Source organism: Dermacentor silvarum, chromosome 8, assembly GCF_013339745.2.
Source record: "Dermacentor silvarum isolate Dsil-2018 chromosome 8, BIME_Dsil_1.4, whole genome shotgun sequence".
Taxonomy (NCBI): domain Eukaryota; kingdom Metazoa; phylum Arthropoda; class Arachnida; order Ixodida; family Ixodidae; genus Dermacentor; species Dermacentor silvarum.
Window position 1 is genome coordinate 50,436,488 of NC_051161.1, and position 107,937 is coordinate 50,544,424.

Here is a 107,937-nt window from a genome sequence, read left to right on the forward strand (position 1 = left end):
TGAGGAATGAGTTAGACTGCTAATATTTGAACGGCCCCGGCTCAGAAGTTTGTTGAATAATTGCAGGAGGGGACTAATATAGCGTACCGTGTTGTATTTATTTATTTATTTATTTATTTATTTATTTATTTATTTATTTATTTATTTATTTATTTATTTATTTATTTATTTATTTATTTATTTATTTATTCCACAGGAAGCAAGAGCTCACCAAGTATATAGGGAAGGGTTAAGTTGTTGGTAGACAATGTTCAAAAGCCATCAACAGTAGTAAATGCTACAGTAGCACTGGTCAGAGTTCCAATCACTGATTGAAAGAAGAAAAAGAAGAAAGAGTGCTGGAAGAGTGCATCCTTCGTATGTATGGGCGTACAACTTGAGAGTGATTAGTTCTCGAAAACCTAGTGTGGGCGCGGGTGGCAAATAAGTTTCACGATTTCACGATATTAGATAGTTTTGTGCGGGTGTCGAAAAGTGTACAATCATTGCATTCTACCGGTGCTAACATATGGGTCAGCAACTTGGAGGTTAACAAAGAAGCTCGAGAACAAGTTCAGGACCGCACAAAGAGCGATGGAACGAAACATGTTAGGCCTAACGTTAAGAGACAGGAAGAGGGCGGTGTGGATAAGAGAGCAAACGGGGATAGCCGATATTCTAATTGACAGTAAGAGAAAGAAATGGAGCTGGGCAGGCCATGTGATGCGTAGGGCAGATAACCGGTGGACCATTAGAGTCACAGAATGGGTACCAAGAGAAGGGAAGCGGAGTCGAGTACGGCAGAAAACTAGGTGGCATGATGAAGTTAAGAAATTTGCAGGCGCGAGTTGGAATCAGCTAGCGCAAGACAGGGGTAATTGGAGATCGCAGGGAGAGACGCCGTTGCGTTGCAGTGGACATAAATATAGGCGGCGGCGGCGGCGGCGGCGGCGGCGGCGGCGGCGGCTGCTGCTGCTGCTGCTGCTGCTGCTGCTGCTGCTGCTGCTGCTGCTGCTGCTGCTGCTGCTGCTGCTGCTGCTGCTGCTGCTGCTGCTGCTGCTGCTGCTGCTGCTGCTGCTGCTGCTGCTGCTGCTGCTGCTGCTGCTGCTGCTGCTGCTGCTGCTGCTGCTGCTGCTGCTGCTGCTGCTGCTGCTGCTGCTGCTGCTGCTGCTGCTGCTGCTGCTGCTGCTGCTGCTGCTGCTGCTGCTGCTGCTGCTGCTGCTGCTGCTGCTGCTGCTGCTGCTGCTGCTGCTGCTGCTGCTGCTGCTGCTGCTGCTGCTGCTGCTGCTGCTGCTGCTGCTGCTGCTGCTGCTGCTGCTGCTGCTGCTGCTGCTGCTGCTGCTGCTGCTGCTGCTGCTGCTGCTGCTGCTGCTGCTGCTGCTGCTGCTGCTGCTGCTGCTGCTGCTGCTGCTGCTGCTGCTGCTGCTGCTGCTGCTGCTGCTGCTGCTGCTGCTGCTGCTGCTGCTGCTGCTGCTGCTGCTGCTGCTGCTGCTGCTGCTGCTGCTGCTGCTGCTGCTGCTGCTGCTGCTGCTGCTGCTGCTGCTGCTGCTGCTGCTGCTGCTGCTGCTGCTGCTGCTGCTGCTGCTGCTGCTGCTGCTGCTGCTGCTGCTGCTGCTGCTGCTGCTGCTGCTGCTGCTGCTGCTGCTGCTGCTGCTGCTGCTGCTGCTGCTGCTGCTGCTGCTGCTGCTGCTGCTGCTGCTGCTGCTGCTGCTGCTGCTGCTGCTGCTGCTGCTGCTGCTGCTGCCGCTGCTGCTGCTGCTGCTGCGCTGCGCTGCTGCCTGCCGCTGCTGCGCTGCCGCTGCTGCCGCCGCCGCCGCCGCCGCCGCCGCCAACGATGATGATGATGATGATGATGATGATGATGATAATGGACACGAGTTGGTGTTCTCGTATCTGACGCTCTGGTAGGGAGTTCTCGCATGGAGTCCACATTCTGTAAACTTGACAGAACTCACCGAATAATTGAAAATCCTTAATCCTTTCTTCATGCATGCGCTATTCGTGATTCTGAAGATGCAAGAAATGTGGTGACACTATTAAAAGAATTCTCAGGTGCATGTCAATTCGAGCGATTCGTACATCAAAGAAAGCGAAGCTGTACGAGTTAGTTCTCACACCCTTCGGAAGTACTGCTGGGGGTGTGTTTTGCTACTGCCCGAAATCTATCCAAGACTGCAACCACTGCACTATAAACAGTGCAGTTCATTCGCTACGCTAGAGACTTTTCAAATGCTTTATATCGGATCTCAGCACTTATGTAGTCTGCGTGATATCTGACGCATATTCCTGTATTCTGTGCGGGCGTCATGGCTGCGCTTTTCAACAGCCTCGTAGGGCTCCGTATATGGCTGCGTTTTTAAGGCTCATTCTCACTAAGCCGACACAACACCGAGTTTAGTCTGCCGACTGTTGGCGACAGCGTTTTCCTTCCTTTAAACCGTTGGCCACAGCATTTTCCGTCCTGTAAACTGCTCTCGCCAACAGTCGGCAGACCAAAATCGGTGTCGTCTCGGCCTAGTATGAATGCATCTTTAGTGATGATTCCTCACCGACGCCGTGGTCATAAGGCCACTTCGGGCATCTCAAGCAAACTGCGTTGTTAGCAAAAAAAATAATCATCACGCTTTATATAGAACCTTTTTAGAGCGAAAGGTGTACTGTGCCATGTCTCGCAAGGTCATTCATCGCGTCTCAATGACCTTGAGCCGCCCGAGCGAAAGTGTGGCAGGTGTAACGTCACGCCACGTGATCCGCTGCGGGGAGGCGTCACGCGCTCGCTCGCTCGGAGCCTCGCCTCTGCAGTACCACGTGACTAGGCGAAGATTTACCCGCCGGCGCTTGGTTGCTCAGTCTTGCTCCTTTAGGGGTTGCAGGATCAAGCGGCATTTCCTTCTCTTGCTCACTCTATCTCTCTGTCTCGCCGTGGATGGCGGGCAGGCTGGGGCCGTCTGTACGTGCGCTTCAGCGCAAGCGACAGGCTGAATCCAATCATCCAATAGATATAGCTAGACGGCAGCCTTATACTTGGTCTTCCAGCGAGCTCCACTTGATTCTTCAATGTGTGCAGCCAAAGTTACCACCATTGCTAACTACTTCACTGACCATGAGACCGTCTTCGTCACCATTCAAGAAACACAAAGAGACACACCATCAGATTTGCAATAAAGCCAAACTTTAATGAAACACTGTGTGCATAGTCTTTGCAAAACCAAGCCAAACAGACCTTTCACTCGGGCTAACTAGGTTTACAAGAGTTGGTCAAGTTCTTTCATTCTCTTCCTTCCACCACCCATCTCCTCCTTGGGGGCAACTTTAAGGCCCCTGTCTCTGGGGCTACTCCTAGACCTTCAAACCCGGCCGCCTTCTCCATTGTCTTGCCCAGGAGTGCCACCTCACCCTTCTTAATAGTACTTGGCTTCCCTACTCCAGCGGGCACTGTCTCACAGCGCTCCACAACATATACCCGACCTCACTTTCTCTCGGGGTTCCCTTTCCTTTCACTGGCAGGTCACAGCCGAAAACCTTCTCAGCGACCACTTTCTCATTCATATTACCACCGCTCTTACCACATCCCTCGATGGCACCCAGTCACTTACACTGACTGGCAGGCATTTCGCACTAATCCTCTTTCCGTCTCCTTTGAATCTTACGATGACTGGACGTCGCGCATCTCCGCAGCGCTTTCCAGTAGCCGTCGCGTTCGCTCACGTCACCCGATCCCAGGCCCGGATGCTCACTTTTTCCGTTTATGGCGTCGCCGTAAATGTCTCCAACGCTCCTTCCGCTCCCAGCTCCAAAATGCCCAACTTTCCTTCCGTATTGCTGCTCTGCGGGGCCGAGATAGTCGCCCACGGCGCATCCCTCGAGCATTCTCGTTGGAGTGCGCTTTGCGACGGCCTCGACTCGCCATTGCACTCGCGATCCACATGGTATCTTGTTAAATCTATCTTAGGTAATAAGCCTGCCCTTGCTCCCACTTCAGCTAAAGCCCTCGCTCAGGGGACTCCCTCCGATGGCTTTGACAAGCTCACCTCTCTGTAACTCCTGCCCCCTCTTACACCTTCCTATCCAGCCCACTCTGGCGATCCTAACCCAGACCTGGACCACCCTTTCACTCTCCGATAACTCTAAGCTGCCCTGGCTTCTAATGCTACTCGCTTCGCTCCCGGTGAGGACGCCCTAACACACACCACACTCCGCAACCTTAGTGATCACGCCAGAGAATTCCTTCTCCAAACTTTAAACAAGGCCTGGAACAGCGGCTGCCTGCCGAGCTCCTGGACATCCTCCCTCCTTTCTAAGATTTCAAAGCCAGGCAAACCTCCCCCCCCCCCCCCCCTCTCTAACCTTCGCCCTGTCTCCCTGACGTCGTGCGTTGGTAAGACCCTTGAACGAATGGCTCTGACTCGCCTCTCTGATTTTCTTGAGGCGAGATAGTTCTTCCCCCATTCTTTTATCGGCTTCCGAAGCCACGTCTGTGCACAGGACATGTTCCTGATCCTCCAGCATACCTTCCTCTCGCCAACTCCCAGCCAGATCCACACTCTTGTGACCGTTGATGTCCGTCCGCAAGGCCTTCGACGGTGTGTGCCACGACCGCATCCTGTCCCAACTTTCCTCCCTGGGCTGCGGAAACCGCATGTATTCTTATCTCCGCTCCTTCCTCTGTGACCGAGTGGCTCGCTTTCGAGTAGACACTCATTTGTCCGACACCCACATCCTCACCCGTGGTGCTCCTCAAGGTGCTGTTCTCTCTCCTAGCCTTTTCAGTTGCCTTGTGTGGCACGTCCAAATGAATGCACTGATTACCCCCTTCCGTCCGTTTCTCTATCGTTATCGATCCGCTCCCGCTGCCCCAACTGCCCCTCTACATATGCGGATCTATTAAATTGTCTCTTCTACTGCCCAGCTGCTCAGCAATCGGCTTCCTATCCTCTCCCTTCCCTTTCCATCACCACCTGGCTCGACTGGCTTGGCGCTGAAAGGGATAGATAGATAGATAGATAGATAGATAGATAGATAGATAGATAGATAGATAGATAGATAGATAGATAGATAGATAGATAGATAGATAGATAGATAGATAGATAGATAGATAGATAGATAGATAGATAGATAGATAGATAGATAGATAGATAGATAGATAGATAGATAGATAGATAGATAGATAGATAGATAGATAGATAGATAGATAGATAGATAAACTTTAATTCAAAGATAGTTTTGTCTTGCCCCAATGGGGCATCGCTAATGGTCGGGGCCCCTAGTCCAGGGCTCCGCTGGCTCTTGCCATCTTCTCTGCTCTCTGGATCAGCTTGAGCTGGTCGTCGAGGGCCGAGCTGGACAGCAGTGCCTCCCATTGCTCCCTCGTGGTGTTCGTGGCTGAAAGGGAAGAACAACAGCATCGACTTGCCGCGCAGGAGGTCGATATGTTCGGCCTGTAATTGTTTGGCTGAATAAATTTCTTATGCTACTACTACAAGAGTTAAACCTCTGCCAATGTTTCATTCTACAGAGTTCCGGTTAATTCATATCCTCCCCCTTCCATCACCACCTGGCTTGATTGGCTTGGCGCTGAAGGGGAACAAGAACAGCGTCGACGGCGGTCGATATGTTCTGCGCGTAATTCTGGCTGAATTGCCTAAATAAACGTCTGTCCAATGTATTCCGCCGAGCAATTTTTCAGTTTATAGAGTTACGGTTAAGCCCTGTACAAAGCATTTACAATAGCCTATACATTTATATAACTCTCCAGCTGGCACCAGTTCTATTGTAGAGTTGGAGTGATCGACAAGTTAATGTGTATTGTTAAGTACAACAAAACGAAGCCCATACATGAGCTGTACGCATGGCACACGTTCTTTTATCTGAATACACCAAGAATATGTGCCTACAACATACTATGCGACAAAATACTTCTTTTTTCTTGGCTAACTAGACTGTCAAAAAATGTAGCACATGAAGTTTTCTAAACACACTGCTATACCACAGAGCGGATAAAAGTGTCTATTAAAATCTAATGACAGTCCAATGCAGTGTATACTATGTACACGGCCAGGAAGATGCGAGTCCGGCGCACTGTAGTTCCACAACAATCACGAAACACTAGCTCACAGACTTCACTTACATAGATTCACATAGTTACATAGATTCACACACTTACATAGATTCACACGCTCCCCCCTTTCTCTCCTCTAGGAATCCGGAGTGGCGCGCACGACAGGTGGTGCGACAGCTGCATATTCCGCTGGGGGCGCCACGGTAGTTCCGCGGTATGAAAATGACGGAGCGCGCCGCCTCATTCTCTCTCCTGTGCAGCGCCGCGATGAGCGCTCGGGCCGCTGCCGCGAAAACATCTCCCCCTCAAGCTAACCATCTCCCCGCTGCTTCGCATCCACACATGGTTCCCTTTGGCGGGAGGTGGATTAATTTTTTTCAAGCGAAGCTTCTACTGCCTCACAAGTGTCGGCGGTGGTTGTGGTGGTGTCAGGCTAAAACCCGACTAATCAGGGTCGTTTGGTGTGTCGCAGGGAGGGAAAGGGAAGGAAAGGGGGTTGGCGCGTGCTCCACCGGGCTTCCCTCGCCTCAGGTCAGTCTCGGCGACTGGATGAGAAGCCGGCGCGTGGTGCGTTCCGCTGAGGAGCAGGCTGCATTTGAGCAACGGCGCCGCAAACACGCTCGGGAAAGGGCTCATCGTCGACGTACCCATCCTCACGTCAGCGAAGAGCCGTGGACCCCGAGTTGCGGGAGCACGATGTTGAGGCCAAACATCAGCAAAGAGCCGCCGACCCTGAGTTTAGGGCAAACGAAGCGGAACGCCTGGGACAGCGTCGCCTTGCCACAACCTTCGCTTCCACCCACTTTCTCGACAGGGGAAGGGCTGGTGATTTTCCAGCGATGCTGTTAAGGGCTCACTTTTCGATGGTCGCGTCCGGCAATAGAAAAAAAGACTCTCATTGGCCGTATGCTGTATGTCCGAGTGAAAGCGCGCGAGGGCGAGGGACGCGCGCTTTCACGGGGAGCGAACGCACGGCGGAGAGCAAACGTGACTTCCCAGTGGAAGGGGAGCGGTGGGCGAGGAGGGCATCGAGGCACCCTAGACTGTGCGTGTGCGTGCCCGCTATCCCACTGCGGCGCATGCGCGCAGTCCTGCCGGCCTCTGCCGCCTGTGGTGCCTTAGTGGCGCCGACTCTCTCTGGGCTCTCGCCCGCCTCTCCCCTTTCGACAACGGCGATTAGCCGTTCCGTCACCTAGCCAGCGTTTTGGCAGTGGTTGTGTGTGGTCACACAAACAACGCGCACAACTGTTGTTGATGGCGACGGCGGCGTTTTGCCCGCGTTCGCACCGAACGCGCGCGGCGTTGTTGACGGGTTTATGAAGAACGAACGTGCCAACCTTTGCCGTACACCCTGTGGCGGTGTACCGTAGCGACCATAAGGCCATAGTCCGTGTGGTCACTAAATATATGAAAACCACCGGATCATATATGTATATATATATTTTTTTTCTCATTATTTAGTAGTTCAAATAACCAATTACACTATCACATCTTAATAGTCATAATTAGAAATACAAAATTCCCACCATAGTACAGCTTCGCTGGTCTTCCATCTCCACCCCAGTGGAAGGGCTGCCAGTTTTTTTAATGATAAAAAGATAAAAGGCATGCACTGCGAATGAAATGCTTTATGTCCGTATTTACGCTCTGCAATTGCCAAAATTATGATAAATAAATCTGTCTGGACCGTAAAACGTGGTCGCAGCAATTCTGGTGTTTCAATAAAAATGTCGCAGTTTCACCCGAAAGGCAAAGCATAAATTGCCATAGCAAATTAGTAGAGAGCTATACGGAGTCAGGATAGTAGTTTTATCAGCTGTATAAACTTGGACATGTAGCACCACCAGCAACGCGCAGCACTGTTGTCGACGCCGTCGGCGTTTTGCCCGCGTTCGCACCGAACGCGCGCAGCGTTGGTGACTGTTGCCGGTGCCTCTGGCGGCGGTGGTGGTGGTGGTGAAAAACTTTTATTTGTACGACAAAACGTACGAGGAGGTATGCTCGGGACGACCCTGAAGAGGCCGCCCCTTACAAACACTAGGTGGAGTCCCTAGTACGGGACCCCAGTGGCAGTAGCCGCCGCCTGGGCGCGCTTAACCAGGGCCTTTTGGGCCCGTAGGTCTGAGCAGCCAAGCAGGGCAGCCTCCCAGTCCTCCCGGGTAGGGTTGGGTAAGGGGGAAAAGGCAGGGTTGGATGGGCAAGCCCACACCATGTGGTAGAGGTCCGAAGACTTCTCCGCACAGTGCGGGCAGGCTCCAGTAAAGGCCGGATCGAAATGTTTAAGAGCCGCCGGGCACAGCATAGTGTTCGTGAAGAGACGGAGCAGGAGACGCTCCTCCTCCTTTTTGAGGCCTCTACACGGGCGGGGGTAGAGTTCGTGGCCGGATTGATATCTGGCGGCGGCTCGGAGGTTTTTGACGAGATCAGAACGGGACACTCGTCGAGCAGCGTCGGAAGTATTTACCACCTTCTCGCCTCGCAACGTTTTTATATAAATACGCATTTGGTGCCGCAGCCAAACGTCGCCTCCCCTCCCTCCCTCCCTCCCGTCCCCCCACGGCCTTTTCCGTGACGGAAGAAGTCGCGTTTGCTCTCCGCCGTGCGTTCGCTCCCCGTGAAAGTGCGGGTCCCTTGCGCGCTTTCACTCGCACATACAGCATATGGCGCGCGGCGACGATTTCATCGCCGTTGAACACTTCACACGGAACCTCACGGCGACGCCGATGGCAGAAATCCGCTTGGAGTGTCCATATAATTGTCATCGCAATAATATAACATCTATCTAGCATACTGAGTACTGAATTCATATGGACCACCACACTAATGCCGACGCCCACACCGACTACAACTGCTATCGCAAATAATATTACGGCTAAAATAAATAGTGCAATCCAATGGCCATCTATGGATTATATATATATATATATATATATATATATATATATATATATATGTGTGTGTGTGTGTGTGTGTGTGTGTGTGTGTGTGTGTGTGTGTGTGTGTGTGTGTGTGTGTGTGTGTGTGTGTGTGTGTGTGTGTGTGTGTGTGTGTGTGTGTGTGTGTGTGTGTGTGTGTGTGTGTGTGTGTGTGTGTGGACCTATACTCGCGGACAACTTTCTGTGGCAATGAAGGGAAAGCTACGGAGGCAAAGCGCGCACAAGTGATAGCGCTTCTGAAAAGAGTCCCACATTTAAATCCACGTCAGTGTAGGCTGTGGAGAAAACGAAAACACCTTATTAGCAACAGTTAAGTATCACAGAACATAACTATGTGTGTAAAAAAGTTGTCGCAGTTTCACCTGAAAGGCGAAGCATCAATTGCGATAGCAAATTTGTAGAGAGCTATACGGAGTAATGATATTAGCTTTATCAGCTGTATAAACTTGGACATGCAGCAGCACCGGCAACACGCAGAACTATTGTCGACGCCTTCGGCGTTTTGCCCGCGTTCGCTCAAAATGCGTGCGGCGTTGGTGACTGTTGCCGGAGCCTCTGATATAAATAGGCACTTGGTGCCGCAGCTAAACGTCGCCTCCCTTCCCTCCCCCTCCCCCTGCCCCTCCCCCTCGGCCTCTCGCGCGTCGGAAGAAGGCGCGTTTGCTCTACATATATGGTGATTGTAAAGGAGGAAAGAGACGCTTACTTCTGCAGCCCTTAAGCGAGCACGGCGCAGAACGCGCGTTTGTTCTCCGCCGTGCGTTCACTCCCCGTGAAAGCGCGCGTCCCTCGCGCCCTTTCACTCGCACATACAGCGTTCGGCGCACGGCGACGATTTCATCTCCATTGACGTCATACGGAACCTCACGGCGACGGCTACGGCGACGGCGACGCCGACGGCAGAAATCTGCTTTTGAGTGTCCATATAATTGCTATCGCAATAAAAGTTTACTTATTTTGCGGCTTTTCCCTTCCGCGTCTGAGTACACGCGAAACCGTCGCACGTGTAAGCTGCGTCGATTCAGCGTCTGTTCCGAGCAACCAAAAGCACTGTCTCCAACGCTGCCGGACTACTTGGCGCGGTAACACATGGGCACCAGCCACGCGCCCGTAGCTTTCCCTTCGTTGCAACAGAAAGTTGTCCGCGAGTTAACACATTCCCTACAGCCTATATTGCATATGCAGACTTAAAACGCAGACGATTCCAGATCACTTTTCTACGACGCTAGCGTGCACGAACGACATACCGCAGTGTTCTGCCAATGAGACCCTCCAGCTGTCACTGGTATTGCTCCGTGGTTAACCACTTGTAAAGCATTTCTTTAGTGAAATTCAATATCAATGATCGATGCATGCTGAAACGCGAGGGTTGTGGCGTGCGCCCTTTATTTGAACACTTCATATACCGATCTCTTTATTGAGCGGATAAAAAAAACACCGCATATCCACAGGGGTGAATGATGATGAGTGGGCGACGCTCCGGAGGGAATCATCGGTAAACCGTGAATCTTCCGTGTAATTCGCCCAGTCTCGCCGCACTGATGATGATGAAAATGTATTTATTGGAGGATGGCTCGAAGGCCTATTATGTGGAATAGGAAGGGGTAACTAAATCGAACGATTGACTTCCACCAATGACTCGCGCCATGTGTGACGTCATTCCTATTTTATAACAGCGCCCTTCGTTATAATTGCACCATCTCCCGCTTAAGGGGACGCTAGCACAAACGCGTTAGAAACGTGCAGTACTCTCTAGTAAGGGGGAGAGGCCACAGCGTCTTACGCAGCCGTTTACACATGCCGGAACGTGCACCGCGTTTGCCGACGCCATCACATGACTGCTGAGAGAGTATAATACCCCAGTCACACGGGCGTGCCAAAGGTCCTTTGAAGTTAAGGAGCATAGAGCTTTCAAAGGAACATTAGTTCAAGGGATATGTGTAAGTGCTACACGGTCTCCGTTTAAGCTTTTAACAGAAACCGTTAGCGCTGCCGTCGCTTCAAAAGTAATAAAAAATATGGGCCCGAATGCGTCTTACAATAAATTTATGCAATATTTTTTCTGCGATATTTACTTTTTCTATTACATTGAAACATCAAAACAAAATGTACGCGTAGTAAGGTCGTTGCTTTACCAAATACAGAGGTATTCATTGTAATGTGTTTCCGCTGATGACAGGCCGTGCCGACGCTGCTGTACCGGCGAGTTCATGATGGAGATTGCGGGTGTCCCCAAAATGTTTAGTACTTTATTACTAGTATTTAGTACTTAGAAGCTTGTTCTAAACAGGTCAAAATTAAACTTCCGTATTTATAAACATTGTTATTTCTGCTATCGGACACCCTCTAGGCTCGAGAGTATTCCCTTGAGATTTCAAAGGACGAATACGGACTCCTTTGACTCAAAGCTCCCTTCGAGAAGGCCTCCTTTGATGCGCTCGTGTGACAGCGCGCAATCTCCCTTGAAGTAAAGGATTTTTGGTTCAAAGGTCTTTGAAAGTGCCCGTGTGACTTGCCACCGCCTTCAACGCGTTTCGAACGCGCTGCCCAAGGCGGTGGCAAGTCAAGTTCAAGTCGAGGAGCGTTTATGAATACGGGGTAAGGCGGAGAGGCCACAGCGTCTTACACCAGCTTCTTACAGGGGCCGTAACGCGCTAGCACAAACGCGTTAGAAACGCGCAGTCTTTCGTTAATGTTGGGTATTTATTGTCATCGTGGTGCGTGTGTCCATGTCCGCTTCGTGGCGTAGTGGCTATAGCGCCGCGCGTTCGGAAGCAAGGGGTCCCTGGTTCGATTCCGCGCTACGGACGCAACTTTCGGAATTTTCTTTTTTTTTTCATAGAAGTAGACGTGGCTACCTACTACGACGACTACTACTACTACATACTAAAGAGGAGGGACAGACCCACACCCTAAGGAGCTTCGCCCCTAAACATAATATACCTTTCTTATCTCACAGGCAATATCGGCTCCCACTTGAAGGGCTGCAGAAAATAGCGCCTCCTCTTTACAACCTTATTTCCGTCCACAACTTATTCAACGTCCGCAACGTCGGCAACAGCTTATTTCCGTCCGCAAGTTTTCGAAGGCCTCACGTAGAGGGAAAGAGATCGATTGACAGAGAAAAGAAAGGCCCGCTGACCATGCACACCGTAACACGTATGAACATCGGTAAGCAGTGTGCGCAGGGGAAGGGGAGAATGGACTGAAGGATGACGGAGATTAAGTATAAGGTTACTATTCCAGAAACGTTGCTACGTTGATGTTCTCGGGCACACGTCTCCCTCAAGAGAGGGATTTGCGCCATCGAACGAATGATATCGTGCTATATTGAGATATACGAGTAGAGCAAGGAACCACTCGGGTACAATTACTTTCGCCCATCTAGGTCTGTATCTTCGCTCGTTCGCTTTTGGGGACCCATTCCCGTTCGCATACATGTCACCCGCAGACACGTATGCGTACGGGGGACATATTCACTCGACATCTCGCGAAGGTGATTGTATCCCCGAAAGTGATCGACCGGAGGGGACAGGAATGAAGATAGCATAAAGTAAAGAAGGGAACTGTATATTTAAAAATTAAATTCTAAGGTTTTACGTGTCCAAACCACGATTTGATTATGAACCATGTGTGGGGGACTCCGGATTAATTTTGACCACCTGAGGTTGTTTAACGTGCACCCTATGCACGGTTCACGGGCGTTTCTGCATTTCGCCCTCGTCGGAATGCGGCCGCCGCGGGCGGGGATTCGATCCCGCGAACTGGTTTTATTGCGATAGCAATTATATGGACACTTCAACCGGATTTCTGCCGTCGCCGTAGCCGTCGCCGTCGCCGTGAGGTTCCGTATAGATAAAATCTTCACCGCGCGCCGTATGCCCGAGCGGAAGCGTGCTGGGACGCGCGCTATCACGGAGAGCGAACGCACTCAATCTCCCACGCGCAAGCAACGAAGCGGGAAGCCAGCGCCGGAGGGAGCGGGGGGGGGGGGGGGGGGGGGCACTTCTACTGTGCCAACAGCCGCGCTCGTCGCTCGACCGCACGGTCTCTTATCTCTCCCACGCGCAAGCAAGGAAGCGGGAAGCCAGCGCCGGAGGGAGCGGGGGGGGGGGGGGGGGCGCACTTTTCCTCTGCCAACAACCGCGCTCGTCGCTCGCCGCACCGTCTCTTATCTCCACGCGGCTCTGACCTTTATGCACTATGCGTTCGCCGCTCAGTTTCTGTTGAAGCGATAGACCGCACGTACCTTCGCCCGCTGCTGCGGCGTATATATGCGCTTGCTGCCAGCGTTTTGACAGTCGTTGTCTGCAGTCATTCAGTGTGATCTATTCATGTTTGTTTGTGCGCGCTCACACCACGCTTGTTCATTCAGTTAGTAATAGTCGGGCCACATTTTCCAACGCACGCTACACATGTAATGCTGCCCGGATCGACAGTGCAGCGCTACAGGTGTGTCCCTTCGCACGCGCGCTGCCCACGGGAAGCGCTTCTCATCAACACCACCGTTTCACACGCGCCTTCTCGTGGTCATCGAGTCTCTCTTCATGTCGGTCTACTTACGCCGCAGCACACCTGCTTACTTAATCAGCTCATGTTTACTACGATTCATATTGCTACCAAAGCCGCTCACCTTACTTCGTATGACATTGCTGTGTTGCTATCGCATTCATTGCTTCGCCCTTAGGGCGAAACTGTGACATTTTTTTTATCAGTGCAACGTCATAGCCGCCCCAATGTCTTGTACGTAGACGCAGCCAGCTCTGCAAGAAGCACCGCATTCGTCACCAGCGTAGTCGACAATCACGGGACCGAAATAAATGCGTCGTCGGTTTCCAGAGTAAGCGCTGCGGAGGCAGAGGAACTTGCGATAGCGTTAGCCATCACGACGAGACTGCACTGGGATTGCGTCATAGTTCTGACGGACTTTCAGACGGCATGCAGAAATTATTCACGGGCCAAAATTTCCAGGGTTGCACGTCGCATTCTGAATGGAGCGCACCAGCTCTCACCATACATAAAAATCGTGTGGGCTCCGGGGCATGAGTCCTTACGCGGCAATCAGCAGGCACACGCCTACGCCCGAGCGCATGCACACCGGGAGCCGCGAGATGACCGCGCCGAGCAGTTCCATCCAGAGCCCATACCATTAACCTACACGCACATCCTACAACACTATCGCCTTTCACGAAGAACACTACCTCCACCGCAGTAATGCTCTGACGCAAGAGGAAGCCGTAATATGGCGAAAACTCCAAACAAACACGTATCCACATTTGAGTCTTCACCACGCCATACTCACTGCGCTGTATTCCTACAAAAGCCCACACTGCGACCAATGCGCAACACTGTACCACATGCTATGGGCCTGTGCAAACACACCACAGCCCACACCCATAACACACCCCGCCACACGGCAATGGGAGGCAGCGCTGTCCAGCTCTGACTCGACGGACCAGCTCAACCTGGTCAACCGAGCGAGAAGGGCAGCTAAGGCCGCTGGACTCCTGGACTGAGGGGACCACCCACTGAAGAGTGGAGGAGCTACCTACGCTCGCGTGCTCTTTTGCATAAAGTTTATTCTGCCGCTCTCTCTCTCTCTATCTCTCATCGCCGCTAAGCCATCACGGCGGGTACAACTGTACATTTACATGTAAACAACAGAGCTACTATTAGGTTACGTAGAGCAGCCGGTTGACAACGTCCGACTGTTCGAGGATAGTTAAGTGGAATAATTGTCATTCACCTGAGAGAGCACGAGGGTGTCTTACAGCGATTTGAGTTGTCGCCATAAAGATTTCTTTAAACTTGTTTGAATAATATCACGTCACTCGACCGTATGAAAAGCTTCAGATAGGAACTTGATCACTTATTTTACAAAACCATAGCACTGAAATATATTGGTATCCGCTTGCGGCGTCGCTGCCTAGTGTGTAGATAATATAGTAGCAGGAGACGAATTAAGTGGGCCAGGCGGTGTATTCTGTAAGTGTCCACCTGGTTGATAGTGTCCATTTTGTTTGCTGCTGAAGTTCTCATTGGCGGAGCTGGGGCTGCTGAAGAGCCAATCAGCTCTTCAGCAGCAGATTAAATGGACATGTCCACTATAGGTGGACACTTACAGAATACTCCCCCTGAACTCAGAGGCGGCTGCTTGAGAAATCCCTTTGCTGTCATCCGTCTTCCTCAAATCAACCACTGGGGCTGTTATAGTTTTAGTTAAAGGCAAGCTGCGGGACAAGCGCGTTGCGTGACGTTCGCACTAAGCGTGCGCACGTTATGCGCACGGTTTAACAGCTATAGTTTAGTTTAACAGAGAGGCGAGGGATTGGGCGCCTCCATCCTGCAATTCAATGTGCACTCGCAAGCGTGGGCAGCGCGCTCTCACGAACCGCATCAAAAAAGTCGCGGCGTTATACAAGACGAGAGAATAGAGAGAGAGCAAGTGGCGTTACGTTATTCGCATATATGCACGCTCGGCATTCATCGAAAGAAACAGAGACACTTCTATGGCACAACCCGCGAACGTTGTTGGGTGCACGACGGTCGGCGCTGCCTTCTCAAGGCCACGTCAGGCACAACAAGCCTGCGGTCGGTGAAAGCCGAAGCATGTGTATGCGCACATATAAGGCCACCGCTGCAGTCTCTTTGTACGGAGGCTTCAACGCCGCGCTTCGCGGCGCGCAGCAGGCGTTCGCGCGTCTCGGTGTTGCGTTCACAGTGCAGTCGCTGGAGCCCATTCAGGAACCGTCGCCATTGACTGACTGCCTCACTCAGTGACGTTCACATTTGCTGCGCTTGAAGACGCGGGCCGCTGACATTTCCGCTGGTGCGATTAGTAAAAACGCTCTTAGCCAGGCTTCGGATAAAGGGAATACTAATTTGAGCTATACAGTCGAACCCGCATATATCGAACCCGCATACAACGAATTATCGTGTATAACGAACAGCAGTAAAATCCCCTTGAAAATTCTCGTATAAAATTTTTATTTCACAGATCAAATTACCTATAAATCGAACTTTCTTGTGAGCCCCTCCAGAATCGATATATCCGGGTTCGACTGTATTAATAAATCACGCTTTCTGGAGTAGCAAAGCACGATCATTATACTTGCCGTAAAATGAGGCTTGAAAAAGACACGAGGCCACGCCACCCCTGACATTCCCGTCTACCAGATAGTAGTGACGTCATGGATTTTCACAGCGTGTACACTCGGATCTAGCCAATTGTTTACCCGTAAGGTATTCTATACAATGCGTTCCAAAGGATCGCAAAATGCTCACTCTAGCAAGGTTATCAGGAGCTGTTCTATGGCACCAGAATGGGCCATGTACGAGAAAATACATTGATATCCGTTAGGTCACGCCTGATCTACAGACGCTGAGATTTCGTGTTTCGTCGTCAAAATGTAAGAAATTGAAGTTCGTTTTATCGTGTTCATTATGCAACCTTACCAACCCGCCGAAATTGCTGCACTTGTCGTTTTATCCTCTAGTAATGAACATTTTCTCGTCATATAAATTAATATAAAGTTTTGAAAGACTACTTTATCAGTTTGAGATGACTTATTGTTCCTCTTTAGTGCCACTTTAAGTGATATCCGCGCCCATTCTAGTAGACGTACTGCTTCGGAATCGTTGTGTTCAGAACGGCGTCGTAAAGACAGGGGGCGTTGATGAACAAAAACTAAACCCGTTTATAGCAGAAATTCGGCAAGCGAGAAAAAGTATAACTCCGCACTGTGGATCTGTACCCCGTTCCTGTCCCGTTCCCTCCCTCTGTTATTCACATGAATTTGCTCCGCATTCGCATCGACAACCATTTTGTGACCACCACAGAAAGCAAACCCGATCCCGAACACATGCATAAACACCCTTACAGACAACTTTTCAAGCACCGGTCAACACGTCTAAAAAATCGGGAGCGCTCACGAAAATAATGGTGTTTAAAACACGTCACATACGTTCTGATTGCACCCGCGCACTGTTCTGAGCTGTTAAACACCGACTGCTCGACTCGCGGGATCAAAGCCCGGCCACGGCGGCCGCATTTCGATGGAGGCGAAATGCGAAAACACCCGTGTAGTTAATTTTAGGTGCACGTTAAAGAACCCCAGGTGGTCCAAATTATTCCGGAGTCTCCCACTACGGCGTGCCTCGTAATCAGACTGTGGTTTTGGCACGTAAAACCCCATATTTTTTTTAATCGACTGAGCGACGTCACGTCACGTGGTTCCACAGGAATAGATTAACTGCTCCTACAAAAAATGACAAAAAAAAGGGGGGGGGGGAGGGGAGTTGTACAGCGCAGCATGAGGCCTGCACATCTCTGGAACTGTATACACTTCGTGCCATCGCATTATTATCAAATCGTACGCCTTCATCGCGCGCCTCCGTGAATGCTGCACCGAATTTCTTGGCATGCAGGCAAGTAATTGGCTGCAGAATCATACTGAGGCCCCCTGAGTCACAAGGAGCACATCGCCCTTTGTCAGAGCGCGCTGCCGTCTCTCTTATTTCCGTCCCCCCCCCCCCCCCCCCCCGTCCTTTTTTTACATGTGTTGAAAGCGCACCAGTGATTAGCGCACGTCGAGAGGGCACGTGCTGTGGAGGTGTGAGAGGTCGACTTCTTGACGCCTCGACGAGAAACGGGACGGCAGCACTCCTAGCTCGGTCGCTTTTCATCACGAGTCGCGGGTTGGGGGGGGGGGGGGGGCGAGGTCTATGTGCAAGCGGTTGGCGGCCGGGCCAGGCCATCCAGATGAACCGCCGAGGTGCTCTTGTGCGTGACTGCGTGCGCGCACAGCGCGATGACTCTTCTGAAAAGGAGCGCGTGCCGAGACCTTGACAGACCGAAGAAGGGTTGGTCGTCGTCGTCGCTTGCTGGCTGGCTGGCTGGCTGGCTCACAAGCGGCGTCGGTCCGAGCGTGATCGCGGTCAGGGTGACGTTTTGTGCGCGACGTATTTCATTTTCCGTCTCTTTATTTCGTTCCTCCTCTGCTCGTGAAGGCAGGCTCGACTGTGGCACATGTGTGGTTAATTTAGTGGACGGGCAGGTTGCAGATTTTGTGGGTGATAGGTACAGGCTTAACGGTAACGTATTTTATCATAGTGTTATCAATCGGAGCAGCCATCCGGCTCTGCGAACAGCTGTGGGGCAAACAGCTGGGGCGATGTTCTTAGTGTATAACCGCTAGCACGCTTTCCCATCGGCTGCAGTTGGTATCGGTGGAGAGAGAAAGAAAGAAGGAAGGGGAAAGGCAGGGAGGTTAACCAGCGGGGAAGATGCGGTTTGCTACCCTACGCTGAAGAGAGAGGGGAAGGGGGAGTTAAAGCGACAGGAAAGGTATGGTAGAACGCTAACGCTGGTGCTAATGGTGGTGGGGGTGGTGTCTCGTAGCTACAGGCGGTTTTAGACCGGCGATCGAGGCCGGCAATTGCTCCGCCTGAGCGTCTCTTTCACTGCCACTGGGGTATTCACCATCTGTCGAACAGTTCATGGTTTTCTTGGATATGTGAGAAGGCGTGAGAGCTAGCATGTGTGATTGAGTGAGAAGAATCGGGAGAGTCCGGATTGCTCGCAACTCCCCGTGTTCGGCGCTGTATAAAGGGTTCGGAAGGCAATAATAGTGAAAATTTGGTTTATTAAACGCAGAGCCGATGGCGAGTATATAGACGAGAGCGCGAGTCACTGAGTATATCGTGTTTCACCCAACTGCTGGTTTAGCATGCCAGGACGTAAGCCAAGAAAACACCACCAGCATTAATTAAAGACATCATATCTCCTGTTACTCCTCTCTTTCTTTCTCTCGCTCTCTCCCTCTCTCAATATATCTCCAAGTTCGAGCATGTGATTCGTGTAGTGCGTCGTCAAACCCGCTGCTTCTGCATAGGCTCTCGTCGTCTTTCAATTATAGTTCAACTATTACAGCGACATCTCTTACGTGCTCATTCCCCTAGTAGTTTTGATGTGTGCCGCTGCCTGTCCCAAGAATCCCAAAGTTATTTGCGAAAGGTTATTATTTTTTAAGTGGCAATTTAGGGGAAAAGCGAGAGAAATGTGTTCAGCATTGCGTCGCACCTCATTAAGGTCCCGGATCCATGATTTAAATCGCGTTCACCACATTGAAAAGTGTTGTTTATGTCATTTGTACTCTGCGTGTATAGATACATACGCTCTTCTATAAGCTTTCCCGTACCCTTTGATACTGGCAGCTAATGCCGCGCGAAGTTTGGGACTCTTAACACCACACCCACCCCTACCCCCCTCTTCCAGACATTCCCCGATGCTCTACTACTACTACTACTACTACTACTACTACTACTACTACTACTACTACTACTACTACTACTACTACTACTACTACTACTACTACTACTACTACTACTACTACTATTTCTACTACTAGTTGTTGTTGTTGTTGTTGTTGTTGTTGTTGTTGTTGTTGTTGTTGTTGTTGTTGTTGTTGTTGTTGTTGTTGTTGTTGTTGTTGTTGTTGTTGTTGTTGTTGTCGTCGTCGACGTCGTTGAAAGGAGATTGCTTGCGTGTATCTGCGTACGTTTACTTCAACAGATGCTGCACGAAACAGTGCAAGACTTGCTGCGCATAATATTTAGCTAGCTATTGCGTCACTGCTTCGCGTTATCGGTGACACTGCTAGTTTCAGTCAACTGTCGAGGCCACACGTATCAGCCTATATATGTGCCAGATTTGCACGTGCCCCCTTTCCCCTTCTCCACGTGTAGGGTAGCCCACCGTGCTCAACCTTGGTTAACCTCCTTGCCTATCCTTCCTCCTCTCTCCCTCTTTCTCTTTCGCGTGCCCTGCTGGTGGTCTTAGGCTGCCGCCGAAGTTGAGCGACTCTTGTTCTTTATACCTGCGGGCAAGATACTTACCAGAGGCTTTCTGGCTGGATCTAAAGGCGTTACCCGTGACTCCTCCATTATACAGAGGCAGTCGTAACCACCTTGATCGCGAGGTAGGCTGCTCTGTGCGCAAATGAAAGTGATCCTAATTCCTACCATTTGACGAGGTCGTAGCAAGCATACGCCACAGCGATTCCGTCCTTGTCGTGAACGAGAACCGCGTCAGAAGCGTGGCGAGCTCATAAGCTAGGCACTCAGTTACTGACCGCGGCTGTCTCACCGTCAGTCTGTGCGCAAACGTTCATTTCGCTCAAGCGCTGCAACCGTAAGCAGTATAACGTGCACCGTTTCTTCACTGTGTGTCATTGACTACGGTCTTTCTCAGCCAAGTGCCTTTCGTAAACATATCTGAGGCTGAAGTTGTATGAACGACCGCTTCTTAATGACTCGACGCATGCCTTTTTTAAGGCAGTCGGCAATCACAATGAAGTGGACAGCATTTGGCCGTCCGCCTGACGACCTTAGAATTAAAATCTCAGTATTTGACATATTTGCAAAAATAATGGCTTCAGCGTACTTAAGCCGTACTTCAGCGTTCCGCCCCCATCTGGAGGCTCGGACAACCAGGTATTTTTCTTTTTTTTCTTCTTCTTTTTGTGCGAGTATCGTAAAATGCTCTTGAGCCATTGGTCTCTCCGACTTCCGTGATCAGTGAGAATCCAACGACAGAACAAAGTGATTCAAGATACAGAGATTAAAGAAAAGACAATGAGGTTAACCAGAGGACGCGTCCGGTTGAGTAGCCTGTACCCCAAAAAATTGTCAGAAAAAAATTGAAAAGAAAGAAGAGAAAGAAGGAAAGAAGGAATTGGTCGGAGACTCGGTCTATGTAAGCGCTGTCGCATACAGTTTGTCGAAGTGTCACACAGTCATACAGGTCGCACAGTGTCAACGGCGAGACCTACAGCGTCATTCACTGCACGATGTCGCACATTCAATCAGTCGCACAATCCGGTACGCGCTGCGTTCTGAATCATCGCTGGCTGCCTTGCCCAGCTTCGAGCTTCTCAAGATTTCCAGGAATTGAAGACGAAGGGGGGAAAAAAATGACCGGAGGCATAATGAAAGTCTCAGTAAGCTCTATTTACCCTGAGAGATTTGTAAGGCAGCCAACTTATGGATGATAGGTGGAAAGATCCATTGTCTTGAGGTTCCTATTCAAAAGCAGGCGAGGAATAAATCGTGTCCACAGCTACGTTATCCAGAGACTCACTTAGCGACGGAAAAAGTTGTACGTTAACTTGGCGCGTAGTTCTCTCGTCATAAATTCGGTTTCTTCATCTGGCAAAGCGGAACGCAGTTGGATGACCGGTATTGAACTGCCCCCACCAATCACCTGTACGATACAACCGCACACGTCACGTTTTTGTGCGCGCACATATTGCAGGATTGCCGAGTTAACGCGGATTCTTGCGCTGTTGCTTTTCGCACAAGCATTGTGTTTTGCAACCACAAGGCAACGCAAGTCGAGGGGCCGGAGAAAGTCGGACAAGATGATAGTTCGCTTAGATACACAAGGAAAAGAAAAAAAAAAGAAAAGAAAAAAAAGGAAAACACTAATGGAAACTTTTCAATCGTCTTTATTTCCGCCGGGGCATATATATAATCTGGCTTGTCAAAAGCACTTTGTAAGCTCGCTGCAATACAGAGGTAGGGGAGAGGGGGTGAAGGGGGGGGGAGGCGAGATGAAGAGTATTACATCGTCCCGTAGACGTTGTCTCGACAACCATATAGCGCGTGCGCTGCAGCGAAACAGACGGGCTTGAAACGTCCAAGCATTGTTCCGGCATCAAAAGGTGAACGTGCGCGCATAATTCACCCGGCGTTTTCTGTACACGCCCGCCCGATGGCGCTTCGCTCACACGCCTCTCGATTTAAGACCTAACCTCCCTGCTTGAACTTGTACTGTAAAGGGCGTAGCGAATGCGAAGACCTCGTGTCCCGGAATAAAAAAGAGGCTATTGCGCATAAACGCCGTGTGCATTCCCGCTTCATTGTCCCGCGTCAACGTTCATGACAGTGCGCGCAGCCGATCGCGCACCTGCTCCTCTGAGCGCGCAGGGTTCAGAGGTGTCTGGAGTAATGAAAGCTGGCTTCTTTCTTCTTTCTTCATTCTTTGTTTCTTTCTTTCTTTCTTTCTTTTTGCTATTGCTTGCCAAGATGCTTTGGTGCACTGCAAGATAACTGTGAGTGTCATTGGAATTGTACTTCGATTCTGATTATGTAATTAAAGTTTTCTTTCCGTCATCGCACGCGAGACATACCTGTACGTAACTACTTATTCATAGACAGTCCGTTTCCATCATGTCGCGGGCGAAGTGGGCTCGTCAAGCTATTCAGTGTAATATCGTTTAGTGGTTGGTCCTCCTTTTCGCGTAAAGGAAAACAAAATTGAATTGACTTAAATCTGACGGGAACTGGGCGTATCAAGTATGACAGAGCCCAGCCAAACGTACGCCTTTTTTGTTTATTTTTTTTCTTTTTGTTTGGCAGACTTCACATCTTCAGTTTTCATCGACCCTTTAAGGACCAGTGTTGCTTACAGGCAACGCACCAGAAAGAAAAGTTGTTTTTCATGCTGTGTTTCGAAATTGAGTACGGAGTTTCTGGCCTAATATATTCGGTCAACACTAAATGACAGGCAGTGAGCGTCATTTCATTGTTTACAGCGGGAACGCAGGACGAGGGAAAAGCTTGGCACATTTATGCCTTCATTTTATTGAAATCATTAGCTACAATCTATATCTTGATACTAAGCTACCTATTCACAAATGTTGTTTAGATTCTTTTACACGTCATTTTTTTTCATACTTTATATTGAACTACCCGTCTCTTTGCCAATCCCCCGTAGTGGAGTTGTACCACTAACACTAGGCTTTACATCTGCATCTACATCTGCACAGTCAGAGGATATAGACAGATGCAAGGTCTCAGGCTGCAGTGGTAATGCACATGTGATATAAAGCGATTGCAATTCGGACCTATGGCTCACATATGACGAAGACTGTCACTGTAAGTTGCAAACGAAGCCATAGGTGGCTTGGGGTGAAGCCCACCTCCAGTTTTCTCGTGTAGCCCCTCCCTACTACTGAAAAAGTTACCGCCAGATAGACAGACAGACAAAGAACTTTATTAAATAGGTCCTGAGAAGGCCTGCCCTAGGGCAGAGCTAGATATTTTTTTCTTTGTGTTCATTGTGTTTATTCTCGGTGTACTTGGCACTTTTCCTTTTTTTTCCCTTTTTTTCTTTTTTTGTAGTATTTTTTGGTGGCGGCATCGCAGGTATTTCTGATTAAGACGCGTTTGCAAATCATGTCTGAAGTGCTTCCAATTGCTGTTATAATTAATAATTGCATATTTATTAATCATATGTCACATTAGTTTTGTTGCAACTCAATCTTTGCTGTATTTATTTAGTTTGACTTTATGCTTAGTTGTGTATGTTAAGAAGTTGCGCTTCTCTGTTTTATTCACGGTTGTGTCTCCCTTGTGTAATGCCTTTAGGGCTTTTAGGGTACTTGAATAAATAAATTTAGATGGGAAATAGACATTTTCTTTGTGTGTTTGTGTATATATGTATCGTCCTTAAAGGGATAAATAGTTTCTCTAGTCATTACACGGCACTTATTTCAGCCAATCGCATACTCCTCTCGTGCGAACGCGTGTACTACACGTTTCGGAAGGACACTGCCACTAGGGCCTTGGGGAACGCATTAACTCATCACTTCCGGCAAGCCGCGACGGAAACGGAAGGGCCCTATTGTGTCCAGATTGGGCCTATCCCATAAGTGTATGGTTCATCGCGTGCTCACATCCTGACCATGTGCCACCTTGACCTTTAAGGCCTCTTTGTTTTCCTCACTGGCACGCTCGCTGGCTGGCTGTGTGCCCATATGCTTCCGTACACGTGCTGTTTGATGTTCGATTCTCCCGGTCCATCGCACCTCCTTCTCCTATATCTAATACCGGTGTCACACGTACACTTTTGATCGCGATCGGGGCCGATCCGGATTGAGCTTGATACGGATCGAGTGCTGCTACACGGTCATTCGCGATCGCGATCTTGTGGGAACCGGGTCCGGACAATCACGATCCGTGAATCGCGATCAGGCCTCTTGATCGCGATCGCAGGCTGACGTTTGCGCCCACTAGCGCAGTATTCTGAAAACGCTGAAGACAAAAAGCGAAGGCATCTAAAAAAAAAAGAATAATTAAAAACCTTCTTATAAGCAATAGTAAGCTGTAAAGTTGAAATATTGTACAAATTTAACCATATTTTGCAAATCTGAATTTGTATCCAAGGCATTGTACAGCTCTGAGAGTTTCCGACGTTCAGCAGACGATAATAACTCAATCCGGATTGTTGGACCGGATTGCAGCGACCATTATTGTCGATCGTGATCAAGAAATCCGATTCATATCGGCCCCGATCGCGATCGGAAGTGTACGTGTGACACCGGTATTACTCGTATTATTACGTGTTAACGCAAGGACCCGCTACTGGTGCGTACCGCCTATGTCAACTAACCGCAGGTGTCGAAAGAAAGGCTGTTGTAGGCTCCTGAGTGAAGCAAGGAAGCGAATGTGCGCGTATGCAGCCCATCGTCCGTTATTCCAGTGCACGTATGGTACACACATATAGAAGCAAAAATGGCTGGTGCAGCGCTGAAACCAGTCAGCCCTTATGGACATTCTTTGATATTTCGTTAGTCGTGTGGGCTTGATTTGGTTATTTATTCGCAAGTTTTGATTCTTTAAGTCTTCTCCGCCTCGTGTATTCTTTTCCTCTTCGTGTCATTTCAAACATCTCATCTGAAGTAGCAAGCCCCACATATGACAGGACTGACATCTTCTGTTTCCATTAAACTCTATTTCTCTCTCTCTCCATCTACCTTAAGTACAATAAGAGCTTCACTGCAAGCCCATCTTCCTCTTACTTAGGCTAGTGAGAACTGAATTTGAGCACACCACGCTATAGGATAACTTAAGCTCACCGTTCATCGCTATGTTATCCAACGAAGAAAGCATAGAATCGTAGCGCGTTTAAATACGAAAATGTACATCTTTATTTTCTTTACTTCTTCACATTTTCTGAAAAATACAGATTGTGTGTGGAGGGTATGCTTACAATTCTGGCGTCCATCGCGTTAATTCGTTATCCTCAACTTTTACAGCGAAGCTGTTAGCCTATAGTTGGTCGGGATGCGAAAAATCGGCAAGCGCACAGTGTGCTGCTTCTCCAAGAAGCATCACGTGACATCAGCTGACATCATCGCTTCACGACGACGTCCTCACGCGTCGATGCCGTTATCACGTAACGTAACGTTTGACGGGATGTCACCACGCGACCTTCGGTGTGATCACGCCATCACGCGACGTTTTGACGCGATGACGTAATCGCGTTTCGTCGTCACGTGAAACGTGACGTCACCACTTGGTCAGATGAGTTTTCGTACCATGGGATGTTAACGGCTGATTTTCCGCTTCAAGGGCCATATAATGATTTCGCATTTATAAGCAATAACCCCCCGCCCATCACCCCTCAGCAGTTGTAGTGCCTGTTTTCGACAGCTTCGCTGGACATTCACTTTCGCAGAGTCGAAATGGCGAGTCTTCTTCTTCTTTTTTTTTTTTTTTTTTTTTTTTTTTGGGGGGGGGGGGGGGCAGACCCTCTGATTGCGGCAGCTCCTGCACGTGCCACGTGCTACGTGTTATCGCTGACTTCCTCCAAAAGTATATATATATATATATATATATATATATATATATATATATATATATATATATATATATATATGATCTACGGCTTATATATACGGGACACGAGCTTGTGCGCGTAACGCGCGGCGGTAGTAAGACAGCCGCGATTGCGATCGGACAGGTTACGTACGCCGCATCCAAATTACTCGACTACTGCAACAACAGCCTCCCCTCGTCGGCGCTTCCTTTGCGCAAGTGTATAATACACCATACACTCTTGTGGCGTTCAAGTTCCTTGACCTCCCTCGTCGCGAGAGAAGCGACGAAGACTGCTGGATGCGCGACCTTTCGCCGCATTCTGTATAATTCTTTCCTCTTGGCCGCGACAGAGAGAGGCTTTATATATACGCGTCGTCTTGGCGAACCGCACGCAGAGGAACATAATTCTCCGCTCCTGAGCTCCCGGGCAGTGACGTCAGAACAGAGCGGCTTCCTATAGATGCGAGTGACGATGACGAGTTCGTAAGCACATACACAACAGTGTATACCGTAGAAGCGCGGATACAGTGTGAACCTGTGGGGCAAATACAAGGGGCAAACTTGGAGCCACTCAATATTTTTTTAAAAATATTTAGAAATCCGTGTATGGTGCAATAAAGACAGGTTTTAAGACATAACAGCGGTAAACGGAAGACAGGATAGGAAGAAGAAAATTTGTAAAAAAAAAAAATACGACAAATCACAGGGCACGAGGGCTGACTTGGTTTAAGTTGATGTCCAGGTTTGAATTGTGTACACAAAATTGCACAAATTGAACTGAAAACGCTTAGTTTATTGGTCTTGCGGGACCAGGAAAGACGCGTACACCTCGAAAATATACATTATTATTATTATTATTATTATTATTATTATTATTATTATTATTATTATTATTATTATTATTATTATTATTATTATTATTATTATTAAATATGTATTACTATTATTGTTATTTATTTAAAATATATATTATACACCCCGAGATACGGCAATTGGAATAACGTGCTGAAATCCGGAGCAAGGAAAGGAAAGACAGCGTTTTACGAGTTACTTTATTAAACGTGCGGCAGTCGGCTTACACCATGTTGCGTGCTGCCTACGCCAAGCATGTCGACTCTTGACCTACTGACGAGCAATACAATATACTGAATTTAGGAGCCCTACCGGCATCCTCATAAGGTGTTGCATTTCTTCTCCTGTTCTCTATCTCTTTCTTTTCTATTTTATTTTTCTCTTTATTTCTTCAGTAAACATCTATCTCTTCTTGTGCCGCAGCGTAGATTAGCGAATACGCTCGCCGCGCCACGATGGAGACGCGATATACAGCTATAAAGAGGATTGCGTATATGCACGCTGCCGAATAACACCCCACAGCTGAAGACGACGCGCGCGCGTTGTCGTCCTCGAGTTCTGGCGGAACCAAACGCATTGGACAGATGTATTATGCGGCAAACGCATTGTATACACGAATGCGGCGGAAGCGGCGTTGCCTGCGTATAGCGTGATGTCCCGACTCATCATCGCCTCGCGCCCTTGTCTTTCGCCCCAAGAATGGAAGGGAAGAGAGGGGGGAGAGGGGAGTCTCGTACATATAATATACTGCCCACGTTAATGAGAGGCTTTGTGCTTTCTCTGTAGTAAGGGCCGGCGGCCGTCATTGAGGCGGTTGTGCGTGTAGCCTGCCGTACATATACGGTGTTGTGTGTACGCGTCGGCAACGTCCTTCGCTCGTCTCCGCAGCAGCGCGTGATGCAACTTTCGCTTTCTTCGGCGATTCCCCGCGCCGCGTCGTCCGTTGTCCTCGCGTCTTGCGGCGCGTGAGGTCGAGGTCTGATTACCATTCGTATATATACGAGAATAGCGTCTTCCCGTATTTATAGCGAAGGATCGAGGGGGTCCTTCGCGCGATCGCAGGTGCGTGCTTTCAAATCGCGAAGGTATAATTGAAGGGGGGAAACGGATGACTAATGATGGGATGACTAACTCTTCGATGGCGACGGCGTTCTTGAGAACGATAGCCGGCTTATTTACACCGTGCAGACAAGTTGAACGTTGCAGTTTGCCTCCTAAGGCGCACTTGTTAGTTTGGGTGTCGCTTATATTTGAGAAGAGTCGTGTGGGATTTTCGTAATGTGATACGGTTATTGTACCAAATAACTAGAGACCGTTGTTCTGGTGGTGGTGGCTGTGGTGACACTACTTTTGTGCTTACGGCTATAGTATTCGTTTTTATGTTAATTGTCTATGCTCCTTCTTCTTCTCTCTCTCTCTCTCTCTCTCTCTCTCTCTCTCTTTTTTTCCTTTGTTTGTTCCTGAATAGTGTTTGGGACTTTGGGATTCCAGGTTCTAAAGATGCCTACAAGTTCCCATTTCTGCTTGCTTAACATAGACAAAATTTGCATGTTTGTAAACAAATAGGTATAGTAAATAAAGGAAGAAAGAGCAGACGACTAACGCTTCTGCTCTTCTTCCATGTCCGACGTTTCGAATGCTCATCTCAACCGAATATATGACTACTGAAAACTAGGCTACGTGTGTTGACCTTGTCTGCAGAGAAATGTTCCGCCATAAATGTTTGAGTTTTGTTTTTATTTCTTTTTATTTTTGTCGCACGGAATTGCTGATTGTCCTAGGAATCCGGCTCATACCCCGCAACGTGATAGTCTTAAGCTTTTCGCTTCCCATGATACGTACGTGAGCGCACTGAGCACGAAACGCCGGTTTTACTTCTAATGTGATAGCGTTATGCAAGACCCAGTGTTGTTCTGGAAGTTGCGTTGCTTAGCCCTCCGCTATTCGACCACGCATCAATACCTTTTCGTCATCTTTCCTTTATCATTTCTCATCATACCACCTCATCATCATCATTATCAAAAGAAGTATAGGAGAGTGCAACTGTTAAAAAAACTAAGAGCCGTACATATATGACTGCACTACGAAGGTGGAGTCCGAAAATGGTTCTTAAATGTACCGCAAACGACGCGTATTCTAAGCCTGTTACCAAACAATGGGCGGAAGCGCAAAAAATACGCTCTTCTCCGGTCGCACGTGCCAGCTAGACATACGGAAGAAGAAACGAAAAGCAGAACGGAGCACGGAACGAGTGAAACTGGCCTCTTCGCCAGCGAAATGAGTATGCAGGAGCTTCGAATTCATGACGTTTCTCCTGAATGCAACTGACAAGCTCGCAGTCCCGCAAAATGCAGCTCGAGCAACCGCGATTTCTAAGCACGCATGCTGCTCTGGAGCGCAGGAGGTTCCCGGCCGTTTAGGCGAAGCTCAAAGAACGGAAGCAGGACGTATACGGTACACGTCTAGTGGGGCTAGCTAGGAGCCAAGCCAGTTCAGAGAGGTTCTGATGGGAACGCCGCTCGGACATGCAGGGGCGGGCAGGTAGGTAGCCATAATGGGCCTCGCTTTTCTTGATCGATGGACAAGCAGGAAGGCAGAGGTTTCGCAAAGCCGCCATGGTTTTGTGCTAGAGCTGCAAAAGAACGGCGCGGCGCGCGCCTGTCGTCTGCAAAACTGGACAGACGCGTGTCGTCTGCTTGGAGCGTGGGCTGCTGGCCGCACCCTGTTGCGTGCTTCAAAAGCGGTCTTCCTTTTCGGGGTTTAGGCGGACGCGGCCACGCACCGATAGAAGGAAGTATTCCCAGGGATGTTTTAGTGAAAAAAAGAAGAAAAACAGTCGGTAGCGAACGTTGCGAATGAAATACAAGAACAAGTGGCCGCGAAGAGGCTATGTTCAGCACGACGTTCTCAGATTCACGGCGTTCTTAGATCTAAGAACGTTGGCTACGCATGTATCTTGTGGTGTAAACATCACGAAAGTATACCCTCACATAATCTCAATAATACAGATTTATCGGGGATCTCTAGACAATATTTTCATTATCCGAAATTCGTATGATCCATGACATAGCACTATCACAGCACCGGAGTGAGCGTAAGACTATAAGACTTCTTCGTTCTTGTTTATTAATGGTGATTATAGTTTCACTTGAGAAGTCTTTGATCTGAACTTTTTGTATGATCTATAACAAACTACACTCACAGCCCGAAAGTGAAGACTTCTTCAGCCTTGTAATCTATGGTAATTACTTACAGTTGAAGAAGTCTGATCTGAAATTCACATAACCCACAACAAACCATACTCAGAGCACCTAGGTGAAGGTAAGACTTCCTCAATCTCTTTTATTTATGTTGATTACTTTGGGTTGAAGAACTACTTTGATGGTGCTCTGGACATTTTATTCCATCAAAGGTCGTCCAGTCTCTTCCGCAATGCTCTAAACTTCGTGCTGGCTCGTTCATCTACGTAGCTAGCTCACACTGCACGCCGCAGCGTGCGCCGCTTTTCAAGTGCGCAGGTCTCCGCCAGCATCAACTGGAAGACGAGCAAGATTTCATGCACCGACTTCGTAACTGGACGCCACGGACTCTGCGATCATGACCTCGTGACATGGTTCATAAATTCATATTTTTAAAAAATATGTTTAGTACATATTGCAGACCTCAACAGGGTCCAAGCAGGATGGGCACGTCTTAGTAAATATATTACAATAAACAATGCAAAGTATGGACGGATACGTCCATAGCAAAAATAAATGTTTAATACAATTATCGATACATTAGCATCGTGCTATTAGCCACAACAATAATGAAGATAAACAAATATGAAAAGATACACAAAGAACATAAAAAAGATGCAGTAAAAAGATGTTACAGTAATGAATACAATTAAAGAACTAATATATATAGAAAAATGCAATCAACAATACATTAGAAAGGAGCAATTGGCATTCGAAATACAGAAGATACATGCGCATAAATAAATACATAAGGAATGTAGGAAGGTGCTACGGGGTTGTGTGTTGAATAGTGTCCTCTCAGGCGGTTATATTATAGTACGCGAAAAGAAATAAAAGTTATCGGTATCAGGTATGTGCAAAATAAGGTGCTTGTGGTATACAATGACTATAATGTATCAAGCATACAATACAACACCCTATACCTGCTAGCCCCTCTTTTCTTTCTTTCTTTTTGTGGTGTTTGTATATGTTTACATAACCAATCAATTAATCAATCATTTATTTATCTGCTCAGAAACAAGACTGAAGTCCTGAGTGCTAGTACACAGATGTAAAAAAGTAAAAATGTAAATCTACAAGAAAAGTTATGGGATACAAAAATTTGATGAAGAACAAAAACAAAAGAACGACTGCATAAACAAGTACGCAATAAGCAACAAAACCGCAATAACACACAGTTGCGGGACGGAGTACACATACGGAAGGAGCAAGAAACTACGTGAAGACAGGAGAGGAGTAATATAACTTACACCCTTAAAACGAATAAGAGTGTAAATGTGTTTAAAACTTGCATCCGCGCGACGTTTTCGGGTGTGAGGTTCTGAATTATGAACAGATTTGCATCCTAATGCACGTTTAAGGGCGTATATTATTTCATCAGTGAAAGAAAGTTTAAGAGAAAGTGCGAAGCTCCGAACAGACAGAATTAAGACAGCACGTTTTGAACATTATAAAGATGGAGAAAATGACAGTTATGCAGATTTTGTATTCTGTGGAGAGGCGAATGTCTGTTGAAAGAGGCAGGAACGTGGAAGGATCCATGTTCCCTGGTCTTCTGCGCAACCCGCAGTTAAACAGAGGCTAGTAGATTCGAACATACGGGGTGATCATATTTAAGTTCTCCGGAATAATTAAAAATCGCCTGTTGCAGATAACCTATTTCTAGTGCTCGAGCAGGGTTATTCTGAGAGGTGGACACTACTTGCACGAGAAATCGAAACACATATTAAACTAATTAATAAAAATTCACAAATTAACTTCCTAATTAATTACTTTATGGCATATATCGCAATTTGCGCGCACCCTAGCCGGTGAGCTCGCTAGGCCTACTCACTTGGAATTAATTTCCAGAATGGCACCATTTTGGCGATATGCGCCATCAAACTCGCCGCAAAAATGCACTGTTGTTCCACTTACTTTCTTACCAAAATGCTGTTTTATACATTGAGGCACAAAATTAACTGGAACGCCGATGTATTTCGTCCCACACTTCGGGAAATAATATCTCGAAACTGGTGTCATCCTGGAGATTCAAGTGGATACGTCTTTCAAACTCACCAGCTACAATTCAAAAATTGCAATAATGTGCCGTCAAGTGATTAATTAAGAAGTTAATTCATTTTTGTGAACTATATGAATATGTTTTCGGTTTCTAGTGGTAGTAATGTCCGCCTTTTCGCATAATCCATCTCAAGGACAAAAATTATGCTACCTGCCACAGGTAATATTTAAAAATTCTGTAAAACTTAGAAATGATCACCCCGTATACAATAATTCCATGAATGACCTTGTGTAGAAAGAGGACGTCGGTATACGACTACCACTGCAGCTAAGTGACGGTGTTGGATAGTTATTCAAACTTGAAAAGTTGTTGGTACGCGAGGTCAGAAAACGATCTTTATATATGCTCATTAACCTTTTTTTTTTTTTTTTTTTTTTTTATTGGGGCAGGTGCTGCTGCCCCACTAAAAACTCCGTTCCGGCTTCGCCCTCACACCGGACGTGCTGGAGCGGTGGCGGCAGTACCGGCCACGCAGGGAGAGACGTCCTCCTTTCCCTTCTCCTGACCCCCTTCCGTCGCAGGAACCTGGCCCCTCGACAGCCTCTGAGGACGAAGAAGCACCCCAGGAGCCGCACAGGTGTCCTGACTGCGGTGGTGGTGGTGGTGGTGGTGGTGGTGGTAGAAACTTTTATTGCCATTGATGGTGGGGGCGAAGACCCCTACATGGCACTTGGGTGCTCCCTTACTGTGAGGACGCACCCTTACAAAGCGAAGGAGAGCCCTTGGAGCGCAATCCTTCTCATAGCACTGGAGATGATCCAGCACTGGTCTTGAGGGGAAGTGCAGGTCAAAAGAGTCTCCCAGTAAGACTCCGCCACGGTCTGTGATGGGGGATGAGGGAAGGTGGGGCATGTGAGGAGGGTGTGTAGGAAGTCTCCTGGTTTACTGCAAAGTTTGCATGAGGAGGGGAATTGGTCTGGGTATCGTGCATGTAGCAGCAAGGGGTATGGGGCAGTCCGAGTTTGTAGTCGACGCCAGTGTGCGGCCTGCGCTATGGTGAGGGATGGGGCTGGGGGTGTGTATTCCCTTCGTTCGTCCCGGTAGTACGAAAGGATATCACTGAAAGAAAGCAGGCGCTCCCTGGCCCGTAGAGGGGGCTCGACTCCTCCTGCCCGGAATGTAAGACCTCGGGCTAGGGAATGAGCCTCCTCATTGCCAGGGAGGCCGGCATGTGCTGGCGTCCAGATGAGGGTTATGGGGTGCCGGGGCTGCCAGAAGCGTAGTAAGCGAGCAGCGGTGCGGGATATGTAGCCGTTGGCATAGTTGACAATAGCAGATTTGGAGTCAGTGATAATTTTGGTGGTGACTGCGGCGTGGCCACGCAACCATCCGCAGCACATCTGTTTTGGGAGTGCCAGCGCTACGCTAAGCAGCGGGACCACCACCTGAGGGCGGTGCAAGTGTCGTCCTACGAGGAGTGGATTAGGCCGGCAACTGGTTTGGCGGATTCCGACAGGGCCATTCTGGACTCGCTCTTGGGTTTCGCCAAGGACACGCAGCTTCTAGGACGGCTCTAATTTCTCCTTCCCTCTCCCCTTCCTATTCCACATAATAGGCCTTCGAGCCATCCTACAATAAATACATTTTTATCATCATCATCATTGCGATAGCAATTATATGGACACTCAAAAGCAGATTTCTGCCGTCGCCGTCGCCGTGAGGTTCCGTATGACGTCAATGGAGATGAAATCGTCGCCGCGCGCCGAACGCTGTATGTGCGAGTGAAAGGGCGCGAGGGACGCGCGCTTTCACGGGGAGTGAACGCACGGCGGAGAACAAACGCGGTTTCTGCGCCGTGCTCCCTTAAGGGCTGCAGAAGTAGGCGTCTCTTTCTTCCTTTACAATCACCATATATGTATAGAGCAAACGCGCCTTCCTCCGACGCGCGAGAGGCCGTGGGGGGGGGGGGGGGGGGAGGGAAGGGAGGCGACGTTTAGCTGCGGCACCAAGTGCCTATTTATATCAGAGGCTCCGGCAACAGTCACCAACGCCGCACGCATTTTGAGCGAACGCGGGCAAAACGCCGACGGCGTCGACAACAGTTCTGCGTGTTGCCGGTGCTGCTGCATGTCCAAGTTTATACAGCTGATAAAGCTAATATCATTACTCCGTATAGCTCTCTACAAATTTGCTATCGCAATTGATGCTTCGCCTTTCAGGTGAAACTGCGACAACTTTTTTGTACACGCTCACTTTGTACGCCATTTGAATGGCTCACGTCATTCCACACCACTGAGACGTATTCAAGAAATGGGAGGCATATGAATGCGAACAACTTCAAAAAGGAAGCGGTGTACAGAAATCCCTTGTAAGTCTACAGACGGAAACGGGCGCGCGCATGCCTCGTGACGCAACGCGCTTACATACAGGGTGTCCCAACTATGCAGTGCACGACGCTGGATACTCAAACGCAGACTTTCGCGTTCTCGATCTCGAAACTCGTGATCTCCAACTCGACGACGCCTCTTCTCGGCAGCAGCTTCGGCACAGTAATCCGGATTGGCTCGCCACCGACGCGCAGATTCTCGCTTGACCGCACGACGCGCTTGAAGACGCGGCCTTGCGAAGCGTTGACATGTCTAGGCGAAGCGAGGCACATGTGGTTGCTAGGCGACGCGAAGTGACGTCATGGCTTGACGGAGCAGCTCGGCGCCGCACTACGGTGCGGAGCGGCGGCGAAGCGAGGCGCAGCTGTGACAAGTGGTTGCTAGGCAACGCGCGGTGACGTCATCGCCAGGCGCAGTTTCTGGTCTACGCTATACGGGCCAACCTCCGGCTTAAACAGCTCCGCTGTTAAAAACACTTTGCAGCGCGGGCGAGGCTGGTCACAGCATATCTGATGGTAGATATGCAGGAAAAAAGAATAGGGTGCGTCTCTCGTCTCGTCGCATGGCGAGACTGAATACTATAGCTCTCCAGTGCACTCCGACATGTCCCTGTGTAGTGGCATATTTCAAAGCAACAGTGTTTGCTGCCGTGCTAGTTGGTGACGGATTCTTCGTAACAGTGTTACAGCACGTATACATAAACGTAGGCAAAATCCTAGAAGAGACAGGACAGAGTGCTGTCACTCTGTCCATGTCTTGTCTCTTGATTTTAATGCGTTAGAATTTGGGAGTGTCAGAATTATGGAAAAATGTATATGTGGGAAGTGTGGGAAGCCCGTCACATGATAGAGGTAGAGAGGGCGGGGGAGTGCTTAGAAAAGTCCTGCCACTTCGAGGACGTGGGTAGAGTGATCTTCAGAACAACACACACATTAGAATGTGGTGACCACGGTGGTGGCCACGCGCGGCGACGATTTCATCTCCATTGACGTCATACGGAACCTCACGGCGACGGCGACGGCAGAAATCTGCTTTGGAGTGTCCATATAATTGCTATCGCAATAAGATGCATGAACGGAAGTTTCCTAGGATCAGGTATGCAGTGCTTCCACAGCGCAGATAAAAGGGTCTTATTTATCGGGGAGCTACCGTTCGACTTTCGTAAGCATTCTCCGATGGTTTCCGCTCAATTGTTTTTCCTTTTAGCAAAAGTACAGAATAGAAAATGTATGGCCAAGAGGAAATTACTCGTAATTTTTAATAAAGTTATTCCCTTTCTTTAGACTAAAGCAAAATTTAGACAAAATTGCATAGAGCGCACTTGAGCAACAACGTGGGTTAAAGCTTTAGGAAGTGATCGAGCTGCAGCCTACCGAGGCGTAAAACATTTATAAATCCTTCATTGTCTTCCCTGATTCTTTCGGAACAGTAGGATAAATGACACCACCGAATAAGCTTCTTTACTGAGGCGAAAGCCTTAGGTGCCGATGTTGACGGTGACCTTGGCGAAACTGCGCCGTGACTAAAAATGGCCGACGCCGCAAAAAAATGCTTCGATTGACGTCACATTTTTCAGGCAGGTTTCTGTAAACAAATTAAATTAGTGGCTTTGAAAAGAACACTTAATACATTTCGATCGGGGTGGGAATCGAACCCGGGCCTCTCGGGTGCGAGACGAGCACGCTTCCCTGAAGCCACGAAAGCTTTTTTTTTTTTTTCCTTTATTGCCTGATTGGCGGAAAACAAGAAAGAACACTGTACATGAAATGTTTAAAGAAAACACCCACCGTCATTGGGTGGAGCGTTCATTAAAAACGCCTCAAGTTAGCAGGTTCATCCATCGTACTGATCCACTCCGGGGGGTCACTGATTTTTCAGTGCATATCTAACATATAAGATGTTCTCAAGAAAGCACCCCCTCGCAGGGCGAGCATCTATGTCGGCATTCCGGACAACCATAAGCACTTTCCATAGACTGTGCAGGCCCAGTACCATGATCATATCCAGGGGTATGCTTCTAAAATTAGGGACAGGTAAAAACCGGATGCCTCGATGTGGCTACGGGAGGTCCTTTTTTTTTAAGTTTCGTTGTAGGATATCCCACAGGAATATGGCATCCCAGCATTCGAGGAAGATATGTTCAATTGTCTCAGGCTTTTTGCACGAAAGGCAGTCAACAAACCACGGAAAAAGCTTTTTTTTTTTTTAAGCCAGGGCTTAACTGACAACGTATTGCTGTGAAGCTGGAAAAAGAAAGTTTTTGTTGAGGAACGAATTGGCGTCTTCTTTTACTCTTTTCATTCAAAACATCACCTCCTTGGCCTTCACCGTATACGGACCGGTACAAAGGTACTGGTAGCATCACATCACATACTCCTTTGTAGAGCTTTCTTCTGTTAACTCCAAACAAGCACTCCAAGAAAAAAAGAGCTTTCGAAAGCTGGAATGCTGAAACAACCTCACGTACGTAAGAAACCGCGAACACTTGGGAATCTTGCATCACTTGTCGACACAACAAAATCAGGTAGAACTCCACATAGCTTTACTTGTACCACAGCTTGCAAAAATAGGGATCCCTTTGATCGCGGAGAAAAATGAACCTAGACACGTGCACCTGTCGAACGAACAAATAGGCTAGTTTGTGGGGTCTCACACGTGCTCTTGGGACAAAGGAACGTCAACACAGTAGTGCAAACAATCAAAAGGGCATTTTTATTTTTATTCATTTTATTTTGAAATACTGCAAGCCAATGATTTGGCTCGAGCAGGAGGGGCATCATGTAAAATACAAAAGTACAGTATCAAACAACGCAAGTGATGAACACAAGAAATAGTACGTATCGTAAAGAAAATTAAAATCTGTGTCATGAAAATTGTTTAACAAATGTAGTCATAAAAAGGAAAAAACACAACACACGTGTTTTATTTATTGTACCTTTCATAGACTAATACACGCTAGCCGAATTACTACCCATAGAACATTCACATGGGCGCGCCAGAAATCAAGGAAGTCCGACTCACCGCGACCGAATAGCGAGCGAATATGTTCGCCCGCATGCTAGACAGTAGACACCTAGTCGTTTATGTGAACGGTCACGCGAACGGTGGCGGGTTCGAACGATCCGTGTTCGTCCATTCCTGTGTCCTGCTCCCAGCCTCGCGAGACGGTCTCGCGAAGCGTGGATCGGCGCACGCGCGAACCGTCCGCATCGCTCACCGATCCCACGTCCAAGAGGAACAGTTCGCCTTCTCCCTTTTGCGCCCAAGTAACCCCGCCGTTAGGTGGAGTTAGCCGCGCAACACTAGCGCCATCTCTCGCAATACGCCGCCACCGTAAAGCCACGCGAAGAAGCCGGATTACAGGAGACGGGAGCCATGCGGGGAAACCCACATCAGTGTACGCGTGAGAGTCGCGCATCCCCACAAGTCCCAGACCTCCCTCTCTCACAGAGCGAAACGAATTGGTCCGGCTTGTTCGCTCCCAGGTAGGAGCCTCACACAAAGACTGCGAAAACTCTGTGCAGCTTCTGTACATTTACTCTTTTTATGCACAAAACTTGAAGCACGTACCATATTTTCGAAACGATAAACAAATTGCACACCGTTGACCGGGCGAACATTGCTGAAGCCACGGCTGCTCCACGATTCTGGCTCACTAAAAGTGTGCCTATTGTGTGCGTGATTGCACAAGTCAACACACGTCAACGCAGACGTAATGTCTGCCTCACCTTGGTTAGAACTGTGCCACCTGCTACAGGTTATATTTTGTAATTCGTGTAGCTAAAAAAAAAAGTTTGTGGGAGGGCACCTGGTATAGGCATAGAGCTAAAGGCATATTGGGGGCGAGCTGCACCACTGGAAAAGCTGGCGCCACCGTCGGCGTGACTTGGTAGGAGGGATATCACGGGGACACAGCGGCCACGTCGTCTGCTTCGGAAGCGCCGAAGCGAGCTGAAACCGAAAGTTTAGTCCCACCTGCGCTACGGTTCTGATTAAGAGGGGATGTTTTCCCGCTCCGGGTGTGTGCTTGACAACACTTGAAAGCACTATAATACGTAGTAACTGCCTTTGAAGGCGTCCGACATGGTAGAGTACTGCTCGGTTACGCAGTGCCGGACGCGTACGCGTACGCAGGTACCCCCAAGCCAAGAAGCGGCGTGTAGCTTGGATTGCGAAACTTAGAACCGGCAAGCAGCCTTCGGCTACAACTCGGGTGTTTAGCAAGCACTTCCGCGCGGAAAATTTCTGCTACGGTGTCGGGGCTGCGATGTTCGGTGAGTAGCAGAAAGCTCGCACTGAGAAGCTCGCCCACGCGCGCTGCCCGGTTAATGTCATGAAGACTTGGTCTATGAACTTGTTGATGCTAGATACTGGCAAGATCACCAGAATGGAAAGGGAACGGCAAGAAGCACATTCAAAAAAGGCGTGGCATATACTCATGTTTGTGTTAGCACCAAACAATGAATCTACTGGATAAAGAAGTAGCGGGAAATTTCTCGCTGAGAAGACCGATAAACATACGGTGCGACGCAACTTGAGAAACAACGATATTGAAACGTCCAAGAATTTAGAAGAAAAGAAACAAAATTAATGAATCGTCGCGATGGCACATCACCAGTCGCCGTATGTACGGCGTCGAAGTGCCTAGTTATAACGAAATTATTTTTGATCAGCTCTGATAGCGTCCACGCAACAATGGTTGCTTGTGTACTGCCAAATTTTCATATGCTGCGGCCTGGCACGATGCGAAAACGCGCTCGCAGCGAAAGCGAAACATTGTGCGCGGACATGCATTCAGACGCGCGCTCGGTCGCTGAGAACCCGTGCGATCGCTGCATTGAGGCTTCATTCTGTTATGCTCCCCTTGGTTATACAGACAGCACACTATAAGAACATATTTCACATAGTCTGCTCTCAGCGATTGCCTACCATGCAAGAAGACACGTACGCAAGAAGCCGGTTCGGGGGACTCCATCACGGCGACCGCGCGCAATGGGCGTTCTCTGTACGTACTCGGCGAAGAGATAGCGTCTGCAAACCATTCTGTGCCTTCTGTTTGCCCAAGATGATCATTTTGACACTAAGAAACTTCCCTCGTTTGGAGAGAAGTTACAGAAATGGCCAGGAGGGCTCCCGCGTGGTGTTTTTATTGAGCGCCGACAGCCAAACATATATGAGGAGCACGCCGCGTTATCCCTCATACTGCGCAAGCGAGGCGCTTCCGACAGATGGCGACTCCGTAACTCCTCGCCCCCTGTAAACAATAAACAGAGCCGCGAGAAAGGTAAGTTAAAAAAAATTACGCAGGTCTTATTAACGCGCATGCGTGTTGGAATCTCTATGAAGCGAAGCGTTCGTGAAGCGGTTACTTAAATGCTATAACAGTAAATGCGATGAGTACGATATCTACGTTGTCATCTATTCAACGTGTAACCTCATGCGATGTTTATGTCTATGTACCATATGCTTCAGTGGAGCATATTATGAATATGACCAAACCGGGGTTCGCCTTCGTGCAGTGGCGTACCAACTATTTCTTGAGTGGGAGGGGGGTCTAACCGTAAACTATCCAACCCCCATCTCTCTCCTCTCTCTCTCTCTCTCTCTCTCTCTCTCTCTCTCACTCACTATACCGGGTGTTCAAAATTAAGCTTTAAGGAATGTTTAAAAATCGTCTGTGGCAAGTAGCATAATTCTTATCGTTGAGCTGGGTTATTCGAAGAGGCGGACATTCGTAGCATGAGAAATCGAAACACATATTCAACTAATTAACAATAATTGACTAATTAACTTTCTTAGTTAATTACTTCACGACGCATGTTTCAATTTACGAATTGTAGCCGGCGAGCTTGTCAGGCGTATCCACTTGGAATGAATTTCCAGAATGACGCCTGTTTGGAGATATGCGCCGTCAAACTTGCCGTAAAAATGCACTGTAGTTCCACTTACTTGTTTACCAAAATGCTGTTTTGCACATTTTAGCACAAAACTAACTGGAACGCCCGTGTATTTCATCCCACACTTTCGGAAATAATATCTCGGAACTGGTGTCATCCTGGAAATTCATTTCAAGTGGATGCGTCTTGCGAACTCACCGGCTACAATTCGTAAATTGCAGTATGTGTCGTAAATTATTTAACTCAGAAGTTAATTAGCGAAATTTTGTTAATTATTTAAATATGTGTTTCGATTTCTCGTGCTACTAATGTCCGCCTCTTTATATAACCCAGCTCAACGTTAAGAATTATGCCATTTGCCACGGGCGATCTTGAAAAATTCCGTAAAGCTTAATTTGGAACACCCGGTGTGTGTGTGTATATATATATATATATATACTTGAACAAGAAATTGAACTGCATAATCGAATAATTAACAGAAATTCATTAATTAAGTTTTTAACTCATTGCCTGATGGCCCATATTGCAATTTACAAATTGTAGCCGTGGAGTTCGCAAGGCGGATCCACTTGGAACGAATTCTCGGGATGACACCAGTTTCGAGATATTAATTCCCGAACTTTGCGAAGAAGTGCATTGGCGTTCCGCTTAATTTTGTGCTTCAATGCATAGAGCGACGTTTTGTTAAAACCTAACTGGAACGCCAATGCATTTCTTCGCAAAGTTCAGGAATTAATATCTCGAAACTGGTGTCATCCCGAGAATTCGTTCCAAGTGAATCCGCCTTGCGAACTCCACGGCTACAATTTGTAAATTGCAATATGGGCCATCAGGCAATTAGTTAAAAACTTAATTGATGAATTTCTGTTAATTATTCGATTATGCAGTTCAATTTGTTGTGCAAGTAATGTCCGCCTCTTCGAGTAGACCACCTCATTAACTAGAATTGGGCTATCTGCCACAGGCAACCTTAAATAAATTTGAAAGTGTTCGCTGAAACACCCTGTATGTATATATATATATATATATATTGACCCTTTTCGCGGAGCAGTTTGCTCTAGAGCAAGGAGATGGCGCTTTCGGCGGTGCGCCATACGTTGCCTCAGCGAATGCGCACGAATACGAAACCACTACTGCTTCTGTCCTGCTACTATGCGATCAGCTGTCGGAAATGCAAGTGGGTGTTCGCTCATGCACTGTGCCCAATTCATGCTGCAAAATGTGTAACAATAAAGGGAAGACGTGTGCGGTAGTTAGCTGCAAAAATAGTGATTCGCATATTAAGGAATGGAATCAACCTGTGTCGCCGCTGCTACATAAGGACTGCCTGTGTTGTCGGCCCTTCGCGATGCACGGCTTTCCTTGGGGATAAAAAATGATAATTCATCCGCCAGCGCTGTATAGCTAACCTCCAAAGAAAGGACTTCAACACCGCAACGTCGGCACTTAAGAGTGAGTAGCGCTCGTTACAAAAGGAAGTAACGCCATTTACGGGAATTGTAAGTTTTTCGCAAGTTATTTACACACATCTACCCCTACTCGCACGCAAACTTACACGCACCCTATCGCCAACGTATCAATAATAAGTGAATGTGAGCACACTTGAATCAATGTGCTGAAAGCGTGAGTGACGGCGACTACACAGACACGAATGTTGGAAGCTGAACGTTTCGTGACGGTCCACAGAGTAAGCGACGGACTAGTGATAATACGTCTTTGCTACAAGCTACCACAAAGTACAGAACATTTACATTCCAAGTTTTGTGCGCCGCAAGAACAAATCGATCGCAGCAGAGCGCACCCGCGAGCGCGATTAGGCTGAAAATAAACAATCAGATAGTAGCCTCACCGAGGAACTTAGTATTACTGAGTCAGAAACATGACAAACCGCTGCTTCAAAATGTTTGCCAAATAAAGAACGAGAACAGTGATCCTGATTTAATTCATAAGCGGGAAGTTTGGACAGCTTGGAATACATTTCTAGCCTCACTTTTAGCGCAAGCACCGTATACGCTGCTCGCGCCGTTTGGACAAGGCGTAATGAGCTATGAAAGCACTTACATGTCCTCTAAAGCTGTGGCCAAAGCTTCGTGTCGTCCACACAGTCACGGTCACCGTCTACGATATGCGTCGAAACGGAAGTTTGTTGCGCCGCGCCGGCGTCACGCGCTTGCATTGTAAACGCGGAGGCAACCGAGGCAGCTGAGGCAAGCAATGGATGCGTCACCACGTGATCAAACATGGCAGCGCCCACGGGAGCACCGGGAAAAGGGTCAAATATATATATATATATATATATATATATATATATATATACTTATCAGCCATATACGTGATTATCAATCACACACGGTGAACCATAAGGGGGACCAAAAATTATTCGAATATATTTGCCATAATTAAATAAAATCTCAAGATGATGCAGTGGCAAAAGGCAATGAAGGCCTGACAGAAGTCCCTAACCCCGCACAGCAGCACCTGTACAGCGCATATAAAAGTAGACATTTCCTACAATTTTAACAATTCGATAAATAATACTGTTTGGCGTTTAAGTCTACAGCACAAATTTATCGTCAGTCAAGGCAATAGTATTGTTGAGGTTACACACAACGAAGTACAATCAACATAAAAGAAAAAGAAAAGAGAGAAAAACGTCAGCAGATATTTTCGATCTTGCAAAATTACAAACGAATTTCCAGCTAAACTGTTTCTCTCGAGCAGGTGAAAAAAGAGCAGCCTCACGCATGTGACGCTTTCGAGCACTAATTGTTAGAGCATTTCAAAATCCAGTAATTGATGCAGCAACAATTTGCAGGCGCAATTTGGAAACAGCTATAGCGCAAGACAGGGTATAATTGGAGATCGCAGGAAGAGGCCTTCGTCCTGCAATGGACATAAAGATAGGGTGGTGATGATGATGCTACTGCTGATGATGATGATGAATTCATCAACATCCATATTTTACTTCGCCAGAACATCTTACTTCACCAGTGACATCACCACAGGACGCAGCCAGTGTTCGTCGAGGGGAGTTGTGGCATGGGCAGGTGACTACCGAGATAAGTACGACGCAAGCGACCAAGGTTAAGGTTTGATGATGATGATGATGATGATAATGATGATGATGATGATGATGATGATGATGATGATGATGATGATGATGATGATGATGATGATGATGATGATGATGATGATATAAACTTTTTACTATTATTGTTCACGTGCCATTCCTGCGTGGAAATTGGCTCGCGAGCTCCTGCTCTCGCAAGCACGCGCTATACGCCATTAGGCTAGATTTTTATCGTTGCGGAATCGGTGATGAACATTGCAACAAGCGCGTACCTCTTGCGTAGAGCGATAATTTCATGACAGCGACAATCCGGAGAAAAATGACGGTCGACTGCAAAAAAAAAAAAAAAAGGAAGAAAAGATTTAAAAAAACACGAAACAATATACACGTGGCAAAATCGACCAAAAGGCACAAAACTTGCTCATCGCGCATGTTCTGCGGTTACAGGTGTTCTCTGCGCTAGCCCACGTCGACGACGACGGTTGCAGCGGCAGCGATGTCGCCGCCACGTTCGGGAAGTCTGGGAGGGTACACGAAGAAAGCTTGGAACTGTTTAAAAAAGAAGTTTATTTACAATATGCAGAAAGCTAATCTGTATACATAAAATATGAATAGACAATCATTATTTTGCAGAGATCATATATAACTTGTCGGAACACACACTCTAAACGATACATTGAATAATTAACATAATTACACTAATTAACTATTAATTCGTCGATTACATTATATGTGCTGTAAATTATTTAGTCAAAAAGTTAATCAATATAATTTTGCTAATTAGTCATGTTACGCGTTTGATTTCTCGTGGAAGTAATGTCCGCTTCAACGAGTATTTTAGTCCAATGGTTGGAATAGCATTATTTGCCATGGGCGAATTTTCAACAATTTGGTGCAGCTAAAAAGCACCACATAAGTTATTGTGGCGCTGCGCCTGTCCTCTCCGCTGTTTGTCGAACTAGCAATGTATACCGGCTGCCCCAACTAAATAATAATGCAATATAACGGAGGGCTCTACTTTGGTCAGCGTCCTCGTTTGACAGAAAGCTGCGTCCCGAAATAATATTTTTCTACATGCAGCTACGCTGCCAAGGGAGCGGCAGTTAACTTAATTCATGAAGGAATCTCGCGTGGGTGCGGAGAAATTAACCTTATTTACAAGCAACGCAAGTATATCGCAAGAATCGACTATGCCTGAAGAGCTCGTGCGAACGACCTGCTTGACAGGCAGACGGATGGATAGGCGGACAGACAGATATATAAGCTCCCGTTATTCCTACTTGCCTTGATGGATCCGCCACATTGATTACCACAACCGCCGCCTTGTATTTGGGCTTTATAATTTTATTAGGGAATACGATGGTGCAGCGTGCTCTCTGTCATATAAATGGAATATAAATTTGAAAGAACTTCGTAAACTTGCGCTTCACGTCGCAGTAGCTGCGTGAAGTCATCTTGCTTGTTTTTATTGATCGCTTGAAGGTTTGACTTGTGGCGCTCCCTGTTGAAGGACAGATTGATCACAACGTACGCAGCCTAGTGCGCGAGTTTTGAATGCCCCAGAAAGGCTTGCCTACCTTGTCCGGCAAGTGATGTTCACCTAGACTTCAGTTCTTGTGCTAACTCCGTGAATTGCTTACCGAGTTATCGACGTTTCACTTGGTGCTGATGATAATTACATGAGCATTCATTTCGAATGGGAATTGGGCGCACATGCCAACGAAGCTGGTATGTTCTACCATTCCGATGTGTGGAAATTTCGAGTACTTAATACCATTGACAGTTCGAGACACGGATGACTTTCTTGAATGGTGTTTCACGGTTAATAGTATGAATCTCGACCAATTAGCCCACATCAGCACGTTGCTGAACTTTAAATACTTGCCTGGCTTTCCATTCAGGGGGTTTTCGCGCTTGTCCCGCCATCTATCGATTGACTCCCGAGGCTAAAAGGCGATGGTGAGCCATCAGGCGTGTCGCCCGCGATATTAAAACACGCACGAATCTGCTCAGGAAAGAAAGGAGAGAAAAGTGTCTATCAAAGTGAAGCATATGCGACCTGGCGGTATGCAGCTGTTGCATTAAAATGTTTCGGTTGCTAAGGTCCTCGAATCTCTATCGAATCTCGAAAATATATATTTAGATATACTCACAAATATCAAAATATAGGAAATAAAAGCTCTAAAACCTGTGACACCAAGTTTACAAATGCGGAAATCTGCAGCAAAAAGAGAAAGAAAGAAAGAAAGAAAGAAGAGAAAGTCATGTCGCTATTCGGAAAATTGTACATGCACTTGAAAAATGAAGGTTTATAACTAACAAATATATTGTACTACAGCAGGAAAGCTTGCTGTTTGGCTAGTTGCTATACATGGTTTCGAAATTTAAAGCAGTGCCAGAAAGCTTTTTTTTGTCCCGTTTCCAGCCGCTGTTCCATTTCTTTTCTTCTTCTTCTTTTTTTTTTTTTTTTTTTTTTTTTTTTTGTAATGTTGCCAGTTCGTGAAGTCACGAGAGCCGTATGAGAGCTGCAGGGTACTTCATGAAGTCAGTGGCGTCGCCAGAAGGGGGAGGCGGATGGGAGGGGGGGGGGGGGGGGGGCACAACGGGTCCCAGCGCGTTCGCGTGAAACCTGAGTACTTGTTGACGCAGAAGAAAAATGCGCAGAACCCTAACCATTAAAAGCTTCGCTGTAAAACTGATGGCGAAGCCGCCTTGGAATTGCCGCACCAAACAAGACTTCATGGATTTTTGATGGCGTTTGCTTGGGTCTAGTGAAACATTTATCGGTAGATAATAGCCTATAGATATTTTAATAAAGGACGCCAATGACTGAACTGATCTAGTCCCGAGAATTTGTACTATGCCACGTTCGAAAATACGAATGTATGTATATATGTATGTATGTATGTATGTATGTATGTATGTATGTATGTATGTATGTATGTATGTATGTATGTATGTATGTATGTATGTATGTATGTATGTATGTATGTATGTATGTATGTATGTATGTATGTATGTATGTATGTATGTATGTATGTATGTATGTAGCGACATTCATGACGTCACGCTGGCGAACAGACGATGGGGGTTTTGGCGAGAAATGAAAATGGAAGTAAGTCCTCCGTTTTCGCCTTCTAGTATGGATGGGTTTGCGAATATTCGAAACTTTCGAATAACGAATCGAATCGTCACTATATATTCGTAAATAAATATTTCTTCGAATACTTAAAATCTTCAGGTATATGAGCAATCAAACATAAAAGTGGAGCAAAAGTACGACAAATTTTATCTCTGCGGGTATATAGTATAGGGCAGGGGTTCCCAATGTTTTCTGGTTTTGGGGAACCTTACCTGCATGCCTTCCAAGAATGACTGCAGTCTAGAATGCCGTTAAAAGCAGAAGAAACACATAAATAGAACCACAATCTCGCTCACCCCTTGACGTGAATTACACGCTGGGAAAGGGCAAAAGTTTTTTTGCCATCCGGGGGAATGCGGCACAGTTGTTATCAGCTTTCCCCGGCTTCTAGTCTCACGTGATGCATTCGTCTTTGAGTCGAGACTCCCGCCTCCGCATGCAAAGTTAGCGCATGTAGTTCATCATCATTTATTTACCCTTAAGGGGAGAGGCGGGTCAAAAAACGGCAATTTTCATTAAAGAAACAGGTTTTGTGTATTTAGTTGTTTCAGCAACATTGATATCTCCTATTTCACATATGAAGAAATCAGAGCCGGAAATGGCCGAGAAAAGTATAATAAACTCGGTTAAAGCACTCGAGGTGGCAAGAAAAGGCACAGATATGACACATTTTCAAGCGCGCGATGTGTCAAACCGCGGTGTCACACGCCATGGGGCTCGTGCAAGGTGGTAGGCCTAAGCTTTTTCTCTCCAAGATTAGCTTTGCCGCATCACAATCTCCCTGGGAAGTAATAATAATAATAATTAACAGAAGTAAACAACTTTTATAACTTTCAATCGCACTTTTCTCAACTTCATATTTTGAGCAAAACAAGGCGTTTGTGCACAACATTTTATGTACTTATTGTGGTCCAATCAAGACCACATTTGATGGGTGTAATTTTTAGGATATGTGGAATGCACTTATCGAGGATTTAATGCAATCACTTAATTTTTTAAGGATGAAAATTGTTAATGTACTCGGGCACCAGCCACTGAATATGAAGCACCAGATACGAAATTCTCTTAATATGTTGCCTGTAAAGGGAATCACATTTAGCACTCAGTGGAGTGTTAGGGATAAGAAAAATAATTTTGCACTGCTCTATCATGCTAACTGCTAAGTCCAGCAGCTGCACAAACATGCACTGATTCTCACTTATGCATGGCACTTAGGACATGAAAGCATCGAGATATCCTAAAACTAAAAGTAGATTTCGAATGAAGAGATCAGGGGAGATGCTCCTCAGAAATATTTCTTTTTAAATAATGATGCTGGGCGAATGAAAAGTCTACCACTTGTAGAGCTTGATCTCTTCATTCGAAATCTACTTTTAGTTTTAGGATATCCCGGCGCAAAGGAATTACATAATTAGTCTTAAATAATTAATAAACTTCTCTAATATTATTAGTAGATAAGTGTCAATGAGAAGATCAATTAATTAAGACTAATTATGTAATTAGGCGGAATGCGAAATATAGTTGATATAATAAGGACGTTTGAAGGCTTCACGCACACCGCAACGCGAGCGCGCGTCCTTTGCGTCGGCGTCTTCGTTCCAACCTCCGGCCAGCAACCGCAGCGACCTCCGATCGTCAGCCATCGACCACGAAAATAAGCAAAAGAGCCAAAGAAAGCTATTCGACTTGATAACGAAGAAAAAAGATAATGATAAAAAGAAAACACCTTTCCCGTCACGTGAATGAAAATTGATACAGGCCTTCCAACCGATAGTCCGTTGACTCAAAGGTCGAGCTGCTACGCGGGCGGTTTCGAAGGCCGCCGAGTCAATAGTCTATCGAGTCAACGGAGCACCTTACAACATCAATAGTCTATAAAGCCAAGGGAGCACCTTAAAAAAGCTAATGTCAAGCAGACGCAATTTACTGTTTTGTTTGCTCATCTGTTCTGTTTATATGAAGTACGATGTATTGCATGTGTGGTACGTTATATTGCATTGTATACGTTCATACAACAGTTGTACGCGTGCCTACGGGTAAATAAATTTCCTTGTCACCTTATAACCGTCTACAACTCTATCGAAACCCCGATGGCCTTTGAGCTACGACAGCCGCACAGAGCGGCGCAACAACTTAAAAACTAAATATATGTATAGCAATGTATAAACAATTTATTACAATGACTGAACAAAAATAAAATAAAGTATTGTGCTTTTAAGTGGATTTAATATTATGTAACTTTTGGTGACATGAAAACGAAAATAAATATCCGCAGCGCCGCACGATTTTTGCGAGAAACGCCTGAAGCACTCAACGGCCTTTCAGAAGTGCCATATGTAGCAGGCTAGAGTGACCCAGCAGCGCGACGTTTCGAAGGCCGTCGACTGGAAGGCCTTTCAAGTGTGCCCGTGTGACACGGGTGTAAGTTGATTTAGTGTTACCCCTCGTGTACCTTTGAATGGGCTTTAAGAACAACGCTAAGCTGGATTAGTGTATTCATCATCGTCGTCGTCAGCCTATTTTCACGCTTAATTCAAATGCACTATGAAAGCCCCTGGCAAAATCCATACAATGCTATTGAGGGAAAAAAAAAATGCGTGGTTCTGCTATTGCAAACACCAGAGACCAGCGCAGCTGGGGAAAGCCTAGTCAGCGCGCTGGCCTAGTAAAGTAGAGGCAAACCACACATTTAAGTCTAACTTTTGCTGGGCTTCCCCCATCTCCGCTGGTCTCTGGTGTTTGCGATAGCAGAGCCAGACGTAATTTTTTTTTTTTTTTGACATGCCAGTGCAGATTGAGAATGCTAAGATTAGCAATATCTCGCTTCAGTCTTTCGGAAGCGACAAGTGTCCAGTTCTCTGGTCAAAACCTGCCGAGCCACCGCCAGAGGCATCGGCTGCAGTCACGGACACCGGGCGCTTTCGACGCGAACGCGGGGAAACGCGGTTGGCGTCGGCAGCGGCTCTACGCGTAGTAAGTGGTTCGTGGGGAAAGGGAAAGGTTGAGGCTATCTTCTGCAGCCCTTGAGGGTGCACGGCTCAACTGCGTCCCACTACCAACTGCCTCACTCCTCCTCTCCACCTCGCATCCACTATGCTGCACGATGCTATTTTTACACTCTGCTTTCACTCTCTCTCAGCTCTCCCTCCCCCAGCTCGGCGAAGCTGCGGACGACGGAAGGATCAAAATAGCGAAGCTCTAACAGCTCAGCTGTAAAACTTCTTTAGTCTGAACTCAAAAGCATGCCGCTTCATTTAGTTCGACCCCCACCGACTCCCCGTCTGATGAGCAACTGATGATGCTCTGATGATGCTCTCCCCGTCTGATGATGCTCTCCCCGTCTGATGAGCAACTGAACAGGCTCATTAATTCATGCTAAAATCCTGAAAACAAGAAATTCAGTCGATGGTGTTGCTGCTTCTCTAGGTGTGAAGCTGTTTTATTTAAATATAATTGTTTAGGGACCTCCTTGGGGCCAACACTCCTTCCGCCCGTTAAGCCATATTTGTTCACGCTTGTTTCGTGTCGTGTCATGCTGAAGCAGCGTTTAAACATGTCGGCACTCTTCGCCTCATATACTGGTTGAGAAGAAGAGAATGAAACAAAAAGACGTTACAGAGTCCTTTCAGAAAAAAAAAAAGAAAGATTTGAATACGTTCATTCTGCCGCCGTTTGCTAATTCGAACTTTCGGATAATTCGACCAAATCTTTAGCAGACTGTAACTCGAGTGCGGAAGGATGGTAGCGTTTAAGGTAGACTCTCAAGTCGGGATTGGCCAGACGGTTACACCGAAAACTGAACAAGCGTGGGTGCTTGAACACTGATACGGTAACAGTGGACTGGGGATCTGTCAGACTGAATCCGATGACTCACGGGTTCGGAAGGGCCGCAGAACTTAGACAACAACTCAACACTTGGTGCGCAAGATTGCGTCAAGGAATGGTGGGGCACGTACATACATATACCGAGGTGGCTCACCGCTTCTTCCTCAAACCAGGCGCAACTTCGCTGACTTGCTGCTCTGCAGTGGGCAAGTCTATAGAAGTTGCGTAAAGGGTCTTTTACAGCAAACAAATTAAGGCTATCTTCGACCACGTAACCAGCCGGTTTGCACAGCTCACACCAGCGTCCTCGGGGGTCATTGCGCGGCCTACAGGGACGCAGTGGTTAATCCACAAAGAGGACGGCTTTCCTTTGTAAGCCCAAGTCATCTCCTGGAATTAAGTACATACACGAGCCTATACAAATATGAAACGCCGGTCCCCTTATTGTCACTAGGACGAAAGACTCAGCACAGCGAGTATACTCAGAACTTTTCGTGCGCTCGAAACGGCCCGAATACGAAAGAATGCATCGAAATCAGTGACGTCACAATGACGCACCGACGCTTATAGACTGCGGCGCGAAATTCAGTACAGGATTTTCTTAGCAAGTTAGGCACCCGTTTCCCGTCAAATGAATGCATATATAGTGTATTAAAAGACTGTCTTGCCACTCTAAACCATTTTAGTGTTGCGTTTCTCTTCAGTACCCATTAGCGGTGTGCGAATAGTGATTTTTGAGATAGAATCGAATCGAATCGTGCCAGAAGTGAATCGAATCTAATACTTTTCTGTAGTTTTCGAATAATGAATAGCCGTTATCGCAATCAATGTAAATCGATGCTCACACCCCAGTATTCTTAAAGTTAGCAAGTTTCTGTCATTAGATAGTACGTTATGAAGCGTTGTTTATTATAAGTACAAAGTACAAAAGTTTATCAAAAGCACGAAGCGTTGTTCATTAAAAGTACAGTTCCATATGGAGCATTAGGAGCAAACAAGTAGTTTCTTCACATGCACAGGGCTCTTCGGAGAGTGCGAATTATCGCTGTAGAGTCTGGAAAGTATGGCTACCTAACTGACGTAGCCTGTTCCACTACGCAGGTTCTCATGTTTGATGTCTATACTATGCCCGCGGGTGTGAAATCTTACCGTACTTTTTCTCCAATTTTATGTTTACTTGGGCGCAGTTGGCGTTATGAAGTATACGAAAAGTATTTAAAAATATTCGCATTCGTGAATAGTGACTAAGACCGAATCGAACAGGACACTATTCGATTCGTTAATCGAAATTTTCGAATATTCGCACACTCCTAGTACCCATTTAACTACGCAGTTGTAGGTGTTCTCTGGTTGTAGCTCGTTTCCCCGAGGAAGATTGATTGAGAGCAGGGCCATTGGAGAGGAGGGGGGGGGGGGGGGGCGTGCGTATCCCGGGGAAATTTAGGGTGCGTGTAAACAACCGGAATGCCGGGCCCGCCCCGATCAAGGTTCGTCAGCAGACAGCACGTCTCGTCACGCGTCGTAGACTTCCGACAGCTTCCTGCTTACGGCAAGCAAACTGGGAACCGAATGACTCGTCCGTTTGTCGCTTCGTTGGTCTTGGCTGCCGATCGCGACCTGGGCGTGTCGGAAATGCCGATAAAAAAACAGGCAGCACGGCATTGGCATCGAGTCAAGTTCTCAGACCTGGCGGCTGGGTACAGCTCGGTCGCGCTTTTGGTGTCGTAGTTAACGCCACATTGCATGTATGACCACGTAAGGACACGAAGGAAATTGGCAACGCACAGTAGAGGATGGGTATTCCCATTAAAAAGATGTAATACGAAACCTGTAAACGGTGCTATACTCGTAATGCCTTAACTAGTAGGAGGGCGAACTTCTCACTGGGTTCCCGTTACTGCGAATATCGCCTTTAACGAATTATGGTTTCATCTGCAGTGGCAGTCGCTGTACTGTAAACGCCCATTGACAGAAACGCGCAATGGACGTATATATAGTTGCTTACATAAACTTGCTACGTCATCATTATATAAATGCGCTGACGTAGCTTGCGGTATGAGGGAAGCGGGCCTTGGCCGGCCGTAAGTAGAGCGCGACGCCGCCAAATCGCCTACTGTATATTTTTTTCTTCCTCACCGTGCGACCCAAGAGTCATTTTGTCGTCGCCTTGGCCGCCTACATCGAGACGGGGCGAAAATGCGACGCGGTTATAAAAATCTCGCACGCGGTATGAGGTCAAGGACCGCGAATGGCACATGCTGACCGGCGACGAAGCGTGGTAAGTACGCCGAGCTTCGAGACAACCGTCCGTCGGTGGCGGTGCTTTTACGACGTGGCACGCGTCTCGCCGCCGCGGGAAAGCGGCGCGTTCAAATGTCAGACCGGAGAAACGATGTCATTGTCGACCGACGCATCCTCTTTCCTTTCGCTGTAGCCGCGACACGAAACGGTGCGAAATAAAGCCCCCACTACACACGCCGCCGCACATCGCCGAGCACGGGAGCCGACGACGGAACGGACGGAAAACGTTACGGCGCATGCGCAGGAGCGGCGCGCCTGCTTTTCCGGACGGGGAAATCTGAGTGTCCGGTTTGTTTATGTAGACCCGAGTGATGGAATTCTTTCTGTTTTGGTCGGTGCCACTCGGAATTGGATGAAGATCACTTTCGACGAGATCGCCGAACGACCCGCGCGTTGTCCGGCGACAGCACCGGTGCTTGGTTTTGATGTGTGTACACGCCGGAGAGCATGAGACGCGGAGACGGTGCTCGTTTCGACATTAGGCCTAGCGCCTCGCTGTGTTGTGCCCCGGAGAAATACTACGAGTGCGCGCCGTCACCGCCGTCGAAATGATGTCCAAGCAGGAGTCAAAGTCACACACAGGCCCGAACCAAGTCAGAAAGGAATACAGCTCGTGGAGCCAGGCCATCTACGACGCGGTGCTGACCGCCGATGACAACGGAAATTTGAACTTGACCGTCGACGGTGGCTCCGACCGGGGCGAGTTCGCCTTACTTTAGTTGTGTTAATTTCGACAAAGTGAATTTCCTGAGCGGCCGAATCGAAGACGGCGACACGATCTTGGAGATCCAAGGACATCGTGTGGCAGGTTACACGAGAAACGACGTGCTGTCGCTACTCAACTACAGCGCACGAAACGACAGTGCCGTGTCAGTGCGATGCGTCAGAGCAGGTGAGTGTTGCGGAAAGAAGAAAAAGGTGTCGGCAGCTCGCTCGCTCACTCGCTAAACCATCTAACATTCCTTAATTTGCTGACCGTTTAATCGACACCCTCTCCGCGCCTTCTTTGAGCGGTGATCTAAGCGGTTGACTCTGCTTGGTATGTGCGCCTGGATGTCGCGGCACTTGTAATGGCGCACGGGAGGTCAACCAGTGTTTAAAAAAGAACGGCAGCAGTAAACAAACAGAGAAGTGTACGGCGTTCGGAAGCCGCTTGTAGGCGCGGCTTGAGGAAGTGCGCGAGAAAGTAATACGAAGCTACGATAAGCGACCGTGTAGCCTCTATTTCCCCGAGATATGTGAGGGGAAGAAATGTTTCCGGTGGCGACCGTATCGAAATCTGGTTTTTGTCCCGCACAAGCGTTTCGCTTCACGAATGTGGCACACGCTCGTGTCCGCGCGCTTTGACCGATCGACGGGCTGCGGAAGGAAGAGGCCCGTCGCCGCTAGCGTGTCGGGAGTATGCTCGATGTCTCGTACTCGGACTTGTGTTTGAAAAAAACGTTCAGATCGTAACCGACGACGCGCGTTGTGCGGCCTGTCTAAACACGGGACATCCCCGTACGTTGGTCTTGAGAAGGTCCCGCCGATGGATTCAGTGCTGTGACTCGCTTCCTCCTGGACTAATGGTAGTACGGCCACAAGCTCACTCGAAACGTTCTTGGCGATCGTATCTTGCAGGACACCTTACCAAGGACTTGAGGCAGTACCTGAACACCCGCTTCCAGAAAGGTTCCATCGACCATGATCTCCAGAACACCATCAGGGACAACCTCTACCTGCGCACAGTGCCTTGTAAGATGATACTTTTGTGCTATCCAGTAGGCTTTCCCAGAAGTGAGCTCTTCGTCATGCTCCTATCAGCCACTGTGTTTTAAGCTTGTACTTGTGCCAGGCATCAGGGTACGCAGCCGCTAAGCATAGGTTTTGTTATGCTTCACAGCTAAGCTGACTTCCTGCTGTCTGCTAGCACAGCTGCTTGTTTGCATGCGATAGTGAACTTTCGATGTGTTAGTGTCAATGGTCATGGCTGCATAGGTTTTGGGTACTTAGAGTTGGCCCAAACATTCAGCTGAATCATTCGAGGGATGCTGTACATTGTTTGTCGAATTTGAAGACTCACAGTCTATGATAACTTCTCTGAAAGAACATTTTGAAATGCGTGTAGTCGGAGTGAAGGATTCAGCGTTTTTTAAACTCATCGTAGTTGTTACTTATGTGCAAACATGCTAATGGCACATTCGACCTGTAGATATGGAGTAGTCTGGCAGTAATTCACAGATCATGTAAGACAGCAGCTAAGCTTCATTGCGAGTGGGTGCAGATGGCAATAATGAAGCCCAGTTAACATTATTTGACCCTGTTATTTTCTTAATACAGCTTTAAAGCTGTTTTGCACGGCTTTAATAACCCCAACAGAGCACTCTGAAATGATCAGTTGAGTATCAGATAAGATAAATTCATAGAGCTGTATTGTGCTTGTTTGTGGCATTTATTAGCTCGTTGCGTCTGCACAGAGGCTTTTAATAGCACAGAAAACAGGGCTAAGCCTGTTTCGTGGTGTGCGAAATTGCTTGCGAATTCGCAGGTGCGGTAAGTGGGCCATCAGGCCCCTTCATACGTTTTATTTTTTAATGTTCGCCATGCTGATCTTCTCTGCGAAAACACACGAGCGGCAAGAGCAGGGAACCAATCACAAGTGGATTGTCAGACATGTCACTGTGGCTTGCGTGCTTAATTTTTGTTTTGATAAAGTAACAAACCCAAACACGAAAAAAGTTTCACGAGAGCAGTTTCTAACTTGTTTCACTTTGTTTTCATGAAACTGACTGATGCCAAAAATAATTTGGTCCACCACTAGGTGCTCGCAAAGCTCGAAAATATGAACATTGCAGCTGCTGCGATTGGTGCACGTGAAACGGAATTGGTGAAGTTTGCATTTGCGGAAATCGTAGCTGTGAAAAAAGCAGTCTAAAATCGCACCTTGTGAAACACGCTTCACGAATGGCGCCTGCTCTTGCAGGCTGGAGTCAATTTATTGCCAGAAGTGGCACACATTTGTTTGTTGTGGAATTTGTTGACTGTTTCCCCACAAACAGGCAACCATTTTCTGTAACATGCTAGAGTGAAGCTTGTAGCCATAGAAGTAAAGGCATTGCTTCACTTTCAATGCGAGTCAGTACCTCTGTTCCTGAAGCCGCAGAACATAAAATGAGTTCTCAAGTCTTGATACAATAAGCATGAATATGATAAATTATTCAATATACATGTACAATGAAGTAAATATAACATCATCAAAGCATACAGCACAAAAGATGGGACAAGCGAGTGGAAAACAAACTCGCACACTTGCTTGTCCTGTTTTTTTTTGTTTTTTTTTGTGCTGTTCCCATAAAAGATGTAGCCTCACCAACTAGTTCCATTCGGACCTTAGTGTAATAAATGTAAACTCTGGTCCTGGTCACACTGTTTACTGTAGCGGCATGAATTTTTGTTTGCATGTGGCTTGAAATAGTTAAGTTGCCTGCAAGAGAGTGAAATATTATCGAGAATATGGCTTAAACGTACTCTTCTGTGCCATGAATGATTCAGTGCACATAAATATGTGCCTATGTGCTTGCATAATCTGCAAACAGCAATCGGAGCTCATCTTGAGGGAGAGCTTGGTCCTCTGTGAAACGAGACAGCACTCTCAATGGATGTGGCTACACACTGGACAACATTAGACAGTTTTAGCAGAGTGTTCACGGTCCGCTCCAATCAGACCGTCGTGTCCTACCGATTCGCGCACAGCCGCTCAGCGGAACGCTAATGCGCGTGCGCGCAACGCTCATATCGGCAGCGCAACGAAGGACGCTGCCCACGGTCCACTTTAAAGCCATTTGAGTGGAGTGTTAGGGTGCGTCTACTGGTTGCTTTGTCAGCCACGCTGAGCGCACATGACCGGCGTCTCTGGAAGACGCGCTTGTCAAACAAGCCAAATCAACGCAGTTCATGCAGCCAGTGGTGTGCGTGAAATGTTAGCGGAGCGTAAGCAACGCTCGGCTAAAACTGTCTATTGGAAGCAGTCAACAGTGTTTATTTTGGTGCTCGCTTTTCTGACAAATGTTGTATATAACAAAACTTTATCTTGAATAACTACAGTGTACTGAGGTTTAACTATATTGATGTTGTAAGGTGGTTTTTCTCCACACTTTTCTGTTCTAAGAGTCCTCTGCTAGTGAATCCTTAGAAGACTTCTCTTGCCTGTTTCGCTTCTGGCTTTATGTTATTACTACTCATCACTGAGAGCGATGTTTTGTTTTTTTAGCCGTGTGATAGTCAACTTTAGTCAAAAAGAAAAACCTGGCTTTAAAAGGACTTGAGCTAGAAAAATCATTTTGTTAGTTAAGCAGGTGCCAACAGTTGTCATAATGCTTGTGTTTGGCATGGGACTCAGCACCTTCACCAAATCAAACAATACCAAAAGTGCAAGTTAGTAATTAACTCTTTATTGGGCAAACTTGTGTCCACAAATACAAGCTATGGTTGAATTCCAATGATAGCATCGAGTCGGTCCACTATTTATTTATGCACTTATCACCATACATTCCAGAGAAATCGCTGGTGCTTGTATACATTTGAGAATGTACAACGCTATTTGCATTGCGTGCACAATCTGATTGCACAACACTCTTTAACTATAGGATAGGCAACAACATTCAAGAATTCTCAGATACAGTTTGCGCTTCTTGTGCCTAGTGATAAATTTAAAACCGTGATAATCAGATGAAAAACAAGCACCACCAAAATGTAAAACAATGTACGCCTGACAACATTGTGTTGCATTGGAAAGACAGTGGTGTGAGGTCTTGCAGCCCTTCTGCATTTGTTTTTGAAGCCTGGAAACATATGTGAGATTACACCACTTGCATTAAAAAAAAAATGCATTGGTAGCTGCGTGGAGTGGCTAGTTTAAACGAACATTGAAGGGAAAAATTATTTAAGCCATATTAGTAAATAATTCTTCTACAATACCAAAAAAAAATGACATTCATAGCATGGGAAGATGCTTGGTAAGCTAGGAAAGACACAAAAACGCAGGACAGATGGCAACACTGCCTTGAAGTTCCTGCTCCAGCCAGCCATCACGTTAAAGAGTTTTGACAGCATTTGCTCAGGCCTGGTTAATGTTTTATTTGCAAAAGTGGACTACATTGTGTTTTAAAAGGATTGAAGGCCGAATTTAGCAACTTTCAAAGGACTTCACTGAGCCCCAGTATGAAAAAATACTTTTAACTCTTTATAAGGCGCGAGATCACACTCAGTGAAATTTGTTTCTTAATTGTTTATTGAGCAAAAAATAAGTTGAGACCAACTTTTATTCTTTTCCGGCAGGCTCCTCTCGCACAGAAGGTGGGTCAAGGTGTGTCCCACTATGCACTGAGAAGCCACTAAGGAGGGTGATGTGCGAATGACCATGCTGGGGCAGGGTGAAAGTAAATTATATAGGGCTTATAGGCTCACCTCATTGGTTGAAATCGTGCAAAGCACTTTACACACATTGAGACTTCACAAATTGTTCACTCACACTTTGTGCGCATATTTCGGTGTGTTTGGTGAAGCACCAGTGGCATCTCTTTAGTTTCTGATGACTTGGGATTTGTTAGTTGGACAGTCATGTTGCACACCTCTTTATCAAAGTAGAGAGAAAAATGTGTGCATTAACCCCCCTCCCCTTCTTCTGTTGTGTCCGGGGGATTTTTTACGATTATTAAAGTTTGCAGGGTTGACAGGCATGCATTGTCATTTGCAGTAGGTGGCTTAAGAACATCAGTTACAAGATTGAAGTACACAACACATGAACCTAAGAGGATGCCATTTTACACAAGGTTGCCTTGAGGAAAAGATGTGTGGCTGCCCAAAGGAAAACAAAACGTAAAATTGGGTCATAACATGGGTAGTCTTGCTGCCACTGTCAAGCTGTTGGGTTCCTGCAGTTCTGAATCTGCCTTTCTTCATGCAGCTACCATATAGAATGTATTATAAACAGTTTTATTTGGTTGACTTGTAGCATACATGTGAGTACTGAATTGGATTTAGCTTGTGACACTTGAGTCACGGATATTTAAGAGGCATGATTAGTATAGTGCTGCAGAATGCATCTTAGTAATGGTGGGTGTTCATGCTCCGAGGAAGGGCTGAACATAACAAATACAAAGAGGCGCAACAAGTGAAAGAAACTGCAAGTAAGCATACGGAAGTTTATGCAAGCATAAGCAAGCGCGAGACAGTGCGTCACCCACAAACTGGCAAAGTATATGGAAGCGCAGCGCTTGGAATTGTTGGCCTCACTGTAGTAGAACGTGGCTTGTGGTGCTTGTTACATCTTCATTAGCTGTAGTCGTCAGCATCTTATCACAAGTTACTGTGTGGCACCTGTTGACTTTTAACGTCGGCCAAGGCCAATCACTGTCCATGATAAATGCAAACCTGTCAGGCCAGTAGCTGCTGACATTGATGAAAGTGCATAGGAGAATCAAGGAAGGACATGAAGGGGGTGGGAGAAGCACTTGGCACATGTGCATATTTCCTTTAGCTATACAACTGCTTTTACCACAATATTGCTGTATATGTTAGGAAACTGGTAATAAAATAAAGACAGGTGCAGAGGACCAAACTTGGAAACGCAGTATCAGGTGTACAGAGGAGTCCACTGTTAAAGGGAACACTTGAGTGCAGAGCATGTCCGGATTTTCTTCTCTTGTAAGAATACAAACGCCTACATTTGCTGGAGATGACTTGTGGTTGGTAGCTCACACTCCTTTCGACGCACCTGTGCATTGCACTGACATTGCTTCCGTAGCAACTTGCAGCTAGGGTGCCAGCGAAGTGAGAGGCACACACTTGAGTGTTCCCTTTAACAGTGGACCACACTGTACATGTGAACATGCCCGAAATTATGGGGAAATACCACCCAGTGACGGGAATGTCCATATTCCTTGATTTTACGGCACTGATTGAAAAAAAAAAAAAAAAACGTTTATCAAGCAGAATCTTTAAACCTTGATTTGTAACGACAGCAACCTTCAGTCGTGCCATGCTAGGTACTGTTTGTTGTAAAAGGGTACGGAACACAGCATCCGCAAGCAAGGTAATTTTTCCCCATTCAGAACATGCATTCTGGAATTGTGAGATTCACTCTGCATTAGGGTATTAACCTCTGTGATGACCCACTTCTGGGTTGTAATGTGCACATGCAGGCTGCTGTTTCACAGAACCTGTGTTCCTCCAGCTTTTATGGTTGAGTGTCCCTTGCTTTTACAGCTACATCGGTCAAAGATAGTGCCACAAGCTATCAAGTTTTCTTTAAAGTGGGTTGCTGACTCTGTGGATGTTTTACCAAAGGGACTATCTATTGTTTTTCAAGGACCTCTTATTTTGTAATGCAGTAAAAAGCCTACCATTCGAAGTGGCTAAACATGCAGTGGCTTCTTTCGAAAGCGAGTATAAATTTCCAAAACAGAATTTTTGATCTGTGTAATCTTAAACTGTGTACGGAAGCCCGCAACACTGATTACTGAATGCAATGGCAATGCTATGCTGGTAAATGTGAGAAGCTGGAAATGCATATAGGGTCCTTGCAGGAATGGTTCCTTTTGTTAAATACTGAAATTGGTTAAATAAGTCATTACTTTGTTTTCTTTTTCGTTGTAACCTATAATCTCGCATGTTTCCTACAAGCGAGTTCTGTGTAGTCTTCGTCTTTGTGTTCACACTTGTTTCAAAATCCAAGCCTTTTGTGCGATGGTCTAGCTGCCACATTAGAGAGGTTTAGCTTGTCCAGTAATCAGGTAAATGCAGACGGACCGGGCGTTGGGGCGGAACCGTAAACGTGAGTGGCCTGTATGGTGCTGTTACCTGGTGGCGCAGAGCTCAAACAAACAAAAACAGCTAATATTGCAGTAACCAAGTGTATTCTACTTCGCTGCTGGTGTAAATTTTTGGCAGTGGCGTAATCGTATTGCTCACACTGTTGCTTATCGTCACACTGTTGTGACGATGCCGGCATGCCTTACAAGCGCAACACATTTTCAACATCCTCAATAGAAAAGCGGTCCTTGCTCTACTCCCCCAACGCAACTCGCGCTGATGTGGCGTTACCATCTCAAGAGGGCACACTTCAGTGGGCACATTGATGTCCCGCTGTTTCTGCTCTGTTTGTCTGCTCAGTGGCAGTGGCACCTTTTAACCTGCACTAACTAAAAATAAAGAAGAAATTAATCTATGACACAAAGCAAATTTAGCGGGAGCACATAAAATTAAATTTTAAGCAATGCATGTCCATCTAAGCAACATAACTGAGTTTTAGGTCACGGTACAGTTTGGTTTACACTGTTTACACTGTTGCTCCGTCAAGCGATACCACGTCATTTTACACTGCTTTCAGAGCCAAATTAAAAAGAAAAAAAATTAAGCCAGTTCCACGCTTGTGAAATCTGATGAAACCGTAGAGCTCTGCAAGTGTGGGTGTATAGCGTAGTGGGGGGTATGACGCTCACCTTCGGACAGTGAGTACCCGGGTTCAAATACCGCCTCTCTCTCTCTCTTTATTTCTTTCTCTCTCATTTTCTCTTTCTCTGGCCCATAGCAAGTTGTGTTACCAACGCAATCATATGGTTCCCATAAATGCTTGTTCTGCAAGCGTGGGTGTATAGCCTAGTGGTTATGACGCTCGCCTTTGGACTGTGGGTTCGAAATTATATTCTGTTTTATTTTTTTGTTTATTTCTCTCGCACTCTGTTTGTCTCTCTTTCTCTCACTGCACCTCCTCTCCTCATTTCACTCTCTCCACTTCGCTCGAAACTGCGAACACCATCGCTCGGTAGGGAATTACTTTTAAACAGCTCCGCTGTTAAAATAGTAATTCCTTGTTTATCGAAGAGATAGTGCATGCATTGTATGATTCGGCCATCATCAGCAATGCTGGTGTCATGGAGAGGCTGATCGGTTTACCTCTTTTGGATTGTTTTCAGGCACAACACGGAGTCCCCGGGAGGGGGAAGTGAATGGTGTGGACTACACTTTCCTGACACTAGAGGAGTTTGTCGCCCTTGAAAGAAGCGGGAGTCTGCTGGAGAGTGGAATATATGAAGGCGAGTGCATGATTGTTTCATGGGCATCTTATTTTTTAATTTTTTGTCTGGCGTAAAAGAATGTGCAGCAGCAGTTTTTACAGTCATAATTTATGTTCACGGTTCATTTCCTGCTGTTTGAACGTTGAGTGTTTCAGCGCTTTATTGATAAAATGGCCATGGTGTAAATGCATTGATTGAAGCAATGAGTACCTTTCTTTTTTGTTGCAGTTATTAAATCGCATGGTTATTCCATTGATGCAGTGAACAAAATTGTCTTATGCAGGGAGCAAGATCATTCTTATGATGTAAAAATGGTGACATTATGGTGTTATCTTGGTCAGTAATTCCCTTTCATGCTTTATAACATCTGTGGTCATTTGTTCATTTTGGCATTCACTGTAATCACACGTTCTTCATTCAGTAAGATCATAGCATTGATTCTGTCCAAGCTCTTACTTCAATGGCTTTATGCTTTTAGGTACCAATGACAAGGTTGTGGGTTTGATTATCAGCTATGGCGGCTCCGTCCTAATGAACATGGAATGTACAATTGCCCACGTGTAGAAATTTTAGAGCGTGTTAATGACCTGCAAGTGGTCAAATTGGGTTCGAAGCCTTCCAGTACAGTGTCTTTCATAGCCCAGGCATCGTTTTGGCATGTAAAGTTCTCTTGCTCATGAATCTGTCTGGGTGGAAGAATTTTCAGCTGCTGAGTACAATACCACAGGTTTCAATTCAGCCTGCAGCAGCCACCTTCCAATTTGGGCAAAATGTGAACATGTTTACGTAACTAGATTTAGGTGCACGATAAAGAAACCCAGGTGCTCAAGGTCAAAATTAATCCTGAACCCCGCCCCCACTGTGTTGTCTCTCATACCTCCAGCATTGCTGTGAGACGTTAAGTGTCGTAATTCAATTTAAGAAACGGGTTGAATTCATGAAGGCTTTTGTTCATAATTGGACAGCCTTCATTGATAATATATGTCCAATGTCAAGATTGGCTGGCTTCTGTTCTTACGAACATTTCTAGTGCGCAAATATTCGTGCCAATATGGGACCCAGTGTGTTTCTTCGGATCGTCAAGCGTTACACATAATGTTGCTTTATTTTGACCTCAGTGTCCTGACCAGCGCACTCATTTGTCTTGTGCAGGCAACCACTACGGTACACCCAAGCCGCAGGAGGAAGGCCTGCTGCTGCCCGGGGCACACCCGTCCTCGGAAGGCAAGCGGCGCAGGAACCGCTCCAACGTGGAGGCCATGACGGCCAAGTCCCAGGAGCCGGCCCCGTCGCCCAGCCCGACTCAGCCACAGGGGCTGCAGGCCAACGGGGCCGGTCCTCCCCGAGATGCCAGCCCCGGGGCCTTCGACCTGGAGCCGCTTCCCGCCTGTTGGGAGAAGGCCTACACCGAGGACGGCGAGCCCTACTTCATCAAGTGCGTGTACTCGCCCTCGGGCAGCTCTTGCCTCTGGCGTGCTGGCTTTATAAGTGACTCAGTTTAAAGGCCAGCTGTAATAAAATTTAACTTTGGCTAAATTGGTAATAAATGAATAGTACTGTATACAATGGGAACAATCTTAGCAAAGATGCAGGGCTGGTAATCGTCAATTTTTTTTTCCATGAGCCTTTAAATGCACCCTAGCAGATGAAACGAGCACCTGCTGGTTAGCAGATATGATGCAGTACCCAAAATATGACCTCCGAGGTCTTTAGCATGCCGTGGACACCACCTAATTTCTGAGGCTGTTTTCAGGTGCCATGGTAGTTCTCAACATTCTGGGTTCCGTGTCATTTTCATTTAGTCGTGGTTGTTTAGTGGTTATGGTGTTGGGCTGCTAAGTGTGAGGTTGCGGGATGAAATCCCGTCCACAGTGGGCCGCATTTCATTGGGGGCAAAATACAAGAACACCCGTGTACTTAGATTTAGGTGCACGCTAAAGAACCCCAGGTGGTTCAAATTATTCCGGAGTTATTCTAGAATTATGCTTCCGCATTACTTTTACGCAAAATAGAAACAGAATTTACTCATTTATTCACTAAAAAAAGCGTGTTGACGTAGTAAACATTTTTAAAATTGTTTTCTTGATACCCTCGATAATTCGACATTCGGTTAATTCGGACATTTGTTTCTGTCCCGTGAAATTGAATTAACATGGTTTTACTGTAGCTACCGAATGCCTCATGGTAGTTTAAACTTCGCTGAAAGTTGTGTTGGGGTCCCTTTGAATTTCATGCTGCATTATATTTTTGTTTGTTTGTTCGTCTCTCGATGTCATTGTGCAGCTGTTGGATTGGCACATAATCTTCTGCTGTGTGTCTCATCTTGTTTCAGCCACAACACGAACACATCGCAGTGGCACGACCCGAGGTTAAGCAAGTCTCGAGTGTCGTATGACGGGGAGTACGGTGAGTCGCTCTTGAAGCTGGAGCCTGCTCGCCGGTGTCTTAGTGGCTTGGTGCTTATGCAAATAACCTTCCTTCTAACTTGCATGGTATCACTATTCCTCTCATTAAAGGTGAGTGCCTTGAGGTGCGTAAGGCTTGCATCACCGCACTGCACTTGCTCGTGTTTGTGGCTCTGGTTAACATGCCTTGTTGTGTTTTGTTTTCTGCACACAGAGTTGCCATATGGTTGGGAGAGGATTGATGATCCGCACTACGGGACATATTACATAGAGTGAGTTGGGTTACTTTTTGTAAACTATAGCACATATTTTATTACTGTGCCAAGTTGGAGTGTCCCTTATGTACTGCCGTTCCTTACAGCCACGTCAACAGGAGAACGCAGTACGAAAGCCCACTCCCTCATCTGAAGCTGCAAACCTCACCTGGTGAGTATTGAAGGAAACCTTCTAGATGGGCGAGATGGCGTTCCTAATACATGCTGTAACCAAGCTTTTGAAACTCCTCTGTATGGATCCTAATACATGCTGTAACCAAGCTACTTTCTTTTGAAAGTCCTCTGTGTGGCTTTCAAATTAATATCTCTCGCTGTGTTAAAGTTAAAAGGGTTGCACATTTCTGTAATTTTGTTGAACTGTTTGCTCTATGGCAAATTTTCTCAATGTTGCCTATGTTAGATCTTTTTTTTTATGCATCTTTTTATATCACTTTTATTGTTCTAATGCTGCCGTGTGTGCAGTGTAATGGCACTACGTTTATTGCATGTTCGTGGTGTATTTACGGACTTTCAATATGTGTTTTCTTCATTGTTTGTTTGATCTTGTTATGCATTAGCATTAAATAGTGTCTGTGTGAGATTGTGTTTCACTATACCGTACATCCGTATGCACAGACATAGAAATGAGTACTGTCAGTATGGTTTTGCACTTTTACTGTAGAGTTGTTTTCTCATCTTGCTAACTCAAACTAGGCAGCCACGAACCCCACGACACCAGTGCTACGCTAGGGTACATTCTTCTGCCTTGTTCATCGGAATGATTATGCTTGGCACTCACGTGACGGTACATAATGCAAACCGTTTCCTCACTTCTCCCGTATTTACAGGCTCAGGCTCTGGTGTGAGTGCAGTGCAAGGTAATGGCAGCGTTGGTGGGGGTGGCAGCTGCGTCTCTCCAGGCAGCGGCCAGCTGGCGACAGCCAGCCCGCAAGGCTCCCAGTCATCCCAGCAGCAGTTGCTGGGCAACAGCGGTGCATCTCAGCCCCGAGAGACCAGCCCGATCCCGGGTGGGTCGTCGGCGAGCCCCTCCCACCACCATCACCACCACCACCAGCGGCCGCACTCCCCGACAAGTGGTGGCGCCTCGACGTCTTCCTCCGCTGTGAATAATAACCGTGAGTGCCGTCGACCACGCACGCCCTCCTCGCGGCACTCCCCGCTGTTCCCCTGCCTGCCCTGCCTGCGAGACCAGCCTCAGACTAACACCTCCTCGCCCTCGTCCTCTGAAGAAGGGGCCACGCCCCCGACGACGGCTGCGCCGCCGCCTGGCTCTGAGAGGGTGCTGCCGCCACCAGCCGGTCCTTCGGCCGACCACCGCCAGGGAGGAGGAGGGTTGCTGATGCAGCTGGGAGGCAGCCCCCAGCAGCCGCAACCCTCCGCCAACCACCGGCCTGCTGGCACCATCACGACCACACCCACCTCGGCCGCGGCCGCTGCCGCAGCGCTGCGCACCCACCACCGGCCACCCCCCGCCACTCCCACCACCGCACAGGACAGCCCGTCTCCTTGCGCGGCGGCGGCCCTCCCTGCCTCAGGTGGGCCGCGCCACTGCCGGCTGACTGGCTTTATGTCTTGACGCTGCCGCAAGAATGGGCTGGAGGAGAAGCCCCCGATTATTGACTGGTGCATGCGGGCTGCTGGGTGATGTCACACAGATGAAATTCGGGAGAGGAGGGATAAAATGAGGAGCATAGGCTGGTGCAATAGTTTTACATAGTAGGGCTTCCGGTGTAGCAGTGAGCTAGCATAGCACAGGCAGTGTCTGCACTAGATGGTGCCAGCATGAAATGGTCGCATTCTGCTACAGGGCGAAGCATGCGTCTGCTGCAGCAAAAATGCGAAGGTGACTCGGTACATTGTAATGGAATGCCAAGATATTCATGCATCCATAACCTTAAATAATGTTTACCTTCCAGAAGGGCTGGAGTTGAAAGCAGATGGGAAAGTTAGCTGGTCTGTGGTTGATATAAGTAAGAGATGGTTAGAGAGATAAGCAAGGAAATGCACATTACTATGGCGCCATCTCGTGTCGGGTTGGTGTCGTGGAGCACATCTTGTGCGGCACTCCGCTTTCCTCATCACCCTTTCGTCATACTCCTCCCCTACGTCCCCTTAATGCTTCCGCTGTACCCTCCTCCTCCACTTTCCTCCTTGCGCTCTCTTCGCTCTCTGCCATCTTTCATCCTCAGCTTCGTGTTTGTTATGCCGGTTACGTTGAAGCCGAGGCCGACGCTTAATGCAGGAACGGGCGCCTAAGATCTGTGCTATAAAAAGCAGAAAGAAAGCTGGGGTGGGATTGTAATCGCCGCAAATAACTTTACGGGGGGAGCTAAAGCAGATAGGTAGAGTGCTAGATAACGGTATGGTGCCATGTAAGTAGCTGACACAGGCTAGATGGCAATTTCTTGTCACCACAATTTAAAAGGGATGATATCAGAAATCATCTTTATCATGCTGGTACTTGGAGCATTTGTGACATTTCCTGCTTCCCTGCTGCATGTTGTGCTGTCATGTTCATAGAAGGTGATCTTCACGACATTCCGTGCACCATTTGTGTTTATTCAAAATGTGTTCAGAAATGTCAGAGGTAGTTTCAAGGCCTTTTAATATTTTTGTGACATCCACCCTGTTGCCCACATGCACTGGCGTTGAGGACGTGGTGATGACCCGTTTGCCCTTGTCGCACAGCTTTCTGCTGCATGCAGCATGATGCACACTTGCTACTGGAAATAAAATGTACATGAACTGCCTGCATTCCTTCAGTCGCGCAGTGTCTTTGCTATGTGTGCGACTTTTTTTTGCCTGTTTTGTCAAATGGTGGCAAGGGAAAAAAAAAGAAACACAGACATAGAGTTGAGGATAGATTGAACGCCCTGCATATTCAATGTGGCTCTACTTCACTTTGAGTATTGCTACTATGCAGGACCACTTTAATGAAAACACTACCATCTTTTATGAGATGTTTGACATGCTGTGTTCCGTCAACAATGGTGAAATAGCAGCTTTTCATTTCTAATACAGTCGACTTCTGTTAGTTCGACCCTGATGGGACTGCCAAAATTTATCAAATTATCCAGCAGGTCAAATTAAACAAGATAAAGAAAAAAATGTCAATACTAACACCGTTGATTGATTTCGCAGTATTTGCCCGGTATTGACAAGCCTCTGAATCAAATGCGTGACCTCTTTCTATGTGTCCAAAGTACGAAACTAATGTAAAAATGACATTAAAGCTTCTAAACAAAGTAGAAATTTAACGTGCACCCAATTTTTTAGCAAGAAAAATGGGCAAGGGTCCAATGTGTGTTCCACAATGGTGGTCGGTTTCTTTAAGTCAGCTCCATTGCACAGTTATTTAAAGTCAGCTTTGCCACTACACAGTCATGTTATGTGGTAAAGCATATAAACGCTGTAAATGCGGTTTTGGTTTCATATCTGATTGCGCCGCACAGGCAATTTTCGACCCAACTTTCTTGGAAAAAAAAAAGGCATGAGTTGGAAGGATGGAGCCTGTAATCAGACATTGTGAACTACCATTATTGCTTGAAAGTCTTCCTAGGGCAGGCTGAAAATGCACATTTTTGACGGGAGATTGTGTGTGTTTAATACATTCACTGTCCTCTAAGCTCCGCCGAGATATGCTCCCACTAAAGGGATCGCTATTGGTGTCACATAGGGGTTGGGCATGTGCATGCTGACTGGTAAAGTTCAAGTTATCTGGTGATGGCCAATTTTAGGATGAAAATAATGAAAGCTTGGACGATTGAAATGCATTTGTGCCGGCTGGGACTTTGTGGTTGGGGTCAAATCAACTGCAAAATTAAATTAACCAGAGTCGAATTAACAGAAGTCTACTGTCATGCCTTCAGTCAATCTTTAACTCGTATCGAACTGGTGATTCAATAGGTGGTTTCAGAAATAGGAGACCCGAAGTTAGGGGACACTATCGGCCAGGCAATTCATAAGAGCGCAAAGGGAGTAAGTACAAAGGAATTTGGGGATGCTATTTCTAAAACTCCCTTATTCTTATGATGAAAAATTGAGACATGACTAACTACCCACTAAATTGAGATTTAATTGCTCTGTAATTATGAGGACTCACTAGAATACTCACAAAGCATCATCCTACCAACTTGACTTTCTTTCAATCACGTCTGCAGCACTTTAGAATAAAATTATGTAGCTTTGACACATTTATTGACAGTGCGTGACATTCATGATTATTCATGACAGAAGGGAATGTGTGGCATACTTGCACTGAAAGCATGTGCATGATTGGCGTCAACATTTCATTATAGCATGCTGTGAGATGCTTCATGCTCATACGTTTGCAGGAATGTATCGGAGTGCATGCGGATTTCATCATTTTTGTTTCTTTGTTGCTCTGCTGTGTTTAAGAAAATACTCAAGTGAACATGTTTGTGATCTTGGTTGCTTCTTGTAACTGACAACGAAATGAAGTGACAGCACGGGGACTTTGAATATTTGAACTTTGAAACTTTTTATCTTAATTAAGCCCTCAAGGGACAAAAGGATCTGCATGAAAAATATTGCAGTTTCGCCCGAAAGACGAAGAATCGATTGCGGTCGCAAATGATTAGACAGTTATTTGAAATAAGGGTAGTAGGTTTATTGGCTGTATAAGCTTGTAAACATTCGCGCACTAACTAGTACGATGTCACTAACTAGCATGGTGTCATGCGCGTACAGGCAAACATGAACACGTCTCACGCGATGACGGCGGACACTCGCTATCAAAACGCTGCCGGGAAAAAGAGTGGCAGCAACAACAACAACAAACTTTTTATTTCGGTTCACAGTATACATTGCAGACCGAGGAAGATTGCCTCTCATTCTTGCTGCCTTGCGCACGATGGAAGACGGCATGCTTCCTCCCCGCCTTCTTCCCTTGCGCACGTGAGATCAAGCCACCATCCTTCTTGGCTCACCCTCGTACACTTTCCCTTGCAGCTACAACATAAAGTGCATGGCCGCGATCTTATTGCACTAACACTTTATACGGAGTATCACGGCAATGGTAGAAATTCGCCTGGAGTGTCCATATAATTGCTATGACAATAAATCTTTTATGGCAGTAGTGTTCGGTCACATGAATGCAGAGCTCAAGTGCTCCTAAGAGCAATGCACTCACAAAGTGTTGTTCACAGTATTTATATTTTTAGAGAGATTCCGCCTGTTCTCGGCCACTGTATTGTTTCCTAGGTGGGGAATTTTTCACTGTCTTAGGCAGCAGAGTTAAGGATGGAGTGAACAAGCCTCCCAAGTTTTGAAACCAACACTTATGTCCTTAAGAGTGATGTGTTCTGCATGGTGACTGCTTCACTGTCTTTCACATCTGACACTTCTGCTCTTTTCCATCTACAGACCATGGCTCACACGGCCGCCTGCCTTACCTGTTTACGCGGAATCCAGCAGAGCTTCAGGGTGACATCATCCATACGTCACTCGTCAAGAGTGCCCGAGGCTTTGGCTTCACTATTGTGGGTGCCGACGAAAACGACTCCGAGGAGTTTCTTCAGATCAAGAGCATTGTTCCCAACGGACCTGCTTGGGCCGATGGGAAGCTGCGCACTGGTGAGAACTCGCACCACCACTCCTGCTACTGTTTAGAGGAACTATAAACGCATATGTTCAGTCTAACCGGAATGCTAGAACTGGCATACTGCGTTTACTGCATGCAGTGTTGTATTAAGCATTGAAGTAGCATCAATGTCAAAGCTGTTGATTGAGCGACCATCTTCCTGCACTCTGTGCTATGATGTGATTGCAAAGAGGCTGTGACAATTGGTCTGCGTCGTGTATCCGTGGCTTCTTGCCAGTTTATCCTCCACTTCCCATCCGTTCACAAGTTTGAGCAATTGTAACGATATGCGTGATCTTCTAAGTGAAGCTAATCGAAACTGTCAGCTTTGCTTGTCTTTTTTTTCCCTCTATTTGCCAGCTTTTGTTGCTACATAGGCAACTTAGAAATTAGTTTCTTGGTTTAGGATGCAATAAGGCAGGTGTTTAAGATTGTTCTGTTGTGGTACTAGCCAACTGTGGCATTACTGATAGTGATGTGTTTGTACAAAGAAAAAATGTCAGTTTCGCCCTAAGGGCGAAGCAATGAATGCGATAGCAACACAGCAATGTCATACGAAGTTAGGTGAGCGGCTTTGGCAGCAATATGAATTGTAGTAAACATGAGCTGATTAAGTAAGCAGGTGTGCTGCGGCGTAAGTAGACCGACATGAAGAGAGACTCGATGACCACGAGAAGGCGCGTGTGAAACGGTGGTGATGATGAGAAGCTCTTACCGTGGGCAGCGCGTGCGAAGGGACACACCTGTAGCGCTGCACTGCTGACCCCCCCCCCCCCCCCACCCGCTCCCTTTTATTTATTTATTTATTCAAAATACCCCTAAAGGCCCTCAAAGAGGGTATTACATAGGGGGACATATTGCAGTGACATGTGAATAATAACATAGTGAGTGAAAAAAAAAAGAAAAAGAAACGCGATCATGAACATTGTCTGATATACAGCTGGTAAGTGAATAGCAAAAAGAAATAAATACAGTGGGTACGTGGAATAGGAAAACAAGAACAAAGACAAAAGAGAATATATATGCAAAGCCACAATATATTATAAATGGAAATTCACAGCAATTAGAAAAAAAAACATAGCATATTAGTCAGCTACAAGGTGACAACAAGAATACACAAACTTACAATACAGAAATTACAGAGCGCTTGCTAAAATACACAAAAACTCATAAAAAGAATACAGGTGCGATATTCCAAGTGAAAAATGGCTACGAACTGGTACAGGAAAAAAATAAATCGATTAGGTCGGGCAGTCCGTTTAGGCAATGCGCTCAGTGCGTAGCAGCTCCTGAAATTTTGCTATGTTAGTCTCAGTAGCTACATGCGATGGTAGGTGGTTCCACTCAATGATAGTGCGTGGTATGAACGAATTAGCAAAGCGATGAGTGTGACATGTGGGTCGTTTTACTTTATACTGATGATCGCGGCGAGGGAAAGTGACTGCAGGCGCTTGAAATAAATCGCCAGAAAGGATTGGATGATGATAAAGTTTATGAAAAAGCGAAAGGCGGGCTGCTTGGCGACGATGCGATAAGCTTTCGAATTCGGCGCGATCTCTTAGTGCAGTGATGCTCGAATGACGTGAATAATCTGAGAAAATGAAGTGCACAGCACGGTTTTGCAGGGATTCGATATTCGATTTTTGGCGCTGGCTTCCCGCTTCTTTGCTTGCGCGTGGGAGATTGAGTGCGTTCGCTCTCCGTGATAGCTCGCGTCCCTGCACGCTTCCGCTCGGGCATACGGCGCACGGCGAAGATTTTATCTATAGGGAATCTCACAGCGACGCCGACGGCAGAAATCCGGTTGAAGTGTCCATATAATTGCTATCGCAATAAAAGTTCAAGCTGAGCTTCACCACTAGTATATCAAATTCAGGAGGTGTGGGATGGTAGGAGCATGCACCTAATTGACAGCCTGTAATGTCTTTGGTTTCCACGGAAATAAGTTTTGGAAAACATACGGTGTGAAAGAGTGCTGCCACAGTTACTGATTTATATGTTCAGTGATTCAATGAGAAAGCATTGGAATCTACTGAATTTTGGCATGTTTAAAAAAAAAAAAAAGGTGGTAGCGAAATATACTACATTCTAAAAATTTCTTTCATTTTCTACTACTTGCTATTAAATATACTACTTTTTAAATAGCTATCTGCTAAGACATGATCAACATGTGCTGTGCATGAGAAACAAGCTGTATGTGCCCTTCTTTTTTATTTGTTTATTTATTTATTTATTTTATTTACAGAATACTGCAAGCCCGAAATAGGGCCCAAGCAGGAGGGGCAAAAGTACATAAAAATATATACAAGCAACACGTACAATTATTAGTATATAATAAGATCATATACCTAGCAACAAAGGGGAGTAGTAATTGTAAAAGCTGAAAAATGAAAAGGAAAAAGGCACGAACCGTACAAATATTACCAAATAGCAACATCAAGTGCAGGGTGATGAAGCGTAGCAACGCAATGATATATGAAGTTGTTTACACACTTGAAACATAACGAAATTGTCAAAAGCGTGTTATACACGCAGATACACACACAAAAACGAAGAAAAATATTTTACGAGGCCGTTACTGCAGCTGATGAGACACATGATAATGGAACACGGAAAACAGAGAAGTGTAGGTATAAATTCGCAGTAGATTAATGCCAGTGGTGTCAAAGACTTATATGTTCTAAAAAATCAGCATTAGGTAACTGTGAAAACGCTATGTTGTTCCAATCTATTATGGTGCGTGGAAAGAAAGATTATTTGAAAATGTTAGTTCGAGTGTTATAAGGTGTTAAAGAGTCAGCATGACAATGCCGTGTTCGACGTGCTGTAAGAGGTTTGAAATAAGGATCTGGGTTTATAGACAAGATATTATTCTTGAGCGAAAACAGAAATTTTAGTCTTTGCATTTTTCTTCGTGATTGTAGAGTCTGAATGTTATGCTGCATCATTAGACTAGAGGGAGAGTCACTTGTACGATATTTAGAATAAATGAACCTGACAGCTTTATGCTGTATCATTTCAAGAGCATCGATGTTAGTTTTTGTATAGGGATCCCAGACAATGCTGGCGTATTCGAGTTTAGGTAGAATTAGGGATGTATAAGCCATTAACCTAGTACTAGGAGGTGTTTAGCTTATGTCTGAAAAAGCAAAGTTTCCTGAACGAAGAGTTATATATGTTAGAGATGGTGAGTACTCCAGCTGAGGTTATGAGGCTTAAGCATGTAGTTCAAAACGGACTGAACATTTCAGGCTTCATGTAGCAAATGTCATCTTGAGCCCTTCCAGAGCTGGTGTGACGTTTCAAACAAGGCATCTTTTTAATTAGTTATGTTTTAGATTCACTGTGTGCCATATACTATTGAAGTCCTGCATTACCAACGGCACATTGTAAAACTAAGAATGAACACTGATCCATGCCAGCAAAATCTCCGTTTACAATTCCTCTTTTGCTGGCATAAAAAAATTACTTATTTCTAGAGATATTTTAATACAAACATCCACTGGTATTTTTTATCACCTTTGGCAACACTGGAGTGGGGGCCACTTGTGTGATTACCTGCTGCAAAGGGCCTCATCTATATCATCGTTATCATCAACATCACTTCCTCTGTTTTTTATCGATGCAGGCGATGTGCTGGTGTACGTCAACAGCATTTGCGTCCTGGGCTACACCCACCAGGGTGTAGTGAGCCTGTTCCAGTCAATACCGCCGGGCGAGATGGTGCACCTGCAGGTCTGCAGAGGCTATGCCCTGCCTTTCGACCCCGACGACCCGAACACTGAGATTGTCACCACCATGGCGGTCATGTCTCCCGATGACCCCATGGCACACCACAGACCCCGCGCTGATGACTACCAGGTATGTGTGTTGTGTGTACTCAAGTGCTTTCTGTGTGTGTGTTTGCTGTGAGGATGAATCAGAATGGTCAGGGAATTTTCACGAGTGCAAGACAGCACCAACTAAAGGGCAACATTAGGTCTCAGAGGAATGCAGGAAGCTTGTGAAACAGCCATGACTAGCAGACTGAGGATTAGCTTTGCCCGTCTGTAGCACTTCTATACTTCCTACTTAGGGGCTGGAAAAAGAGGAGCAAGAGAAAAAAAAAGGAAACAGCAGCAGTGCGGAATGCAGCTGCAACGCAGTAGGTGCATTATCTTGTGTACTTTTGTGGAACATGTTTATTTGTGATCACAGGAATGGCGTATGACTCTTAAATGTTTGTGTCTTCATCACATGGCACAACAATTTGTTTTAATGGACTTGTAGAAAATGCAAATATTAAAAGTTGTTCTCAAATGTTTATTTCAGTATCTAATGCATTATTTATTATCTGAAGGCTGGACACACTGTCCAAAAGAGCCTAGTCACAATACGATAATTATTTTTCTGTCCCTGAAACTATCCTTACTGATGCTGATGTTCTTGAGGGAATTAGCCTCAGCACTCACCTTGTTGCATTTACCGGCGCGCCAGGACATCTACTCAAGTAAGAGCTTGGAGGACCTGGACAGCACGGAGTCGCGGACGCGGCCTGCCAAGTCTATGCCGGATCTGAGCGGCCCGGACAGGCCACGGCCGCAAAGGCACAACAGTGCCGACCTGCTCAGTGTAAGCGGCGGAGGAGCCCCGGACATCCTCGATTTCTCTGGGCCCGCTTCCCCGGGCACAGTGGGCCCCAAGCCGCAGACACTGACTGTGGAGATAGTCAAGGGAACTTCGGGCTTTGGCTTCACGATTGCAGACAGCGCCTATGGCCAGAAGGTGGGTGACAGCCAGCAAGGTCTTGTGCAACTGTTCTTCAGAAGATCACTTCTAAGGACTTTGTCGGTGTGTTGATTGGCTAAACCAGGAGAAGTGTGTGAAGAAAAAAAAAATAAAGGATTTGTGGGTGGGGTGGGGGGGGGGGGGGGCACATTGTCATTTTATGCATTATATTTGGGTGCATTACAGGATTGGACCCGCCATGATAGCTTAGTGGCTAAGGTGTTGTGCTGCTGAGTCCGAGGTCGCGAGCTATATCCCAGCCGTGGCGGCCACATTTCGATTCTAGTGAAATGCAAATGTGCCCCTGTAATTAAAATTAGGTGCATGTTAAACAACACCAGGTGGTCGAAACAAATCAGCGGCATGCCTGATAATCAGATCGCGGTTTTGGCATGCCATACTTCAGAATTCACTTCTTCAATTTAGTCTTGTGCTATTCATTGTAACCACGTCCTGCTAACTAGCCCAAGCGCACATGCTGCTTCATTTACATATCTTGCGTCTTGTCCTGAGCACGGCTGTCCAACCTCATGCAGGTGAAAAAGATTCTGGACGAGCCACGCTGCCGGGGCTTGCAGGAAGGGGACCTGCTGGTGGAGATTGAGGGTCGGGACGTGCGAGGCCGCCCCCACACGGAGGTGGTGCAGGCACTCAAGGACTGCCCCGTCGGACAGGCGGCTCGCATCACCCTACACCGAGGTGGCTTGCGGCCAGCGCCTTCCTCGCCGGCTAAAGTCAAGGCTCGTGCTGCCAAGGTGCGCGGGTGGCCACACGTCTTTTCCTGTGCTTCCTTAGGTTTCATAAGCCTCTGAGAAACGCAGTTTTCTACTGTGCCACCTGTACTGTGCACCATTCAACAGCAAAGTGTAGTAGCTATGTCCTGGATGTGTCGATTTAGTCTTTATGATGAAGGAGACGGTTCGAGTTTGGTCTTCTAGGCAGTGCACAGGCCAGGCTGTACAGAATCAGTGCTTCTTGGCTTATCTGTGCAGTTTTTTCCAATATATTTTATTCTCGCTGGTGTGGCTTGGTGTGAGATGCGTTAATTTCTCTTCTTACTTTAGGTTCGTCCTTCGGAGGACTTCCTCTCGAAAGGATCCAACTCGACCTTCTCACATTTCGCCCTGAAGAGTTACCACTCAGGTGAGGACCAAGAACTCCTGTCCATGATGTGCAAACATGATGCCTAACCTTGATACAATTACTGATGTAATGCTGTGTTCGTGTGCAGTTAGAGCTGTGCTTTGTGATCGCTAGAGGGCCACATCTGGCCCATTATTACACACTAAGCATTGTTCTTCATTATGTAAAACAACCTTGCTCTGTTTGACCATGTTTTAATGCGGATGAGGGCAGAAAGTGATGTGCGACTTGCTCAAGTTTTGAGCTGGTGGCTTTGTATCTTAGCTTCATTTGCAGTTGAGCACTTTTTGCATGGGCTTGATAGCAGATTTATTATTTGTAACGGTTTTGGGGCCTAGTTCTGCAATGGCTATTCTGGTAACAAACTCGTTATTGTGATTGCTACTTTTTCTAATAGGGTTTGAAGGTGCATGTATTTCCCTGTGGTTTTGTTTGATCCCTGCTGAGGAGCGGTTTCAACAAGGGTGACATGCAGAAACATTAGTGTACTAAACATTTATGTGCACGTTAGAGAACCCCAGATAGTCAGAATAGTAGTTTAATCTTGTTTTAAGGAAGTTGCATTCAACATGAAAATATGTTTATTATATCCTATATTTGTTATACTAAACTTACATGCGTATGTTGCCTAAATAAAAAATTAAAATAATATATGATGGGATCTTAGTGCAAGACGCACCATTGGATGCCTCCAACGGGCTAGCAAAGGGTCTCCTGTTGGTTTTGTGGCTCTGTGGCATGTCATCTGTGGCATGTCAACAGCAACAAACTAGAAGCAGGTTTTGCACTAATGTGCACCTGTGGGATCTGTGCGATCTCACGGGACTGGCACTTTGGTCTGCTGGCTTTGTGCCAGCCAAGCCACACTAGTGTGTTGGCCAAAATGCCCGTGCGTGTCCTAAGTGTGCTGTTTCGAGTTACCCTTGCGGATGTGTATTTTTGCTACCCAAAAATGTATTTTGAGCTGCTGCGCAAGCAAATATTTGCTTGTCATAACCAACATTGTCTTGAATCTCGCATGTTCAGTTTCATTGTAGCAGTACTCATTCAAACAAACTATGGCCAACTAAATTTTAAATTTGCCTCATTGTACAGTTAACCCTTGACATAACGAAGCCGGCCCCTATTTTTGCGTGCTTCATGATATAGAGGATTTCGTTATATTGAAGTTCGTTATATCGAGGTTTGACTGTATTTTAATTGTTATGTCCCTGTCTGATATGTCGAGATTAGACTGTGTACAGGTATCAAAACAAAACAGAACAAAAAAGAAACATGATACTGTTGTGTAATTGATATGGCTTACACATGTAACATTCAAGCATTGCACCTCCTTTGCTGATGAACAAATTGATGGTACACTTGTTTTGGCATTTTTTTGCTAAGGTCAAGTCTCGTCCTCTTGTACTCTTCCTAGATGGTTATGTACCAGCATACCAGGGCCCATACAGGAGCAAAACACCAACTGCTGAGCTGTACAGTTCACGCGAGAAGGAAACCGTGGTGGTGAGCCGTCCCAAGACCCCATTGGTAGACACCCGGCATTGGACGTCTCCGTCCACTGACACCTCAGGCAACACCAGTGCCAGGATGGAACAGCAGACGTCTGCGCCAAGTATGGACGATACACCGGTGGCGGGTGCATCGTCAGGCAGCTCTAGTCCAGCCAAGCCACCCAGGACAGGTAAGACCTGGGTAGGGTTGAATTGGGCGTTACAGTGGCAATAATGTACTTGCACCTTGGGCACCCCCTTGGAAGTGTCCAACGTGCTCTGCCCCCGTGTCTGATGCTTGCCATCTGCTGTGGCTACGTCCAGGGACAAAGACCACGAGTGAAAGTGCTTAGAGGTGCCGGTATACGGACAGACCAACCAACACACTGCAAACGGTTCATTATGAACAATAAATTTCACAGGCCAGTTACTCAACTTCCTCACGCATTTTATTTAACAATAGTATGCCATATACAGTGTAGACCACTTATAACGTAAGTCGCCGGAGTCGCAAATATCCGCACTACAAGCGGTACGTCACTATAACCAAAGCAACAATTTTCAAGGCCCGCACATATGCAAAACATGTGCACCGAGCCGCCACGCGTATGCGACAGTCGAGGAATGCGGCTAGAACGTTTGACGTTTGTATTCAATTTACAGTCGAATCTCGTTAATTCGAACCAAATCACGCGGTGGCGCCTCCGACCGGCATTGCTCCGGCACCGCCATAGAGTAAAAGCTTAGGAGAGACCCCTCAATGTCGTGCGAGTACGAAACAAAGAAAGAAAAAAAAAATGCGGCGGAAATTTCACCCTCTCTCAAATGGCAAGGTCGCCGATTCTGCGTTCCGCCGGAACATGCGTGTACGTGCCGACGTCTCAGCCACGCTACCGTAGCCACGCGTAGAAAATGGCAGTGAACCCTGCTTTCTCCTTTATGCTTCCTCTACTTTCTAGTCACGTGTTGACCTTGCACGCTGCGGCTACGGCGCAGAGGGAAGCAGAGGCGCTGCCCCAGGCCGGCCAACAAAACTGCCCACGCCGGCAAATGCCCGCTTCCCGATAACGGCAGAAAACGAAACTTCAGGGAGCTGGCGCCGGGCCGGCTGGAGCGGCGGCGGGCCCGCACGGTGACAGTCGAAAGTGAGGGAGGGAGGGGGAGCCACCGAAGCGGCGGAGTTGCCTGGGCGAAATCCGCTTCCCTGCTGCCCTCCTCCCTCACATTCCACGGTCTCCGCGTGCGCCCTTCGCCGTGATTAGGGCTGTAGCCGTGATGCGCCGGCGCCACCCGCTCCCTGAAGTTTCGTTTACTGCCGTTATTGTGAAGCGAGCGTTGGTCGGCATTGGCAGTTTCGTGGTGCTCGCTCGCTACGCGCGCCTTGATATTTCACGACTCGCACTCAAGATTCTGGTTTCATCCTCACTGGCTGTTCGTTCGCACCACGTGCCCTTCTCCTCCACTTCGTCTCTCTTCCTCGAGCACTCCTTGGGGCGCCCGTTTGAGGGGAGTGTTCGCCGTCTCCGCTGACTTCCGTACTCCCAGGCAGCCGCACTGTAACCGGTATTTCGTTTCCCGCAACTGCAATATAAGCGACACGTGTATACATGGAGTGCTATGGGAAAATTAACGGGAGTCTGAAAAGACAGCACTATATCCGGTCCTGCACTATAAGCGGTTACGTTATAAGTGGTCTATACTGTAGCAAGTCATGTAAATTAAAGAAGAAATACAAGTTCTACAGCAATAGCTGTAGAACTTGTACCGGCCAAGACCGGTAGGTCTTGGCCTTTATTCCCCCATGCAGTCATGAAAAATGCAAGTCTTTCCTTCAGTGCGGAGGTGATATCATTGTAAAAAATCAACACAGGTGAACTGATTGCTTAAGTCCACTGCAGGATTAAAGCCTCTGCCAAAGATAGCCAGCTGCCCCTGTTCTTTGTCATCTGAGCCCATTCATTGCCGGCAAATGTTTCTGATCTCACTGAGGAGATCTTGATGCGCAAGTTGGCCATTGGTATTTTTGTGGCATGACACTTTTATACAAACGTACAAACACGGAACCTCTGTTGTCAAAAATGCCTGTTTTGCGGCAATAAATCCTTAGTTGCAGCTCAGCACTTGTGTTTGTCTGGTTCTGCGTTTGTACGTGTGTCTACAAGTGTGCTGCCTCTACAACAGCAATTTCCTAACCTAATCAGACCATTTAACCCTCTACATTCTTTGACTGTATTTATGTTCCTTCGGCACAATAATAGGCCACTGGTTATTTGTCCTGGGCATTATCTTATCTGTCCAACTCTACATGACATGACAAGAACTTTATTTGAGTCCTGAGGAACTAAGATATAGGCGAACCGAAGGCTCCCCCAGATTAAGTCGGTGGCTCCGCCCACGATGGGACCGGGAGACCAAGTCCCGTCGCGATGTCATGGGCCCTCTGGACAGCCTGGTTTTGGATTTGAAGATTGCTGCTCTTGAGGGATTCCTCCCATTGCTCTTTCGTGATGGGTGGAGAGGCGTTAAGGGCTGGGCACAACCAGAGCATGTGATCAAAAGAGCATGAGTCATGACCACATTTGGAGCACGACTGTGAATGGTCAGGGTCTATCCTGTTAAGGGACCGGGGAGTGGGATACGAACGGGTTTGCAGAAGTCTGAGTGTGCTAGCCTGAGGTTTGTTCGATTTGGGGTGGGGGGTGGAAATTTCCTCCTGCCGAGACGATAATGGGAAACAATTTCGTGGAAGGTACATAATGTCCAACTCTACATCGCAATCACTTTACCGGTGCAGATCATTTTCTGTTATAGGCGGCATACAAATTTCACTTCATTTGCTTGCATTTTAGGCCAGTATGGGGCGTGGTACTTTGAACCATCGTCGCGCCAGCCAGAGTGGGCTGGCCAGAACTTCCGGGACACAACTATCCGGCCTGCAAATTCAAGCCAGCAGCCGCAGGCTCTGTCCCAGCAACAACAGCAACAGCAGTCACCCCGGTGGTACTCTTCTGCACAAGCCGACTACGGCACCACGTCTGTCTATGGTGCTAAGGCAAACAGTCCTGCGTGAGTACTCACTAGATTTTTTACTTTTATTTTTTGACCACCAGAGAGCATTGCCTTTCCTTAACATGTCCCTTTGTCACACATCCCGTGAACGCCAGAAATATTGTCACACACCCCGTGAACGAGGCGCCAACGCCAGGCCAAATTCCAAAGCTGACTTGTCAACTTCCGGAAACAACTCCACGAAAGCAAGGACTAGTAAGGGACCCTCTGGTGCGCCAACGAATGCCGGTTGCGGTCCAAAGACTGAGTCAGAGCCCAGAGTTGTCAAAACACAACAAAATATATTCTTCAAACAGGGTAGTTACATACACACGTGCACACTTTATCTAGACACATCACAGTACAATTCAGATGGGTATTAAGAAAACGTTGGAAAATAATTAACGACAAGCACTAAGAGTCTAACACGTAAAGTACAGAATGAATAGGAACACAAAGTGTCCAATCGTATTCACCCATGCTGGCCTTGAGCCAGACGATCTCGGCGTAGCTCGATGCAAATCTCGAAGAAGGAACTTCTTCCGGAAACGCAGACGCTCGATGAACTCGTCGGTTAGCTTGCCAGGGAATCCCCTTCTTCCGCAGACGGCCAGTCTTCAGGTCATATCTCTTCACTGGCACGGTCTGCTCCTCCTTCCGAATCCTGCACGGTGCTTTTATTGCCTTCGCCGGTGCTTCTGTAGCCTTCGGTCGGAGTTGTGATCTTGTAGCATGAACAAAGCCTGGGAATCTTCTAGACGTTTCTCACGTTTTCGATTAATGGAAGTCCTGAGGTACGCGACTCAGCACAAAAAAAAAATTTAACAACCATGTCTTTGCAAAAGAAATGCAAGCGTACAAGATTGCACAGCTGTAGCTTGTATTTTCTGTATATTGCCACCACCAGGTCGCAGCTGAGTAGTCCAATTGTCGAGGAGCGACCGGCACTGTTGACCCCAACACAGAAGGACTGGTCGAGCCTGCCAGCTACAGACGGCCTCCCGCAAGGCAGGGGTTGGAGCTACAGCTCTCCTGACTATGGCTACACGAGACTGCCCAGCCACCAGTCACCGGGGCTGCGGTCTCCGCTGTCCTCGCTTACGCAGCAGCTGAACAGCAGTCACCTGAGCGGTGGCAGCCCCTACTACGGCCTCTACGGTTCTTCGGCACTGGAATCGCCAAGCTTTGCACAGGTACGCAGACTCGTGTATTTGGAAACTGAGGGGCAGGCTGATTTGATCCTGGGGTTGTGAAGCAGAAAGCAAAATGACCCCAATGGCTTTTTAAGGATATGTTGGCAGGCTAGTTGGTTTGACATGGTTATGTATGTTGTACAGATCATACTAACAATGAATCTCCGGAGGACAGCAAAACCACTTCTTGTCCTTCGTCTCTTGATTATAATTGCTGTGTAACATACATAGTCAAGTCCACAGTGGCTCCATTGTGAGAGAGTGGCAAGCTAAGGTACAGAAAGTTACAGGAATATAGAGACTTGAAGCGATCATCAGTGGGCAAGCACGAAAAGTTTTTGCTGGGAGCCAACGTTTTAACAAGTCTCTTTGTTGAAAAGCTGGCTCTTTGCCGAGGCTTTTTTTCTGTTTGGCTGCTTTTGATTACCTCATTGCATAAAAAAGTGACCAAAGTACCTCCTCGTGGCCCGCCTACTTCACAGGATGGTCTTTCGGGACGCAAGCACTCGACCTCCTTTGAGCACGAGCAGCCTGTAACGTCGGCGACGATGCGTCCAGGGGCCGATACCCATGCGTCTGACGCAGTAGACCTAGTGGTGACGCTTCATCGGCAGGAAAGCGGGTTTGGCTTCCGCATTGTGGGAGGCACGGAGGAGGGTTCTCAGGTGAGTTTGGCTTCCCCACTGTTGATGTTCTTTCCAAATCCAACCTTGAAAGAGAGCTACGTTGTAGTGGCATTTCAATGTTGCTGGGACAAATTATGTTTGTGGCTACATATTCGTAGTGCAAACCTCCCAAATTAAAAGTCGTGAATTAAGCTTAGGGTGCATCCCATACTTTTTGTTTCTCCAGATATATTGCGCGATGTCGCTGCTGGGGCTTCCATTGGAACACTGTGGCTTTCATCTGTGAACGAACTAGTTATTCGCTATTGCTAATAGTGGTGTCAATACTGTCATGATATGTTTATTACGGTGTTGTGTTAGATTGGTCTCGTGGACAGTTGTAGTGATGTTGCCGCTCGTGGTATGCAGCCTTTGTCATATTAAGTGAAGCTACCAAGAGAGCTAATGTTACCAAGTCAATGATGTGTTGTCGTGTCACACCTATGGGATTTCTGGAGCTTGAGAACTATGGTGGTTGAGGATGAGAGTTGGTCCCATTTCCTTGTTCCAGAGTTTTTGGGCACCACTAATGTATAAATGGGGTGTCGGCTAGATGTCCTGGTGCTGCCTGTGGTTTTGTTTCTGTCGATAGAGGCTGTACATAGTATCAGAAATATATGTGATAAACCTTTAAAGTCGAACTGCAATGACATTTTGTACTGCGCAAAAGGCCTAATTTCACATAGCGTAGATACAAAGCAACCTTCATGCAATATTTTACGCTTGAAATTCAATTGACTGCATTGCAAAAAGCTCACAAAAATAAACACTGGAAATGACGCCGAACCTGGATTGTGGAGAACTAATGTGCACCCACAGCATGCTGTAGATTTCAGATGCGATGGTCTCAGATTTGCATCATTTCTGCTAAATGCTAGGTGCCTGTGTTGTTTGCTGTGGTGCTATTGAAAGACTGGTAGAAAAGAAGGCTTTATGATTACCAGCCCTGCAGCCTTGTCAAAATTGCTTCATTAGTACAGCTGAAGCCACTTATAACATGACTGCTTATAATGCAGGGACGTATATATAACACTGTATTTTGTAACTCCGGTTTACCCTGTTATAGAACTAAATGTACACTCATACTGTTCAAGTGCAGCTCATACTCATGCTTTTAATAGTACTATTAATCATAATGTGGCTGCTAGAAAATCCTTCGGACAAATGATGCACTGGTAGTGAAGCAGAGAGAGTGAGGAAGAGGACATGTTTAGCAAACAAACAAGGAGCAGAAAAAAAAGAGAAAACATTCAGTGGTGACTCGGCGATAAATATGACAGACATGCGTTAGGCATTACATTGCACCTCTTTGAGGTCCTAGATCTACGATACCGCGTTCACCACATTGCAAAGTGATGTGCAGGAGCTCACTCGACACGTGTCCTGCCTCTTCGAGGAGCGAAGAGCGCCTGATGGTGGTTCAGAGCAGACCACCGTTGATGTTGATGATCACCACAGTTCCCAAATGCAACCTTAAAAGAGAGCTACGTTGTAGTGGCGTTTCAATGTTGCTTGGACAATTTACACCTGTGACTAGCCATAGTGCAAACCACCCAAATTGAGATTGATGAATTGTGCTTAGGGGACATCCCATACTTATTGTTTCTTCCGATATATTGTGTGATGTAGCTGCTGGGGCTTGGAACACTGTGGCTTTCATCCATGAATGAACTAGCACTGTCAGTTGTACTCGGTGGTCTATGCTTGCACCCGGTCATGTGTTTTGATTGTAGGATAGGAATGGCTATGCTTGGTCTACATGTCTTGCACATAAGCAGGTTTTAAAGATTGTTACAGTGATAATGCAGTACTGCTTATAGCCGGATATTCGCAACTCCGGCTACTCACGTTATAAGCAATATTTGATGTATACAGGCGAACCCACTTATAACGATCTGTCGGTTATAACGACCACATTTCAGTGCATTTACGGTTTTCCGGCCCTGCTATTGAAACTGCTTCTAGATATACTGAATGTTTTTTATATCTCCGCACTGTTACAATGAACCCTTCGAACCCGGTCACGTTCAAAAGAGGACTCATGTGAAGTGGCAATGCATGGAAGCGTGAGCAAACTAGGCACACAGCAGCGCGCATTCTGCTCTAGTCAAACCGCAACAATGATTTGACCTTCCAGATAAGCGAACGACTGCCACGCGTGGATTTTGGAAGCCGCGAAGAAAGTCACTCGCTTTAGGGCACGCCTCCAGGGAGGAGGAGGAGGTGTACAGCATGAACAGCGCAGCGCGGGGCATGCAGCGTCGCGTTTGACTGGAAGGCTTTAGACGGACGTTTCTAACGGAAATTTGCAGCTAGGCGCGGGAACGCACTGGGAACAAAATTAACACTGAGAATCTGGTTTTCGAATCGAAGTACTGCCGAATTGTAACTGTAAACGTGCGTCTAAAGTGCTGCCGAATTGTAACTGCTGATGCCAGCTTCAGTGGGGTAAATTTTTGAGCGTTTTTAAGGGCGATTCGATATGTAACAAACTACTGATATAACGACCACTTTTTCCGGAACTGTTGAGTTCATTATAAATGGGTTCGACTGTATATGTATTGCTTATTTATAACCAGTTTTGCCAAAGTGTAATTTCAGTGCAGTTGGCATTCTAAAAGTGGAACTGCAAATGAAACAAGCCTAGCTTGTGCGCTTGCTGCGTGCGCAGGTCTCCATTGGCCACATAGTGCCTGGTGGAGCTGCTGACCTGGACGGTCGGCTGATGACGGGTGACGAGATAGTCTTTGTGGATGGCCAGAACGTCCTGCATGCATCTCACCACCATGTGGTTCAGCTCATGGGGGCCGCTGCTCTAAATGGATGCGTCACGCTGGGCCTCAGGCGGAAAGCACGCTCATTGGGTGAGGAGGATACTGCTTTCTTGTTGGGTTGGGTACAGAGTGAAAAATGCGGGTTTGTATTTCAGTAACAGCGACAGTGATGCTAGACATTAGGTGAAATTATTGAGCTTAGCATCCCGAAACTGCGCAGTGGCTTATCAGGGTAGTGGAGGGCTCCGGAGTAATTTTGACCAGCTAAATCTAAGTACACTAGTATTCCTGCATTTTTACCCATTGAAACGCGACTGGCCAGTAATACCGTATTTACTCGAATCTAGGCCGACTCCGATTCTAAGCCGACCCCCCAAAAGTTCGAAGTCTGAAAAAAAAAAAAAAACTTACCTCGAATGTAGGCCGAACGAAAAAGCGAGGACAGCATTCGCAAAATGAAACACCATTTATTAATTTTGAACATGCCGAGCTCATTCTATGTCACCATCGCTGCTAGCCTCGTCGCTATCTTCCTTACTGCTGACATCTTCAAACAGTGCGCTATATTCAGTACCATCCAGCGCATTAGAGATGCTGCATTTTTGGAAGGAGCGCACGTTGCGGCGCACGCAAAAACCATCTTCCGTGGCCCCCTCCAACGACAGACCGATGCCGAAGTTCTGCCCGGTTTGAACGTTTGACGATGCCTCTACGGCTAGCACAACTACCGCATTTACTCGATTCTCACGCTTCCTCGATTGTAACGCGCACCCGTTTTCCGCGAGGAAAAATTTGGAAAAATAGATTTCCTCCCGATGCACTGATGTTGCAATGAATAAAAAAAGTCGCAGTTTCGCCCGAAAGGCGATGCATCGAATGCGGTAGCAAATTAGTAGACCGCTATTAACAAGCACGGTGTCACGCGCGCTCAAGCAAACATGAACACACCTCGCTCGTTGACCGCGGAAACGAACTGTCAAAACGCTGGAGACGAAGCGCGCCTTCGTGCTAGCATGCCTCTCGCTTCAACGCGGCGAAAACACGGCGCGCGGCGGACTTTACCAGTCGCAGATTGCTTTCAAGATAGGGCCAAGCCTGATCGTATCGCCGGAGTGAATCGTCGCAGATTACGTCCTGCTTCGGTCCACTGAAACCGTTCCGCATTGCTTTGCTGGCGAAAATCCTCTCCTTCTGTTTGCGCCAGTCCCGCTCGCAAGTTTCGGATTCTCCGAACGCCCGTGATGCGGCCCGATTTCCGTCCGTCTCCGCACAGATGATCACTTTCCTTTTAAATGCGGCATCATGATGAACTCGGTACTTCATGCTGATAGATAGAGCAGACGCTGAGAACGTGAAGACAGACGGTAGACTATTGCCTAAGCACGTGTACTGCAGCACACGGAGGAAGCTTCCGCATGCTACGGTAGCTAGGCACGACGCGCGTGCGAGGCGGCCATTTTGAAATGCCGACGCAGATTTAGGGTCGTGTTGAAAGTGCGCGTTAGATTCAAGTAAATACAGTATTCGTTTAGAAAGCGGCACTATAGTGGCATCGCCCATTTGGTGCCATTACGATAACGCCACACCGCGCGCCGATGCTGCACCATACCGATACTACCGATACGACGCAGGTCAAAATGGCGACGTCGCTCGTGTACTTCTGCTGGCTACTGGCACGGCTAGTAGCGGCTGCGATACTGACTTTTCTAGATGGCGCTAACTATGCACCATATTTATCAGTTTCGGTTAAGAACTGGCGCGTTTTTTAAAATCCTCGAATCTAAGCCGACCCTAGAGTTTCGTGTGTGATTATTTGAAAAAAACTATCGGCCTAGATTCGAATAAATACGGTATAACCCGCGGCCTTGTGCTCCACAGCAGAGCATCGTAGCCACAGATGCTAACAGCAGTGCTGATAGGGTAGTTAATGTAAGAGAGTAACGGTACATGACAAGGCGTGTGTATCGCTCTTGTGCATCGTCCAAACCTTTTCTCGTCCTGCTTCGTGTTTAAAAACTGCTCTCAGACAAATGTGACACAACACAATCCCTTCGTCTCTTTGCTTAAGTCCCCTAGCACTGGTATTGTATCATGGCAAACATACCAAGCCTAATGCAGTAGTATTATAATCTAAATCGGATGCACATGTTTGTATTTTTTTCGCAATGGAAGTATGTTTATTATAGACCTCATGAGCAAAACCTCTGTATGTAAGTGTTTGCTAGGTTTTGCGTAAGTGAATACAAGAGCCTCTTTATAGTTCGTATGGAGGACGACCTTCCTTCAGGGTGATATTGTGTATTGCAAGCCATCCCACGAAGGCCTTCATTATTTTAGAAAAAGCTAGGAATAGTTCATTGTTGATGATCTTGATCTTTATTGACAGCCTTTGTGCTGAAATTATTGGACATTCAGTGACACAACTGAGTCAGACATTCAGTGATAGATTATGCATTGATGTGTCACTATTGGAATGCCATCATAAGGTGACTATGCCATGTAAATGACGGGTGTGTCTTGTACTTTTCCAGTGGACTCTCCTCATCGATTAAACAACTGCGAAGTCACGTATCCCTACAATGTGACAGTCATGCGTCATGAGAACGAAGGCTTTGGCTTTGTCATCATCTCATCAGTTGGGAAAGCGGGATCCACAATAGGTTTGTGTCATATTATGCTTTCCTTCTGTGATTTGTTCAGTTCAGCAAGTCTACATTCTTTGCTAAATAATTTTTTTTTTTGTAGTTCAGTAATGCAAAACAAAGTTTTTGCACTTTTAAAAATTGAAGCCAAATGATGACTATGCAAGTTCAAGTGTTTAAACGAGGGCCGGTACGTTGTAGCAATGCCTTTTCTGGTGCTAATGCCTTTCGGTGCTTTTCGCATTTGTAAGTGGCTGCGTTTGACCACTCAGTGGTCGCTTGACCACTCATGAACATGAAAAATGCCAAAAGGCATTAGCATCAGGAAAAGACATTGCTACAAAATCGCTGCCCAGTTATCCTTTTTTTAGCACATACAGACTTGCTAGAAACCCTGCGGCACAGCGCACTTATGTCATATCAGTTAGGTTACTTGAAGTGGTGGACATTATTTGCACAACATTGCACTGTGGCATTAGCTAATTAAGCAAGTTTCATTAACTTGAAGTTATTCACTTCAGTGCCCATGTCACAATTATGCTATTGCATGTTCTGTTCTATATGTTCATGCACCTATATATTTATTATGTATATTATTTGAAAATTTTTTTTATTGAATTTGAAGTTGAACAGTAATGAAGCATTAATTTAGCGGAGATACTGTACTTAACGCCAGGTTCGAGAAATACGTCCTCAAATTCTGTGATGAAATATATTGATGTTATAGTGCGTGCTCATCGGCACTTTGGGAAAATGTAGTGTCGACGAGTACCCTTTCAAGTCAACTGTCTTCTTTCCAGGCCGCATCATTGAGAACAGCCCCGCAGAACGCTGTGGTCAGCTGCACGTAGGCGATCGAATCTTGGCTGTCAATGGTATCAGCATCCTTGATATGCACCATGGCGAAATTGTCAACCTCATCAAAGTGTCTGGGCTGTCTGTTGTCCTCACCATAGGACCACCTTTAGGTATGCACCACTTCTTTAGTATTATTATTATTTTTTCTTTGCTTTATTTGTGTTAGAAATGCCAGTGTGTGTTGTGCGACGTATAGCTTGTGGGGTTGAAAGGCTCTTGGCAACAAAACACACAGAGGAGCACATACTTCCAGAAAGGGCATTTATTGATCCTTGTGTACTGCAATAACAGCTAGCCACTGTAAGCACTCAGCGTAGTTCCTCAATTAGACAGACCAAGGAGTCGAGTAAGTTCGACTCGTCATGCAAGAATACCAAACAAATGTTTCACCATTGCCCGACACCAAGGCCCAAGTCCCGAAGAGTGTCCAAGCAGTTGCGTTTGCCCGTGCTCGTGCCGTGCTCTGAACTTGAATGGGAAGCCTTGTCGCTGGGAAGAAGCATGGGAACTCCCGCGCCATCTCTCGTTGTAGCTGCCTAATTACGTCGCCAGCTCCCGCCATTGTGTGTGCATCACACGTGGAATCCATACATAAGGGACGAGAGAGTCTTGTGGGGAAGATGAACATCCCCACAAGTTTTTAAAAGTTATGGTTAGAGCAGTCACCTCAGGCACAGCACATGTGGGTTGCATAAATAGCGTGGGTTTTTGCAGTTGGTTGGCTGATGTTGCATCACTGCAGATGATGTTCTACATTCTTGCCGTCATAGAAGACACTAGTTTGTTTGGATAGCCCGTATGCCCAAGATTATTCATCTTGAGCATGCGGTGGTAAGGTGGAGCAAATGCTTGCACTTCTGTGGTTGAGATCCATTGCGAGCTATAGAGCAGACATTCTAGAGAATAATACTGTATCGGTACGAAACATTCCTTGTCAGCAGTGCTTCGTTTACCTAAATCAGGAAACGCAGAGCTTCATTGGTGCAAGACGCTAGCTGCTTGTGGGTTATCAGCAAATTCAGTGCCATTTACTGAAGCATAATGGTCATAAGTACATAATTCCATGAGCATTACGTTCAAATCTGTAAGATAAGTTGCAATGAATCTTGCAAGTTTACCCTGCTTATTCCTAATTTGAATTGGTCTTAGAGTGCTGAAAGATCTGTGCAATGACTTCTTAATTGAAAACGTTGTTCCTGTCTTAATGGCTAAGACTATTGACAGATAATGTATAATTCACTTCATTGTCTGTGAGAACAGGACTGTGGAGGGGGAGGGGTATTCTGTAAGTGTCCACTAGGTGGAAACTTATTGAATACCCACCCCCTTGTATAATAAACTTCTTTAGTCTTTGTTAACCTGGGCACCTATTGAAAACTGTCGCTAAATGGATGTTGACTGCAATATGCCGTTTAAGACAGAGAAGTATGGCATTGCAAGAGTAAGCAAAAATTTGCATAAATAATTGCTTACTTTATTAGTTCTCATTTGTGTGGTGCTGCGTGCTCCTTTCTGGCATTCTGCCATTTTACATATTTTTAATCTTTTTCGTTTCACAGATGACACCTCAAGCAATGCATCTGTCTCGCAAAGGGTAAGTTTCTGAGCAACATGGTAGCCATTCGGAATCAGAATCAGTTTATTCGTCTCATAGTGAAGTAGGAGTTGCAAGAGATGTATACAGTTAAACCTGGATATAACGAAATTGACAAATTCCTGAAAAACTTCGTTATATGCAGGTTCGGCACGAAAATTCGAAAAGGAAACACTTACCGTATTTACTCGATTCTTACCGCTTACCGATGACATCGTAGCATCGTATAAGGCCCGTTTATAGTCCAATGTTATCGGCGCGCGGGCCAGTGTTGTTTGCGGCCAGTCACACTACGCCGGTTGCGCTGCGCCAGCCGAAAAGCCATCTCCTCTATACTCCGACGCGCGCGCCATCGGCTGTTATCTTCAGAGCATGCGCAGAACGATCCCAAGCCCGTGCGTCGCTTTGAACGGCTGTCTGCGACTGTCGGCGAAGCAGCGTGGGCGCCTTTATTTGTTCGCGCAAAATGGCATTTCGGTTTGGCGCAGTCGGCGCGACCAACGCGCGAATGGGTCAGGAGCCAATTCGGTGCCAGGCCCCTCAGGGCGCGTCGGAAGCTCCCGGTTACGTTTTCGCCAGAGTGACGCAGCGTGCGCGCTCGCGTTACGTCGGGACTATAAACGGCCCTGTCACCTAGTGTCAGGTTAGGGAAGTGAAGCGCAGAGACTTGTGCAGTCACCAAAGAGTGGCGCTGCCAGCACGTTGGAAAAAAAAGAATGTTTTTTTTTTTCTTCGGCAACATCAACTGGAAAAGGAGAGGGCCGGCTTGACGGGCTAGGCCAGCTGCAGCAAGCGGCGGGATCAGGTTTGAATGAAGGAAGGGGGAAAGGTCACGCCAGCGGCGGCAAGATCGCCGGGTCGAGGGACAGAGGCCCGCCTCACGCATGCTCGCACGTACACACACGTGCTCTCACTCTCACCTCGCAGTCGCTGTCAATTCGAGTGCGCCAGGCGTGACGCCGCCGCTTCGCATTCCATTGCGGCGGAGAAGGCGCTTCGGGTTGCTGCTCACGCAAAAATGGCAAAATTTGGGGCGAAATCTCTGGGTTGTTGGCGGTTAAAATTCGTTATTTCGAGGGGGTCTCGCGCTGCCACTTCGTTACGTAGAGGTCTCAAGTACATGTGCTTCTATGGAGTAACGGCGGGGAATAGAAACACTTTGTTATATCCAGGAATTCGTTATATGGAGGTTCGTTATAAGTAGGTTTAACTGTATATACAGAGGAAGGTCCTGAAGTTAGGAACTGAATCGAGACCTCCTGTGCCTGATGACAAGAATCATTTTAATGACACGGGTTACTACACTACATGAAACCTGGAACACCAAAATTGTATTAAACTTTATAATAAGCAAATGATTAAAATACAACGTATGGCTGTGAATAAATCATTAGCAACGAAAAATTCCAAAGGCGCAATATTTTGATAACTGAACAAACACCAACACAAAAATGCAGGAAGGTTGAAAGAAAATAAAGACGCTGTGAATTAAGTGTATCGCAATATAAAAGAGGAATATAATGGTACAGAAGGTTGAAATGAGCTTGATGTAGCCAAAAGAAAAACGTTTTACTGCCGATTGAAACCTTTGAGCTTTCTGCAGTATTAGTGGAAATAGTAGTGTGCACCAGAGTGACAAGGCTGAAATGTGTACCTTTCATTTTTTTCATGCAATAATTTTTGGCAGTTCAATTGGCTATGCAGTTGCATATTTACAGATGCTGTAATTTGTAAGTTTGTCATGTAATTGAATGATGAAAGCTGGTTAATGTGCACACTTGTGGCTGACGAGAACTTCTTGTTCATTACCAGATAATTTGAGTGGACTACATAGTATTCTTTGTAAGAATGACCCTAAGTTATGAACTAAGGCTGGTGCAGATTCAGTTTTATTGTTCCCTAGGACTTTTCTATGCTAGACTATGATGACACTTATGAGAAATGGTAAAAATCAGCTTCCGGTATGCTTACCACTAGTTGCTACTTCACTGAAAGTGAGTTATCACTTGCAAACATCGAAAATAAAGGCTTTAGTCTTCTTTTATTGCTATAGCAGTTGTATGCACACTCCAGTCGAATTTTTTCTTTCGGCATCAGTTTTTTTCCTCACTTTTAAATTATATTTTCCTAAATTTAAGGTAACCAATTCAAGCCCTTTAAAGATGTGTAACAAGCTGGCACAGAAGAAGTATCGTGGACTATGACAGGGATATTCTGCCGAGTTGCAGCAGTTCACACAGATTACTTGCATACAGTTGAATCTCGATGATCTAAACTTGGAGTAATTATATTATTAACGTCGAGGTTTGTCCTATCTAATGAAGGTTACTTAACATTAAAGTAACGATGGTCAAAATTAACTAGAGATGCATGCACCACTTACGGGTGCAGGAAATGACCGCTTATGTCACAACTGAATTCTGGTGACAGTAGGTGCTCATGGCACTTGTGCTAGCTTCAATTCCATGTTCAATATAGTATGTGTCACATTCGAAGTACCCACTTGTTGGAAGTTCAGTGCTTTGTCCGTCTCTTCCATCATCTTCGTGTTGTGTGCCAATCTGGTACAGTATATTAGTCACCATCTGTACTCTCTTTGAATCTGGTTTCTGCGTGTACCACTCTGTTCCTCTATTATTGCTGCCTTTCACACCTCCTTGATACACTTTCGTCCTGTCACCTTCACTGCCGCTGCTGCAGAGCTCTTGCACCTCTGTGCCCAACTTGCCAGCTGCAGCCACGCCTTTCTGGTACCAGACGCTTCCTCCTCCTCCCGGTGTGGACCATGCTCTGGCAAGGTCTGCTGCCACCACTCTCTCTCACTTCTCGCCTTTTTTTTTTTCTTTTTTTCTTCTTTTTTTTTTTTTGCTGGCACCTGCTGAAATATTTCCGGCTCTTTTGCCTTTGCGTAGCAATGTTTTTCTTCAATGGACCCTTTTCATAACTGTGAAGGCATCTTTCCCACGAGGCAATTCGCCAAGCTAATGGCAGTGCTTCAACAGTGGTCGATCAAAAGGTGCCTCTGCAGTCGTTATTTTGACAAGGCGACCAAGACAAGTTCCCATGTCGAAACATTGGCTAAGTGACATCTCTTTTTGATCACTGTTGATGACTTTCAAGTCCCCACCTTCCCGTAAACCTCTGTCTGGCAGTGTAGTCATTTTTGCAGTCGGTGTGTATGAGCACAGTTTACTTGTCTTATGACATGGAAAATGGGGTTAACACTACAATTTATTTGGCTAGTTGTTGCGAAACAGCTGGTTTGGGCAGCATAACATTACGCATGGAGTACCGTGGTGTTCTGGTTTTATTTTTGTTGTCCCAGTGTAATGTCATGCTGGCCTAACCAGGAAAAAAGTAAACAAGGCTCATGCAATGAAACAATGTCCAAGAAACAAGCCCCAGCATGTGCGGTTAGCACGTTGTCTTCGTTTGAACCAGGACAGCTGCCATCGTTACTTGGGCTAATGTGCAATGCAGAGAAGTGCCCTTGCAAATTAATGAAAGGGTCTGTTGAGCACTATTGGTAGCCGATTCTGCTTCCCTCTGTCTCTATTTTTCCCTCTCCTTCTTTTATGTACAGCTTTGGAGAGAGCGCCTGTATTCGCTGAGCATCGAAACTTTTTTTTTTTCCTTCACTTCTTTATTTCAAGTCTGTTGAGTTGTTAGTGAAATTCCTATAATTTGAAATGTCTTAATTAGAATTGACCGATATTTCGAACTGCTCTTTTGGTCCCGGCAATGTTATGTGTATTTGAATAGAGAAAAAAAAGTTGCATTTTCGGCGAAAAAGCGAAGCATTCGATTGCTCTAACAAATTATTAGGCAGCTATACAAAGTAAGGATAGTAGTTTTATGGGCCGTATAAACTTATTTCTTTGTCATTTTTTTCGTCTCTAAGACCCGTGTTCCTTCTTAAATGGAGCAAGAAGGAGCCACTAGCGCGCGCTTGATTATGTTGCCGCACGCTCACCTCCCCCGCTCCCCTTCCTCCTAATGCGTTTGATCACATTACCGCGAGCTCACCTACCTAGACTTAGGTAGACTGCGCTCCTAGTCCTAGACCGCGCTCGATCACGTCATCTCCAACATTGGGCACGCGGAAGGGTGGCCCACATCAAACCACCATCCTTCTCAGCTCACCCTTGCACGTTTTCCCTCACGCCCACAGCAAGCGGCGTGCGAGGCACGATCTTATCGCACTTGGACGTCACACAGAACCTAGGCTTCTTCCGGCATGTCGCCACGTGCCGACGGAGACAAAATAAGACTTTTTCAATGCGAGCCCAGTGACGGCTTTGATTTTCTGCGCTGTACCACACGATTGGGCGTTATAGTTAAAAGGGCTCTCCTTAGTTCGTTTTATTCTAATAAATTTCCGGTCCCCTTGGAGTTCAAATTAACGAGATTCTACTGTATCTTGGTTTGCTTGGCTCAAACCTTTCGCATTTGTTCATGTACGAATCTTTCGAAATTGCAAAGGTCATTGCTCTCATCCCTGGAGCGTACACGTTGCCTCGGTGGCTGAATGGCTAAGACATTCTGCTGCGGAGCACAAGGTTGTGGGTTTGATTCTCGGACACGGCGGCCGCATTTCGACGGGGGTGAAATGCAAGAATGTTTGTGTTACTGTGCAGTGGGTGTGGCATTAAGAGAATGCCAGGTACTTCAAAATTAATTCCGAACCCTCGACCGCGGAGCCTCTCGTATCCACTGTGCAGTTTCGGGATGCTAAACCTCACAATTTAATTTAAAACTCAACCTGATTAACCGGAGTGTGTCAGGCTACACTGGAGCTGCGATGTTTCCCGCAAGACTTAAAACCACTATCTCGTTACATGCTTGTAACCATAGTGTTTTCAACAAAATATTACTAGAGGGAGCTCTGACACTAGTGTCTATGAAAGCAGCAGGCGTGGCAGTTCAGACAGCATGTCTAGACTTCGTCTATGTTTCATCTATGGCCTAGACTTCGTCCTTCTAGCTTCAAACGTTTTTGTGACTTTGCAAATATAGCACAATCTTCAACATAATACATGCGTTATATGTGAAACGTAGTAGGAAACTGTTGTACCAAGAAGGTGTGCTCCAGCAGCGAGAGCAGCGTCCTTTGTACTTATGTGACAGGCTGTACAAGCTTTCGCATCACATTATGTTATAGTGTATACGGTTGTACTAGTTTCATGTAGCCATTGCTTTCAAGTTTGCGGAAAGGGACACTGCAGACACACAATAAATTCATTTAGACTGATAGAATATTCTTTGAAAACTCTCTATTTCTTTCTTTCCTTCAGTGTAAAAAAAAATGTTTGATTGCTAGCTGGGAAAATGAAGCCTGAACTTCCCTTTCTTGAAGCCACAGCACCGGTGTTTCACGGTGATGTTGTGTATATTAAGCTACTTTCTTAATTTGTTCCATTTTTGTATGGAAAAAGATCTCATAACTTCCTAGGTTGTGCCCTTGGTTCACTTAGGATACAATGTGTACGTTTGTCATAAACAGGAGGAGACGCTATCAAAATCTCAACATGACAGTAAGGTAATTCATTGTCAATCACTGCAGTACCTTTCCTAGCCCCAGTGTACTTTCCTGAAATTGATACACATCGTTAGTAGGCACTAACACCCCTATTCTTATATGTACGTCCACTTGAAGCCCTTCGTCAACCTTCAGTGGTGCTTTTTGGCAACTCTTGCAATAAGGAGTCGCTTGAGTGAACACCCATTCACTAGAGTGTCTTCAAGTAGGTGCTAAGAATACCTGGTTTAGAAATTACGGCTCAGTGAATCATCGATCAGCATTATTGAAGTGCATTCACTCATCAGCCGATGGTCAGCAGTGGCTGCCCTCTTCAAGGTGACATTGAGGAAAACAATTCTAGTGTGTTGTGTTGGAGCTGGAAGTTTTTTAACATAGCACTTAAGATAGAGAAGTGTGTTGTTATGCAAGTTACAGAAGGACATACCAACTGTGAGGGACATTTCCTATTGGTACTGCATTTGTTGACTACAGGCAGGCAAATCTTACTTAGTAGAGGGTGGAGAAACGATTAAAAAGGAATAACAGAAACACAGGTTCAGCCATTTTAATTAGAGATATGCATGCATCGAGGAAAATTAGAAGAAAGAAGGAAGGAATGAAAAAGAACATAGTAATCTTTTATGTGTGAGAAAGTGCCATCGGAAGTAATGTGGATCAGTTAATTGTAACATACCACAAATAATTAGTTTAGACACTTTACAGAAAGCCTTCTGCGTAGCTGTCTTCCCATTGTGAACAAGGGTTCTGTACTGATCTGAAAATGTCATTTTGTTTTGACTATGGTCACTGACCTACTTCTTTCTCAGTAATTGAGTGAATAAAAAAAAATTGAAGTGAATGCATGTTTGTGAATACTGCTGTAAGGTTATTGGTCTGAAGTAGCAGTTGCTGAATGGTGAGGCAATGTCCCATTTGCTTTGCCCGTCTGTGTTTGTAGGGCGAGGAGGTGGGGGGCACCCGTGGCCCAGAGCCCCCTGGCGGCAGCGGCGGCGGGGCTCCCATCGACGGCGGTGGGGGGGAGTACCACAGCGTGGAGTTGCAGCGGGGGGTGCGGGGCTTTGGATTCAGCATCAGGGGGGGCCGAGAGTTTCACAGCATGCCCCTTTTCGTGCTGAGGATCGCCGATCAGGGCCCGGCCCAGCTCTCGGGAAAGCTGCAGGTAAGGGCCGCCAGCCACTCTGTGTGATATTGCGAACAGTTTTAGCCTGAATACTTATACTCTGTCCTATACTTAGCAGGGAACGCTACGAAGGCTTGAGAGAATTTCCTCACTGCTCGTAGTCCTGATTAAAGAATAGTGTGTCTTGTATGATAAAGGAGGCAAAGGTATGCATTAAGTCATATGCTTTCATATCACAAAATATTACATATTTATTACACGAAAGGCTTTGCATATCTGAATCTATTTACCACCAAACGAGCGGAGTGGTATGTTTCTACAACCAGTGGCAACTGCACGCCACTTGCTCTCGCGACTAAAACATAGTGTGTCACATGTGCACAGCACAAAGGTGCACAAACAGTATGTAATTTGATGGAACCTTACACCCACAAGTTCTAGTCATGACATGCGAAGGAGTTATTCAGTAGAAAGTGTCGCACGTCAAATACAGCTGCGCTGCGAAATGCACGGAGTGTGATTTGTACGACCACACTACCAGCTAGTTTTCGTAGTGTTGCTTGCCAAGTATGAAACAGAGTATAGTGCCATCGTTTTACTTTAGCACTGGGGCAGTACTGCGAACACCATTTCTCGAAGGCTACGCAGCAGGGCCCACATTCGTGGAATTTCTTTTATGTACGAACGTTTCCTGGTTGGCTGGCATTCAGATGCCTGCCACTCGTAATAGTGGTTGGCTTGATAATTAGATGCTCGCCGTGGTGACAGCCATTTATGGATGGCTCTTATGTAAGAGGAGTTTTGTAAATACAGGCCCTAAACTTATTGTTGCCTTCACATTGGGAAGCCGAGGACATGGAGGTTAGTGCTTTTGTATGTCATTTCTCCTCTGTCATGTTCTTTGTTTCCGTGCTGAAAAGTTTGATTGTGGTTCTCTGGCATTTTTCTTCGAAGGCCAGAGAAGTTCACTGCGCCCGTGAGTTTGGGAGCCCCATTTGTAGAGTGCTTTCCTGTTAGAGCATGCTGCTAATAAAGGGGACGAAAGGATGTGAGAATAAATCCAACCTTTCCCTGTGACCAGGTTGGGGACCAGATCCTGGAAGTGAACGGCATCAACACGAAAAACATGACGCACGCCGACGCCATCAACATCATCCGTCAAGGGGGCAACACTGTACGGCTCCTGGTCAAGCGGACGCGCAAGGTGCCGTCACCACTTGTTGGTGAGTGCTGTGCTTGGCACGAAAGCGGGGTTCTTCAACCATGTAGTGGTGCCCGTGTTTCAGAACCCTGGCATGTCTATTGCTTATAAGCATAGGGGTCTGCTGATTGTTTAACTGTTGGCAAGGAAGTTAATTGCAGATTGACATGCGCGCAAAATTGAGCCAGCTCTCAACTGCTGATACGCTTGAAAAATCACTGGAAAGCAATGGCAGAAGTATGGCATTGTCCTTCTTTGTCATCATGTTTGCATTGTTTCACAGTGCTGACTTTGAACCAACTAGATGAACTTTGATGTGTTGAGAACAAAATTTTACATTGGCCATGTGAGTGTTGACAAAGCTACATCACTTTAGAGCCATTTGAACTCTTGTTTGGAGACGTCGCGCCATGTGTTTGTTGTGCTCCCACAGGGGTCTTGGAGTGCATTCACACTGCAGCATTTCTTTCCCCGGGCCTTGACCATCCACCTTTCCTGTTTAAAGCTGAATCCACACAATGGGCGAAATTACTGTACTGGTCTGCAAACCTCCTCATGTTGTGTGAACCTGCGTTTCCAGTGTTGCAGAGGCCACGCTGGGTTGGGGGCCTTGTGGGCTTTCAGAGACATCGAAGGCTCTTATGCCTGTGCCACACGGGCACAGATAATGACCTTCATCCAGTACTGCCTTAAGTTCCCTAGTGAAATTTTAAGTTCCCCTGCACTATCGCCAGGATCGGCCCACTTTTCAGTGTGACACCGCCGCCGCCGCCACCACCACCACCGCCGACACTTGTGAGCCTATAAAGCTTCGCTTTAAATTCAGTTATGCTGCACCGTGCTAGCTACGGCGTTGAGAGTATGTATTTCTCAGTGGATGGAGTTCTGGCAAATGCGTTCGGTTTGTCCCTGTGGCATCGCACAAATGGCATTAAAATTTAGGGCATTAGCGAGTTGATGTCATTTTCTCTGCCCGTGTGGCACACGTTGGCAACATTTTTCTCCCTTTCCTTCTCTCTCGTAATTTAGACAGCCGTGTGATCGATTCAAAGCAACTGTATGAACGGTGGCTTCAATTCGCCAGACTCGCCTGCAAAAAGACTGTACGTGGCTCTTTTCATCTTTGTTGTGGTGTCCTTGGTAGGTCCCTGGAGTCAAGAGCTGTTGAGAGTACAAACACAGTCAGCACACTCGGTAGTCTGCTATTTTTGGCTCACCATGTGGGTGCTGCGACCAATCTGACTGCACGCTGCCTATGCAGTGCGTGGCCACTTTTACTGAATCTGCTCTTACTTACCATCAGCCTTCATTGTAATACTTGGTGCTTCACATCGTGTGTTTCTAGTGGAGAGCCCACCGTCCCTGCTACACCCTGGTATGTCTGGCCTCTTGAACGGCCCCCTGAGTCAGAGCTCACCCCGGAGTTCAAGCCAGGTGAACTCGCCTCCCCAGCAGAAGGACTGGTACAACTGGAACATGGATACATGATCAAGGGGGACCAGGGGAGCCTGCCTCCCCATGCGTGCAGGGTTCATGACGGCCCTTGGGCCGCCACGGTTGGCTTGGGTGAGCCACGCATTTATCATTCTTGCTTCATTTAGCACCATGCTGAACCAAAGCCATGCTTGAGCCTGCTCTTGTAACGCTTTTAGAGCGCAGCTCTTAGGCGCCTGTTCCTGTGGCGAGCATCGGCGTTGGCGTCGTCACTTGTAACCGAGCGAACGAGCACGGCGAAAGATGAAAGTGAATGCGGAGCGCAGCGGAGGAGGGGGGTATGGCGAAAGCATGAGAAGAAAAGCGTAGTGCGGCAACGATGCTTACGAGATGGCGCCAGAGTAGCGGGTGTTATCTGGGAGGTGTTGACAGCAGCTGCTGTGAATCGCGCCCACGCGTCATGCACACGCTGGCCCCATGCGCGGGTTCTTGCGATCTCCAGATTAGCGAGGCAATCGCATCACATTTCACTCCAGTTGCAACGTGCCGCACAAGACAGATTTTCCACGCCAGCCAATATATCGCGAAATGAAAACATGTATAGAGCTGCGCTCAAATTTTCTATTCGGGAGTATTGTAATCGTCTGTGAATTTTTTCAGCTTTATGTTTGCCATTTGCAGTGCAAAGGTGTATTCCTCCACACACTCACTGCAGAGTTGAATTAAAGATTATCAAGTTGAATAATTGACCACATTATGCTGTGACTTGAAATTCAAGATAATGTCTTTCACATTGTTCTAACCATAACTGCTCTGTGCACTTCAGAGTTCCACATCGTGGCTTATGGTGCACTACACTTGTTTTGGAGGAGCAAAAACTTCTTGGGCGAGTGCTGTGATTGTGCTTGGAATTCAAATCGAATAGAAGAAAATAATGCTTCATGCTGGATCACCCCGGAAGTTATCACACACAGCTTGTGGGCAAAGCGCAACACATTCTAATACTTTGTGCCAAATTCCCACCTTGAATGCAGGGCAAAAGGAAGTGATCTGCCGTACAGCAAGTTGTCTGAATTGACCAGTGAAAATTAAATTCTCTTCCAATGTCTTAGCATGTTCTCCCCCCCCCCCTCCTCCCCCTCCGGCCGTTGCACTTGGCTGTATTGTTTCGGTCTGTATTACTCCTGTTTACTTGAAAATCGTGTCTTGTTTATCAATCCATTGTAATGTTTTTGTAGTCCATGTTTTCTTGATACATAGTTGAGTGCATACATTTTTCTTGCTCCTTCTAGGGTCCACATTGGGCATGCAGTACTTTTTCAAATAAATAAATAAATAAAAATAAAATAGAAAAAATAAAGTGTTCGGTCAATTAGGAGAGTTCACCTTAGTCGTGGCACTGTATACAGTTAAACCTCAATATAACTTCTTCATTATATAACTTGCTTTGTTACATAGAAATTTCATTATATTGAAATTCAATTCTTTATGCAAATAAGTACAGTCGCCAATGGATATTTATTACATGAAAGGGGCCACAAAATTTTCCGAATTATCGAGCAATCAGAAAAAGCAAAGTTGATGAGAAAAAAATTATTTTGGTAATTTGACAGCTAGCGGTGAAAGATACAATTTCATGCCGTGTCGACGATATCTTCACATCGGCAGTATGAAGCGAAGCCATGCTTTCACGTCCACTCCACTCCCGCAGCTGATAGTATCATCCGGAGTGGGACAACACTATCATGAAAAGCGCCGGCAATAGGCAGCGAATGCTTCATCTGCCTCTCGCAATAATGAGTCTCCAAGGCTCGAGATTACGCAACCTTCAGCACTAAACGCGTGGGAAGGCAATGCATAACGCCATGCCATCTCAGCTCACCCTGGTCTTTGCACAGGTGGCAGATTACCTCTAAAAAAAGCGGTGCGGACTGCGTATGCACTCAGCCATGCTGATAGCCGAAAAAGGAGATGCACGCCAACCTGCCCCCCCCCCTCTCTCCCCCCACCCTCACGCACACTTTATCGCATTACCACACGCTCGCTCCCCTTTCCCCTTGCTGGCGCAAGAAGACGGTGCTCATCAAGCCACCATCCTTCGCGGCTCACCCACAGACGTTCTCACTCGCACCTAAAGTATACAGCACGTGGGGCGTGATAGGATCTTACCACACTTTACAGAACACGACGCTGCTCTGCTTCGGTGGTCGCTCTCGGTCTCGTAGTGCACGATTTGAGAGGTGCGTTTGCAAGCAGCCACAGGTCATTCAACTATTTTACCATCTTCATTCACCGAATTTTCCATGTATTGTCTCTGTACTCCTTCTTGGTGGCAGTGAAATTATATTCGTTATATTGAAATCGTGTATAAATAAACTTCAGTCATATTGAAGTTCAAAATACATGGTGTTATATGGAGAAGAAGTTATAAAAAGTTAAATACTTCATTATAGTATTGACAATTTCGTTATATTGAAGTTCATTATACAGTCAAACCTCGATATAACGAAGTTGTACTTGCACCAAAAAACTTCGTTATATCGAGAATTTCGTTATATCGAGGTTTTGTTAATTCAGTAGAACTAAGATGGGGAAATAAATATAGTTCGTTACATCGTGAATTTTGTTAAATTGAGGTTCGTTGTATCGAGGTTTGACTGTACTGAGGTTTATCATATTATTATGGAGACGTGTTTCTTTAGTCACACTATGCAAGATGTTCATGTGTATAGCAGTTCATAAAACATGCACGAACCTTATATTTAAAGAATGTGCATGACCCTTATATTCAAAACACTAGTGGGCAGTTTTGTGCCGTAATGGGTTGCTCCAAGTAACGTCTTCCTCCCGCTTTTTTTCCCTTTCAGATGCCTGCCACTGTGTAAAGAGTCAATAAGCTGTGACAATTTTTTCTGGATGTCTTTCTTCACATTTGCTGTCCATTCTTTCAAGAAGTGTAGATTATTTTTAGCATAGGCAGCTCTTGGGAGGTGACGACAGCTGGCCAGCCAGCACAAGTGGACTGAGCTGCGTTCTCAGGAGGACTGTGTTTCTGTGCATTGTGTACTGAGTGGAGAGCCATTTTGTTTTGGCTAGACTCTGTCTCGTGCGTGTTTGTGTGTGTGTGTGTGCATTCCAAGCCACACAGAGTACCAAATCCGCCATGCAGTTTGATTGTGCACACATAGGCATGTTGAACATGGCACTTTTGCAACAAGCTTCAACGCTGCACGTGGGGTCAGCATCCAATGCACACACATGGGCTCAGCGACATCGTGGCATCGCCAGTGTTCGGAATGGAATTCAACAAATGCAGCCTCTGCTTCCTCCCCTTGTCGCGCCATTTTTTTTAATGCTGTTGCATTCAGTAACCTAACGTAAGCTCAATGCAAGTGCACAAGTTATGAAATGGGCTTGCATTCTTTGTTCCATGTTGGCTCTTTGTCATTTATATTGTTGCACGCCCCTCATCTGCGCCTGTTTGTCGTAACTATGATTGTACATAAGCCAGTTTAATGCATCAAACTCGCACCTGTTGTTGACTAAGAGTGTTCTTTGTAACTCCTTTCTCTTAAAGAACTACACTCCCTTCCTCCTATTGCAGGGCAATGGTTACGGCTGGAGCTTGCTCCAGCCAACCTCTCTGCTTTTCCTTAAAGAAAATATCTATTGTTACACGCATTCACGGATATATTAAACATGACTGGGGGAGGCCTGTCTGTGTACTGGCACACTCCTATTGCCAAATGAGTTGGCCAAGACTACTGTTAGCAAATGCACTGTCGGTTCTTAATTTCCAAGGTTTGCCTTTAGGGAGTGTTTCTGTCGAAGTAATCACTACCATCTTGGCTGTAATGTTGATTGCATTTTAGTATTTATAACCTCACAACTTCTTGGCACAGGTGGTACTAATGTGCAGGGCTGATAGAACAGAGCAAGCTGCTCAAGATGGCTGTAGTGCGCCTAAAAGCCACAGTGGCATACTGTTCGATCAGGTTCATAATCTTTTTATAATGGCATTTTTGTGTTTTTTCAGAATGAGCTCTTGTTTTGTTGTCATGTGCCAGTCTTGTAATATTCTGGCCATGATGGTGAAACCGAAGGCTCGCTTGCTGTTGCAGCTAGATGGAGTCAAGTCATGGCCATTGACATTTCCACTTGTGGCCGATACAAATGCATTTAATTTGATTTCATTTTTTTAATCATCGCCACCATGACTGTCTGATATCGATGATAAGAATGACCCAGTGGTACTCGAGCCAACAACAGATGATAAGAATAGAACAAGAGTAGAAAGCACTGCACATTCACGGCTTGGAATTGTGGGCACTTGTTTTGTAGGGTAGCAAACATGGGCAGAGTGCTTGAAATTGTTAGCTTCATTGAAGATGTTGCATAACGTTAAGTTGAACACAAGTTTACATTGACTATTTCTATTGTTGTGGCGTTGACATGCCTAACTTTCATTTTCTTTTTTGTAAATGACACTTGCGATTGTTAGATGCTTTTAGAAGAAAGGTGTTCCATCCAACAGGTAGCTACTGTACGTGTGCCCCTTTAGGCACAATTTGTGCCTCCATACTTGGCGTTGTTCAGGGGGCTTCGCTTGCCATTTTTAACTTCATTGCTGAACTTTTCCCTCCACAAAGAATCACATTGAATGGCTTAGTGTGAAAAGATAGTAAGGAAGAACAGCTATTGAATCAAATTACATGTGCTAGTTAGTAAGTTTTGACACCACCTGCACTGTTACTTTGCTTGATTCAGCAAAATGTGCCACAGAACAACGCCACCTTAAGGGATTCATACAAGATGTGCTGTGCAAGGAGAACCAATCTGTGCTTGACATGTATTGAGGTTTTGTTGCGTGATTTGGAGCGAAATGCCAGTTGTGCCACATGTAATGCAAGAGTCCGAATCTTGTATGCAGACGTTTCAGTGTGTCAATTCGCTGCGAAAATGTTAGGTCGTGCAGTTAGAGCAGCACATACAAAAGTGGCTGTTGCGCTGTGCACATAATTGTAGAGTCTATGTATAGTGTGTTTTTGTCACTCTGATGATTGCAGCTTTGATCACGATTGTATACAGAGTCATGCATGCACTGCACGATGCAGATTGCTTTTGATGGCAACGTCAGTTTGACTGAAGCATTTTGCCATCAGCATAAATTGAAACACAAACAGGAAATAACTGATAACAACAGCTGTTATGCATAATTACATGGAAGTCCGATGTGTAATCACTCTGTGGCTGGTTTCTAAGCATCAAGTAGTGCTAAGCGTACGTTTTGGAGTCTGAATAGAGCCACTGCTGTAAATGCGGGTGAAACTGGAAACGGAACAACGCACTAGAGTAGTTTCAGAATTATTTGCATTTGAATTTATGCTCATAGGACGCACCTCGTACACGCTTGCATGGAATCCTTTTATTTCTCCTGTATAATCAGTACACACACATCTAAGTGTACAGTCGAATTGAAAGGTGGCAAGGAGACGGTGCTCTCTTAGTTTCTGAAGTATCAGAAGGATGTGGCAAAATTAAAGGGTAACTAAATTGAACTATTCACTTGAAGTTCAAGCTAAAACAGTATTCCTCATTTTTAGAACAAAATTTAATTATTAAATGGAAAAATCTAAGGCCATATGTACTTCAAATTTTTTACGTTATGTACACTTAAGGTCAGTGAAATGTCTTTAAGTCAGTGAAATGTCTTAAGGTGAGTGAAGTATTTTCATGTAGTATTTGGGATAGATATGTGCACTGGATGTTCCCTATAGTAGCTGCCATGTTTATCTCTTGCTTACTTCTTAATACAGTGCTTATTTTACAATAAGATTAACTGGCCATAATTACATCCTTAGAAAACCTATTACAGCACAGAGAATTAGAGCAGGAATTGCAAACTTGCATCGGCTTACAATGCCTCCACTCACAGTTACCTATATGTATTTTCCACTCTAAAAGTGTATTAAGGCAAGCTTTAGCTTATCATAATTTATATTTGGTGCCCCCTTAAAAGCACTGGTAGCCCTAGCTTTGCACCTTTTACATATCCTCATAGTGCTTAACCGTGCGTAGTGTACACTGACTTTTAACCTGAAGTTGTTTCATAAGGCAGAGGACTATTTCTTTTATTTATGTAGTATCCACAAAGATATTGTCTAAATTTCAGATTTTAACACACACCTGTTTTTAACTCTCACATGTATTTATCCACCATAATGGACAAGGAACAAAACATCTTTCACATCATGTTTAGAAATTTTCCTTGCTTATTTATAAGAACTTGCCATGATTTTCACACCCGTATTACTTCGCACAATCTTTATTTTAGCTTCTCACATCAAATGGTAACGTGTGGGTTCGTCAATCAAATCTCATTCCGTTAAACGGCACTCTTCCTGAGGTCGTGCTTGCATCCACTGTGAAAACTTGTCAGGGTTGCCCTATGAACCATTCCATTCTTCTCATTATTTCTTTCTCCATTGCTTCTTCAGAAAAAGAAGATACTGCTTAGAAATTCACATTTTTTGCATTAATTGCATGTGTTGAGTAGGTGAGGCGAGGCCCATGTACATATATGTGACATTTTACATTGGCTCTTTGTCGTGCAGGTATAGGTGTGATCTGTCCCGTCTTCTATCGTTGTCTTAAAAGGTCCTTTTGTCCTCCTACATTTAAAAAGTGGTCTCTGTTATGGTGTAAGGACTAATTTGAAGGGTAAGAAAGTAAATAAGATGTGTATAGGATGTGTGCAATTAAAACATTAGAAATGCAAGACGCACATTCCAACCTTTGACAACTCTTAACGGAGCAGCTTTTAAGGTTTTAATTAAGCAGTGCTCGAACAAGCATTTTCCGTTGCAGCTTTTGTAGAGGGGCTGTGCTCTCAGTTGATCACTTTCAGCAATGCTTTTGCATTTATGTGGAGGTATAACATACGTCCCGTGCATTGGAGGCACGTTAAAGATCCCCCCTGGTGGTCAAAATTAATCCGGGGACCCCCCCACTACGGCGTGCCTCATAATCAAATCGTGGTTTTGGCACGTAAAACCCCAGAATTCAGAAGTACAACATACAGCTGGATTCCTATCACTGCAGGCATTTGTTTGCATCTCAATGCTTCAATGGCCAGCTATGTTGATGCAGCATGACTACATGATATGGAAATGTCATGTCTTCTGAAAACTAAGCACCTTCCCCTCTTCCCTGAGTGTAGATGCCCAAGAATATATATATAATGTGAATGTAAGGTGATCCCACCACAGGATGAAGGTGAAGGACTGCAGTGGACACGAATCTACCTATGAAAAATAATAACCTCCTTGAATTATGAACATTTCTGTTCACACAGATAGTAGAACACCATCTTGTTGTGTTATCTGATAAAGAAAGATTGTTCAAGTGTTCATCTTCACAGAGCCAGCTATGAGATCTGTGGCAGGGGGATTCCCCCATTGCACCCTGCAACCATTCCGTGCCCCCTCTGCAAAAAAGCGGCACGTCCGAAGGAAAGTGATCAGTCGAAAGTACTGCCCCAGTTTGGGCAATAAGCAAGTGAAATTATTTACTCTTTTATTAGTTTTATTTTTGCCATATGCCATTTCTCATGTCTCTTCGGCTGAAATTAAAATTTTCCGTTCATATAGTGCGAGCGCAATGTTATAGGTGTTATTGCGTCGCGATCTTAAGCATATCGCGTGGTGTGGATGCCAAAATGAACCTGTTCCGTTGGTTGGCAGCTTTCAGCGTTATATTACGAAGAAGATGGTAGCTGGAGGGGTGCAGTTTCATGGCTTTACTGCCAGAAGAGCTTGAGAACTTTGAATGAAACCAGATCTTCGCATGAGACAAGCACCCCCCCCCCCCCCCCCAAGGTTTACACAATTTTCCATCGTTGGTTAGAGTAGCATGGCATTAGCTACTGCTTGCTGCTTGAAGAACACAGGTGTTACCAAGATGGAAAAATGTTTCTGACAAGTGCCTCCTGTGCATTCCCGCACAGAAAACATGTTTCTGCCAAAATTAGCAGCTTGTTTGTCTTATATGTAATATAAGGAAAGCAGCCAAGTAAGGAAAAAAAAAAAAAGCAAGCTTTCATGTGAACGTTCTCGAACATATATTTTATCCCCACCTGATCTTGTTGTTCCTGGTGAATCTTCACGCATTCTTTTTTTTTTCTCAACTTTTATCGCTGTGCTATCGGTGCTACAAGGATCCCGAACCGGTATTTGTTCTTTGGGATTCTTCGCACTTCTCTCTCTCTTGTTCTCGTGTACCCTTTTGTACAAGCCTTTAGTGTGTTTGAGAGAGAACTGTGTAAATTTAGCTAGTAAATACAAAAAGTGTTATTATCGCTGTCTATGGTAGGCAAAAAAAAAAAATATTAGAAGTGTAAAATGAAAAGGAGATTAGTGTTTCGGTGCAGTCAGGTTTTTTTTTGCGCACGAGAAGGGTTGGAGAGATTGGCCGCTGACATTTATTTTTTTCTGTTAGTGTGGCGGCTCTTCTCTGTTTGACAGTGTGCCATCTATGACAAGTCTGGAAATAAATTTTATCTGCAGAGATCCTGTGACTTTCTTCCTTTCTTTTTACAGACATCTTTAGGTTCAATATGCTATGATAACTAGGTATGCACGAATATTCGAAATATTGGATATGAATCATTATGACAGTCTTTGCTGTTCGATTTGAGAATTCATGATTCACTGTTGTTGAATATTCTTTCCATTCAAATAATGTAAGGGACAACAGTTGTTGCAGTCCACATAG

At 46.3% G+C, this 107,937-nt stretch overlaps 1 protein-coding gene across 1 annotated transcript; it reads left to right on the top strand.

Annotated features, from left to right (window-relative positions):
- Positions 1 to 52,357: 52,357 nt before the first annotated feature.
- Positions 52,358 to 107,732, top strand: LOC119461201 (membrane-associated guanylate kinase, WW and PDZ domain-containing protein 2-like). The gene is given in 26 exon segments (XM_049671954.1): positions 52,358 to 53,063; positions 53,065 to 53,245; positions 53,974 to 54,087; positions 61,308 to 61,427; positions 62,562 to 62,844; positions 63,742 to 63,815; positions 64,029 to 64,086; positions 64,176 to 64,240; positions 64,917 to 65,624; positions 69,475 to 69,684; positions 73,320 to 73,552; positions 74,168 to 74,455; positions 74,995 to 75,213; positions 75,523 to 75,601; positions 77,019 to 77,285; positions 79,944 to 80,160; positions 81,050 to 81,335; positions 81,818 to 82,000; positions 84,672 to 84,864; positions 87,306 to 87,434; positions 88,217 to 88,384; positions 89,834 to 89,868; positions 96,348 to 96,569; positions 97,612 to 97,753; positions 99,077 to 99,297; positions 102,033 to 107,732. Coding segments are annotated over 25 exon segments (4,779 nt in total). The 5' UTR covers positions 52,358 to 52,901; the 3' UTR covers positions 99,220 to 99,297; positions 102,033 to 107,732.
- Positions 107,733 to 107,937: the final 205 nt, after the last annotated feature.